Source organism: Apus apus, chromosome Z (genome assembly GCF_020740795.1).
Source record: "Apus apus isolate bApuApu2 chromosome Z, bApuApu2.pri.cur, whole genome shotgun sequence".
Lineage (NCBI taxonomy): Eukaryota > Metazoa > Chordata > Aves > Apodiformes > Apodidae > Apus > Apus apus.
Window position 1 is genome coordinate 63,159,768 of NC_067312.1, and position 144,179 is coordinate 63,303,946.

A 144,179-nucleotide genomic window follows, 5' to 3' on the forward strand; every position below is an offset into this window, starting at 1 on the left:
GTAGACTCCCTTAAAAAGCAATTTACTAAGCCATACAAAAATACAGCAACACAACACCAGGAATACATTTTGCTAAGGGGCATGATTAAAAAAATATAAATTGTTTATTAGATTAAAAATACAATAAATACTTTTCTTCTGAACCTGTAGTTCAATTGCAACATTGTTTTTTGCAAAAAATCCACCACTATATAAGGCAGAATGACAAACAAGAGATGTTATTTTTAAAAATAAATATTTAAAAGATGTAAGATACTGTAAGAGATATTTCCCATCTAAAGGAGGTGGTAAATGAATGTATTACTTACTTCAGAATGCTTTAAATATTGCTCAATAATTAATGAGCTGTTGTGATAACGTGACATTATAGAAAAGAACTAATTCAAAGGCAATTAGTAGTATTAGATTAAAGGTTTGCTTCAGGGACTTTTATTATTTAGAAGCTATATTTTATCATTAATTTAAACTCAATAGCTTACACTGAGGCTTAGGTGGCTGTGGCTGCCTGCTAGACACAGACTCTGGTGGAGTTGTGTGTTCTCAAGCCACTCAGTCCTTGTGGCTCAGAGAGAGCAATGCCGGAACAGCTCTGTACATTCAAGCTGTCCCATGGGTGTGCAAACATTTTTAACTCTACCACCTCCTTGCTATTGTAGCTAAGATATAAGAGAAGAATGCAGAGTCCTGGCTTTGTCTTGCACTTCAGTCCCATGGAGAGGCAAAGGTTAAGAATGAGGAAAATCAGGCAGACAGCCCTGTGTGGCCCAGAGAAAGACATGCTATTCTGTGGGGGCCAACTCCCCTTACATAAATGGGAGAAAGCACTATGAATGAGATCATTTTGACTTCCTTTGCTCACATGCTAATGTGGGCTTTCTTTCCTTTAGTTAAAGCAGGTCAGCCATGCAGCAAGGTTCAGCACCGCATTGTACCCCGTTTCCGAACCCCCGGTGCCTGCGCTGCCACTCGGCTCCAAAGGACGTGACTCCCATCGGCATTTCCCGCGCTGCAGCCAGAGCACCAGGGTCCCGTGCCCCCAGAGCCCACTGCCCTGCTCCAGCAGAGACCCCCACAGCAAAGCCCTCAGCAGTCCATGCAGCCTGAGGAGCCAGAGAAAGCAGGCTGGATTTTAGACCACCTTTCTGGGGCTTATTAAAATTGGATTTGTGTACGCCCAGCCCTCATCAATAGCACATTACATTTTAACGGGGGGCAGCTCCCTGGCATTTAGGAGTGCCGGTGATCACACTCTAGTCACTGTGATAAGCTATCAGACATACACTCTTTCTGCTGCTGTTTGCTCAGTGGCTTTTTTTAATCCTTGGATTACTTTACCCTCAAATTCTTTTATAGCTTGCTCACTGAATTATGTTCACTCCAAAGAAATGAATCCAGTTTCTTCTGTTCCCACAGTAATCATCAATTCAAGCTGAAGTGAAAGGGTCAAATTTAGAGGCAAGTAAATGGTGGTGTAAATTTCTCATTAGCAAATCAATGCAGATCTGTGAAATTCAGTGTCATTGAACCACAGTCCGCCCGGCTTTAGGTGGAAACAAATTCCATTAATTTCTTTGAGAACAGCATGTTTTTTACTCTGTTTGATCCATAGGGCCAAATTACCTCTATAGCCCTGACATCACTGTGAATTTTAATTAATTAGGGAGGCTACAATCTCTGACATGGTGAATGTAAATCTCTACAATTCACCATCTGAGAGGGGAATGGAACTGCAGTAGCAAAAAAAAAAAAGTCAGACCAACAAAATAAACTTGGCCACCATAACATTTTTATCATCCCCTTGAACCTTGCTGGTGGTGGCAGCTTCTACCTTCTAAAAATGTGTGCTACATTAACAGGTTCATGCACTCAATGGACTGAAGCAGATGGCTGGGAGGTGGGAGATAAAGTGCTTCAAAGGAAGCTGCTGTGCATACAAAGAAAATCCCATCCCTGCTGCCCCAAAGCCCGCCCTTCACTGGCACAGTCCCAGACCAAATTATGCCGCTGGGGAAAGGAAAGTGGCAAGACTTCTCTGGAGTACTGGCTAAATATGTGCTGAAATGCACATTTTAAAATATTTTAAAACAAATTAGAAATAGTGATAAATAAGGACAACCTAACACACCCCCCAAAACCTGTGAGATGTCCTTCAAGCCACTAAAGTCACCCCATAGCTCTCCAACAGTACATGCCGTCTGCCCTCCTTCCCAGTGGCTCATGGGGCCTTGTGTGCCAGGGAGGGCGATTTACCTCATTGCATCAATGAGAGTGGTGCGATATATTGCTTCTGGTGCAAGAAGGAAAACCTGCCACAGACATCAGCCAGTGATGGGGCACACTCTGAACTTGTGTTCAACAGTAGCTCACCACTTCCACAGTGTCTGCACATGCTGATGAGAACCCTTAATCCCCACTGGTTTCCAAAATAGCCTTTAATCAGGCAGCCATACATATGGAGAAGTTAACAAATTATTTTACTTATGCTTTTGAAAATATAACATGTACTTAACTGTTAGAAATCTGTAATGTAGTTTTACATATATATATGTGCTTATATATATACGCTTATATAGGTCGCTACATAGAACATTTTAAAAGTAGACTTTAGTGTAACATGTAATGCATTACAAATAAGAAAATCAGAAATTGAGAAGAATACAATTTACTGAGAAATTAAGTCTAACTGTAAGCTTTTTAATGAGTCTTTATTCACATAAAGTTTGCATCAGATCTGATTGTTTCCTCTTTTTCTAAAGACACCTTACCGATGCTCTATCATATTACAAACCCACTTGTAAGACACTTAAATTCTGATGAAATGGGTGCATTAGTCAGTGTAGGTCATATTGAGAAATAATGCTGCTAAGGACTGACATAGCTGCTCTTTTTATTATTATTTATTTTTCACATTGTCTGGATTAGCTTGATATTGTTTTGCATTTTTAGCACTGATATTTCTGAAAGCCAAGATGAAGCATTACACCAGTCTTATTATTAACTTTGAAATATATAGATGAACAAAGGCATATGTGAAGTCTAAACCATTTAGATAAAACACTATATCCAAGACTGGAAATATTTAACAGAACACATTTTAATTTGTTCATCTAGGCAGATCTGTTTCTTCTACACACATGTATGCAATTCAGAATAAAATACTTTTAAATGAGATTTGTGGGTACTTAGCTCTGTGTACTTGTCTGCACAAGATCCTTACGAAACTCCTATAGCAGATAAAATGAATTTGTGAACAAACAAAACAGGAGGATAGCACCTACAGGTGTGAAGGCTACTGAGCTGTGTGCCAAACACGTGAAAACTCACCCACTTTTCCTGCAATAGGTATCAATATATGTTGTCTGGATTTAGCTCTGAGAGCTGAGTTGCTGTCATGTACCTATCTGCAAGAAAAGCTGGAGCTTGGTCTGCAGACTGTAACATTGTTCCTCATCTGACACTCACTTTCTGGAAATTGTAGGAATTGCAATAAGTTGCAGGACACGGAGTCAGCCATGTGCTGTAACATACTTTTGGGAAGGCTCTAAATGATGCCAACAGTGTCACAGGACACACAGCCTGGATTAAAATTCTTGGCTCTCAGTGTTTTAGATTTCAGATCTGGATTGCAATCTAAGCAGACAGTGTTGGATTTCCTGTGATCAGTCTCTTGTGAACTGCTAGTTGTACTTCCTATCAAAACAACAGGAACTTTATGAAAGCAACTCTTCTGGAGAAACTTTTTGCTGGTCACCCAAATGATTCCAGCTGATTTGCCTTTATCTATGTTGTACCATACTCAAACAATGAGAAATGTAGTTCAGTGTGCTCTGTGGAGTGACTGAGAGATAAATCTGGGTCCCACCAGACTCAAAAGACTCATCTCACCTTCCCAGTTTGCTTGCTGGAGGGTTTCTACATGTGAAATAGAGAAATGGCAGAGAAAAACTGTGTGGTGTAGTATTTAACATGTTCTCAGGCAGAGGAACAAATACCCAGCACCACGTTGAAGGCTCTCTCTGCCTTCCTGGTGTGCGGCCCCATCCCTTCTGCTGGGAACCACAGGAATATTAAGATCAACATGCAGTAGCTAGAGGCTGTAAGATCTCAAGAATGCAAAGCAGGAGCTAAAACCTCAGCTGGTCGTTGCAGACCCACTGTGATGGATCATGGTCTTGAAAAAATTTCAGTCTAAGCCAAAGCACCCTGAATTGCTTTAATTTCTACTAGCTTTTGATGGCCCCCTCTGGGGTAATTATTCTACTAGGATTGAACTTTGTAGTGTACACACTGTCTGCCCTGGTAGGTACTGTACATATTACATCATCCAGCCAATACTTCATGAATTCTTACTCACTGACTTATAGTGAAATGTTTTAGATCTAACCACCTATTTTTGAGTAACCTAATTAAAAACTTGTTGAGGATTTCTTACAGTTCCATGTGGACAATGCTCGTATCCTGACCCTGTCCCATTCATTATAAGGTGAAACGTGCTGTTGCTGCTGTCAGACCAATGCATCTCTTCTTTTTGGCTAAAAAGAACCGAGTTTGTTCAGCCTTGAGAAGGCTGAAGGGAGATTTGACTGCTATTTACAGCTGCCTAATGGGAGGATGTATAGAAAGTGAAGCCAGACTCTTCTGCAGTGTTAGACAGGGGCAGGAGAAGAGACAAAAGACACACACTGGACCACCAGAAACTTCAACTAGGTATAATAAAGGCAATTTTGACCATGAAGGTGGTGGAATACTGGAACAGAGGACTAGAGAGGTGTAGAATTTCCATACTTGAAGGTATTTTAAATCTGAGGGGCACAGTGCTGAGCAGCCTCATCTAATCAAAACTTTGAGCTGGATCTTGGACTACAGACCTCCACATGTCTCTTCCAGTGGAAATTATTCTCTGATTCTAAGAGAAAAACAAGGAGATGGATTTAATAAAATATGGCTGAGGGTATATTCTCTTGTGTTCCTAAATTGTTTCCTAAAAAGTCTCCTGAGGACTGTCTTATCTGGTCTACTCCAAGTCTATATAAAAACTCAATACAATTCACAGAACTAGAATAAAATGTTAAAATGTCCATAACTCTAAGTGACTTTACTTCCCTTTCATGCTGGATGCAAACACAAAATGGTCTTTCAGGCTTGGCTTCTGTATACTATTTCTGGCACTGGAAGTCCTACCTTACAAACCTCTTGATAGTTGGGGGATCAACAAGCATATAAAAAAGGATTATTCAACCAGATTGCCTCTATGATATTGTCTACTTGGCTTTCCAAATGGCTTTTGACAAGGATCCTCTCCATGTCTTTTAAAGAAACTCAGCAACATAAAAACATACATAGGAGAAATAACTGGCTAAAATCCAGGAAGTTAAAGGTAGGAATAAATGAGCTGTTCTACAGTGGAAAGATAGATGTAAGTCTCTACAGCTATAAATGATATATTAGAAATAGAAAAAGTGCAGAGAATGACAAGGATTATTAACAGGTTCCACATAGGAAAAGCAAAAAATCAGAATAGAAAATCATCTTGGCTGAAAAGTGTATTAGCATAGATACCTTTCCTACTTGTGCTCTTCTCTAGGCATACACTTGTGGTCACTACTGATGACATAGCCAGCTGGAAAGTTGTTGAATTTATGTTCCTTGACCTTCATTTGCCCAAAGTACAGAGGGGCATGCAGCATGAGTAGATCTCCGTGCCATGCCTGAGTGCAGCTGGCTCACCCATGGCCATCAGGTTTCCTACTTCCTGATCAATTTCCAAGTGCTTTGAGCTCCTGGGGTGGCTGATGTACATGTCTTCCTAAGCAATGCAAGCATGTCCAGAGGTTGTCACATGAATCTCGGCCGTGAGGCTAAATCTCAGCAGACTTGAGATGGTGAGAGTGGGAAAGTGAAACCACTGGTAGCCTCTGCTACATGGCCTGAACCTTCCTATGCAAGCAGCTGGATTTCCAAAAGCATTCAGGCTCTTTGCAGGAATCTCAAAATGTGTTTCACAGGATTGTCACCAGATGCCTAGCTCCCCTTGATTGCAGTGCAATAGCACTTCTGAAAATACATGACACCTATCTACATCTTTAGGTGCTTAAATCTCTCTAGCATATTGACCCTATGCCCTCCAGAACTTAAAAATAACTTTGTCTAATTGGACTCCTACTTGACCCCATGTGGTCTGAGGCTTGCTCCATCTGCATAGGCTGACAGGATAAATGAAAATATATTAATCTGAAGTGAAATGCACTTATTGCAGATAGAGTGGGATCCCTTGAGGTACGTTTCTAATCCCAAAGTTATGGACAGGCATAGCAATTTTAATATTAATCCTATGTTTTAAATAATAGAGAAGCTGTGAGATTATAAATTTATGACCTAACAAAATAAGAATCATGCTGTTATATGCCAGAATAAAAGACTGCAGTCTATAACTTTTTGTGGTTCTCTATTACAATAGTACTAAAGTGGTAAATACCATTAAACAGGAAATTGTTATATATGGGTTTTTTTTCCTCAACACAGCAAAACAGAAAGAAAGAAAGAAGGAAAACCACAGGGATAGGTCTCTGTAAATCCATTTGTGCAGCACCAAGCTGAGCAGGCTGGAAGCTTTGGCGGCCAGTGTAAAATAATTTGAAGTCCAAACAAAAGATCTCAGAAAGGCAAAAGAGAGCAAGGGGTATGTCAGACAACAGTATTACATTTATGCAGTGTGTGCATGTGCCAAAGTTATATCAGATCATCAAATGATCTTGCACATATGTGTATTTATCTGTGTTCCACTATTTTTTTCTCTCAGAGAGCAGTTCTGTTATCAGCCACAGGCATTCCAATGTTTTGCATATCCAGAATTAATTCGCTTTTTTTTATTATTATTTTCCCATTGCAATATGAAGCACTGTAGGCACATTTTTTTGGCTCCTGATTAGGCAGGGAAATCTTCTTGTCCAATTCAAGGACTCATTTGCTCACATTTTCAAAGCACATGATTAGCTGTTCCAGGCTTTGCCAAGACAGTGGGGGCTGCATAGCTAAATCCTTGTGCAGGTCTTTGAAATTATTCTCTCTTGAAATCTAATTGCAGCAGCTGACCTTCCCAGTTTCAGATCCATACACAGTTTCCAAGCAACAGTACCATGTACCACCTACTATGCCAGTTATCCAGTGGCCATTATTTGTAAAACTGCACAAAAATGTATTTTTGTCCTCTATATTTAGTACACTACTTTAAACCTGAAAGCAGGGAAATGGGTAATGTTGTGATCCTGGTCTGATGCTGCTCATCTGACCTCAGTGGTAGCTCAAAGCTTTAGAATGTTGCTACCTACAGCTTCCTTTCTTACCTTTTTTTTTAGAAAAAGTCCCATGTGAGAAGTAGCCAGCCAGGCTGTGTCTCCAGCCTGTCCATCGAGGTCAGCACAGCTCAGAGCAGAAGGGGAAAAGCTCTGTGCCGTGCTGTAGAGCCTGTCCCCAGCACATTCATCCACATGGCAAGCACAATGTACATGGCAACAGCATCCAAAAGCCCCAGAGTTTTAACTGCCACAGCTCTTTCCCTTATCTCCTGAGGTTACAGGTCAGGAGGAGCAGGAGATTTGGAGGAAACTCTCCTGTTGCTCTCCCCACCTCAGCAGACAGTCTGCAGTGCACTTTAAGGGCTTTTTCTGGGTACAGTAATTATTAGCTGAATGTTCACTGGATTACTTCAAATGGAAACCGCATGTCTTCAGCAACACTACAAAAGGCATTCAACTAATAGCAGTGAAGATGAGCCTGTACCAAAAACTTGGTTTCAGAAACCAAGTTTTCGTGTTCAGCCTTTCTGGCTGCAACCCTGCTCAAGTCAGGACGTGCCCTCTTGCCAGATACTTATTTAGCTGAAACACATAAAACTCTTGTTATTGTAGCTAGGATTGGATATTTCCTTCTCCTCTGTTCCAAGAGAGAAGCATTTTTTTGCAAGAAACAGCTTATGTCTAAGAGCAAATTGGTTAGCAAAACAGCTGATGTCAATGGGCAACAGGAGCATACTCCTCATAGAGAACAGCTTGTTCATTTTGGTGTCTAAGTAACAAAGCAGGGGGCTGATTTTAGGTGGCCAAGTTTGAAAGTAGTGACCTATGTTCCTGAGCTGAGTCTGCTTGTGCCCTAATTCAATTCATTATCAACCTTTCCGTACAGCTAATTGGTGAATCCTAAAGCTGGATGTTTGTTGTAAACCAACAAACAAAAAAAATCACTGAGGGAAGTCCAGCAATTGTTACCTGAGCTCAGCACTGTCGTGCAGGTATGTTCTTTCCTTGATATTTCCTAACACCAAATGTACATGTGCATGGAAGAGAAAAATGATCTCCAGCAGCCTCACCAATTTCTTTTCAACATTAGATTATTCACTTTCCCAACCAATCAATAATTGTTATAATTAAAATTGATAGCTGCAAATAACATGACACAGTTCTGCTGCCAGAATACTGATTGTGTATTTGGCTTGGAAAGATAGGCAGTAGCATGGAACACTTATTTTCCAATTTGCTTTTAGCTGTGTGCAAATTGCTTTAGCTGTATCCAGCTGATTTAGACCTTGCCTGAAGGTACACTAGATTAATTGGGAGCCACACATTCATTGCTTACAGAATGGACTCTGTAATTGGTGAAATTTGTTAGTGCCAGTTATAAAATAACTATATAGTTCTGCTTTTTAGTTGTCCTTTCATTACTCTTTCAGCAAAGGGGAAAAACAATAAGAACCTTTCAGACTATCAAGATTGCTTTAAAGTCTTTATGTAAAGCTCCCTGTGTGACTACAGTCAATATTTTATGCAAGCAAACATTAATGTGAATGTGGTATTGATTTTTTTTCAAAACTAAAAAGCTCTTCAGCATACAAAAGAGGGATTTTTTGGGGGCTTGTTGTGACTTAACTTTAGATAATGAAACCATTATGTTGTTACTACCAAGAGCTTTCAAAAATAACTTTGTTCTATTTTGTATTTTAACTAGCTTGTTACTAAGCAGTAGAAAAATTCTTCACTCTTTTTTGGCCCCCAAAACCATTTTTAAAAGTCTATGACTGTAGCTTTTTCCTACTTTTTTTCTTTTTTTTTTTTCCTTTTTTTTTTTTTTCCCCAATGTATATGTAATAGGGACACATAAAGCCTACAGCTAAATACATAAACACAATGGACTACTTCCAAGTTATATATGCTTGTGATTATTGGTGGATTTAGGATTCAAGAGCCATAACCCTGGTTTATTTCCATTTCCCTTGTTCATAGGTTTATCTGTTAACTGAACAAATTATAAACCTGTTATTTTCTTTTCAAGAGCTATGATTCCAGAGATGTTCTGCATCTTACTTGTAGTGCAGAGCATGGGGCAAGAAACTGCACTACATCATCTGACAGTGATGCTGTCAGTGCTAGGTACCAATGGATAATAAATCTAAGATAATAAATCTAAAAATGCCAGCCAGGGGCAAAGCATAAACTGAAAAAGGGTGTGGGGGTGTGAAAGGGAGATGGGGAACTGGTCTGCATCCCTCACTGCCCTTAGCTACCCGGCTAAAACCTCCTGAAACCAGTGTCATGTGTTTGCTTTACAGATTTCACATGGAGATTTCTAATTGCCATGGTACAGATCATTGTATACTAGTCAAATGAGTTTTATTGTGAGTTAGAAGGGTAATTGTACTACTGATAAATGTTGTCTCCATGAAATCAGTGGCTTGTTTTGAAATTTGTTTTACTTTTGGATCTGTTGCCAAGAACCTGAATGATCTGTGAATTTCGTTCTTTTAAAGAAATAGAAAAAAAGAAAACTGTCAAAGTTGTATTCCTGGAAGCTTATTTTTCCCTTTCAAATTAACAAGGAAAAACATCCACAAAAAAAAAAAGAAGAAAAAAAAAAAGAAAAAAAAAGACACACACACACAAAAGAACTAAACAAAACAAAAAAACACCCAAAATCCCCAACGATAATGACAAAAACCAGTACCAAATATATGAAGTCTAGTATGAATTTTGAACTTAGGAACATATGGAATACTGCATCCTGAAGATTCAGCTGAGACTTCATCTAACCTGGATGCTGAAGCACTAATGTCTGAAAATAGAGCAAAGCAAAAAGTATCTAGTAAGGACAAAACTGTCATGTCCTGTGATTGAAATGTCCTTTTTACAGAGAAAAATACTCAAGATGGCTTCTTAGACATGTATCAGCTGATTAGTGAGGAGATATGGGATCTTTATACTGGTGGCTAGTAATGTAACACTGCCTTTTAATGGAGCTAAAAAGAATGTAAGAATCTATCTGCTTAATGACAACAATGAAAGAGAATAGGACTAAAGGTTTCAACTTACTACCAGGGGCAGAAGTGTAAATGGAGACAAACACTTCTGGTTTGCCTCGTACAGTTTCCTTAGTGATATTTTTCTTTCTTTATTTTTTTTTCCTTCTTTTAATTACTGAGATAGTTTGAGATGGGACTGGGCTTCCCATAGACAGTGAAGCCAGGGCAGAGTGGGGAAACCTGAGACTGAGCGGGAATCTTGTGAAGAAGCCGGGAAGGCTGAGATGGCAGGGGCCGTGTCCGAGAGCTGCGGCAAGATGTAAAAGTGGCTGTACCGGCATCTCCCTCATACCAGGCAGCACAGCCAGGCAGCGCAGGGGGCGGCGAGAGCCGGGCTAGAGTGGGTGGGCGAGAGGGAAGCAGCAAACAGTAGTTGCTTTCCTTTGGCTAGAGAGACGATCATGGCCATAGAATCACAGAATCACAGAATTATTGAGGCTGGAAAAGACCTTTTAAGATAATCAAGTCCAGCCTATGACCTAACACCACCATATCAACTAGACCATGGCACTAAGTGCCACACCAGTCCTTCTTTGAACACATCCAGGGATGGTGCCTCCACCACTTCCCTGGGAAGTCCATTCCAATGTCTGATCACCCTCTCCATGAGGAATTACTTTCTAATATCCAGTCTAAACCTTCCCAGGTGCAGCTTCAGGCCCTGCCCTCTTGTCTTGTTGCTAGTTGCCTGGAAGAAGAGCTCGACCCCCACCTGACTACAACCTCCCTTCAGGTAGCTGTAGAGAGTGATATGGTCCCCCCTGAATCTCCACTCCTCCAGGCTAAACAACCCCAGCTCCCTCAGCCTATCTCTATAAGACTTTCCCTCTAGTCCTTTCTCCAGCCTCATTGCTCTCCTCTGGACCTGCTCCAGCACCTCAATATCCTTCTTGAAGTGAGGGGCCCAGAACTGCACACAGTACGCGAAGTGAGGCCTCACCAGTGCTGAGTACAGGGGCAGAATCACATCCCTACTCCTGCTGGCCACACTATTCCTGATGCAAGCCAGGATGCTGTTGGCCTTCCAGGCCACCTGGGCACTCTGCTGGCTCATGTTCAACCAGTTGTCAACCAGTACTCTCAGGTCCCTCTCTGCGGGGCTGCTCTCCAGCCACTCTTCCCCCAGTCTGTAGCGCTGCCTGGGGTCATTGTGGCCAAAGTGCAGGACCCTGCACTTGGTCTTGTTGAATTTCATGCCATTGGCCTTGGCCCATCAACCCAGCCTGTCCAGGTCCTCCTGCAACTTCTTCCTACTCTCTGGCAGATCGACACTCCACCCCCCAGCTTCATGTCATCTGTGCACTTACTAGGGTGGATTCAATCCCCACATCCAGGTCATCAATAAAGATGTTGAATAGGACTGCGCCCAGTACTGATCCCTGGGGGACACCGCTGGTCACCAGATGCCAGCTGGATGCAGCTCCATTCGCCATCACTCTCTGGACCTGCTCATCCAATCAGTTTTTAACCCAGAAAAGGGTCCACCTGTCCAAGCCATGGATTGCCACCTGCTCCAGGAGGATGCTGTGGGAGACTGTGTCAAAGGCCTTGTTGAAGCTGAGGTAGCCACATCCACAGCCTTCCCCATCCACTAGGCGGGTCACCCAGTCACAGAAGAAGATGAGATTGGTCAGGCAGGACATTCCTTTCCTAAACCCATGTTGGCTGGACCTGATCCTCTGGTTGTCTTCTACATGCCCATTGATGGCACTCAGAATGATCTGTTCCATAATCTTGTCAGGTGCCAAGGTCAGGCTGACAGGCCTGTATTTTCCCAGATCCTCCTTCTGGCCCTTCCTGTGGATGGGCATCAAACTGGCCAACCTCTAGTCATCTGGGACCTCTCCAGTCAGCCAGGACTGGTAAAAGTCACAGTGAGAAAGAATGTGGGAACTCAAGCTGAGCTCCCATGCAAACACACTCTCTGCGGGTCCCTGGCTTCAGTGAATGCCTGAGCCCGGCACTTGTACCAGAGGGAGCCAGTGACACTGCTTGTATGTGGTGTTAGCAAATAAATTATCTGCTCAGGCAGGTGGTTGAACTGAGGGAGGAGGTAGCAAGGTTCAGAACCATCAGAAAACATAAATGTGAAGTAGTTTGGTGGAGCCAAACCCTGAGGCAAGGGCAGAAGGAAGAGGCTCTGCAAGAGGTGATAGATCCCTGTCCCCTCCTGTCACCAAGCAGAAGGAGGGGACCTGCAGGACAAGAGGGGAATGGAGAAACATCCCTCCTCAGAGAGGCAAGCAAACACCCACATGCCTCTCCTCGCAGTTGCCTTTGAAAAATAGGTATGGGACTTTGGAATTTCAGGGCCAGGCAAATGAAGATGGAAAGGAAGATTCATCCGGTGCATCATTCAGGGCTTGTCACTCATCCCCACACCTTAGGACTTCTTCAACTAAGAAGAAAAGGAGGGCAATTGTAGTGGGTGACTCTCTTCTAAGGGGAATGGAAGGGCCCATTTGTCAACTGGACCCATTCCACAGGGAAATCTGCTGCCTCCCTGGGGCTTGGGTTAGAGATTTTAAAAGGAAACTCTGAGGTCTGGTGCAGCCCTCTGATTACTACCCTTTGCTAGTCTTCCAGGTTGGTAATGATGAGGCTGCAGAGAGAAGTCCAAAGGCTATTAAAAAGGACTTCAAGGCACTGGTGTGACTTGGTTGAAGGCTCAGGTTTTGTTTACATCAATCTCTCAAGTGGTAGGGAAAAATACTGAAAGAGGATGGAAAACACACCTAATCAATGCGTGTCTCAGAGGCTGGTGCCACCATTGGAATTTTGGGTTCTTGGATCACAAGGAAGTTTATACAGCATGTCTGCTGGAGACAGATGGAATACATCTGTCTCAAAGGGGGAAAAGGATCCTCACACATGAGTTGGTGGAGCTCATTTAAAGGGCTTTAAACTAGGGTCAAAGGGGGAATGGGATAAAACCGGGCTCACTAGAGATGAGCATAAGGATGGTCTTCTATCTGCTGTCCTACCTGAGGTGGGAAATGGTGATAAATGTGACAAAAAACCCTACAGGTCTCACTAATATGTTGCTAACCAGGGAAGTGGCTGGGAATGGTCAGATACTTGCTTGACTTCCTCTCTGAAATGCTCATATACCAATGCACGGAGCATGAGGAATAAGCAGGAGGAGCTGGAGATCTGCATTAGGTTGAATGGCTATGATATAATCACAACCATCGAAACACGGTGGGACAGCTCCCATGCCTGGAATGTTGTTGTGGATGGCTATGTACTATTTAGGAAAGACAGAGCAACAAGGTGAGGCAATGGTGTTGCTCTTTATGTATGAGAGCAACTGGAGTGTACAGAGTTCTCTCCACTGAGGGAGTTAGGACAGGTTGAAAGCTTGTGGGTAAGAATTAAGGGACACAAAATTGGAGGCAAAACTGTTGTGGGTGTCTAGACCACCAACCCAAGAAAATGTTGATGAGGCCTTCTACAGTCAGCTGGAAGTAGTCTCTAGGTCACACTCCCTAGTACCTACGGGTGACTTCAGTCACCCTGGTATCTGCTGGAAAGCCCACACAGCAAAGCATGCTCAGTCCAAAAGGCTCCTGCTGTGCATCAATGATAACTTTCTAATGCAGATAGTGGAGGAACCAATGAGGAGAGGTGCCCTGCTGGACCTTTTATTAACAAATAAAGACAGTCTGGTTGGGGACATTAAGATTAGGAATAGCCTTGGAGACAGTGACCATGACATGGTGGAGTTTTGTATTTTACAAGGAAGAAGCAGAGCAATAAGTAGGATTACAATCTTGGATTTCCACAGGGCTAAGTTTGGACTCTTCAAAGATCTACTTGCAAATCCCATGGGCTAAGAATCTGGAAGGAAAGGAAGCCCAGGAAAGCTGGTCAATTTTTAAATACCACTTCCTCCAAGTCCAAGATAGGTGCATTCCTTTGAGTAGAAAATCAGGCAGAGGTGGTAAACGACCTGCAGGGATAAGAAGGATCTTCTGAAGAAAGTCTTGTGGAAGAAAGACATTTACAGTACTTGGAAGAAGGGACTTGTCACTTGAGAGAACTATAGGGACATTGTCAGGGTAAGTAGGAAGGCAACGAGAGGCCAAAGCCCTCTTAGAACTTCAACTGGCAAAGGAAGTAAAAGTGAACAAAAGAGCTTCTTCAAATACATCAGTACTAAAAGGAATAGGGAAAATATGGGTCCACTGCTGAATGAGGTGGGAGCCGTGGTAACAGAGGATGCAGAGAAGGCAGAATTTCTGAATACCTCCTTTGCTTCAGTCTTTACTAAGACCAGCCCTTAGGAACTTCAGACCCTGGATATAGGAGAGGAAGCCTGGAGGAGGGAAGACTCTCCATTAGTCAATGAAGATTGGGTTAGAGATCATTTATGCAAATTGAATATACACAAGTCCATGAGCCCTGATGGGATGCACCCAAGAGTGCTGAGAGAGCTGGCTGATGTTATCACCCTACCACTCCGTCATTTTGGAAAGATCATGGCAAACAGGAGAGGTGCCTGAGGACTGGAGGAAAACCAATGTCACTCCAGTCTTGAAAATGGGCAAGAAGGAAGAGCCAGGAAATTACAGACCAGTCAGCCTCACCTCCATCCCTGGAAAAATGATGGGAGTAGTCCATTTTGGAAGTCATCTTGAAGCACATAGAAAAGAAGGTTATTAGGAGTAGTCAGCATGGATTTACCAAGGGGAAGTCACGCTTGACTCATCTGATAGCCTTCTATGATGTTGTGACTAAATGGATAGATGCAGGGAGCCCAGTGGTTGTATTCTACCTTGACCTTAGCAAGACTCTTGAGACAGTCTCCCATAACACCCCTGCGAGCAAGCTCAGGATATGTGGGATAGAAGAATGGATAGTAAGATGGGTTAAGAACTGGCTGCACAATAGAGCCCAAAGAGTGGTGATCAATGATGCAGAGTCCAGCTGGAGACCTGGAACTAGTGGAGTCCCTCAGGGATCTGTGCTGGGTCCAGTCCTGTTCAGCATCTTTATCAATGACCTTGATGAAGGGACAGAGTGTCTTAGCAAGTTTGCTGATGACACAAAGCTGGGAGGATTGTCTGATTCATCTGAAGGCTGTGCAGCCATTCAGCAAGTTTTGGGCAGGCTGGAGAGCTGGGCAGAGAGGAACCTAATGAGGTTCAACAAGAGCAAATGCAGAGTCCTGTACCTAAGGAGGAACAACAAAATGTAACAGTTCAGGTTAGGAGGTGATCTGCTAGAGAGCAGCTCTGTGGAAAAGGACCTTGGAGTCCTGGTAGACAAGTTATCCATGGGACAACAATGTGCCCTTGTGGCCAAGAAGGCCAATGGTATCCGGGGGAGCATTAAGAGGAGTGTGTCCAGCAGGTTGAGGGAGGTTCCTCTCCCCCTCTACTCTGCTCTAGTGAGACCTCACTTGGAGTATTGTGTCCAGTTCTGAGCTTCCCAGTTCAAGAGGGGCAGAGATCTACTCGAGAGAGTCCAACAGAGGCTACAAAGATGATTGAGGGACTGGAACACCTGCCTTATGAGGAAAGGTTAAGCAACCTGGGGCTTTTCAGTCTAGAGAGGAGAAGACGGAGGGGGGATCTAATCTAATTAATGTCTACAAATACATGAGGGCTGGGCATCAAGAAGGCAGGGACAAGCTCTTTTCACTTGTGCCCTGTGATAGGATGAGGGGCAATGGATTCAAACTCAAGCACAGGAGGTTCCACCTCAACATGAGGAAAAATTTCTTTACTGTGAGGGTTACAGAGCACTGGAACAGGCTCCCCAGAGAGGTTGTGGAGTGTCCTTCTCTGGAGACTTCAAAGAACTGTCTGGTTGCCTTTCTGAGTGATCTGTCCTAGTTTTTGGTCCTGCTCTGGCAGGGGGGTTGGACTTGATGATCTTCAGAGGTCCCTTCCAACCCCTAACATTCTGTGATTCTGTGATTCTCTTTCTCTGTAAAACAGGGACTCCTCTATTTATTCACATCCCAGACAACAAAGACTGCTTCTTGGTGTACAGCACTTGGAAGGAAGTGTAATCATGTTCACTTGGGGTAGGGGAGCTGCATGTGAGTAATGGGACAGGTGTGCCTTCTGAAGACAAAGTTGTCAAGACCATACTTGACCTTTAAGGCTGCCTCATGCTTCATCCTGTCACATCTTTTGGAAGTTGCTCAGATGTCATAAGGTAACTCTCACTGCTCTTCGGATTGCAAACACATTGTTTCCTGATGCTGCAGACCTGTGCCACTGAAGAATGCAGAGCATACTGAGAGGGCAGCTCGTAAGCCATAGCAGGATGTGAGCCTGTAGCAAGCACCCAAGCACTTCTGGTTAGATCTGCTGAGAGCATTTGCTTCATGCCAGCTGCATAAAGACCTGCCTGTCCAGTGTCAGAGCTTTCTATACTAAGAGTGACTGCAGTCTCCAGTATCAGTGTCTGAGGACTCACCTGTGCTTGCTCAGTGACTTATGTGATGCCACTGTTCCTTGTGTTGCTTGGATGACCTTGCTGGACCCATGACTCTTCAAATCCTTGTATTCCAGCACAGAGCTCAGCATTGGAGTCTTTAGAGCCAGATTCAGAAGTTTTCAACCAGGTCACTTTTATGTCAAAGCCTCCTATCCTCCCTACCCATCAGGGCCAGCTTTAATAATTCCCTCTCCTTTCTGTACAAATCTTGAATGATTTGCCAGGCCCATACACTGGCATATGCATACTGCACTTCTTTAATAAAACACAACTTCAGTGTATCCACAATTTAGAAGAATTAGCCTTCCACAAACAGGACAGGTTTTAACAGTTTATTACTGTCAGGTGCAGAGATAAAACTCAAAAGCTGAGTAGTCATTAGTACTTTGAAGAGCTATTTTATTGCCAGTGGGCTACAGAAAAACCCCTAACCAAATTAATAGCAAATAAAACGTATGGCATTTATGTGTGATACTCTAACAAAGGAGAGTGAGTACATCAGCATCTGAGAAATATTTACATGTGCATGTACTCAAGGAAGAAGTGAAGAGCTATACCGAAGAGCTATTAGTGCTCTGCCTCAAGGGACCAAATCCTTATCTGAGTTGCAGAAGCAGAACCCACCTAAGCCTAATGAGAGGTGCTTTAGCATTAAAAAATCACAAACAGTGGAGTTTGTCTTGCTACAGTAGTCTCTTCTGCACCTTGGTTCTTTAGAGAAGTAACTTGAAAAATGAAGAGACACTTTTAGCAGATGAGAGGAAAAGTGGTCAGCTGGTTTCAACAAAGCCACAAGCCATTTACAGAGGCTGAGGATTTGGCAAATTCTCCATTAAATGAAGCCAGCTCCTTTCCAAGTAGGAAGATCATGAATCAACACAGCAGATACTTACAGCAAAGCTTGGTATTAAATTGTCATATTTCAATGTACAGCATGGAGAGACATACTGTGTCATTGACATTCTAATGACCTTTTCTGTCTGAAGTTCTTAAAAATCAGTGGTTTGATAAGGCTCATCACTGCAACACTTAAACTGACTTAGTGACAGAGATGGGGAAAGGTGCTACTGAAGTCCCCAGAGCACTTGTCTGTAATATTCTGGTGTGGCATAACAAGTTTTCTGCATGATAAATATTGTCAGGCTGCAAGTAATAACTACCTTTGCTACATCCTTAAGTTTGCTAATTTATCAGTCAAAAAAATAAGCTTCAGAGTTGCTTCTGAGGTTGAAAGCACTATCTAGTACATGCTGCACAAAAAATGCTAACAGCCAGTGTAAGGCTTTTAATGGTGTCTACCTTCCCACCAGTGCAACATGTGTAACTTCAGCTGTTGTCTACTCTCCTGAATGAAAAACTCTTGCATTTTTTGGAAAAACTAAGATTCCTCCCCTCCCTCCCCAGCCTTACAGAGAAGGCTGAAGCTTTAAGAACTTAGGAATTATTGACCTAAGGAAAAAAAAAACACACACACACAAAAAAACCCAAACCAAACCAAAACCAAAACCAAACCAAACCAAAATCACACCAAAACCACAAAAAAACCCCCACAACAACAAAAAGCTACATCAAGGAGAACTGTAGTTCCCAGTAATGCTATAGTGTTTAGTGAAGAAAGCTAGGTAAAAACAAATGAAGAAAGCAGAGCTCTATTTCTACAGCAGAACACAGCTGTTTCATTAAGTAATGACTGTATGTCTCCAGTTTCCTCTAAGACGAGGAGATACAGCTTTAGACTTGTGTGGACTTGGTATAATTCCTAGTTTTTGAGACCTTAGACTGTTTCAAAATACCTTTTAAAACTAATGCATTTTGTCAGTTATCTTAAACTCCTTATTAAAAATGGTCTGCTCTAGCTACTCATGGCATCTTGTGCTGTCATCTAGGAGAGGCTATTGCTATTATTCAGAGGGAATCATAAATATTAATTATGCTGTATAAATCTGAAGTTAGACATGTTCTCTGTCCCAAACACTTCAGGCTGAAGAGAGACAGGATACATTAACACAGCATAAGATACAGGAAAAAAAAAAAAACAAAACAAACCACATGTCAAAGGAGGGAGTGTGATAAAATGAAAGGGAGAGAACTAATCAAGGGCTGAGATCGTAGAAGTGTGCAGAAGGTTTTTAGCTGTGCAAATAGTGGAAGTTCTGATGATACCAAATGGATATAAGAGGGCTTATTAAGTGAGCAAGTGGAGTAGAGGGGGGAGGAGAAAGGAGGGAGACAGTGTGACAAGCAAACAGAGTGAGATTCTGAAGCAGAAAGATGAGGACAGTGTATTTATCAGCTGTGATAGACAGTTACAAGACTGTGACACCAGAAGGAAATACAAACTGAATTTCCTGCTTGACTCTTTCACTGGTTCCCAGAGCGGAAAGCTGCAGAAGGGCACTATAGTGTTCTCTGCTTTATGCCAGTTTTTTGTGTTACCAACAATCCTTGGTGTGTTTTAGGATGGATTCAGGGTTTCTCATGTCCTTTCAGGGCACTTTTCTTGCAAACATTTATCGGAGTGACAAATGGGACTAATGACCCAATGGTTAAGTCCAACCAATGCACCTTTCAGAAGCAAGGGGGGGATGGCACAGCTAAGAACTTGTTCTGTGAGTTGTAACGTGCTCCCTAATACCATCAATTATCTAAAATTAAAAAACAGATACATGTTACTCCTAACCCTCATTTTCACTAGCTCTAGTCTAGGTTTAGCCTTGGTAGCCAACAAGCTCAGTCAGTCAGACCCCTGTCCTATTTCAGTCTCTAGAGCTACATAATTGCTAAAAAAATTGCCAACTCCTTCTCTGTTCACATCTTTTCTTTTTTGCCCAGTGGAAGCTGGTCTCAGCTGAAAAAAAATCAATTATACATTTCAATACAAAAGTCATTCGAGCCTTCACTATAGAAGTAATAAGGCATTTTATTATCAAGAGCCCTGCATTCACAATATCCCCTTTCGAAAGAAAACACCCCTTCCTTCCCATTTTTTATGAGGCTAATTTGTAGTATGTCACCACTGTGAGACTTCTGAATGTGTTCAGAACAAGACAATAAGAGTAAGCCACAAATGAATGATGTGTAGTAAAAATCAATAAACCTTATAACTAGTCACTAAGGGAACTGATTTTATGCCTATAAAAATAAAACAATTATAGCAATATTAATGGCAGATTCATCATAGTAATATAAAAAGTCCAAGTGTGCTTGTCTGTTGGGAATCTTTAATTCATCCTCTGTATTAAGAATTCACAAGGTAGAAGAAATGGAACCGACTTCAAGAACAAGCTTTAACTTGCAGTAATTCACCCTGTCAAAAAAAAACCAAACAAACCACAAACCCAAGAAAAACAGTAAAACTTTAAAAACAGTTTCGTCAATCAATATAACTGGGATATGAAGGAAAAGACCAAAGTTAAAGCCTCAAAAACTTGACCAGTAAATTTCATTATTTTTTATGTCATGATTAGTGATTTCATATGACTGTGCACTGTGTTAACCACATTGTAACAAATAGGTGGTATTACCACATAAAATACTTATTTTGTGGCAATGCAGGTTAAGCCAGGTTAAGCACAGCAAGTGCTACTTTTTTTTTTTTTTCTTTTTAAATTGACAGGTCCTCTTGTTTTAGGCATGAACTCCTTGGGAGGGGGGCAACACAGATAAAATAGAAAAAATTTGCCTATCATTTATAGCACACAGAGCTGCTCTAAAACAGGTATTAGAGATTCAAGTTCCACTAATACCATCCAAGGTGTTACTATGGGCCTTTTCTGAGCCTATCAGGGTCAACAGAAAAGAGGTCCAGTGCCATCTGGCTTGAGCCCTGCATCACGTGCTGGGAGAGGACAAGGCCACAGGCCCAGCAAGGACACACAGGAGGTCTGCAGGTGCACACCAGTAACTGAGGCCCCGAGAAAACCTCTGGGGATGCAGACTAGTAGCTGTGTGGCAGCTGCAGCCTCTGTTATGACACATCTTTCAAAGTGGCCCATAGACACCACAAAAGTACAAATCCAACTTCTTCTTCATTCTGATTGCCAAATTGTTTAAGGCAGGTATAAAAATGAAAGCATTCAATACACATTTTACATAAAATAAACTACATTACAGCATAAAACAAGTAAACAGGCAATGGCATTAAAGTCTCTCTTCTAAACCGGGTAATTGTAAACATTAAAAAAAAGATTGCAGGACTATTCAAGTAATAGAACAATCACAGATGTCTTCTGGTATGCAGGCTATTAGGTTATCTGCCATTCAAGATTATAAAAAAAGACATTTCATTATTCACAGAAGCTCATTATCTCCATTTAAAATCTATACATTATATACAACACAGTTTTTGTGGTACTAGGATCCCCATGCCTTCCAAAGGTATATTTTTCACAATACACAATTACAATGAAACAGTGAATACAGTAACATTTTACACTGATGCATCTTAATAGGAGCCACCAAATAGACATCTACATTGTACCAAAGTGTCATCACAGTTAGCCTCTCTGAGAGCTTGTGGGAAATACCAGAAGGGTATGCAAGGTTCAGGCACACTGATACATAACATTATTTATTTACAATTGGAAAGAAAAGTAAGGGGGAAAAAAAAGGAAGAAGAGAAAAGAAACAAACATCCTTTTGCAGTTAACACTTTCTAAACATGACAAATACGTATCTCCTTTTACTGTGTGGTTCGCAACTTAGCAGCAGACCCTGTGTGCGAGCCTTGGTACGGATACAAAAAAAGTAAAGAATATATATATTTTTATATATATATGTATATATATATATATACGCATATATATATATATAAAAACAGAAGTCTAATTACAGCAACATTTGTTACTCTGTGATAAAATCTGCAATTTACAAAAATGAAATGACTGGTTTTTGCCTGCCATCAAGGCATTTCAAATTAACACCATGGAACTGATGTCTGTAATAAAGCGCTTCCTCATGTGATCCAGTCACATGACAATGTACATCCCCAAACTCATTCTCTGAAAAGAGAAAGAAGAATGTTTTAGTATGCAGTACCCCTTCCTCCTAATTTTTTTCTGCACCTCAGATACACCATGAAATCAAATCCCTCCCCGGCCAGGAAAAACATACTAATAAGTAACCTGTGCTGGGATTTATCTTCTGGATTGTGACAGCCTAGCATCCATTGCTCTTTCAGGGTTACAAACTTTCTCACTCAAAAAATTTCAGCTAAGAGCCCTACATGTTCACCTGCTTTCAGAGTCAGGTTTCAGAAAGACACTCATAACTATGCAATGTTACAGTACTATTTAATACACTAAACTCTGAGGCTTAATATGGCAGTCATGAAAGAAACCTTAATCTTAAGGGTGCTTTATGTTTTTCACTTGAGGTGGCATCATTATAATACAAAAGATAATATCTTCCTCTTGAAGAGTAAGGATGAACACTGAAGAGTAAATTCTACTGAAAATCTAGTAAATAACCAAGGGGTAAATGCATAGAATGGTTATGTAACTTAAATACAATATCACCCTTAACAGACTCCCAAGTAAGCATCTCTGAAACCAAAATCAGCAAACCAGGCAGACTTGCAGAATAGGTAAGTTTTCCTGGTAGTACATGGATCTAACTGAACATGAAGTTTTTATAAAAAATTTGGATCTTAAATCGTATTTCATAATTACTTGGTTTTATCCTAATATCAATCCTTAAAACATAATCTATGGAAAACATCAGAAGAAAGACTACTTGTTCCTTCTTAATGATCTATGGTACAGTTAAAGGACGCAACTAGGGACAAAATGTCACCTTGACGAAAATAAAACTACATTTAACCCAAAGTCTTAAGTTTTTTCTCAATCCTTAAAAACTGTGTCCTACAAGGAACTGCAGACCTTCAGGCTATAAAATCTATTCTTTGCTTTCTCCTCTTTATGGTAAAATATATAATTTGAGATTTACTGGCTATTTAATTTACCTTCTTTGTGCAGGAAACATACCAGATGCAGATGCCTGAGCAGCCACCTGCTGAGTGGCAACAAGGGCAGCAGAGGTCAAACCTGAGGGAAAGAAGAAACAAGGGAAGGTTGATGTTGTTTTAATGGATTTTTGTGCACAAATGTTAGGAAGCACCTCTAAGGCAAACAGACAAAAAAGCCTCAACACCAGAAAAATGCTGGTTTAAACGCTACATAAATGGCAAATATGTCAGGCAACAGTGTTAAAACAGCCTGCTCAGTATGATCAATATGCCTTCAAATAGTGAACGGAATTGTTCTTGATAGATATTTTAAAAGAAAATACAGCATTCCTTCTTACTGTTTTTCTTTCCAAGTACTGCACTGCATGATGCTAAGTGGCTTGTACAAGGCTCCTGAAGAGGAAGCTTAGTAGAAATAATAGGTACCAGGAAACAACAAGAATCAAAAGTCACAGTGAATTACAGAAATGACATGTCAGCTGCTCAGAATACAATCCTTTCATAATAACATCATTTTTACAGTTTTCCTACCGAACAAGCATAATGCATCCCAAAAGGCATATGGAATCACTGAATCAAACTGAGAAATGTCAAGACTTTTACACAGGAAAAATAACTGCCAAGGCACCAAATGAACATAATGAATTAATGCCACTTAGCCACCAACTGATAGCACATACTTTGAGGCATGGGAAGAAATCTCCTTTTAATTCAGCTAGAGTCCAGGGTTAGAGAAAAGCAGTCAAAGACTGGTATAAAACCTAGGGAGAATGAATCGTATCTTACTGTGCTGCTTTTTCCCTGACTGCAACTTTGTGCACTGCATTTGACAAAACACAAAGAGGCCCTTTTCAGACGGTCAAATTATAACAAGCTCAAATCCTTGTGACTGCAATGCCTTGTACATAAAATATGTTCAGTATAAAAAGCTTTTGTCTTTGCTACACTTCTTTCATTGCTTACACAACCCTAATTATACCCAAAAAAAAGGTTGTTTTGTTTGGATTTTTGACTGCCTTTCAGACAGTTAATGTTGGTTTGCAGTAAGAATCAAAACATTCATTTGAATGACAGCCTAACTGGTACATCTTTAATAATGTTCTAACACCCAGTTTTTTGGAAACAAAACTGGGTATTTCTCAGGTATGAAGCTATTCATTTGCTGTTAGTCTAGGCTATGAATTTGCAAGCCTTCTTCCTAAACGCAAAGTACTTGTGTTATAATAAGGGTATCTCTTTTTAAAATTATTCATGTAGACATGATTTCCAATGTGAAAGTGACAACTCCATGAGGCAAGTTAATCCCACTATGGGAAATCTTCTGCTCACCTTGAAATGGGTCATACTGTCCAGGTATAAGAGGGTAGCCCATCCCAACATGTGTGTGATGGTGCGTATGGAGATGCCGCTGGCTAAAAGGAGAATGACGATCTCTTTCCCTCTCTGCTTCCCGCTCACGCTCAGTTGCTGATTTTTCCACAGGCTAGCAACAGAAAATGAGTCAAAAGTAATGTGAGAATTTTAAAAGGGACAACAAAACCAAACTTGCCATTACCTGGCAACAACCATTTGAATTATGATGCTTATTTTTTCTGAGGAGGAATTCTCTCTACTGAATTATTTGCACTTGATTCTAATCTAAAGCTTGTGTATCTGGCTAGTGGGAGACTTAGCAAGGCACAGAGATTTTGAGGCAACACACTACAGCTTGAAACCATCATGATGACTTCTAGTTTTGGGCTCACTTAATCTTGGGTGACTTGCCATGCCTGAACAACCTAGATGAGCTGCTGAAAGATGATGTAAATTAATCCTTAGCCTTTTTTAATGCACTCTGGGGATCAAGCCTGCTTGAATATCAAGAAAGCCCTTTTAAAATTAAAATCTGACTCAGTGACTTGCTCACAATTAACAACCAAATAGCTCACTAGCACCAACTTACCTGGAAGTAAAGTAACAGTATTTGCTCCCATGTGGAAATGTTCAGAAATTAGGGCTAGTAATCTGCTATATGGAAGATATGGCTTCTTGGCAAATATAGGGAGGGCATATTACCAAATCCCACATCCAACTTCTCATTTCACTATCTGTTTCCAAAGAGGAGCTTTCTGTTTAAATGCAGTAAACTTGTGCACCAGGATGTATCTCTGAACTATGTTTCTATTTTAGTTCATTCATTTAAGATAGGAAGACTTTGAGCACAGAACTGTGTTATCTGTGTCATTTCCTGTTTATGCCTTGGAAGCATCCTGACTATAAATTGCTTTTATTTTAAGCAGTACTCTAAAGAAGAATCATGCATTTCGAGCTTGATGCCAGATTGTGTGAATCTTAAAATTATGTTCTCTACCCCTCCCCATATGTACCACTCTTCAGTAACAACAGATGAAGCCTTACAACAGGAGACTTGCTGCGATACTGGCTGGCATGCTGCTGGAGCAAATCCAGTGCTTTGGACTCAGTGGTTGATTTTGCATTGATGCTCGGGCTGGTATTGACTTTCTCCGCTTCTTCTCTCCCTGACATCTTCCCATAAACTGGATAATGAAATCCTGGAGAGAGATAGGCCCCTGCAGGTAAACAATAAATATCATATCAAGTTACTGTTTTTAAATTTTGGCTATATCAAGTTGGGAGGGGATGCCAGGACAGTGGATAACTCAAAAATCAATCACGTGACTACCAAATAGCATCTTTGCTCTTCAATTTCTTCACCTAATTTACTCTGATGAATGGAGGTTATAAAGAGGGTTGAATTGATAGCCATTTCAGACATTTATGGGTCCTCTTTAAGTGAAAGGAATAGTAACTATAATGGCTCTGGCAGTAACTGCTTAGAATATTTTTATAGGCAATAAACTATCTGTCAGTCTAACAGCAATAGCTGACTGTCAAGGGTTGAGAAAACTGTAGCTGGGAACTGTGACAGTTCATAAAAGGAACATCTTGTATTAAATTAGTTTCATCTACAGAACTTTCCCTAGTGGAAGCACAAGCAAAACAAATGTCACCCATGAAGTTTCTAATTTATCCTAGCTACTAACAGAAATACTAAAATGCAGACTTTACTGCACTTGGAGGGTGTAAATCTTAACTAGTGTGCAAGGCAAGTTTCAGAATACATACCAGGATAGCTGTGCATTAGGACAGGAGAGACTGCGCGATAGGCTGGATGGTTAGGATCGTACATCTGTGGATAAGGATAAGCATGCAAGTACTGGATATATGACTGATGCTGACTCATTGGTGAGGAAACTGCTACTCTAGCACCCCGAGAGTCCTTCCAATTTACAGGAGTCTTTCGATCATCGTTTTTTATCTTGTTCTCATCCACTGATTGAGAATCAGAACGCTTGACCTCTTTAGGCTCCTCTTTAATGCTTGCTAATGAGACAGGAAGGTTAGGCAGGGAACTTTCCTTGTTAGGTGTTTTTCTAGGGCTGTCTTCTTTTAACTTTTTCTCACGATCGAGTTCTTCTGATTTTTGCTGATCAAGGTATTTTGGCTGATACACATAATGATGCCATGTTCGTGAATCTGGATCCTAATATGCAGGAAAAAAAAAATGTTCTAAACTTAAGATGTTGAATTAAGGCTGTTATTCATATTTCCCATACTTCAGTTAATGTATTTTGAACAGCTGTTTTAATAACATATCCGTATAACATAGAGGAGAGGTTTGCTTGCTACAGAGTACCTTGAGCTCAAAGTCAAACTAACATTCCTATGAAGTAGCAAGAGACTTTTATCAAAATTTAATTCAATTGCTTCATCTTATATCCTTCTTCATGCCTTTAACCCGCTTAATCATGAAATACATATGCATTGTATTAAAGTTCTGAGACCACACTATTCATAAAACATTTTAATTAAAGCCCACAGAGATTTTCCCACAAGAGAGCAAAAAATATCTGTGAACCACAGAATTAAAGCTGGCTAATGATATGCCAGATCACCTAGATTAGCACCTAGATTATCTGGAACAATTAACCTGAAAAACTCATCTAGCTGGAAAGATGCTCATGCTGCCTTTGGTATTACAAACATTCAAGAATCAGTGGAAAATAGACATTAAAGCAGACTTTGTCAGTTGACAGTCTTATTTCAAGTTTGTAAAATTACCTATGAATAAGTACTTACAGGATGAGGACCACATTGTTTAAATAACATGTACAGGATATCATAATAACACTTTTGCATAATATATTACATAGACCAGTTTATAAACACATTCTAGAATTAGGTAAATGAGGTTTTCACAAGGCTACATCAAACCAGTGCTACGCAGTAACAGGAAGACTTCTGTCTTTCTAATAAAGGATCTGCAAGAGCTAACTGTAAACATTGTCTCCAGTTGATACACATTTATGGCACATGCAACAGAAACATAAGTACACAACTAGATGCTTGTAGACTCTGGTTCAAATACTCATGTCAGCAGAAATCTTGTCCTGTTTGGGGCTGTACCATGCCACTTTAGAGCTCCCTAAATCCCACACACCTGACCCCACTGCATCTTGAAAGACAGCATATAAGGGTGAAGTCTGGAATGTACTGTATACCAGAACATGAAAGCATCAAGCATCGAGGCTCCAGTTCAGAGCACAGAGACAACGGAATTGCCTTGACTGAAAGCAATGTGACAACTAAGAAGGTCAGCACGAAGCCACTGGATGAAATTCTGGTTCCACTGAAGTCAATGGCAAAACTATCACAGACTTCAATGGAAAGAGGATTTCATCCATTGTGCAAGTCTGTAGGGGCTTGAGGCTGGTTGAGGAGAGAAGAGGAACTTAACTGCTTCAAAAAGGTCACCTTGGGTTAAGATAAAGAGCTGAGCTTCAAGCCAACTCTTCAAAGACTCAGCTCACCCATCTTTAGTAAATGCCAACTGTCATTTAACAAAAAAGAAACACTTCAAACCATGTTTAAAATCTACTCTAAGTCCTCTCCCAATGAAAGCTGCTTATCTTGCTTAAAATTTTTCATTTCCGAACTAAGCAAATTGCTTAGAGTTTACATCTAAAAGAGACATCTAATTCTATTTTATTCATGCATGTAATTTTAAATAGTCTATTCAGATCTTAAACCTGGCTTCTGTCACTGCATTGCTACATTATTTTTTTCCTTTTCAAACAGCTCAACTGAAAGGTCTATCAGTCTATTGACAGACTACAGTACTATCCAGCATGAAAAAAGCATGGCAGAGCTTGTTTGGATGTGAAGGCAGAAGAACACAGCACAATCAGTGACAAAATTTCACATGACTCAATGATAAATCAAGACACTCTTGTTCCATTTCCTGTGGTCTCACCTGTTTAAATCTTGTGGTTGGATCTCCTCCTGCTTGCTTCATGGAGTCCATAACAGATTTCATCTCCACAGCCTCCTTTATGACCTGGTGGTTTTCCATTTGTTTGGCTTTGAAAGTGTCAGACTGAAGCTGCTGCTGGTGATTGGAAAGGATCTGTGATTTGCTTGCTTCCTCACCTTTGTTAGGGACTGATGACGTTACTTTAGTGTTATTTTTGCTGGACTCCGGAGTTGAAGGGGCCTTTGAAATAGTGGCAGATGGAATATTCTTCTGCTTGTTGTCATCCTTTCCAATATCCTTCAAGGGGGGGTCATTTTTCCTTTCACATTCCCTCCCAGTTTGTGCCATTTTCTGTTCTGCTAGTCTCTGGTCCTCATAGTATTTTTCATACTGCTGCCTGTAAGCTGGATTAGAGGCCATTAGGGACTTTTGGTCCATATAGAGCCCATAGGCATACTGTCCATAATAAAGTGACTGAGCAAGTGCAGGGTGTCTTTGCGTTATTACTGACTGATGTTGTGGCTGCAAATTAGAGGAAGTGCTTTCACTTTTCTTGGCATCTGATAGTTCTAGCTTCTCTTTCTTTTCAGCTTCTTCCTCAGCCTCTTTTTTGATCTTCAGCCCCTGTGGGGTACTGCTGTTCCCAGCTGCTGGGGCACTGACCTGTCCAGAGTGCATGTAGCTTGGGGAATAATAAGGATCGTAGCCATGGTAATAGGGAGAATGGGACTCTTTCGCTTGAGCCGATTGTGCTGTGGTTGAAGAATGTCCTTTTACAACACTGTCCTTATTAGAAATAATATCTGACGGAGAGCTGGCCTTTGACCTCATGCCTTCTGACCTGCTGTCAGAGCCACCATCATCAGCTGCATCAGAAATATCTGAGTAAGCAGGGCTGTTGGTTTTAGTAGCTGTGCTATCTGCACCGTTTTGTGTCAACACGTGCAGTGGCGCCATGGCAGATTGTCCATTCACCAAAGTGCTGCATTCCATCCTGGAGGCACTCCCTATGGAAGGGCTGGGTGCATTGTCTGTGAATGTGTAAACCTTATCAGCTTCAGCCTTAATACTTGCCATCCTGCTCTCTTGAGACTCAGATAGTCCATTAGCTAGCACTTCATTCTTGTTAAGATGGTCCTTTAAAAAATGTCCAGGTAAGTCTTTCCCAGACCCTTTTGAATCCTCCAGCTTTCCCAGCTTAGAATCCATCTTCGGGCTTCCCGTCTCTTTACTTTCTTTGTCCTTCAGCTTTCGCTTCTCCTTTTTCTTTTTGTCTTTGAGTGATGTGAGAGCTGGGTTTACAGTGCTTGGCTCTCCCATAATTGTGGGCTTTGGTTGAATAGGTTTTAGCGGAGGGCTCTTTGGTGTAGCCTGAACAATAGTAGTTGTTAGAGAGGGCAGTCCCGGTATTGTCCCTGTAGTGGTGGTTGTAAAGGCTGTAGTAGGTATAGCTATTAACTGGGGAGGAGTTGGTGCTGGCGCTGGGGCAATGGGCCTAGCTGTTTTCAGTTTGGAAAGGTTTTTATCCACTTTGCAATTGTTCGATTTCTTGCCTTTATCACCCAAACTCTTCTTGTCAATTAACCCTTCAGCCTCCAATTTTGGCATTTCGGTTTGCAAACTGCAGTCTGCAACAGAGCAATTATCCAGTGTGGCTGACATATTAGAAATTACTGGAAGGCTGTTCAATTCATTGTTCAGACCCTTTCTTTTGCCAGAATTCTTGCCAGTTTTGGAACTCATAACTGAACCAGGGCCATTACTTGTCAGTTCCCTTTTTCCCTTAGGGGTTCCTGGGGTAGTGATGGAGGAAGGAGATGACGGTGCTTTCAGTGGATCAAAGCCTGGCAAATTTGTGCTTGGCTCACTGCATTCAAGTGCTACATTACTCAGTGCTTCCTCACAGTCTGAAATTTTGTCTTCACTGTCAGGCTCAAACTCCAGTTTGTTTTCTGGGTCTAAATGTGCATGAGCCTGATGGTATCGTAGTCCATTAATGTGCTTGTACTTTTTGTTGCAGTTGGGGTGAGGACAATCAATCAGCACTGGAGAGGAGCAGCCTTGGTCCAAAAAAGTAGACTCAAGTTTTCCCTGTGGGGTGGTGGGAGTGCTTCTAGAGTTTGTACGAACACGTTTACCAGATTTATTGTCCTCTGAACTGGAGTTCAAATCTAGCTCCATTTGAGGCTTAGTCTTCCTCTTGTTTGTAGATGAGGGGCTGGCTTTAACTTCATCCATGGCACAGTTTGGGGGGGTCCTGCGCCCACTTGAGTTAAGGCTGCCCCTCCTCCCCTTCCCATTGGCACCACCTCGATTCTTACTCTGAAGTCCTCTGGACTCTGCAAAGCTTGCATCATTCCCAGGTACAGCTGCAGCTGCAGCTGACCTTGCCCGCTTTCCCCTGCCCCGTCCTCCACGCATTTCCAGGTCACTTGTTGGCGATTCACAAAACCTATATAAACAAGAGATCTCATCAGAAGGACCTGTGAACTGAATAAATACCAAAACAACACCACTTCCCATAACAGAACTTTCATACATGTTAAAAGAAAGACGTTTTTGTTCCAAATGAGAATGTCTCAAAGGGAGAGTCATTAAAAAAGGACAAAAAAGTTAAGTAGAAGACCATCTAATTAGATCAATAGTGAGAAAAAAGTTCCAAACTTACAGAAACACATCTTTAATTTGCCATCTCACTGAATCCCATGTATTTCCCCTTCCCCTTCAAAAACACAAATCAAAAAGAAATAAAAACTCCCACCCCATGTTATCAGTGGGGAACAGAGAGTTATTAATTTCACTGGTGCATGTTTTCAATTACAACCAGTTGCTTTTTATTAATCTCTGTACAGCCTCTTGACAGAGATTGGTGGTGAAAATACAGCAGGATAATAACAGACTGAATGATTGCCTACCTAGGAGGGGCCCAGTCATGCTTTGTGCAGTCCAGCAGCGTTCCCACGTAAGTCTTATTCCTCCACGTAACATTTACCACTAGGACACCTGCCAGTAAGAGAAAAACAAAGTATTATCACAGTCAGAACAATAATTGGAGTAGGCCTCTTGTTATGCTCTTTTTTTCATCTTTTCACTCCTTCCTCACAAAGTGAGAGCTTTATTCTCATTTGCTTTCCAACACTGTGGTCTAAACTCTTCCTCTTTCCTGGTTTCAGTGACTTCAAGCTAAATCCCACAAGAAATACAGCAAACAACAAAGAACAAGAGTGTGTGTGCATGTGTATGCGTGTAAGAGGCAGTGTGTGTGCCTGTGTGACTGTGTGTGTAGTCAAGATACAGCTGACTGAAGGAAATGGGTTTTGCTACGTCCTGCTGTAAAACAGCAACACTCATCTCTTAATTTTGCTATTACAGCACATAATTGCTTTTGCTTGGCAGCCAGCCAGCATAAACTAAGCACCAGTTACAGTGTCGAAATCAGTAGGTAACTAAGAAGAATTTGCTTTGGACAATATGATAACGATGCTTCTATTTATTTTCAAGCACGTTTATCCAAACACACAACCACACACATACACATGCACTGCAAATTTTGTTCAGCAGCTATAGACTGAATCGTGTATTATTTGCCTTGCCTTTTGTTCTGTGGAATGTGAGGGACTTAATTGCAACCACACATTAAAGAGGAATCACAATACAGAAACACAGAAACCCAGATCCTTTGAAAAATACACTACAGTTGGATTGCTTTTCCATTCATGGATTTTATTAAATGTAAAAATATCTGCCCACTTAAAGCAGACTTTGGTTTATTTAAATTATTCCTGTAAAACGTATGCACGGTAGGGATGTCTTAAGTAACACTAAATAAATGTGGGGGGTGTCATTCAAGTGTTTTCAGGTTGTCCTCAAACACTTCTTCACATAATTTATCATTGTGTCTATGGACTAGTCAGGATGATGACTCCTTTAACTCATTAAGTTACGCAGATGAACACAAGGTAGTATTATTGAACCAGCCATCTCTTCTTATCTGAACACACACTGAAATAAAAATACATTTTACCTAGCAGAAAGGCATGATGCAAAATGTTTCCAATTTATGAGAGGCGTGAGGATACTAAATCACAGCTGCCAGCCTTGTGACTCGTTTTTCCTCTACATTTCCCTTGTTCGAGCTGTAGCGTTTCTGTAACGGATATAATAATGGCATAGTGCCAGAACGTTTACAGCCATCTTTTTGCTTTGTCTTACCAGTGCAAATTCTAATTTTGCACTAAAAAAATCCCCCTCTGCTGCACCACGGTAAAGTAAACATGCAACCAGCTACTTATTTCCTGAGGGGCCTTTTAACAGCAGGGAAGTATTTGCAGTGTTGTTAGTGGAGGTACCAGAGAAGAAGGGATTTCCCCGAAAATTCTCTGTAACAGATTTGAAATTATTCCCCATATGGTTTTAAGTAGCCATTATGATAAGGTGACTAGAACGCCATACAATGGGGAGAACTAGTCTGAAGGATGAAAGATAAAACGGTTCTTCCAGTCAGGGTCAGAGCCAGGCCTTGAATACCTGCAAAGACTAGGGTGAAATTGCTATGCCGTATTTTTATGACCTACGCAAACTTGGCAGCCGAGAGAAAAGAAACACATTTTACTCTTGCCCCCTGCGAACGGGAAGGAGCGGCGGCGGAGCCCGGGGCAGGGACGCTGCAGGGGCCGCTCCCGCCGCCGCCGCCAAGGGCTGATGCGGCAGCGCCGCCGAGGCCGGGCGGGCAGCGCCTGCTGGAGCAGCGGGCGGGTGCTGGGCCGGGGCAGGGTCCTGCCGGGTAGCGAGGCCGGCGGCACCCGGGCCCTGCAGCGCGGAAGCCGCCTTCTGCCGCCTCCAGCGCCCGGACGGCACCCGCGGGCTCTTAGGCCGGCAAAGACAAGCGGACGGAGGAGTCCGGTAGCCGAGAAACGGCTCCTGCGGCCGAGGCTCCAAGGGCGGCCCGGCGGGCTCCGCTGGAACCGTCCCGCGTCCGCTGGGGAGGAGGCAATCATACAGCGCTTCCGCCGGTGGCGTCAAAGCGGAGTGGGCTCTTATGGCAGCCGATGCCGTGTCATTTTACTCCAGTGCTGAAATCGCGCCGTGTCTGTAAAGCGCTACACTTTCTTAGACGTATGGACATCAGACGTGAAGTGCAGAACACGTCAGTAGATCCACAGAGGAGACTTGTCAGTGGAAACTGTTTTTTTGTAACAAGCATCCAATGTTCCCACCTGACACTTGCATGCTAGAAAAGAGAGATTTAAAAGATGTTTCTCTGGTAAACTAGCAGCTTTCCCTCCACTTCTGTAGCTCCTTAGGTGTGACTGCATCATTCTCCATCACTACATTCTATTCTATCATGCAGCCTATCTCCCTGCAGCAGCACAACTGCTGCCTGCTGTCCATTTACCAGCCCTTCTCCAATCTCCTAAACGTACAAAGCAGTGAGGGCCTTCCCACTTGCCATGAAGCAGTGCAGGAGAATTAATTATGCCTTTCATTTTTCCCCAGCTAGTTCAATTTTATCCTTTTGTTAAAATGTAATTCTTAGATTTCAGTGTTCGGTTATTTTTGTGCTTGGGTGTTTTTTTTTGTTGGGGTTTTGTTTGTTTGTTGTTTTCGGGGGGGGAAGTTGGTTGGGGTTTTTTTGTTTGGTTTGTTTGATTGTTCATTTAAATCAAGGTGTATTCCTTAAATAAGTCTCCATCTTTCTCAATATTTGCAGTCTTGTCTGTCTCTCCATGTGCTTTATTTATTCATTTATATAACAGATCTAGGGATCATCTGTTGCCTTTTAATAGAAAAGAGGGCACTGAGTAGGTATGGTAACAAAAACCCCTGAAATCAATACATATTTCAGAAATTCTGAGAAGGTCTTCAAATGACCTTTCAGTGTAAGAAAGTCAATACTTCAAAGGCAAACACAAATAAGTTCCTCCCTTTAAGTCAGTTACATTTAGCATCTCATTAAGTTTGTTAGCGTTAGCAAAGGCCCTGGTATGTAAGCAGGAGGGAAGATTAATCTCCATGCTGTGTTAGAACAACTGTGGCAAGGAATAAATTTCCTTTCGCTAATGACCAAGCACATTACTCAGCCACAGGTAAGATTCCACAGAACTGGCAGTAAAGGTAGCTCATTTAATCTTCTAAGATTACCACAGAAATGGGTCAGGACAATGCAAGTAACGTGGCAGACAGGACTGACCCCTGAGGAAACATGCAACTGGAAGCTTATTAGACCACAGCACTGGAAAACTAGAATGGAGATGAGTAAATAGTCCACACTATATACTAGATGTACTACTGAAGAGAAAGGATTATTCTTTCTAAACCCAGTGTACTGTTACAGGTTTCTTTGATTCAAAATACTTGTCCTGGCACAGAGTTCCAGCTCAAAATAAGAGGCTCTGCTGGGACTTCCCTGTGCTGTCTCAGAGGCTGTACGCAGTCTATGGCAGCCTTCAGCTCACTTCTGAGTATTGCATCTGAGTACACTGGGCATGTGGTCACAGGTGCACTAACCCTTCTCTAGGTTGTTCCAACTACGCCTTGAGCACTCTGCTGGGGCATACCTCTCTGCACAATATCTCCATTTTACCAAGTAAGTAACGTATCACATACAGGAGGATCAAATCTCACCGAGGCCTTGTAAATAATAAGTCCCTGTAATGAGAATTCCCATTCCATTAGACTATGCATTAGACTATGCGTTATGTAACAATCATTTATTTAGCATTGCCTGAACAAGAGTGAAAATGTGAAGGCATGGGGGGGAAACCCACAGGATTCATACTGTCTTAATACAGAAATGTGTTTTCACCTTAAAAAACCAACCAACCAACAAAACCCAAGAGGCTAAACTATCTAAAGTTTATTACTGAAGAATGGGAGAAAAAATCATATGCTTGTAATGCACTGTATCTGAAGGTACTGGGACTTTTTTAAGATTCCAATTCAGGAAACCTCACCAAATACCTAATCCTGGGAGGTTTGATCAAATGATAATGAATATATTTAGACCAAGTAAGAGTGTCAGCTCAAGAATTTCACCTATTACCAGAGCACAGTTAATAAGATCTGGGTGTAATACAGAAAATCTTATCCCAAAATCAGGATTTAATTTGCTTCATCATTCAATTTGCAAACTACATAACTTTTCACAGTTACAGTGTATCTGAAATTAGCAATATCCACCACCTTTTTCAGTTTCAAATATCCTAAATTAAAGCAGCCAAGAATAAGAAAATAAAAATTTCAGAAGTTACTGCCCATGCTACTCTTCATCACTAGACACAGTAGTAAGTGATGAAAGTGGTGTGTGTAGGAATTATGAAATGCTGTCTAACACAAGAAAAGGGGGTAATGTTACCTGAAAGTTTTACAGGTCACCCGCACGAGTCAGTACCTTTTCTGCCAAAATCCATTATTAGCCAAGGCAGGATCACACACAAAAGCTTTAATGTATGGCAGAGTGGCACACAGGACATTTTCTAGTGCCCACCAGTGTCTTTAGAAGTCCCTCCTTAACATCAAAGGGAATATCATTAGCCTGTTAGGAGCGAGAAAAGCTTCTGTACTTTAGTATTCTCCTTCACAGTCCATGTACCATTAAGGAGCTTTCTTCTTTACTTGTCACATTCATAACCACAATGGTTATGGCAAAAAATTACCCAACAGCAGACAAGAAAAACTAACACATACCTAGAAGATCTCAAAACCATTTTACATACACAGTTCTGATAGATATAATGTAATAATCTCTACAAAACAACTGTGACAATTTGTACTTGGATTTTATTAGGGAATGAAAGCTCATGTCACAAAAGTGATCTGCAATAAAATAGTTTTCAGAAATCTACAACAGAAAAAGCACCTTCTATGAGTTCTGTAAATGTGATGTATCTGTGCTCTGCTCCTTCCGTTCTTTTCAGTGACTAAAATTGTGTACTTACTATTAACTAAATTTTTAGAATTTCCAAATTGGAAATTAACTATCTACATTTGTTGTTCACTATTTGAAAAAAAAAAAAAAAATTCTTGTAAAGTTAGCCTAACAAATGCAGATGTGCTGTTTTGATGCAAAACATATCCCAATCACAAGGCATGTTCAGTAACAAGCTAGAGTACCATTCATGTTGACTACCTTGACACTGCACTTCTAGCAGCCACATCAAGCTTGCAAGAATTGACTCAAATCTAACACAATATGCTCTTGCAGATGGTCCTTCCTCTAAAGAAAAAGAGTGAAGGATCTAGTCTAAACCACATACTAATGTTTTTGTTTTCTTGACGCTCTTTTCTGCAACAAGTATAAGCAAAGGATTTTTATCCTTTATATTCAAAACTTTTAAAATGAGATAATGTGGTTAGGAGTTAAAATTATCACATTAATATATTACATGCAGGTCCTAGCTTTTTAGAATACTGGCTTTAGAAAACAAACACATTCGAATTCCAGCTTAAGTAGACATTACTCAATCAGACTGGAAAATCTGACTTAATGTTTACAGCATAGGCTGCTTTTGTGTTCAGATCACAGCAACTGGTACAAATTTCTGTTTTAGTTCAAGTTAATTATTTTCCCAGAAAAATCAAAAGACAAGTTATCTGAATGGGTGAATAAGTACATTTTACTTGTTGTAAAATAAGCTGTTCCCTCTGTTCTTAGCAAACAATCTGGCCAAAGTATCTACAAAATTGTGGAGAAAGCAGACCTGCACAATGTATTTCTCAACACTTCCACAACTGATGTTTTGAAGAATATTAAAACGATCTTCCAAAACTAGGAAAAATTTGTTTCCTTTTCAATCACCAGAAGGCATCTGTGTTTAAAAAGTCACATAAATGACTTACGCTTAAACATTAGTGCAGTCCTACTTGCTCAAAATTCTTATTCAGTTAACAGTTCTGCCTACTGCCTTTACTATTCTGAGGAACATTTTAAAAAGACTTTTGCTGATGCCAGAGGAAGATCTACCAAAGTATACTATGCTTTGTATAATTTTTATAAGATTACTTCTTAAAAAGCCTAATGCTACAAATTCTTGTTGAAGCCTTGCCAGATACTAACAATACAGACATGCCTGGGGTAGCCAAACCACGGTGTCTGTGTCATCAGTGAATGCACTGCCACCATGAATGAGACATATTTTATTCTGCATTTGGCACTGCAAATTTTTTAATCCCACATATATCTATTTGACATCACTGTTCTAACAATAACTAAAGTACACAAAGTTCAAAAAGCTGCAAGATTAAAATCTATAACCTTAGGATGATCTCAAGCTTTTTCATTGCCATTGATTTAGTAAGAGCAGTATAACTCATTTGCTTCACAACATCCACCACTTCATCATCAATCCCACATGCACATATATGCCTGCAATTCATCCAGGCATAAAACACACAGAATGTTTATATTAGAGTTGCAATGCAAATAGCTTATTTCTCCCTGATTGCTTCCATCAAGAAAGTAATCTAAAATTAACAGTAAACATTGTATGTATAACGTCAAGCCTTCTATACTGAATACTGATCTGGTAGACGTACAATTTATTTACTACTTTAATCACACTCTCTGTCTAGTATGGCACCAGAACTTAACTACATTTACTGCAGGTGTACACGTAACAGACATCAATATGAGCAAGCCTGAGAATGTAACGACTGTCAGGTGGCTTGGAAATGCAAGTGGGTTTTTTTTTGTTATGCTGGTGAGGTTTTTGGGGGGTTCTTTTATGTGTGTTTGTTACTGTGGGGTTTTTTTGTGGTTTGTTTTGTTTTGTTTGTTTTGGTTTTTTTGTTTGGTGTTTGTTTGTTTGTTTTTTAGGAGCCCCGCTGCTGTGCTGAATGTTTGAAGTCACTTTCGCCACATCCTGTAATCAAACCCTCTGGAGAAGAGATCTGCAATTAATCATCCTGGACACTGTACTTTATCTGAACAAATACTGTACAGCAATGAAGCTGAGAAGAGTGAATAGCATTAAGGAAAAGATGCATAATGAAGTACTGCTGGTACAGCCATAAACATTGAGATGCATAGCTGTGATGTTAATTTAGTGCTTTATGAAAACACAGTAAGCTTCAAGGTTAAAGAGTGAAAGGATAAAACATGCTATTTTAGTTAATGTTGCCCTGCTAATGGCTAAAGCATGTTGATGTAAACTACAGCAGCTTCTTCAACAGCATAACAAACTTAGTTCTTATCTATGTGATTTCCAGTAAGTTCTCGGAAATGTCAACCTAAATTTCTTGGATAATTTATTCAAATGGCATGCACCTTCTTCCCACCTTCATTATGAAGTCATTAGTACAATATATTTAGAGTAGTAACCACCACCCTAGCTTGAAAAAGCTGTTATACTTTTAATGATGTACACACTAAATGTATTCCCTGGACTTGCATTACATACTTCCACTTGCATTCAGAAAAGAAGTGGCAATTATACAGTAAGGTGTACCCTTTGAAGTCATAGAGTTAGGCCATCAATGAGAAAGCCTTTTTATCCCACCTAATAATAATAACTGTAATATATTTTCTTAATCTAGAATTTTATCCCAGAGCATATAGAAGAATAAACCTTGAAATAATAGGAGAAGGCCTGTTTCCCCATAAGCCCATGTGCTTAATACACAAAAGAACATACAGCCACTTCCATCTCTGTCACGTCTCCTACAGCCTTTGCTCTGAAGCCTGATGAGCTCTATTGATTTGAGAAAATCATTGAGCTTCTTGGAAAACTAGACTCTAGCTTATTCACCACCACCTATTTCTTTCTCATGAAGACAGCTGGTCAATATTCAGTTGAATGGTCAGCTAAAAGAAGCTCTGGCTTCTTTTCTTTTTCTTTATTTGATTTTTACTGCCACCCTACTATCCTTTTCTAGCTTTAGTATAAAACAAAACAGCAGGTTAGGAAGACTTTTTGCTGAGGGTGAACTGCAATGCTAGTGCCTCTGGACAAAGTTATGCCTGAAATGCTGAAGGCACTTTGGATCTGGAAAACAGAGCAGCATATAATCAAAGAACTTATGTCCCTTATCAATTATACCGATTACGCCCCTATAAATTTTCAGTGTATGTTTCTTCTAAAGAGAGTTTGCCTAACAAATAATGATTAAGTACGATCTAAATGCAAATCGAGAGCTGAAAGAAAAGCAAATGGTCCTAATCAAGTACAAAGCTAAACTTTACACTCATTAAAAGAGCAGTAAAAGTCTCTATGAAAACTGGGCAATACCCCAGGAAGTACATCAGATTAGGTCCCAAATGGCTTGTACATTATCCACAACTGAACAGTTCTGCTAAAATACAAGCTATGCAGAATGATGATTTTGAAAACTATGAAGCCACAGTGAACAACATAATTTTCTGCTGTCAGATTTATATCAAAGCAAAAATATCAAATTGTATTTTGGCAAGATAAGGAAAACTTTTTCATAAATTGCTGTTACACCTCTTGAATGTCAGACCACATGTTTGTGGTGTTTAAAGGACAATGTGCAATTAATGTTATTATAAACTAAAGACAGGTTTCTTACATCTGGAGTACAAATAAAGATATGTTTCTGCACAAACTTAGCTTTTCTTTGGCCAGAGTAACTGAAACACTTAACTGTTCTACCAAAGCTTGAGAATAAAACTGCAGTCTATTTTAGCTGACACAAAAAATTCAAGTTGAAAATCATGTAATATCTGTTTCAGAAATAAAGTATTTTGCTTCTAGCAGATTTATTTCCTCCTTCACTTCAGTTATCATAACTGTGATCACATAGCCTGACAGTGAGAAATGTCACATGGTCTAAATTTTAAAAGAAGGAAATGCTATTCTGTAAACCCCTGAATTTCGCACTCTTTTCTCAAGCAGTGTTATTTCAGCTCCTGTGCTGCTGCCCTGTAGAACACATAGACACTCTTAATGCCTCATAATGCACTGCTTTTGCTTGTACTATAGGACCATATGTCATTTGAGATAAGCAACAGAACTTAGGGCTTTTTAATTCATCTGTCACACTCTCTTCCTGCAGTTGATGTTAATTACAGGATCTCTTCAGTTTCTCTCCCAAGCTCTTTCACCCTTAAAAGCAAGTAAATAGCAAAGCAAAACAAGACTGGAGTGCAGGGAAAAGTATTGTTGTGTAAATACGAGAAGTAAGACCAAAAAGGGAAAACCAAAACCATTTTTTCTCACCCTGACAAGCATTCAGGACTTCCTATAATAATTACCTGCCTCATTTCTACTCTGCATTTCTGACACCAGACTACAGAAATACTGTTTTCATCAGCAGACTTGAGAAACAGCTGCAGAAATAGGGAAGCTGGGATAAATTTCTGTGTCTGCATCTATTAAGAAAAACCACAACCAATGGAAAAAAAAAAAAAGCCCACAGCAACTAACAAACTCTGAAGGAGCTCATACATTTTTGTTTTTCTTCCTAAGGTGAGTATTAGGATATCTCAGTTGAATCATAAAATCATAGAACTATTCAGATTGGAAAAGACCCTTGGGATCACTGAGTCCAACCATCATCCCTACTCTACAAAGTTTTCCCCTAAACCAGATCCACCAACACCACATCCAAACCACCCTTAGACACATCCAGGGATGGTGACTCAACCACATTCTTGGGCAGCCTATTCCAGTGTCTAACCACTCTTTGTGAAATTTTTTTTCCTAATGTCCAGTCTAAACCTCCCCTGTTGCAGCTTGAAGCCATTCCCTCTTGTGCTGTCGCTAATTACCTGTGAAAAGAGACCATCACCAACCTCTCTACAATGACCTTTCAGGTAGTTGTAGAGCCTGATGATGTCTCCCCTCAGCCTCCTTTTCTCAAACTAAACATTCCCAGCTCCTTCAAGTGTTCTTCATAAGATTTATTCTCTAAGATCTTCACCAGTTTTGTTGCTCTTCTCTGTACTCGCTCCAGCACCTCAATATCTCTCTTGAATTGAGGCGCCCAAAACTGGACACAAGACTCCAGGTGTGGCCTCACCAGTGCTGAGCACAGGGGGACAATCACCTCTCTACTTCTGCTAGTCACACTATTTCTAATACAAGCCAGGGTGCCACTGGCTTTCTTGGCCACCTGGGCACACTGCTGGCTCATATTCAGCCGCTTGTCAGTTAGAACCCCCAGGTCCTCTTCTGCCAGACACTTTCCAGCCACACTTCCCCAAGCCTGGAGCGTTGCCTGGCGTTGTTGTGACCCAAGTGCAGGACCCAGCACTTGGCCTTGTTGAAGCCCGGACCATTAACATTCTTAGCCCAATGATCCAATCTACCCAAGTGTCTCTGTAGAGCCTCCCTATCCTCATACAGATCAACACTCTCACCCAGCTTGGTGTCATCTTGAAACTTAGTGATAATACACTCTATGGCCTTATCAAGATCATCGATAAAGATGTTAAACAGAAACGGTCCCAACACTGAGCCCTGAGGAACACCACTTGTGACTGGCCACCAGCTGGATTTGACTCCACTGACCACCACTCTTTGGGTCCAACTGTCCAGCCAGTGCTTGATCCAACAGATTGTGTGCTCATCCAGGCCATGAGCAGCCAGGTTTTTTATGAGAGTTCTATGGGGAACCATGTCAAATGCTTTTTGGACGTCCAGATAGTCAATATTCACAGCCTTTCCCTCCTCCAATAATAGGGTTATCATGTCATAGAAGGAGATCATGTTCGTCAGGCAGGACCTGCCTTTCATAAACCCATACTGACTGGGCCTGATCCCCTGCTTATCCTCTATACATTTTCTAATAACACTCAAGATGATCTGCTCCATGACCTTCCTTGGTACCAGGTCACACTGACAGCTCTATAGTTTCCTGGATCCTCCTTTCTGCCTTTCTTATAGATGGGTGTTGCATTTGCTACCCTCCAGTCCTTTGAGACCTCCCCAGTTAGCCAGGACTTCAGGTAAATCATGGAAAGTGGCTTGGCAATCACATCTGCCAACTCTTTCAGCACCCTTGGATGTAGCCCATCCGGTCCCACAGACTTGTGTGTGTCTAAGTGGTGTAGATGGTCTCTGACCACTTCCTCTTTAATTGTGATGACCTCATTCTGCATCCCCTCCCTGTCTCCTAGCTCATGTGGCTGTATATCCATGCAACAGCTAGTTCCACTGCTAAAGACTGAGGCAAAGTAGGTGTTGAGCACCTCAGCCTTTTCCTCATCCTTTGTTACTAAGATTTGCATCCAATAAAGGAGAGAGATTTTCCATAATCCTCCTTTTGCTGTTAATGAACTTATAGAAACATTTTTTATTATCCCTAACAGCTGTGGCTAGTTTGATCTCTGGCTGTGCTTTGGCTCTCCTAATTTTCACCCTGCACAGGTTCACTTCATCTGTATAGACTTCAGGAGTGACCTGTCCCCTCTTCCAAAGGTCACACACTCTCCTTTTGTTCTTAAGGTCCAGCCAAAGGTCCCTATTTAGCCAGGCTGGTCTCCTACCCAGCTGACTGGTTTTTCAGCACAAAGGGACAGGCTGCTCCTGTGCCTTTAAAACTTCTTTCTTGAAGTATGTCCAGCCTTCTTGGACTCCCTTTATCCTTCAAGGCAGCCTCCCAAGGGACTTTGTGAATCAGTCTTCTGAGCAGGTCAAAGTTTGCCCTCCGGAAGTCTAAGGTGGTAAGTCTGAAGTCTGTGTCCAAGCGCTGAACTCTGCTACTGTAGGAACAATTCACTTGGAAAGTAAAACTGAACAAATAACAGATGATAAAATGCACCTATAAACCTTCAGGTGTCTTTGGTGGTTAGTTCCCAGTGCTCTACATCATTATAAAGAGCTGCCAGGTGCAAACAGTGGTACAATTATTTATCAAGCAGCAAAGCAGCTAATGAAACATAAAGGACTGTGAGACAGAAGAGATAATTTGTGGAAATGAAACAGCATGGATAAAGAAACAATTCTGAGCCCAAATCATGCAAATGCTTCCAAATCTGCAGACTGCAGATACCAGAATTGCAGTTGAGCCAGGTGGACAATTCTGCTCAACCTCAAAGAACTGCTGCTGATCCATGTACCTCATTGGGATTGAGAAGCAGAGCCTCTTATAAATGATGATGCTTTATTTAAAGTCAAAGCATTTATTTGCTTTTGTGCCAGCTTTGGATCCTTTTCATGTCTAGCTACCAGGCCCAAGAGAGAACACATTCCTGTAGCTCTGCTGGCAGCCAGCCGTAGCCTCAGTAAATCACAAAGCCTCCTAACAAGCCATTCTTTACAAAGGCCTACTGCAGTTACTAGACATGGTAACTTCTCTATTATTCCACTCACTGGAATTTAAAATAGCAATTTAAAGGAGTGGCAGAAAACACTGATATCTACCGAACTGCACCTGAGATAGACACACCCAAGCCAAATGGGAGGTGGAAAAAAACCACATTTGGGATTCCTTACTACAGCTAATGGGTGACAAGTACCTCTTCTTTCATTCGGTTTGTGGGACTTACAGGGACACATATTTTATGTTGGTGGAGGTAAACTCTTATTACAATCTTAATACAGTAGTAGCCTACCATGAAACTCCAGAATAAAATACATAAAACTGAAAGTGGTGTATAGCCAAGCATGGGATGTACATTAAGAGTCTCATTAGTTGCAGAGAACACTGCAACTGTCAAGTAGTAGTTCTGTCTCTTCTACCTCTTTCTTACCGATGCACCTAAAAGGAATCAATTAAGTATAGTATGGTGAGGCCCCCCATTTTATTTTTTCTTCTGTCTAGGAGAAGCAGATCAAGAACCATACCCATCTTCGGCTCCTCTTCCTACAATTGCTTCAGTTTAGGTTTTGGAGTAACCTTATTGTAAAGTCTTTTGTTGCTATAGTTAACAGATTAAAAAGAAAAATATGCCCGAAACTCCACCTTCCAGGTTGGAAAATCACAAGACAAATATTATGCATTGCCAAGCCTTAATACCATATAATTTTTACAGTCGCTATATCACAAACTAGTTATTTTCATTAAAAAATAGTAGGCATTGCTGTCTTTCCTATTATAAAGTTACCTTGCTTTAGTGGCAAAAAGATGCCCGGAACAGTTACAAATATTTCAGTAACACACTTAAGTTACCAGCTCTGTTTTGTAAACAAGCCTAATGAACTATGTCTAACAGTGTTCTCCCCGAGCAGAAGAAAGGTAGAAGGGCTTTTGTTAGTATCTACTGAAGGAATGTAGTAATTTTGCTGGGACGGAACAAAAGTGAGCTACTTCTCAACAAACCAACTTCAGTAAGTGTTCAAGATCTGCATAGCAGCTCTTTTTCTTTCCTCTGTTTTAAATTACCTCCCCAATGGGTAAACTAGTAAAACATCTAGTTACCCAGCTGGCTTATTCCAGCTGTTCACCAATACCAATTCAATGCAAAGAAAAGCCACCAGAAAACTGATTTCCTACTAGCAATCAGTACGGTTTCTGCTAGGTTTCTCTTCTCTTGCCAGTGACTGCTTGGACGATTTTCCTGTAAGTGTCCTTTGTGCAGGCAGTCCCAGTTTCTTCACTTATTAATAACTGGCTAGATTTCCCTGACCTGCTGTTACCTACACCCCTACTACAATTTCTTTTGGCTTTCTCATGCACTAGAACTGATCAAACTTTGACCTTCACAGGTTAAGAAACAAAACTCTTTAGACACTGAGGACAGACCAGTGTTCCATAATACATAAATAAAATCTTAGGGTTCTAGGAATTCCAATGTAATCAGCAGAAAATCCTTACATTTCTTTTGACAATGAAATATCCCTCAAAGGATCATTGTAAGCATGCCCTCCCTGATTAAAATACACCCAACATGATGACAGAAACACATATTTCAGCATTAGGGAACTATTTTCCCATGTCATTAAAAGAGAAGGGAGAAAAAAAAAAAGAGGCTAGACTTTCAGACTACTTAATTCTTTCCTTCGTCAGACAAACAATATCAAGATTAAGTTTGCTTTACTCCAGCATCTCCACACAAATTTCTGTATAAATTATTGACTGCACTTTGGCCTCATCTGAAACGCTGGCCCCGAGGCTGATAAGCTGTGACCCCAGGTGGCACATGCAGCCCTCTCACAAGAGGCAGGAACATTATTGCTTTGCACTAAGAACTGAAGCCCGAGAGCCAATCAGTCAAGCTCCCTGACAGCTTTTACAGCCTTCTCACATTAGGCCTAAGTCAAACTCCATGGCTCCTATTGTTCACATTATTCTTTTCTTCCTCTGCTCTGATTAAGTTAGGGCAAGTAGAAGGCTTCAATGAGAAGAAAGGCTATTATGAGCATCTCAGAGTTTATTGACTCTGAGCTGTATAAAAATGGCCCAAAAGCCTTTTCCCTGAAAGTAACACACTGCTAATTGCTAATAATCGTCACTAACAAAGATCAGCACTTAGACACATGCTTGTATGAAAGAAAGGTGTAACATTAAAACAGCTAGACTCATCATCTTTACATACCGAGAAAGCTTTCTTAAGATCTTGTTGTGCACGGCAAGAAGGACAGCCTTTCATTCACACAGAGCCGTCATACAAATGTTGGTATGTACTGTAACATAACTTGTGTATTAAAAAAACAGTGAGCAAAACAAGTTTGATTAGAAATATCCCTTGTGGAATTGTGCTATGCTAACTGTGGGCAAACAGGTATGTCCTTCTTGCATCACCCTATAGCATTTCAAGATCAATATCACATTGTGCTCAAAATGGAAAAACACTTTCAGAACTAATCATGAAGTCATTATTTTTCCCTAGCGATCTCCTGAGGTCTGAAGAGCATTTAAGTGGGTCTCCTACATGTCAGACAGGGAAGAATAGGGACTTGTTTTTGAAAACATTCACCCTTAATTACTACTATTCTTTCTAAGAAGCTGTGTATCACTTCAGTTGCATGCCTAAATCTTACTACCGCCAACAGGTCATGTAGAGAGTCATAAGATGCTGTCACCAAATGAGTAGAAACCCTTTTTTGTGTAAGGATTTCAACATTGTGTAACATGACTAGATTTTATAGTTGGCAAAGTCTTCTATGTCTTCTTTATCAAAGTTAAAACTGAACAAAGCAAAACAAGAGAAAACAAAAGCAAAACAACAACAACAAAAAAAAGGAAAGCAGTTTTTTAAGGACTGATTCTGATGGGAACGGAACTTGTTACCAACAAGCAGAAACGAACCACAGCAACTCCAGAGATCAGTTTCTCTGGGTACTAAAGAAATAGAAGGAATAGAGTGGCTCATTTTTCTCTTTTCTTTTCTTTTCTTTTCTTTTCTTTTCTTTTCTTTTCTTTTCTCTTTTCTTTTCTTTGTTGCCACTTTAGATGATTCTGCCATTATAACTTCAGCTTTTAAGAAAGGATAATCTCATTTTAAATTACAGAATAGAAATTGATAGCCGTAAGTTAATATTTATTTACTCTTTTAAACCCAAATATCAGTACTGAGATAGTGCAAGGTACTTTCAATTAACCTGTTTCATGTCCCTTTTTTCTGGTGCACTGGCTTCACAATTGGCTTCAATGGGTAAGAGCTTCAGAGAGCTTTCCGGGAGGGGGCTGGCTGAAAGAAGAGAAGCTTCCTTCTGCTAACTCCCCTGATACAGCAGCTTGTCTTTTCAGCTGTCATTCAGTCCGGCGTGGCTTTTCATACAAAACCAGAGGAGATCAAGTGCAGGCTAAAAGCTTGTTTCAAATGAAGGATTCTCTTCCTTCCCTGGCTTTCAGCTAAAAACATATTTACACCCTGAAGAATGAGAAGAATGCATAATTTGTAGTTTGTTGAAGTTTTACAGTATTTAGGTGGACACCTGACTAAACAGAGCAGTAAGCACTAGCAGTGCTGCAGTAACATAATAAAAATTTAAAATATAGCAGATGTTCCAATTTCTTTACTCCTGTGGATCAAACAGGCACAATATTAGTAACTCAATTTTTATTCTTATGAATATTTCCTTATTTACTTTATTAAAAATAATAACAATGTGTGCAATATTAAATTTCTTGTCCCTATAGGGACATAAAACACGGCCGAAAAAAACTGGCACAGCAGTGTGAAAAGAAGCACAGCAGCATCTTGCACACTTGCAGTGTATAAGGATTCCTGTTTACAGCGCTGTCAACTAGCTATCACTCACAGGAACCTCATTCAGCTTAAGCATTTTTTTAAAAGGGAAATAAATGTAATGTTATTCTTGTCAACTAACAAAGCTGAGAAGTAATGCAGCTATATTTAACCTAAATTTTTTTTTTTTTTTTTTTCACGGGTGCTCTACAGAATGAATGATATCTGATTTAGAAAATCGACAGCGATTTTGCTGAGCCTTCCAAAATCAACATCCATTTTAGCTGAACAAAACAAGAGGCTGCGGAAGCATGATGTATATTCAGTAAGTACAGCCCATAACCCACCTACTCACAGCAGCTTCAGACAGCTAGCCTCACCCACAGATCCTTGCAATATACTGAACAGTCATATCCAACAAATCTTTTACCAATAGCCTGACAGTAGTTATTCTTTTAGACTCCAGGCCCAAAAGAGAAATTTGTCATTGCCTAAATAAATTTTACAGATGTAATAGATAAAGGCAATAAAGAAAACAGAGCTTTTATAAAACAGAATCGACAGAGCAGAAAGCTGTTCTTCCAGACTGTGCGCAGGCGCACTGGGCTTGTGTGTACCAAAGGGAAATAGACAATGAAGCTTAGGAAGCATGAAATGACAGCCTTCTTTGCTTTTCAGGGAACGTAAATTTTATTCACAGAACGTAAATCTCAAAGTCGCGGTTTTCAATCTGCATGCATGATCACACGAAATTGATTTCAAGGAGATCTGGAAGTATTTAACTCATTGCTCAGAGATGCAAATCCCATCTTGTACAATCATTATTGTAAAAATAGAGGAAAGAAATGGGTGACGTTTCAAGGGCTCTGCCTATACATTTTCATTTTTCAGATAGTCACAGATCATTAAGCTTCCATTTCAAACACAGAACTGTCTGTACTGAAGCACCCAAATAAAGCTGTGTATGTTCCATATGTTTTAGGGCAGCTTAAAACTCTTGGTGAAAAGTCTTAGCTTAAATGAACAACGTTCTTGAATATGTTTGCCACAATGTAGCACACCCATGCTTATGTTCCTCCCTAAACAAGCAGGAAAATGTCTTTCAAATGCTTCAGTAAACATGGCAGCAGTCCTAATGCGGATGCAGTGCTGAAAAGTTTTTGGAAATGCTTAAAAACTTTTCTTTACTTTGGCCTGTCTGCTGCATATCATGGGTTTTTTCTTACAATTTGATACCTCTTTCTTGAGACTTTGCCACTTATCGCAAAATAAATCAGGTAAAAAAGCTTTTGTTGTTAAATGAAGAAATCCCAAACCACAGATTCTTAAGCACTGTGTGTCAAGTTAATACATGATAGTATTAAAATTATCTCTGAAGTGCAGGCTTTTCTAACAGAAAACAGATCTATTCTTGAACACAGATGAGCTTCCCCTGTGTCAATAAACACAAACTGCCTCTGTTTAAAACACAGAGGAAACGGGTTAATTTCTATGTCAATAAAATTTATGAAGCAATAAAAAATTTGTAGTACAAGCTGTGCGGTTTGTTTCACTTCCTTGTCACTTGAATTAATGAGCAGAATTCTTCCCTTCATTCTGTTACACAGACTCACGCTGGAGAGGGCACAGCACACTGACCAAAACCGCCAAGAGCCTAATACTGATTTCCACTCCTCATCTGCAATTTCTTTAAAAAGTGTGGCAAGGAACATTTTCATTTTCCATCTTTGTGATGAGAGTGTCTGTGAACTTGATTGCCACTACACAGTGAATTGTGTTTAGCAATACAGTGTAACTGATGGGGGAAAAAAAGAAGGAAATGGCATGTCTGAACTAGGGTAACTGTCACCAGATCTGGTATAACCCTTAATCCTACATTTATGATAGTGAAACTGTCAGTCACTTTAAATTTCTGCAGCCTCCGCATAGGAGCAAAAAAAAGGGGGGGAGGGATATACTGAATGACTGAAAATACATGTTTCCAACAGCAGGAGCAGAAAGACTGATAAATACTTTCTGTGTTTTAGTCAGATTAAGTACAACTTTTCACTGCATGTTTTATTGTTATTTATGTTTTCTCTGGCCACAAGAAAAAAAGCTGCTTCTTACAGACCACAAAAGCAAGGCTTCTGGGAGTGTTTTGGTCTTTCTCTTCAAACCCTCTGATGCATTAATTTCCTGACCTCTCTCCTAATATAAAACTACAGCTCACTCCTTACGTGATCATCTTTGTTAGAACAACTTCCACTCAAACAGCTGCTAATCCACTACAGCTAGTGGTTTCTGTCAGGAAGGAAGGAAGTGAAATTATGCCATCACCACATGGAATAATCTGTGTATCTCATGTGGACCTCCATTTTCACAGAATTCCAGTTGTATGTATCAAAATAATATAAAATGTACCTCCTTCAGTCCTAACATGTGAATGCAGCTCCATTTAGCCAATGCATTTTTTGTTACACACTTGAAGATGGTGGGGGTCCACTGGGATGGACAGTCAACTCTCCAGTAGTCTGTGTGATAAATGTATGGAAAGACTGGTCCCTTCACACTTTTGTGTTCAAAGGTTCTACCAATGATCTTTGGGTACTTTAGTCAACTAGTTAATTAAGATTACAGAGGCTAGGTTTCTTTGTCGTGGACCCTACTCAGAAAAGACTACCAGAGATCAAGTGGAGACCATGCATTTATTTTAACTGTTAAGGAACAAAAGAACATGGAGATCTTTCTATTTCTTTTGGGAGCTCAACAAAAGTAGGACATTTTTCCATCGATAAGGGGATGTTTTCTCCTGGAAGACCTTTCCTGTTGTGGATTAAAGCTTCTGCAAATGTCATTTTGAGAAATAAATGTTAAATGAGAAAAGTGTAAAGACTAAGAGTGAATTTTTGTCTCTTTATGGCTGGCTGCTAGCTATCTTATAGATGCCATAAATAAAATATTCATGTCTGTATCTTTGAGACCTGGAAGAGATTGTTTCTTCTTCTCTCCAAGCAAAACTCAGCATACAACCAATATCCCTCAGAGTAACAGAGAAACAAAAATGCTAATACATATTTACTGCTGGAGAAATATTAAATTGAAAATAGTTTGAAAAACTGAAGGAGAGGAGCAGTGTATCTTTATTACTCTCCAAACTGAAACCAACAGCTGTCCTCACAGAAGGAAGATTAGTGTTATTTATGTGCCTCACTGAGACTCAACAGTATTCTTGGATCTCAATATGCTGTACTATGTTTATAACACTGCCTTCCCTCATTCCTTGTAAGACAGCTTTTAAAGATTACGTTACAGAAAAGCAAAGGTTATTGGAGAAGCATCCTTCAAATTTATGAGGTATTCACTATGTAGGTATTGGTATGAAAAATGAAAGCTTAAGCCAAACACAGGAGTAACTTTCCAGCAAAAAGTAGATGTACACTCCCCTTTTTACTTCAGCTGTACAGATTCAACAGTTGGTCTCTTCATTACTAGGCTGTCCATAAGAGAGTTGTTCTCTGTTCCATATTTGGTTCCCCTAACCCCTTGATTAATAGCTGTCTGCTATAATTTATATATAGCTCTGGTTTATGCACCACAATTTCCTTTTTATTAGCATTTAAAAATATTTCACTAATGCTGTACAACTAATTTTAAATCTAAGTAAAATAAAGAAGGTGACACAGTGTGTCCTAATTTTCTAGGAAATCCACATGTGAGAAGTAAAAAAACCAACAAAATCAATTATGAACTATCCTGATACTACAGACACTGAACTATAGAGCTGAGAGGACCTGAAGAAGTTGTCTAGTCCATCCCCCCTAAACCTGAAGCATTATCAACATCTATCCTGAAAAAAGTTTGCATAGATTTTTCCTCTAGCAGAAGACTCAACAAGCTGCTAGACAATTTACTCCACAGCCTCATTACCCTTGCTGCTAGTAATGCTTTTCTAATGTCTCTCTTGAATCTCTCTTGCCACAACTTAAGATAATTATTTCCTGTCCTTTTGGCTATGGTCACAACGATAAGACCAACTTTTGACAAGATCTCATCTGACTTAATGCCCTCTCCAAATAAATCAAAGAAAAATAAAACAAACAAACAAACAAAACAAAGGGGGGGGGGGGGGGAGGAGGTGGGAAAGAGAAAAATATCCTAAATCAATGTATTTATTTCAGTATTGTGATGTATTTTCTAACCTATGCCGACCTTCTTCACTCAAGATTTGAGTTTAAATAGTGCTGTGGGCAAAACAGAAACTTATTAAATCCTGTGAGTTGGAACATAATGCTATCTGCTAGTCTGTTTCCACCAACTCTTCCTGCATAAATGCGCTGTGGCTGACCCAAATTTTTTGTCATAAACACATTATATTACAGCAGCAGTTAATTATTACATATTTTTCAAAAAGTATTCAAGGAATGGGTGTGGAGTGTAGGTTTTTTTAAGGACCAAAGAGGAAAGGCTTGCACTGCTATTTTTTTATTCACTGCTTATAGTAGAAACCTGTGAGGTCTTCTAAAGCAACAATTCAGCAAAAAGCAAATGCTGAAGCCACCGAGTTGGCCCCATATGGCTTTTTTTTTTTTTTCGTTCTCAAAAAGGCAGCTTTCAATGAATCCATTTTAAAAGTTTCTCATCCCCGTTCCCAATTATTCTTATATAAAAACTTTCCCTCCCAACCCTTTCTCTTTGGAAATTTGGTAACCACAGTTTCTGTGTCCTGCTAAGTCTTGATACGTAGAGCTGTATTCGACCTGCTATTAAGCTGCTGATAGCAGTGTTTCTGTTGCAATTTATGCAAAATGTCAGTTGAAGGCAGAGCGTATTGTACACACTATATTTTCCCAGCTGGATACCTCCGTGAACAGAAAGCAAAAACATGAATACACATGCAGCATACGTTTGGGGGAGGGGAGGAAAGACACTGCAGGAAAAAAAGACTGGAGGTCACATATGATGTTGGGTGGTCTAAAGCCAGTAGAAAATAAACATGTGAGCAGGAACATAACCCTAACATTACTAGAAAACACCAGAGGTTCTTAATGCAGTCCTTGGTGCTATGTCAGCATGCAAAGACCCATCTGTAGACATCTCAGATGTCTCTCTCCCTTACACATATCAACTGAATTGTTGCATTTTGAAAACTGTCATATTCATCTCCTTGTTTCTCTGACTAAGGCCTGCAGGTTCTTCTTTAATGTTTAGCACAAAGACATTTTAATCCTGAATACGGCTTAGCCACTTTAGGGTTTATTACACCTATGGGTCTTCTGCGGTACTTTTCCTTCCCACCCCTCAACTCCTCAGCCCCCTTCCCCCTTCTTCTGAATTTTTTCTTCTGCATGAAAAACAGGTCACCACTCAGAGGGAATATCATGTCTCATCATGCTCTTCAATGCTCTTCAAGAACAGTTCACTTACTTCTATTACAGTGATACCATATAGCAATACATTTGTGAAAGTATTTTAGCCTTTACTGGATAACAAAGATAGCAGTTTTCGTATTTCTTCCTCACACTGACAGCTGAAGGCAATAGACTTTACAAGAGAAGAACTGAAGTCAAATTCAGCAAGAAGTGAATAGCAAGAAAAGCAAAATTTTGGTTCTGTATCCTAAAAACATCATGGGACCATAACTTTTTCTACACCAGAAAGATTACAGTAGAAACTATTCACCAAAGAGTACTACTCTTCAAGCACTGCCTCCTTGGAGATCAGAACTTTGTGGCCACATCCTTCTCTCTAGAGAGTACTGTATAGAACCAAAGGTTTGCAGGTAAGCAGTTTAACAAATCCCATAATTTATGTCTACTTGACGGTCCAAGCTATACAGAAACGTTCACCTGTCAGTGAGGAACTACTCCAGATATTTAAAAGTCACTGGTAAAGAAGAGGCAGGTTATTACAGCAGCAAATTCATTCATTACAGAACACATGCTGTTCTAATAACGTATGTGTCTTCCCAAAAGTTATCAACTCTTGTCACTAGTAACTAGCTTCCAAATTTGCAATTAATCTTTGTCATTCCTCAAATCACCTCCTCCATTAGAAGCAGGGAACTGAAAATAATGAAAATCCCAAACCTGCTAAAGTTAAAATGCCACAGTCAAACTGAGGATCGAGCCAATTACCATTTAAATAACAACATGAAACTCTTTGAAGGAAAGGCCTTTTGATCTCAAAGATTCAAATGCTCAACAAAGAGAATAAGTCCTTTAAATTTCCAGGGAAAAAGCTACAAAAAAAGAACTATGACCCAGACTGTCAGTCATGTGCTTAAATCCCTAGCATTTTTTATTTTTAGACACAGCTCTTTTGGCGTGTAATTAGTGGCAATGTCATAATCAATACCACAGTTCATAAACATTGAAGTAACTCTTTTCTTGCAGGTCATTCTGGTGTGGAAGTGCAGAGCATAGCAAAGTGAAGAGGAGACAGACCAAGGGTGAATAATTAGTTGTGTTTTTTATTTTTCGCCCTATGGAATAATAAATTCAAGATTTCCAAGTTTCATTCAATTCAAACTTAGTTGTTAATACAGATTTTGCATATGGGAATGCCTTGTTCATTTCAAATACAAAATAGTGTAAGGTCAAAGGGCATTAAAAATCTCATTTGGGTAGAATTACAAACCCTGTGCCTTTTGAGTGGCAAAGGTAAACAATAAAACTGTACTGAACTGCAGTTAAAATTTCTATCATTTTTTAGTCCTTTCTCTGGAGAGCTGTGAAGGAATGGTATTTTGAGCTTTTGACAGCCTATGGAGTTTGCTGATGTCACACTTCCTAATTGACACAACACAGGGTCTGCATGGCATATTGCTACAACATTTGTATTACAAGCGCATATTTCACAGGAAACCAACAATTAATTTTCCAAAGACTTACAGGCATACATTTCCAAAACCAGAAAAATAGCACTGTTTGATACCCACAAAAGTGAAAATTTACAGAATCATGGCAGTCAGCCAGGAAAACAACTCCAGGTCTGCTTTCCCATCTGCTTGGCCTGTTAACTGAAAGAAAATATAATCAAATTGCTCCTTCTGCAACTAATTCTCAAAAGAACTCCCTAGAAAACAACTTCCATTATGTAATTTTAATAATGCAGAAGGTCTTACAGCAATCAGAAAACCCTCTAGCACTGTGCAATGTAGACACAATAGCTTAGGAATGGATACAGAGACAAGAACAGTTCTCTTCTCCCCCAGAACTGAAAGGTGTTTTGCCAAGCCCCTATGGCTGATCACAAAACAGACCTCTTTTGATCCTTCTAACAAACTAACCCCTCCAGTAGATAAACTTGGCCAAATCTTGATGCAGTGGGTGATGCTACCCTCCCTGTACATCTGCCCCATTCCTTTGCTTGAGGCTACAGCCCTTGGAGCAGGGAGGGTAGAAACAAAAGCATCTACAATCCTTGGCCACCTGCAATCACAGCCTTACTGTAAATTAAACTAGTCCTGGCTTTTGCAGGTTTGTGAGCTTGCTGGCACTGAGGAGCACACAACAATCCCTGCTGTTGAGTCTGCTAAATGGGAGGTAATTTAAACAGATGAACTGGTTGAGCAGTTGAGGTCAGTAATGCCTTCAGCTATTTTTCTGCTGGAGCCCTGACAAGTGATTCCTGGTTTGTGGCTGTGTACCATGTCAAAATGATTACTTTGTCTTTTAATCTATAAATTAAAACCCCATAGTAACAACTTGCACAGCTTTTGTCTACCATTGCAAAGGTATACAGCAATTCATATACTAGAGGTTTCTACTTCACAGATGAAAAAAATAATTTGACTATGAGCACTTTCAACAGCTGCCCATAAATCAGTTGAACTCTTGAGAGTTCAATTCAAGAGTTATTGTGTCTATTGTGCATCTTAAGGTTCAAAGAAAGATTATTCATGCATTCATTCATAGCCAAGAATGTATCCCAGCAATGAAATTTACCCTTCGAAGCTGACCCAAGCTTAACCACTGGATCGACTACATAATTTAATTGCTCAGTGATATGCTATATCCCTTTCCTGAAGACTGTATTTTTAGTGAATTGAGCTAGGTTTATACCAATGATATGTTAATGGCACATATTCCAAAAGTGTAAGCAGCTGCTGCCCACAAACAGTGCCAAACTGAATAATAGGAATGCAAACAAATCTCCTGGTGCACAGTTAGGTTTTTTAAAGTATATTTAAATTGTAGGTTTACAAAATTACTTTTATAGAAGAAAGAGGCAGAAAATAGATGAAAGCAAAGCTGTAATTTACAGAGAGCCCTTAATAACTGAGTAACATTGCCAGTGTAGGAACATTAATTTTGTCACCTCCTTTTCATACCCAACAATTTATTTTCATTTCTGTGCTAAAGTGTTTCTGTGACTAGATGTAATCATGGGAAGAACTGTGAGTGTTCTCCTCACATACTGGAAAGTCAGAAGAGTACTGGAGTAACTTCTCCTCTCCTGTTTGTAGAAGCTATCCGGTGCAGCTACTTCAGTCAACATTCCAGCCTTTCCTAGCTAAACTAATCCAATGCAGCTAGACTGAAGATTAGGGGAAAGGGAAATTATGTTGTGTGTTACTGCCAAGGATGCAAAGACTCTAAATCTCCTTGAAGCTGGAAACAAATTAGCAGCTTTGCTTGCATCAAGCTGTCTGTCCAAATGGAGGTTTCTTTTCACAACAGCATTACTAACTGTGCTCCTTGAAGATAATGCTTTGAGGATTAAAACAAACAAACAAACAAAAAAACAACACCAAAAAAACCCAAAACAAACAAACAAACAAAAACAAACAAGAAACCCAACATTTTCTTTTAAGTTTTTTCCTGTCACTTGTTTGTCTAGACCAACACAACCATTTGTAACCCAACCACCATCCACTGTCTTGGAGCAAAACCAAGCACAGATATACTCCTGCCCATTAAGAGTCCCTCTCCCCCTATATTTTTACTAATTTCATGTGCCACTTGAGTGGGTAAATCAAGATAAGAAGAAATGGTGTTAGCCTTCTGGTTCATGTTTCATAAAAAGGCACCATCAGCTGGTAAATCTGAACCTCTGTGCCACCTTTACTCCTTATCTAAGCAGAGAAACTGCCTGTCCGCTGTTTTGGAAAAACTTCCACGCTGAGTATTATGAAGTGACTAAAATGCTACACAACTTCATTCCCACTGTCAATAGGGACATGTTTGCAGAGGAGGTATAGTCATCCAAAGTCCATTTCAAGTCTGCAGACATCTGCAGTTTCCCTGGTCAGCAAGAGGCCGTACACTTGGTATAACAGCGCAGTGGTCAAGGCCATCAAGAACCTTAACTACTGGAGAAAGCAAAATTCAAATAAATTAGTCTGCACAGCTTTTGGGAGACACATACACTCAAAAAACCTTAAAAACAAGTCCCCAGTAAGATGTGAATTTTCCAAAAGAGCTAGTCTGAAAGAAAATGCATGCAGTTCAATGAATGCTGGATCAGCAGACATCGAAAGCATTGTGGAGATCTCTCAGTAGTCCACCAGCACATGTGAGCGACAACCTCACTGCTGCTTTTTCTCTTCCCACCAGAAACATGTTCGAACACTTTTCCAGCTAAATCTAACAAACCCTAACTAGACACTTGAATGAGAAAGAAATTACTATGTTGCTCTCTTTCAAAACCAAGATCTTTCATTCCCATCTTCAGTAGCCCTCCACTCTGGAAAAACTGGGGCCTACTTGAGGTTTGAAAAAAATCAGTGAAGTTGAAAAAGCTCAGAAATCAGCTCCTGCCAAAGAACTCAACTACAGTGGCACTTAAAAGAGTCACACAGGTCAGATGTGCTTAAAAATACAGAATTCTTAGTTTTTATGAATACCAAGTAAAACTTTTTCTTTCCCTCATACAAGAACAGAATAATGGAAAACTTTTTCAAGTGTATACATACTGTGCTGAAATGTCATCCTCTCAGAATTCAGAAAAAGGATTTTATTTTTATTAAGTAACAAACATTACTAGTTTCCACTGGTCTTAGCTCAGGTTGTATCACCTCTAAATACTTGGGAACTGTTGCAACCCAGGAAAAAAAAAAAAAAAAAAGTTTTATTGTTGAGGCTTGTAACCAGCAATACTTCTCTTCTTAGTCTAAAGCTAAATGAGGTCTACCAATAGCAGCAGTTCTTCTGGATAAAACTAGCTTGAATGCAGGCAAAATCGTACTGGTTTAACTTTAGCCTCCGGTAGCATTTTGAACAAAATTTCTCAAGAAGGAAATACTAATTCATTGCAAAACTTTCTCAGAAACCAGAGAGCCTACAGTCATAACTTTCAGGACTTGAACAAAATAAAGAATAACCTAAAAAGTAAGCTTTTAAAAAACAAACAAAAAACAAACAAACAAACCCACAAAAAAAACCAAAACACAGCATACACTAGAAGTCGTAATCTGCTAAAAGATTACATCAGTTTATCTCTTCAGTAAGGAAGACAGTTCCTTTACTGAAACATGAGACTCTTCTTTCTGTTTCTAAAGTCTCCCAACTAGAGGGGGTCACATAGCCTCAGGCTTTTGATCCACAAAAGCCAGCTCAACATGAATGCAAGGTTAAGAAGTACAGGTTCAGTAAAACGCAATTACTTGTTTCAAGCTACTTAAATGTAGCAATTCTAAGTGACTGGGGAAGAAAAGCCACCTCTAGATTAATTGAAGATTGATCTGCAACTGCCCCTCCTTGAAACCCACTCCTCACAACACTTGTTCTCTGCATTAAGGACCGGCTACAGAATTGCTGTCTCCTGACAACTAATTTCTGTTCCATTTTATTAATGTAGATGTTTATACCCTTGGATAAGTGGCTGGAGAAAAAGCAACCGGCCTTATTTGCCTGTTGATGCTCATACAGAAACAACAAAATCACTTAAATACCCTAAAATAACACTCCAAGCAAAGCCCTAGTAAACTTCGCAACAAAGCTGAACAAATAACTGACATCTATTAAAATAAACAAACAACAAAAAAGTTGGGGAAAAGAAGGCAAAAGAAAAAAAAGAGAAGGCTCCTTAAACAAACAACCAACCAAAACCAACTTTAAAGCAAAGTGCTCTAATACTGGTTGGGTTTTTTTCCCCCCTAAATCTCATGGCATTTGGGGATGTAAAACTGATGAACCTCAAGTGTGGTTTCCATTGCAACACTAGCCTTAATAATTCTAGACCTAGTTTTTCAGTCTAAATAAAGAAAACTAGTTTTCTTGAACTTTTCTTTTTTTATATTCTTTGTCTTCAGCCTCAACCTCTACCTTTCCTGTCTCCCTCTTTTAGAACAAAAATATAAGCTGTAATCTTTTAGTAACCCTGAAAGCCAAAGAACTCTTTTATGTTCAAAATTTTTGAATTGAGGGTTTCCTTCTGCTTTTTGTAGCCTGAAAAGCAAATAAATAAATAAATAAATAAATATTTATTTATTAATCTGTATTAGTAAAAACATACACTCCAGCACCTGAGAGACCTCTCATTTACTACTGCAGAAGATAGAATCATAGAATGGTTAACATTGGAAGGGACTTTAACGATCAAAAGGTTCCAACCTCCCTGCTGTAAGCAAGGACACCTCACACTAGACCAGGCTGCACAAAGCCTCATCCAACCTGGCCTTGAACATCTCCAGGGTGGGGGCTCACACAACCTCCCTGGGCAACCTATGCCAGCACCTTACTACTCTCATGGTGAAGAATTTCTGGATGCCTAACCTAAATCTCCCCTCTTTCAGTTTAAAACTGCTACCCCTTCTCTTATCACTACCTTCTCTGATGAAAAGCCCACTCCCTAGCTTTCCTGAAAGCCCCCTTCAGGTACTAGGAGGCTGCCATAAGGTCTCCCTGGAGCCTTCTCTTCTCCAGGCTGAATACCCATGACTCCCTGTCTTCATAGTAGAGCTGCTCAAGCCCTTTGATCATCTTTGTGGCCCTTCTCTGGACCCTCTCCAACAGCTCCATGTCTTTCCTGTGCTGTGGGTTTCAGAGCTGCACACAGTATTCCAGGTGGGGTCTCACCAGAGCAGAGTAGGGGGGCAGAATCACCTCCTTGGCCCTGCTGGCCACACTTCTTTTGATGTAGCCCAGGACACAATAGGCCCTCTGGGCTCCAGTGCGCACTGGTGGCTCATGAAGCTTCTCATCTACTATCACCCCCGAGTCCTTCACCTTAGAGACTGCTCTCTAGCCATTCTCCCACCAGTCTGTATTTATGGCTGAGGTTGTGCCAACCCAGGTACAGGACCATGTACTTGGCCCTGTTGAACATCTTGAGGTTGGCACTGGCCCACCTCTCCAGCTTGTCAGGGTCCCTCTGGATGGCATCCCTTCCCTCTAGGTATCACAGCTTGGTATCGTCATCAAACTTATTGAGGATACACTCAATCTCACTGTCCACATCTCAAAGATGTTAAACAGCACTGGTCCCAACAATGACCCCTGAGGAATGCCACTTGTCACTTGCCTCTACTTGGACACTGAACCATTGACCACAGCTCTGTGGGTGTGGCCATCCAGCCAATTACTTATTCACTGAGTGGTCCATCTGACAAATCCATGTCTTCTAAGTTTGCAGACCAGGATGTCATGTGGGACCGTGTCAAACGCCTTGCACAAATCCAGCTAGATGATGTCACTTGCTCTGCTATTATCAACAATACTCATGAGTGTAACAAAATTAGAAGACCACAGCTTGTCCTAACTAGTTAAGCCTTGTACATAATTAAAGTGACTGTGAGAACGTCTTTAAGTAAGTGTTTTAATCTTTGAACCACACCAGGTAAAGATACCATTTCAGTTGTGCTTTCATTCCTTACTCTAGTGGTATTGCAGTAAAAAACCACTTACACGCATACACACTTTCTTCATTAGTAGTCGTCTCTGCCCCCTACTCTCCACAAATCCAAACACCACATGTTGCAAGTATTTTGCACTGGGACAGTCTAACTTCTAAGCAATCTGCTGTTACTGAGATTCTGCTTTTGAGCAGTAAATGCTCAAAACTTGCTTTTCTTAAAGCAGCTCCTTCAGTGTTCGTAACCTCACTGCTTGAGCAGGCTCAGTTTCACATTCAAATAGTTCTAAGCAAATGTTTCCAATCTCAATCATCCTGCTCCATTTTCCTATGTACCCTCCCTGCCCCCATATGCTTGTTTTTAAAAGGGGTAATTTTCTATGCATGTACAAGCGAGTCTTCCTCTGCAGCAGTCTGGCAATATCCAGCTTTTTCTGCAAACACTGTCTGGAATTTGTTAAGATTCTTCATTCTCTGCTTTTGGTTATGCCAAGTGAGTTACACCCAGTCTTCTCACTGAACTGTAAAATGTGGCATTTGTCAGGTCCCTTTAGATAAGCTGGCCATTACTACCCTGGCTAAATAAGACCCTTCAGATCTTTTTGGTCAGATATTGCAACTGTACTGTGCCTATGCTCTGCTTCACATTACATCTGTATCTGTAAGACTGAAGCAACAAGACAGGCACTAGGCAGTAAACAAATCATGCATCCCTCCATGGAATCAAGATGTACAGCCTCACTACAAAGTTGTAGGATTAGCACCAATTACACACTGTGGTCTGTATATGTTCAAGGAGGAATGCTAACATTTGAATACCAAATTTAATACTTAACAGCATCTTTCCACCAATTTTCTAAGTGCTCTTCTTCCAGTGGTGGCCTGCAGTCTGGAAAAGTCTTCTGAAGCAATGATGTTGGAAGGGATGAAAGAGATGATGAACTAGTTTGATTCCTCCACCCCATTAAGAAAGCCTGAAAATCAGCAGTGGTTCAATTTCCACTTTTTTTTTTTTTTTTTTTTCTCCTGTTACAGGTCTTCTCTAATCTGTGATGTTTTCCCTCACCTAGACAACTTTTTTAAGGCTTTTAACTTTAAAAAAACCAACTTTTTAAGCTTTAAACCTAAATTACTGTTTAAATTAATGACTGTTTCTGGAAAAAAAGAGTGCTGTGTATAAGAATCAGAATTAAACTCAAGGAGGTCAAACTATCTTCCATCTGACACACAGCTCTGCCAGCAGGGAATATCCATAACCTATTTTGAATTTTCCCTTCACTGAGGTGGTTTATACTGACATGATTTATCTATCGTTCGCTGTGAACAGAGCCTGCAAAGGTTTGGTTATCATAGTCCAGCTCAATTATGGCAACTCATTAAAGCTACACCAACTCACCCATGTACCCATGGTTCATAAGAGCCTGCCCCAATGGTTTAAAACCATTTTAAGGGGCTTCTGTGGACACACAGGGGTCTGGCTCTACAATCAATATTTGCTTAATTTATTTTAGATTAAAACAGTCTAAAATAGACTACAGTAGTTGCCTAACTGGGAAACTGAAGGCTTTGAGTGACTTTCTCTTATGAGGAGAAGCCAAGAGAACTGGGGTTTTTTAGCCTGGAGAAAAATTGCGAGGAGACCTTCCCACTCTTTACAGCTAATGTGGCATTGCGGTAAGGTGTGGGTTGGTCTCTTCTCCAAAGTAGCAAGTAACAGAAAAAGAAGAAACAGCCTCAGGTTGTGCCAGGGGAGGTTTAGACTGGATATGAGGAAAAATGTCTTCACCAAAACTGTTGTTAGGCACTGGAACCGGCTGCTTTGGTTGAGTCACCATCCCTGGAAGTATTTCAAAGACATGTAGATGTTGTGCTTAAAGACATGGCTTAGTGGTGGATTTGGCAGTGCTAGGTTAACAGTTGGACTTGATGATCTTAAATCTTCCAACATAAATTACTCTAAAATTCAGTCAAAGCAGTTCCCTTTTTGGTTCTCTCAGCACAAACATGTTGTAACAATTATATATATCAAAATTAAATTACTGCCATACTGGCTTTGACCAAGTGGTCCATCTAGCCCATTTCTTGCATCTAACACTGGCCAGCACTGTATGTTTCAAACAAATGTGCAAGAAACACTGCAGAAGCCTGTTACAGAACAGTGTCAGTTCCTAAAAACAAGCACATACACTTACAGATGAGGCAAACTGTTGAGAGGATCAAACAAACCTCAGTGTACCTACAGCTAAATCCTCTCACAGTCTGAATCCTGTAATGTTTAACTCTTAGAACATTTCTCAGATAGTCTGTGTTGTGTATGTCTCAAAGTACAATCTCCCAAGCACCTTTTGTAAAGTAGTTAGAGCTTCCATAAATTACAAACCTGTGGTCTCCCACTGTGAGATATAGCTCACTTCTCTTTTGCTGCAAGTTTCTCCCTAACATGTACTATGTGTCAGAGTCCAAGCACCTTAGATAATACCGTAATAAATCGCCTACCTGCAGCTTCCTTAAATCACTGGTTGTGATATCACAGACAGTAGAAAGAGGAAAAAATAACAAAACATCTCAAAATATAAATGTGTATAGGCTTTTTCTTAACAGATGGTAGTTTTGTTCCTGGCTGACATTCACACTGGTCAGCAGTTCACTCACATGACAGTAAAAAATAGATGGATTTTAGATGTTCTGCTTGCATAGCTAGCTAAAAAAATCCATCTTCTCCGCAAACTGCTTCTCTGTAACATGGACATAGCAAGGCCTGTTTTTTGAGCAATGTTTATCTTTATGCTTCTCTCCTATAAAAATACCCACTGTCCTTCAATTCTGAACTGAATATGGTGGTCAACAGTATCAAACACTGCTTCCTGTATCTAGCAAGTCAATGGTCTACATCACAGAGAATGGACAGAATACAAATGCACCCAGTCTGAAAGCTTACCTGTTGTTTTACAACAGTATCACTTGATTTAATAAATGGCATTATCTTTCTCTATAAATGTTGCTTGAGCTTAAGACAAGAGTATGATTTAATAATGTTTAACCAAATTCCTATGTATTATCGTAGCGTTCTTTGATACAACAGATTAAAAAGAAAAAGCTCTGATTTCTGCATTTATTTATTCACATATTTGACACAGCTTTCAACGTTACAAGTTTCATTGTTTCATCATGCCTTTGTATTTGTGGAAGTAGGAAAACGTGGTTGTTAAACCACAAAAATTGCTAAGGGAATCAGAGACAGTGAGACTATTTCTCATTCTTCTATTCCTACAGATACATACACATCCTTACTTATTATACACACAAGCACAAACACATGTATAACCAAAGACATTTAAAACAGACTGTTCTTTTTAAATAGTTTTCTCAAACTAACACCACATAGTAAGATAGGGATGAATTCACCTCAGTTCTGTGCAACAGATACATTTTCAAAATAACATCTATGCATATTAGTTGCAAAAGCAGCAGGCTGGGAAACCCATACACACCAAGTAGCAGCATGCCTCTTTGTCAGTTAAACATTCTCTTTTCTACTACAAATTTCTGCAGAAATGTTAACTTTCCACTGATTCTAAAAAAAATAAAAGCTGGTTGTTGGGCCAGAACCGATGCTAGATTAAATTACAGTTACCCTGGAAATGATCCTGCCAGATTGCAGAGATTAATAAGATTCCTTATATTTGACAATTAGTCTCAAGTTATACAGATCTACAAAATAACCCCAATAAGAAGACACTTTAAAAAATACAACTAATTTCCCCATTATTTGTTACTGAACAACAAGAAGGTGGAATGTCAGCGCAGCAACATGAGCACTCTAGCACTGCATGTAGAGAGCTTGTTCTGCACACAAAGGCAGCAAGTGATGGATGGCTGTCTCCTACACAGTTTTCAAGCAAAGAAGACATCATCAGAACTAGTGCTTCTGACATCTAAAGGCAGACTGTACAACTAGATGCAGAACTAAACCCAGGACATGACCCAGAATAACTGTGTGCGAGAAGCTAAACAAAAAAGCGGTTTCTAAACCATTTTAAAAGTTGGTTGGTGGCCCCTCTTTTTTCTAGGTAATTTTTATTTCCTCCAGGCAGTAAGAAACAATTACTCCTCTCTTCAGAAACTGTTTTCCCAGAAGATAATTACACAATTTAGCAAGTACCTTATTTTAGATAAACATTATTTGTCAGTATAGAAGTACAGACTTTTAGCAGCTGTTTGCCAGAGTACCAAAAGAACCAACCAAACAAAAAAGTACACTCAGTAACACTACCAAGCTGATTTTTATGAACAAATTCTGCATTACTGGATGGTAGTTTCTGGTGTCAGATTTCCACATCAGTTGCCAACTTCTAGGTTGACTTGACCATAACCATTTCTCATTCCACTACTAAAGGGCAGCCTCAGCTAGTTCCTTCAATATTTTTTCCACAGTCATTAACACCACTTTGGACACATTATTTAGTCAAATCTAAATGAGGTCATTATGCAGACGAAACATGCCTCCATCATACATATGTAGAAATCAACCACCAAACAACTTATTAGCGCAACTGAGAAAAGCTCACGTGACAATCAGCAGTCTCAGTCAATTATATGAGTAACCAGCTATGGTTAGTTAAAAAGTCCTGAAATAAAATATGACAGATTTCAGATGCCAGCTTCCCTCTACATGTCTTAAGACTGAAACACTCTGGGAAAAATGGTCTGAGTTATTAAATCTGCTGATCATGTCAACTGAATGGATGGGCATGGAATAAATGAAAAGAGCTGTAGTAATAACGCTCTCTTTGATATGACACAGTTTTGTCCAGTGCTGCTTTCCCCACCCCCCCCCTTTTGAAGTTATTATCTTAAAAATATGACTAATAAAACCAAACACCATCCTTTTTATGACCTTGAAAAACAAATACAACAGAATATGACGACTTGTTTAACATTCCTAAAAGAAAACTGGTTATTTCAGATACCGAAAACCTTCAAAACAAGAATTCTCAAGTATACGCCTTCTCCTCTGTAAAGCATCTATTAAATCTAATAATGAGTTCTACATAAACGCTCTGATTTCATCTTACTCTAGTATTCTTATAATAACTGTTATCACCACATCCTTTCTGTATTTGCATTCCCACTGCTAGTTGCTGCAGCATGAAGGCTGCTCAGTGGCACATTTGGTTCATCGTTCCCATATGTCATAGAGAATGCAGATATCCTACAAGCCTATTCTGACACCCTCAAAACTCATCTTACAGGTGGCTAAATCAGATACAAAATAATTAAAATATTTTAAAACACAAACCAAGTTCAAATTTTCATACCTTAGCTTCTTAGAATTATTTTATGTTATAAGGCTATTGTATAAATAGACAGCTAGATAGATTTCAGTTTGCATGTGTGTTTTTACTAGGTTTTGGAAAACAGAGAAGGAAGTGCATATGAAAGAAACATATGGGCACCACAAAAGAAATTTGTATTTCAGTTGGTCATTGTGAACATCAAGATGATTTTAGATGTCACCAATTACAAATAATTCAGTTAAAGTTCTCTGGATTTACCCCAGTTTAGGAAAGGTTATTTAAGTCAAAATAATAACTGCAGAAAATTAGTATCTAATAATCTTCCCTCTGTTAAAGATAAATAGAAGACCCATCTGCACCCTGTTTTCTAAAATTTGGCAGAAATGGCTTCTTGCAAGCTGCTTAATATAGCTGCTTTCATGAAGATGTCAGAAAACTTGGAAACAGCTAAATATGTATATATACATGTGTGTGTCCCAAATGTCAAAACTTAATGAAAATGCAAAAATAATCATTAGGAACTCATTTTTCGTAATACATGCTGATTCTGAACACTGAGAAAAACAGAGTAAAATTTATGTTACTTTTTTCAGTCAGCAGAATCTGAAACTAAAACACAAAGAGCACAGTGCAAACCATACAATATGAAATCATATAAATTGTCTTCAGTCTAGCTAGAGTATTTTAGAATCCCATTTTATATCTCATTGTAGTCACTCATAGCCATAGTGTTGCCAAACAACATTTGTAAAGCTGTGAAAACAGGCACATGCAAAACTGCTCTACTCAAACACTACAGCTTTGAACTCCTGAGTTGTTTCAGAAAATTGTTTTAGACAAATTGGGAAAGGTTTAAGGGAGTTAATTACTATTAGCTAACGAATTTTTAAACCACTGGAGTGCTGCGAAACTGGTAAATGGAATGTCATCCTGACCAGAATGCACTTTTTTCATACTTCATTTCTGGTGCCAAAACTTTAACAAGGCAGGCTTCTTAAATTCAGTGGGGGTCAGAAGTTTAGTTTATTCAGCAAGAATAACACTATTAACAGCTACTGCTCTTTCATGTCAACCCAGTTAACGCCCACACATTCCAACTCTGGTTAATACAGGCCAGTCAAGGAAGACTGGAGCTGCTAACGGGCAGTCATCTCAGCAGGGATATTTTAAAACAGAATTTATACTGTGCTTTAAAAACAATCTAAAAGAATCAATCTACCTTATGAATCTGCTGCAGACATATACAGAGAGAAAGATGGATGGATGAAAGCATATAAAAGCAAGTAAATCTGACTCTGTCTATTGATTTTTGAGAGGGCAGTATAGAGCACTTTGGTGAGGTCTTATATATCACTGCAAAGGAACAAATGCCATTTTGAGTATGAAGAATGTCGGGATTTATCATGAGGCAATGCACTGCTGTATTATTACATTACATCCTTTTGTAAATTATCCTGTTTTCACTGTTGAGGGAGGTAGATCACTAAAAATTAAATAAACTTCAAAACAAACATAAGAACAATCACAGGAAGATTCTCAAACACCTATAACTGTAAAGAGTCACCACCATTAAACAAAAAATTGCAGAAGTTTAGTGTATACATGCAGTACTTTTAGCATTAATAGGAGAAAGATGGTATTCTAATAATGAGCTTTTGAAAACCAAAATGGAAAAATCTGAAGATTATAGTGTAATCTTCTTTCTACTTTCTTGGATCTGAATCATGGCAAATCAACATTTACTATTCCCCAAAACTCTCCAGCACTTGACTTGGCCAACTGCCTTTAAAGGACATTAAAGAAATCACTCTGATTTAGATACCATTTCTTCACCAGGTGGAACACTTTGAGCAATAATGCCTTCCACTTAAAGCATGTTTTAATAACCAAAATGCAAAAAATAATCACTTCAAATTGAATTTCTGCAGGGTTTTGGGGGCTTCTATTGCTATGTAATGGTGGCATTTTTTGATCATAGTCTCTGAATTCCAAAGTATTCAGCTTTCTAAGTTTTCATATAGACAATTTTTATATCCACTCCCATCATATATACTCTGCTCACGAGGTACATTTATATAGTGTGCTTATGCTATCCTACTAGCTATTTCTTCACGTGCGTTTCTCAATATAGTAATAGGAAACAATTTTGTTGTTAACTTGGGTTACATAGTAGGTCATATGGAAAAAAAAGTTGCTTAAATAATAAAAAAACCTGCTATTTGTTTTTTTAAAAAAACCTCACTAGCTCAGCCATAAAGCTGTGACTGCCAGTGTACACAATGTTGTCCCAACAGACCAGCAAACCCTTATTTCGCACCCAGACAGATAAAGCAAAGCCTCCTCCTGTGAACATATCTCAAAGAAAAACCTAACAGAAAAAACAATTTACCTTCTTCAGTTTCATGCCACACAATTCCTTCCAAGTTCACGCTGGTCCCAGGCTCACAGGGTCCAAGGCATTCGGGTTCTGTTACTACTCCAACCTCGCAAGTATTTACACCCACTGAACGAGTCCGTACCAAAAGCTGCTCGACTGGTGCTGCAATATTGGATGAAGATGGGGAAAAGTAGGAAGGCAGAATCTGAGGTGTGATACTGCTGGAAATCGGAGGTGGAGGTGCAGGCACTGTAAACAGGGGATCAACCTGAAAACAACAGATAAACTTACTATAATGGTGCTGTGAGATTTTTTTTTTTAAAGATTAAAAAAGAAAGCAGAAAAACCAAAACAAACAAACAAAAAAAACAAACAGTTTGCTGAGACTGCATTTGTATATGCAGGGACTTGGTGTATCATGGGTAAATTCAGTCTTAGGAGTTTAACTTTTTTGACATGAGCCCAGATATTGCACTTGAAAAATAAAGTACAAAAATATCTGTCATGCCAAACAATGCAAATTGCTATGTTTCTACAAGACTATCTTCTTTTGTCATAGACTGCTAGTATGAAACAATGATCACTTTTGAAAACAAGGATTAAGGCCACTTTTTTCTTGGTGCTGACAGAGACTGATTTATGGCTGGAAATTAAATTTGCAAATTGGGAACTTAATTTTCTGTTTAAAGAAAAACATTTATAAAATTAGTACAAAGACACATAGATGCCATTTTTTTTCATATGCATCATAGAGAAATTAGCACTTGGAAAAGTTCTAATATCCACATGGCATCAAATGTAATGTCTTGTCATCCAATCATTTAAAATACATGAGAATCACCCACCTAACAGTATACAGATAACATTTACATATTTCCACTTGAAATAACAGATGCGAACTTTTACAACAATGTATCTAAACCATCTGACTTTTCAGGGTTTCCAAAATGCATATTTGGAAGACTACAACTCACCAGATAATCAGTCTGTACACAGACAATTCACACAGAGACAGTATCTATACACAAACTTAAGAAGTTATCTTTCCCATATGACTTCCAATATACCCAGCAGTAGATTTTCTGTACACAGATTTGGCCTGAGGGCTATGAGTATTTTCTGTGGCCATAAGGTCTTTTGTCATATAAATGATAGCAAAATGAGGAACACTCAAGATAGCTAAACCACATAAAATTTATGCTATTTGGCCCACTGTATCATATATATGACACAAAGAAATCATTCTTCAATACAATTTTTTTTTTTTTAAAAGAGCTGCTTTCTAACTGCTCTCAAATAGATCATCAAATGCCTTTATGCTGTTTTTAATTTTGGATCTCCTAAGAAGACTCACTGAAAAGCCATAATGACTCACTGTACATTGTCATCTAGGTTTCGTTCAAATGTATCTTAATGTAGATCAAAGTTAATTTTGCTTTCTTTTAAAGCCAAGTTGGCAAACGGGGATACAAAGAGAAGAAAAGACTAAAGAGTATTATCCTTGTATTATGTATCCTTTGTATCATGTATCAGTACACTTTATCGCATGGACACTTTTCATAATGAGAAAATAAAATGGCAATCTAAAATTAAAAGAACTTTTCAAAAATTAGAATTGACTTTTGTAACTTTTTTTTAGCTTTATGCATTACTCACACATACAAACTGAGAGCCAACATTCTCAATCATGCACACAAGCCTTAAGTGTCCTGAATATTTAACAAAAACTGTTTTGTATGATCTTTGTATGACCAGCACGAATTCTCATCTCAATTACATTAGAACTAGGGAGAATAGAGAAGTGACCTATAACCACATTCTTTTCCAAACTCTCATTTGAGAGAGGTTCCTTTTATTTAGGACTAAAATAATCTTCAGGTTAGAAATAGAACAAAGTGGGGGAGGCAGGGGGGAAGCACAATGTGAAAACTAAAGTATCTATTAGGAGTAAAAAACTGCTAATACCAGCAAAACTATACTGAACAAAGTCACAGACAAGAACGCTTTGCAGAGCAGACTTGAATGCACACAGACAAGTCAAGTATGAACAGATCCCCAACAGCAGGTGTTAGTTGCAGTATCTAATAGCCTAATAGTAAGCATAACATAGACCCATAACCATGTTATGCCTAGTAAAGGGGGACACTGATTCTATGCTATACAGATAGATCCTGGTTGTCTGGTGCCATGTGGGGGCAAACAGTTGGATGGCACAGAGCCCTGATCCCTGGCACTGGCTGTGTAATGGGGCTCTGTCAATGAAACAGGGTCAACATGTACCCCAGGGAATAATTTAGAAGGGTTCTTAATGTATGTCTCTTCAATAATGTCTCTTCAAGACAGAAGAGAAGGTTAAATGGAGCCCAGTGCTTAAGAAAACCTAAGCAACATCTCTTTGTAAAAACAAGAAATGCTAATGAATGTCCTGTTTGATAGCTGACATGGTGTTTTGTAAAGCTGTGAAAAACATTCTACTACACACATGCAACATCATTCTTCCACAAAACAGATTTATCACAAAGCCAGAGAAAACACAAAATGTTTGCTTTTATAATACTAAACTAGCCTATGTTTTAAATGAATGTAGACTAAATTTGCAGATGTGTTCCAAGCGTTATACAGTCAGGGGGAGCTGAAGAAAGCACAGATCTGGCAGTGTACCTATTAAGTTCTTAGTTACAGATATTTGTAGCTAGTTCTGGTTTATTTAGATCTGTGAATAAATGTTCATGTTTTCCAATAGGAAACACTCACACAGGGCAAGAGTAGCTATTGCTATACAAGGGGCTTTTGCTCTGTGAATTAAAACACTAAGCCTTTGGTCAAGAATTAAGTGGACGTCTACAGTTCCCGAGGTTCATGTTTGTTGCACAAATATGATGACCCTCATAAGAAAAAAAATACGCGGAGCTTAAACATTACTCCAGTTTTCCAAGTTTTAAAATTATCCCATCTTGTTTCATAGTCATAAGGGCAGCACAGCAAAGTGGTGATTCTGAGCAACCATTGTGGTGACACAATTGTTTTAATGAATTCTCCAAAGGGCACTGAAGCTACTAGAGGCAAAGAGAGAGGCAGGAAGGCCGCCATCTCCAGTGGAAAAAAAATACATATGACTAACATCTGGTGGTGGCAGTTTGTCAAACTGAGGAAAGTTAATGTCAAGAACAGATGCTCTGCAGTTTCTCAGTGTTATTTTTGCATTATTATTCCCAGGTGTTGGTGCATACTGAGCAGTAGCCTTGCTGTTTATCACAAGAGAGATTACAATATAAGAAACAAAATATAATCTGAGGAAGGTTATTTACATAGATGCTCACTTTATACACGTAAGCAAATGGCTCCAAGAAAGACAGAAACATTCAAGCAGTATTTTCTTCATTCACCTAATTCCAAGAGCTTTTGAGAGCTGATTAGTGACAAAGGCTAAAAAACTGGAGAGTTACGCATGGCAGCTTTCCACTGCCAAGTGACTGTATCAGAAAGCTATGGCTCTTAGTAATAGAAAGCTCACAGAAAATTAAGAGTACCTGCCAAGCAATGTAGTCAGTGCTCCATGGAGCACTCCTCTATCTGAACCTGACCAAAAAGATGTATTTTGGTGGCTGCATAAAATCAGTCAGTATGAGGAGAGGAATATGGAAGAGAGAGGAAACATCACCCTTACTAGAAATACCCAATACTTTCCAATAAGCAGGGTTGTCCTTCAGTTACTCAGCCACTTTAAATTAAGTTCTGCTCCTCAAAATTAATCTTCCTGACCCAGTGTAAGCTTCTAAAAACGTATCTGAAAAGTAACATTTGTGTCCATTCTACGTATTTTCTGGTAACCATAAGAGATTCCAGTGGGTAATTCTGAGCTCACAGAAAAAGGTACACAGATTTGAGGGGATTTCTCAGACCAGAGAGTATCCAAAAATCATGTTATTGCAATCAGTCATCACATTCCCATTCCTGCAGGAATGGGAGAATTTTAAGTCTTTATGGAACAAAATCTCTCATGTACTCCTGTGGAAAATTCACCTGAATGAAAGCAGAGCAAGATACCAGGAAAACCTGAGGCTCTATTTGACATGGTACTAATCTGACAGAAGCAGATTTACAGGAGTATTCAAAATAAAATAACTTTTTACAGATATTTAAACGGATAACTTTTTATCATATTACCAAGTGAAAATATGCAGTATCTATGTATTTCTTTCATGTCAACTTTGAAAGCTTTCAGAGGGTATGTATCTGAAGTATGAAATGTTTGTCATTAATCACAAAATACATACTAGAAAACAGCTGCCATGCAGTCAGGTCACTACCTGTGACCCATCAAAATGTGCTATCACAGGTATAACTATGAACGTATGTATCCTTCAACCTCATTAATAAAGGTATTTGAAAATATATCTCAATAATGACATAGTCTATCAACCTAAGATCAAATGGGGTCATACACTGAAGCAGTGTCATCACAAGGTGATTTTGAAATGTACACATCAGAAGTAATTTAATCCATCTACCAATACAAAATCTGGAGAAAAGCAGAGGAGCAGGTTTACAGGTCAGGATAAGCCCTTCCAAGAAAGCACTGCTTTTCGAAAGAGGAAAAATCTACTATAAGCATTCCCAGTAGGCACATCTGCACTGATAGAAAGAATGTGGAAAGATTATCTGAATCCTGTTATATGTCATACCTAAAAACCAAAGCTTAACCCTTTGCAAAACTAGAATTTCCTTTAAAAATACATCAACATAAAGACTGAAAGGCAAACTTTCCAACTTGAAAATGGTTTTGAATGTCTTCAGAAATATTTTTAAACAAAATTAAATCAGTGAAACTACTTTGGAAGAAAACAGATGTGGGAGAATGTTACATGGAAAAATGTTTGTCTGCTCAGGACAGTGTCTACATTTCTAGACATCTCTGATTTAAAACCTCTTTTTGCTACAAACCTTGCCCTACAAACAATGTATACATGTAAAACCTAAAGCTATTCCTTCATACTCTGCCATATAACAGAAATTATCCTTATGAAGAATCTCAATTTTATATGAAAAATCTTAATTTAATCTCAATTTAGTATTTCTTGCATCTAAATTCACGTAACAGGCCACTCAGAAGCATTTTGACACCATAGTTAAAAGAACTTATGTTTTATTTTCTTCAATAAACTAATACTAATTTTGAAATTAGAAGGATTTAATTATACCTTTGAAATACTGGCCATTACCTAAAGATATTTTATTTATTGAAACCCATGTTTATTAGCTAATAAAGGCAATTTTGGGCAAACAAATATTCTACATAAAATTGTTGGAAGAAAAGGTCAGTGCCAAGAAGGACATGCTTAAAAAACAGGAAAGAAATACTCCAAGATGTAGATGTAGAAAATAATTTTGATGGGACAGAGTACCTGTCCTGACAGTACCTCACATTCAAAATACAGCAAAGTCACAGGTATCAAGGAAGTTACTTATTTTGCTCAATTTCATTGAGAATCACAAGAACTTGAATATAAAAGGATGAAGGAGATCCAGAATGCCTAAATTTCATCCAAATTTTAGACTTAAAAATCTATGATAAAAAGTAATAATAAAAATATATTTATCTTTTACAAATGTTGTTGTATGGACGAGAAACCTGACATGACTATTGGAAAAGTCATGGCAGTCTGGTGGAGTTCCCACTGAATGGAAAAGGGGAAACAGCATTTTTGCCATAACGGTAAAGAAGACCCAGGGCACTACTGGCCAGTCAGTCTCACTTCTGTGCTTAGCAAGATCATGGAGCAGATCCTCCTGAGAGTTCTGCTAAGACACATGGAAAATGTGGAGATGGTTGGTGGCAACCAACATGGCTTCACCAAGGGCAAATCGTGCTTGACAAATTTGGTGGCCTTTTATGATGGGGTCAGAGCATCAGTGGACAAGAGCAACTGACATCATCTACATGGACATGTGGAAAGCTTTTGACACTGTCCCACGTGACAACCTGGTCTCAAAACTGGAAGGATATGGATTTGATGGATGGACCACTCGGTGGATAAGGAATTGGCTAGCTGGTCACACTCAAAGAGCAGTGATCAATGGCTTGATGATGAGATGGAGACAAATGATGAGTGGTGTTCCTCAGAGGTCAGTACCGGGACCAGCACTGTTTAGCACCTTTGTCAGTGACATGGGCAGTAGCATTGAGTGGACCCTCAGCAAGTCTGCTGACAACACCTAGCTGTGTGGTGTGGCTGACACGTTGGAGGGAAGGGATGCCATCCAGATGGACCTTGACAGGCTTGAGACCCAGGCCCATGACAACCTCATGAAGTTCAACAAGGTTAAGTGCAAGGTCCTGCACCTGGGTTGGGGCAATCCCAAGCACAAATACCGGTTGGCTGGAGAACGGATTGAGAACAGCATTAAGGAGAAGAACCTGGAGGTGTTGGTCAATTAAAAGCTCAACATGAGCCAGCACAGTATACTTGCAGCCCAGAAAGCCAAAGATAACCTGGGCTGCATCAAAACAAGTGTGGTCAGCAGGTCGAGGGAGGTGATTCTCCCCCTCTAGTCCACTCTCGTGAAACCCCACATTGGAGTACCGTGTCCAGTTCTAGAGCTCCCAACACAGGAAAGACACAGAGCTCTTGGGAGAAAGTCCAGAGGAGGGCCACAAAGACAATTAGAGGCCTGGAGCACCTCTCCAATGAAGACAGGCTGAGTGAGTTGGCGTTGTTCAGCCTGGAGAAGAGAAGGCTCCAGGGAGACCTTAGAACAGCCTTCCAGTACCTGAAGAGGGCTACAGAAAAGCCAGGGAGGGACTTTATACCAGGGTGTGTGGAGACAGGATGAAGGGTAATTGTTTTAAGCTGGAAGAAGGTAGATTTAGGTTAGTCATCAGGAAGAAATTCTTACCTGTGAGGTTGGTGAGACACTAGCCCAGGTTGCCGAGACACTAGCCCAGGTTGCCTAGGGAAACTGTGGATGCCTCTCCCTGGAAGTGTTCAAGGCCAGATTGGATGAGGCTTTGTGCAACCTGGTCTAGTGAAGGGTGTCCCTGCCCATGCAGGGAGGTTGGAACTAGGTTATCTTTAAGGTTCCTTCCAAGCCTAGCTATTCTATAATTCTACAGATATGCAATCATGTTTAACTCAAGAACACAAGTAGCATCTACTCAGAGAGTCGAAGTATTTCCTAATCTTAAAATGAACTTACCCATGTGAATCAACTGAGTAGTTGAAGGAAAAAAAAAAAAAAAAACCCAAGCAAAAGGACATTTACAGAAACACACACTTTTTTCCCCAGTAAATCAGCAAATCACTCACATCCAGAATAATTTCAATATTCTGAGTATTTGTTATTAAGAAAAAACACTTAAAACTCTTACTATGTTACTAATCTTTACTGCAAGGAACAGGGAAAATATTGCCCCTTGTAATCAAGATCTGCTAAGCCACTGCCATCAGCTGTTAAACCAGCACACATAGTTCTGCAAACTCAGTCTTTTGACAATTACATACAGACCTCCAGGTCCCCTTGGACACTATGCAGCTGTATCTACAGCACCTCTACCAACACAATAATGTTATTTATTTTTTTTTTAGGACAGCATTAATACATAATGAAGACGAGGATGAAAATACAAAGATTTCCATAGGCTATAAAGAATAAACAACAGGCAAAGAGAATTCCTAGTCCTCTCTTACATCTTCTGTTTTACCTCAGATGCTTGGGATTTCCCAAAGCCATTCAACCATTTTACTGTGGTAAAGATTAGCATTTGACAGCTGCCAGAGATATCCTTCTGCCAAAGGCTGTATCTGTGAAAAACTGTATGTCAATTGTAATTTTTGGCAGAGTGCTGGGAGGATGCCCAGATCACCACCTGCAAATTTCTAGTAAAGACATTTCTCCTCTTTCAGCCCAAGAAAATTGTATTCATTGAAATAATTCCATAGGTCTCCAGAACACCTTTCTTCATTGAAACTTAATCAGGTCTTCAGACTTTTCTTCAGTCAGCCTAGATGCTCTTCAGGTTTTAATAGAGAATAAAGAAGCACTGAAATTCACTCAAGATACCTGTCCTGTTTAGAGAGATACATTGTATTCCACAGTCAAGAAAGTGCATTTTTCTGAGCAGTCAATAAAGGGATTTCTATGAACTGTTTGGGTTTAGACAGGATTCACATGAGGTCATCTCCAGTAACAATGCCATCATGCAACTGAATATGGTAAAAATCAAGGCACAACCATGCACTTAACTGTTACATTCCAAGTTTTCATTCTCAATGTCCAAGCAAACTACGCCACAACCCTACAAGCCCGCAGAAGAATTACCTCATACCAAGTTAGTCAACGATGTGAGAGCAGTCTCGTGGAATAGCTGCCTTTTCGGCCTTTCTGGAGTGCAAGGACATAAAGAACCAATATAACCTTATAATTTTTTCCAGGAACCTGCAATGTATAATCCAGTGGTAAACAACACTCAGGAAAGAAATGGCTTCTTTGCACCTCTTTGACTTTTTACATGTCAATGGCCTACCTTCTACCCCTTTAGGTGGTTTTTTTGGTTGCTTTTTACTGATTTGCTACTACTGACTGCTCTACTTTGTGAGTGCAAGTTTGTATTCATTATGATTCAGGCTGTTGTTCAGTAATTTTTTGTTGAGAAAAATCAATTATTAATTTATCTTCAAAAAGCTTGTCAAAGAATCTCTATAATCCTCAGAAACAGAATAGAGATGCCCTGATGGTCTATGTATAGAAAAACTTTTAGTTGTCTTACTAAATTCTTACAGATGACATTTTCTAGCATGTTCTGAAAATTCATCATTTGACATTTATCAGTGTCTACAGACCCTAAAATTTTTAACTTATCTAGCCCTTAGGCTTCTTAGGCAAGACAGATAGATATTTGTTTAATATATTCCTTCATTATTGCCCTAGGTCTCCCACTTGGGCTTTTCAGTAGGATCTCACATAGGTTAGATTTTTCTCTGAATTTCTTAGGCCAACTTTGTGGTATTAGCTACAAACACCATCAAATGTATGATGCCATGTTCTAATTTTATTTCAAGAATAAGACATATTATTACTTTTAGAATGGGACATACACATTCATGATTATTTACCAAGGCACTAAAAGAAACACTTCTAAAACAACCCTTCAGCTTTCCTTTTCCATGTGATAGCTCAACTGAAAGAAGAACTGAAGCATTATTATTTAGCTACCCCCGCAATTACCTGATGTTGAACATCTACAGCTAATAATAAAAATAAAATATTTGCAAATGCACTTTGAGGTATTTACAGTATCTTAGGAAAAGTCAATTTATTCCAAGTAATTTTTTTCTTCTTAACTAGTGTACACCTTTACTAAACCCAGAGTAGTTCCACTGGAGCACAGCTATGAGCACAATTTGGACTGCAGTGTTTGTTTTACCAGGGAGAAAAGTAATTAGCATTTAAAATAACTTTTCAAGAGCTCTAAAAAAGTCTAAAAATAATACAGGTACCATGAAGATTTTTAAGAGGAAAATAATCCTTGTGAGGAGTAAACCACTAATCCCCAGTCCTTCCATTTTTTTCCCCCGCCCCATTTCTAAATTGAACATGGTACAGACACAAAGTGTCTGATAATCCCGTATAAGGAAACTGAAGGGAATGTGAAGGGAATACTGGGGGAAGGGAAGTTCTCCTGGAGGGAAGAACTGGACTCAGCAGGAAAGACCTTTCCAAATTTAGTTACCTATTTGCCTTAGTTCTGAGCCTGTTAAGTTTTGGCTGAGAGGAGAAACCCAGATTTAGTTTCCTCTTAACTCTCTTTCATGAGAGCATCTACACTATCAGCACAAAATCATCTGATTACAGGCTACAGAACAGACAGCCAAATCTTGTAATTTCAGTGGCTTGGAAATAGGTCACCTTGAGACTCTGTTCTCTTGTTCCTACCTCAAAGACATTCTTCCATACTAATTTTGCTTTAGTACCTTAGGATCCCCATTAGCATGCTCTCTAAGCACACAAACCCAAACAAAAGTTTACATTTGCGGAGTTCCAGTACAGGTTTGTAATTCCTGTCTTGATGAAAAAGAATGGAGACATGCAAAAGACCTGGTTCCACCCAGAAAACTGCAGATGCCATTGTTGAAACATCTCGTGTTTTGGAACATCAATCTAGCCTTTACCTTTCACCTTTCTTATAGTGTCTCACAGACTATTTTTATAGTGCTACAAGTGAAGCTCCCTTGCTGTTCAAGCAAGCAAAAGAAATCAGTAGTCCAAGTACTGCACTTCTCATGTGTTATATTCTGCAGATATTTGCACTTTCTTCTCTTGTCTGCCCTAGTAGTACATAACCTTTCTACTCTATCAACTGTGTGATGAGCTTAGAACACATAAAATGAATTTTTTGTAGAAATTCAAATATCTAGCTCAACAGAAATAAAATAAACCTTATCTAAGCTGTCATGAAGTAACTAAATTACTCCAGCAGTACTATCCAACTTGTAGACATGTACAGATCCTTTGAAGAAATGAAACTGCAGTTTATCAAGTGTGATTTATAAGCAACACTGATTCAGCTAGGAGATAACACTGCTGTCTAATCATTAGAGTCAGACAACAGCCATGTGAACACATCAGTTATGGGCCACTGCCAAAAGCCCTTGAGATCCCAGTGATTAACAACCAATCCTCTGTTTTACAAGCTTACATCAAAAATAATATTAATAAGAGGTGGGGCAATGTGAAAGCCTATCACAGTAATTCACAGACTAGAACAAGACATTTTTGTCTTTGCTTTGCCTTGAACTGGTCCATGAAAAAAGCTGGCAACAGCTACAAAGAACAAAGCTGCCAATTTCTCAGAAAATGTTTTTCATTAACATATCGTGGAGTTGTGAAAGGTTGCAAAAGCTTTATTGGGTGGATAAAGGAAACAACTTCTATGTGTTCCTTTCCTGAATGTATCAACTATACAATCTCAGTCATTATTCAGATATTTAGAAATTAGCATCCATGCACATTTTTTATGGCTTTTTTTCTCCATCAAAACTAGAGCTGTTTACTACTGCAAACAAACTAGCCAGCCTTCAAGGCATCAGTTTACTCTGTCTCACAGAGAAACTGAAGTAGAAATAGTACCAACTCATCTTCAGGTTCATTTCAGTCTTCAAATATATGGGGAAAAAAATTCCCACAATCGTGCCTTTCTTACAGACTTCTAGGCATGGTGGCTGACTAGAAGTTTAATCTTCTTACATAGAAATGAATGAAAACAATCCAAGAATATACCTCCAAAGGGAGCAATTATTCCTCTGTACAAATATCAACATGCTTATTGAAATGGTCCTCAAACAACCTGTTGCTGACATTTTAAATGCAGCAATATAAACTGGATAGTCTTTACGGCTGGTCCAGTCATCAGTTACCCTGTCTGGACTCTACTCAAGGATTTAAAACTAGAGATATGTCTTACAGCATGGCTGCAAACAACCTTCAATTCTACTAAAACTGCATTTTTCAGGATATGCAATCTGGAAGAGAGACTTTTGATTATGGGAGCTTTACAGAACTACCTTTATGTAAGCTCAGGTACTGCCAATATTTAGTCTCTGAGCAAAGAAGGAGGAACCTTTCAGACTCTCTTCCAGTCTGCTCCCCCAGAGAGAGTAATGTGAAAATTACACCTTCAGGCACAGCTCCAGAATACATACTCTGTCAGATTAACCAATTTATAAAAGTTTCCAGTTTGCTGTTGTCTCCCAGACACTCATTCTCTTCACTCATTTTTACCTGGAATATTACACATACATATGCTACTGGGGGGTGGCAGTGTTAGTCAAATCAACACAGCTAAGAGGGTCAAAATCACATACGGAAGGACACACAGGCAAGAAGCACTTTAAGCAGCAAATTCATACTGTAGAACTGTCCCTTTAGTAAAAAGCTAGACCAAAGAGATGTCAGTTGCAGATTATTTGCTCATGTAACCATGGCAATGTTAGCTTCCACAGCTTTACTGCTTCAGGGACACCAGCAATTTTAACTAAGGGTACAGCCTTGTATCAGTCCTTGTTTTCTACAACTGAACAGGTGGACAACTCCATGTCTGGCCAAAAAACATACCACAGTCTGTCTCACACTTCCAGTAGGATTCATCTTGACATGGCAATTTGTTACCCAGAGTCCATAGGAAAGTGTGACAGTGACAGCTCAGTTTGAAGCTGGTTTCTGCAGAGGTGGAACCACAGGCTTAGGGTACACTTTGCACTGAAGGAGACAGATGACTCTCACACAATCATTCTGCTAGCAGAGCCACAGAGATTGCAAGTGCTGGCAGAGACATGCAACATCGTAAACTCACACTGATGACTGACAGCTTAGTACTGCATGTGAGAGACCTTTGCTAACTTACTTACGCACTTTACTTTCCCATAGCAAAAGCAATACCTGGAACACACCAGGTCCTTACTATCACTTGCAGCTTAACAGCTGACACAACTTTAGAAATACTTTTCATCTAGCCATATTTTGGGAATATATAATCAAAAAGGCTGTGTTTCTCTGACATGTCTAAAAGGAACACCATGCTATGAGAGCCACCGTAAAACATCTCAAGTTTTAAATTTCAGTCTATTCTCTCTTTCTGTCATGCTGTGGGGCCTCGTGATTTTGTGATTCAATTGCTTAAGAGCTAACCTGGGAAGACATTTATCAGGCAGATGTCTTCCAAAGCAGTAACTTCATAAGCACATCATAAAACAAGAAAGGGATTCAACCATTCTGAAGCTGATAATGAGGAAAGAAAAAGCAATTGATTGAAAATAAGTTATATTTATTAGGAGGTCACATTTTCGTTCAAGCTGAAATTTGTCTACCAATTGTTCACCAGCACAATTTTCAAATTTGAATTGACAAATACAAACTAATACCAAATGTTGGACTTTATGTGCCAAAAGACATGAGTTAAGTTTGACAGGAGTGGCCTCCCAGTGTCTAGCAAATTAAAAAGAGAGACTGTTTATCTGGTTTTAGACTGTACTCGAAACAGGGTCAAAATTTTTCAAATTTCCAACTTAAAGACTCATTTTCAGAAAGCACGGAACAGTCTGCATAAAAAGCCTGGGATTTCCCAGATGTGTCACACCAGGCAATTAAATCTAATAAATTATAAAAGAAAAATTTTAAGATCATATGCAACTAACATAGTGCCTAGATCAATGGGATCTTACTAGAAAAGTGGAGAGACTTCAACTGCCTCTAATGACTCTCAGAATGGCTCTTACTGTGCCTCCAAAATCACTGTTAATAAATACAGAATAAAACAGCAAGTGAAAATAAACCCTTTCATGAAGCGTAGGGCAGGACTTAAATCAATTAACTAATTTTGGTGATGATTCTGTAGAAATGCTCCACAGCTTCCACATGGCACGGTTCTCAAGGAAGCGTCACAGTGATATAGATATGAGCGCTGTAAAACAGAATGCATAATAATATGGTAATTGGATTATAGCCTTAATATGGAGCTCCTGATGATGCACAGCAGCAGAATCTTTACTACAAGCAACACCAGTTACTTTTTAAATTTAATATTAGAAGGGTTTTCAGCACTAAGTGTGTCAGGCTCTAAACACTTGTTTGCTTTAAGACAGTGTTAATGACTTACCCAATCACACAATTTTATAGTTCTATAATGTAATGTGCTGTAAAAAATAAACCAGTGTTTATTACACCTCTGCTAACTTTCCTTCTTATTGGACAGACTCTTAAACGGTTTAAAGCAAATACTGTACTACAATGAAACATATATAGCACACTGGTTCTCAATGTGTAACACAGTATTTTAGTTCAAAACCTATGTGAAAAGTAGCTCAAAACACTACTCTCACATACTGAAATGAATGGCCTACATATTTTTTAATTTTGAGGGAGCTACTTCTTCTGAAAATGTAGGAGATCGTACCAATGCTAAATTACATTAAAGGGACAGTGGCGGACTAAAAATTAAACTACCTTGTTTACATGATTACTGGCATTTTAGGTAACTGAAAAAGGAAGAAGTAAAAATTTTCTTGTCATTGTTTTTATTTGCTTCTGGAATTTCAGTCCTTTTGGACACTAAAATCAATCTAGTCAGTTTTCCTTTTTGTATCTGAAATGTGAAATGCAACTAATTTTTTATTTTTGCAAAATTATACGTTTATGCAAAGTCTCTCCGATGTCAATGTTTATGTGACAAGTCCTGATACTGCACTGTTAAAACTGCACTGAGAACAAAGCTTCCTTTATCACTGGAGAAATCAATATGACTAATGGCCAAGCAGAAAAGAAAGGATCAAAGATACTTGAAGATACACTGATTTTGTGTTAAGGATAGAGAAAGAAGAAAAGGCACACACACACAAAAACACTTTTAAAAGCAGAGATGGAAATCTGAGATACAGAGTTGGTGGATCTCTGAATATAAGCAAAGAACTTCATACATTTTCTTACATTTCAACACAGCTGTTCCACAGAGGAAAAAAATGGCAAAAATAATCAGATAAACACAAGGTTGTTTGATCTCTGTAGGCATAATGTAGGAAGTTCTTACTCTTAAGACAGCAAAGAGATAGGTATTTAAGCTACACTAGATGGGATTATCTTGAGTTTCTACTGAAGACTCACCATTTGCTTACAGTATTGTTTATAATTAAAAGGGAATCACCATGTGTTTTATTAAAATTAGTGACAGCACTTGAATTCTGAGTGTTTGTTTACTGCTCCATAGAAAAAACACACTATCTGTTGTTCTGTTTCCAAACAAGTCAATATTATGTCACATTCATAAATCACGTTAAAGAGTCTTATGATAATGTAGGAATGGATACAGTCAGTGCTTATGGCATAATACAGATAATTTCCACACTGGAATGCGAACTATTTGCTTTGCGGTTCTAAAATCTCAGAAGGTTGAGATCAGAGATGCATTTATTTTGGTCTGAATTTTGGCTCTAAAAGCCTCTTTTTGGTAGAGCTATTCTGTATGGAAATATACTGGCAATTTTCAGTAACTCTATGTTCTTGCCATTTCACTTTCACTGACTATAAAATGGGGATAGCTCCCTTCCCCCTTCCTTCCCTCTGGGTATTGTGAAGCTTGTGGCAAGACTGTGTACTATATTTAATTAGAACTTAAAACCCAGAACCAATGCCAGATTTTCAAAGCAGCTCACAAATCAAAACAAGAGGCCAGATGTTCAAAAGAACAAAGCACACTGGGTACAATGGTTTCCCTCAGATTCTCATAATGGCAAAAATAGGTGCTAGACTGCTCAAAAATCTTACCACAGTTGTAGGTGTTAAGCACATTAAAAATCCAACCTTCAGAAATGAACTCATAATGCTTCCAAGTGCTTGGAGATCTTTGGAGGAAGAATGGAATAACTATGTATGGAAATATTTAGACCTAATTCCTCTTTTCATTGATGCAAAAGGAATCTGGAATTTGGTCTTCCATCTGTTTAGGGGCAAGGAAGAGTCTGTTTCTTGGCTTGCTTCTTCCTTTGTATCACACAAGGTTTCTGCTTTTTTGCATGTGTTTGTTCTAAGCAAAACAAAGAAAGACAACTAAAACTGGAGTAGGATAGGATGCCAGTGGATAAGTGACAAATTAAGCTATGTTTCCTTCTCCCTCACACAAGCCTTCAATTTAGTCCAACACATCACAAAAGCACAAGGGAGGAGGAGGTACTGGCTTTTTCTGCTACACTCACATTTGCATGAAAAGGAGCAGTCAAACGAAAATTAAGCACTTGAACAGCTTTAAAAAAGCACTGTTTCAGAATACTGTACTTCAATAAAACATTCATTGTTATTCCAGGCTTGGCAAATGACATTGCCATCACATACTAGTAGAAGAACCGTGAAGAATAAATGTTATTTGAAAAAGAGGCTTGTACTTATGCAGTGCTAATGGCCATCTAAAAGAGTACTTTTGCATGGTTACATCCTGTTTTGAGATACACAGCTGCAGCTTCACAAGAGCAGCCATACATCATAATATGCAGCCATTTTAGGCTACCCTTGTGCTTTGGAGAGCAATATGGTCAGTAAGAAACTGCTAAGCTGTAAAGGTGCAATCAAAAACAGATTTCTTCAGCGGTGTTAACTGAGGAGGAGGAGGAAATATTCAAATGTTAATACTGACAACACCTTTGATTGACTGCAACAGCAGCGACAGATGGGGAACAGATCTCCACATTTAGTTTCATTAGAGAAAATACACGTTGCGTTTTGATTTCTAATCCGTTATAACAGTGGCACGGAGTAGCACACAAGCAATTATTTTAAAAGGTCAGATAATTGTATTTTAAGACTACAACACGTTTGAATTAACGTGAGGAATTTGTTTATTGAGCAACACGTTGATCCTACGAACATCATTAAATAACTGATATAGAGTGACTTTTCAGAAAGGTAACAGCTTTGGAACAAACATTATTTCACCATAGTTTGAAACTGTTTGATAACCAAAGGCAAGGTTAATATTCACTAAATCAGTCGCAAAATTTGTGGGCAAATCAAAGATAGCTTCTACTTCCTAGACAAACAAGATTCACAGCCACACCATCACACTCCTATTATGCACACTTCTTCAAGCTCAGTTACATGGAAGCAGCTGTAGCTCTCTGCACAGTACATATTTGTGGCTTATTAATGCAACTCTTTGGGTCTTTAATTAGGTTAGACAAAGAAAAACAGTCTGGAAACTCTTCTGTCATTACTGTGTTTGTTTACCTCATATATTAAAAAATTCTACAACTACCCAAAGCACATTTATCAGGCTACATCATTTAAACTAGCCTTCCACTGCCCTGTAAAAGGCATCATTCATCATCATAATAACTCCCACAATATTTTTATGTACAGATTTAGAAGAAGCAGCTCCAGAAGAAAGAAATTGGGCTGGTACCAGTTCAAGCAGTCAAGAGTTCAACCAGAGGTTAACTGTAAGCAGGAAAGATGGAGTTTTGCTTTCTGTCCCCAGTACAGTAACAGCCAATACCCATCTCCTGTGCTTCTTAGGCTTCTCTTGCTGGAGGAAAGTAGCTTGAAATCCAAGTGACAGCAAGCATATGCATCCATATGAAAATGCTGGCATACTGAACAAAAACCTTTGGTAATTAGTTATTGCCATAGTTAGGCTCCTCTGCACTATGAAAAGACATCTAAGAGGAATGACTTCATACAAAACGTTAATTGATTTATATTGACTACTGAGAAGCTAAGTTTCAGGATTAAACAGCACTGGCAATATCTGGCTAGGGGCACAAATTGATGACAAAGCCAAGAGTCATGAGTCACTCTGTGTCACAGCGTTGAGTGGGCAACACAGTGACGCAGTAAATAGACAGTCCTTCCCTCACCAACGGCTTACACTCTTGCTTGCCCTTCCTTTCCGAAGGAAAAGGAATTTCCTCATCATAGGACAGCTCCTAGAAAGCTACCTAATGTGTATTAAATGCAGAACAGCAGCATGCTATTCAGTCACAACACCACCTCACTTCCTTAATAGTACAGATTTGCACATAAGAACATCATCTATCAAACCCTATCTCTTACCTGTTTCCCTAGGTTACCATTAACTATTTCACCAGGTATGCAGGGCAAATGACCAATGAAAGATCCCCAAAACACTGTTTAGCATTCAAGGGTGCCATGAAGACAAGGCTGTTCCTGTCTAGCACTGGCTCCAAAAGTATGTTTTCCAGAGCCTGGTGACAAGTGTGAAAACAGGGAGGTTGGGGAGAAAAGTCCCTCCCCATGACCAAAAGCCAGATGCTGCTCTACTGCTTCCCTGCCCAACATCTTCCCCTGAAGAACTGAAGGGTGAATGCCCATCTTACTTAAGTGAGCATCATTCATATGAAGTGAGCCACTTCTGGCTCCTACCATGTGCCTGAGAATCCTGCCCTTCTTGCTATCCGTGATATTCTTCCTAGCTACATCCAGAGCACCTGGCCACAAGACAGCCAGAAGAGAAGCTTCAGTGTTGCTGAAGAGAAGGTCCAGATGGAGACTTCCAAGGGAGGGCAGCAAAGGATACAAGGATTTCAGCAATTAGGTTTCTACAGGTACCATCGCTTCAGGTTAAGGAAAACTTTTTTTAAAAAAGAAAGCCCTGACAGAGCTGTTCTAGATACACAACTTACTCTGGAGACTTCCGTATATTTCTGCAGTTTCACAACACATTTTCCTATTAATTTAGAAATACTTTCCTCTCCTTGGTAACCAGTTGGTAAGCCCACAGGAACAACAGGGGAAACTGACAGAGTACACCAGGAAACCAGAGCTCTGACTATGTATACAATCTGTCAAATGAACAGCAAGGCCTTGAAGAAAATTTTCTCCCTGTATTCTACTTCCTCTACTAACATTGACTATGGCACAAGATGGGAAAAAATGAAAAATGCAGTACTATGTCAGACTAAAATGCAAGGAATTAGTATCACACAAATGCAAGCCAAAGTAAGAATAATCACTAATCTTATGAAAGTGAGGAGAAAGAATTATGCACAAAGGAAGCATGGCTTTCATGAAGAAAGCAGGAAGTATGATATAATAAAGTAAAAAGACTTTCAGTGCTCATTTATCTTGATTTTTGTGGTTGCTTTTTAATAAAATGCTCTGATTAACCAGGAGAACCAAGTGTCAGTATAAATGACCAAACAAACTTAATATGTTTAGGCTGGAGTTATATATCTTATCAGAGCTGCAACTGAGCTAAACTGAAACAACGGAATCAAAGCCAGCTAGTCAAGCACCAGCCTCACCTCACATATTCTGGAGATCACTGCCCTTTCCCTCCATATTGCCCATGTAACCCCATCTTCCATCCCAGACAAACAGGCCACTGGGTTAGAAAAAGCACACTACTATGACCACTTGGACCCTTCTTTTACCTGTTTTTGTGGTTTGTTTGTTTTGGGATTTATTGTGTTGATTTGGGGTTTTTTTTTTGGTGTTTTATAATTTTTTGTTTTCTTTTCTTTTTGACAGAAGCAGGCTAGGGAATGGCCTACTTTGTAGAAAATAAGGAGGGAAAATGAGAAACTGCTATCAACACTCACTGAGTATTGATAGTATTCTTGGGTAGAACAGAACCTCACATGGGATTACATCTCAAGTTCATTTTCAGAAACCTAACAAAACTGTTCCACCGATACCTGCAGGCTGAGGCACACTCCTTCAGTCAGCTGCCAGTTCTGTCCTGGCACTGCTCCATTCACACCCACTTCATGGATACAGCTTCACTACGCATCCAGATGCAAACACTAAAGCACAGCCAAGACGTGCAGATGCTCTTTTGTAAGAAAACTGTGCAAAACTGTGAGAGAATTGAGCAAAAATGTGATCTTTTGTGTCCAGAAATCAAGAAAACCAGATTTACCATAGCCTACTTCCACACTGGCAAACCCAAAAAGATACCAAAGAATTTCAGTAGCTGTCTCAAAGGAGCTGTCTTGGAGGTATTGGTTCATCTAAGTGCAGCCTGACTTAAACCAAACCAAAGAAATTGTGTTTCCCTGTTGAAAAGACTTGTAATGATACTTAGGTTTCATAGCCCAAACCAACAATACAGTCATTCAGCTCTAAAGTGGGCTACAAGTTTATTTTTAAATGAAGCTGTAATTTAAAAGGAGAGTCAATTAAACTCAAATTAAACTAATACTTCTTCTCTGCTCCTAGCCTGGTCTCTCAGCGAATGCTTTACAAATTTAGTAATGACTAAAACAAATTAGCCTAATTATCTGGAAAACCTGGTATACTGACTTTCAGTTTCCCAATCAGATTACCTCCTCTAAATCAAAACTGAAAATACTAAAGGTATGAGAATGAACAACAAAGTTGTCACACTCATCATTCGTGGAGCTGGTTTTTATTTGCTAAAGTAAACACAGTGACTCCTTTGTGCAACAGAAGCAGGATCAGATAAAAAATATCCATGGGCCATAAAAATGCACGCCAAATAAGACAAAAATAAAACATATTCTGATCTCTGTATTTAAACCTATCAAAGGTTTGTCTCCTGCAAGATCCTGAACATTTGTTAGTGAAGGTCAAACCATCCATCCCCCACTCAAATCTGAAAGTAATATTGTATTGGCAAGGCTTTTCTTGAAATAAAGTTGATAAACGTAAGAAAGATAAGCTCTTGTGCCACCATCAATACTATCCAGACCTACTTTTATGTTAATGAGTTATAATCATGTCAGCAATTTCCTTTTTCTCAGAATTTTACCAGCTCCTTGTCCTCTGATACTACATCACCACCACAAAAAAAACCAAAACAAAACAAAAAAAAATCACCAACTAAGCCTGTATCAAATTTCTCAAAATCCTGAGCTTAAGTAATTTCTTAATCTTAAATTGTTGATTTGCAATGCAAATTTCCTTTTGAATTTAATGAGACCCACATTCGGAGCAATATTGCTTTATTATTATTTTTTACTTTACCAAGGAGACAGAGAAGTTAATTAAGTCTGTCAACTGCTCACATATGGTACCGTTGTGCCAAAAGTGAGGCCCATCACCTGGTGTGCAAGAAACTAATCCACAGAGTCGACGTATTTACTTTAATATCCAGTTCTGTGTAGAACAGAGAGCAGGGTGGTATTCCACATAGAAAGTTCGGTTTCCTTTAAAAGTAAGTGCCACTTTTATACCCAAAGAAGAGTGTGGCCAGCAGGTCAAGGAAGGTTACCCTCCCCCCCTACTCTGCCCTGGTGAGGCCTCGCCTGGAGCACTGTGTGCAGTTCTGGGCTCCCCAGTTCAAGAAGGACAAGGAACTACTGGAGAGAGTCCAGCACAGGGCCGTTAAGATGATTAAGGGACTGGAGCATCTACCATAAGATGAAAGGCTGAGAGAGCTGGGTCTGTTTAGTTAAAAGAAAAGGAGGCTGAGGGGGGATCTCATCAATGCTTACAAATATCTAAAGGGTGGGTGTCAGGAGGATGGGACCAGACTCTTCTCAGTGGTAGCCAGTGACAAAACAAGGGGCAATGGTCATAAACTGATAAAACAGGTTTACTCTGAATGTAACAGAGCACCGGAACAAGCTGCCCAGGGAGGCTGGCGAGTCTGCAGCCCTGGAGACGTTAAAAACTTGCCTGGATATATTCCTGTGTAATCTGCTCTAGGGGATCCTGCTCAAGCAGGGGGATTGGTCTAGATGATATTTTGAGGCCCCTTTCAACCCCTTTCACCATCCTGTGATTATTCTATCATTTGCACATACAATTAGTCAGCTAATTCCTCGCTTCCATTAAAAGTGGCAATGCTCAAAAATGTCACTACTTGTGCTCAAACAGTAGAGGTCTTTTTGTTAGTAGGGGTCCCTATAGCATATGAGTGGGTATTTTAGTATGCTAATAGGTCAATAATACGGTGATTTCAATTACTCAGTGTTTTTCTACTCAATACACAAGGCTAAAACCAATGAGTTGCGGGGAGTGTCCTTTCCACCTTTTTCATCTGTCTAACAGGTGTCCTGCAGGCCTGTCTCAAGGCCAGGCTGTTGACTACTTGGGATGTGTTTTTCTCTGACTGGTAACTGGTTTTGTCTAATTCTTACTGTTTCACTATTATGTAAGCTCTAGTTTTATTCTGCCTGTCACTTCTGTTCTCTTTTATGTGATCTTTTCTCAAATGTGATTTTCTTTCCCCAAAATTTTACATATTTCAATTAATAACTGACAGCAGTACTGCTGATAAAGAAAACCCTTACCTTTCTATATTAAAACTTCATCACACTGCTCAAAACTGTAAGACTTATCCTGGAGTCAATTTTTCTACTGACAGCTAAGACTCACATACCTGCAAAAAAATATTTTTTTCTTGAAAATTTATGAAACTTCACCCATTATTTCAATGATATAATTTTTAACCTGTGGTAATGAAGACAATCTGTGTATCTGTTTACAACAGTAAGAACAATAAAACCATATACTTATAAGTAGATTAAAAAAAAAAAATTACCACAAATAAGCTTTGCCTTAAAATTTTCTTTTACAAATTTCCTATTACAGATTGCTTTTGTAGCTCTGCCAGTCACCTTATACAACTTCTAATTTAGATTGTGATCAAAATCAAACACCATAGCATAATATAAAGTTCTTCAAAGGTCACTCAGAACACTTTTCAATCACTTACAATACAATGTCAGTGCTCATTTTACCCAATAGGTAACAGAGACTGGTTTAATATTCCAATGGAAAAAAAGCATTTCACTGCCTAGGGAGAAAACAAAGGGACATAATGTACACAAATATGCATAAAATTAAGACTGCAGATAAGAGACCAAATTCTTACACAGCTTTCCAGACCTCATTTTCCTTGCAGAGATTTTAGTTGCTTATGGTTTTACTCACTTCAAAGCAAACACATTCTGCCTCTAAATGCAACAGGTGAAGTGGCCTCTTACTCGGGAATTCAGCTACATGCACTTCACCATGTACTACCTCTCATTCTCTGGATAAGCAAATATAGTGGAAAATAAAGAAAAAACCACCACTCTATTAAGGATATTGTTGTTAGGGTTACCATGTAGTAGACTACAGTTTGAAAGAGTAATATTTTTAATAGCACTGGCAACACAATTTTTGTTTATACATAAGCAGAGAGTAACATTTTCTATACAATCAGTAAATTTGGGTGAAGCATATGAAAAGAAACAACAATTACCATTGCTAAGCACTTAACAAAGCCACACCTGAAGCTCATGAATTTTTTTCTGTTCCCTTATGGAAAGTATACAATTTAATGTAGACTAAAAACTTTCCTATCCCTGTACTGGATTTCAAATATGAACAACTGACAAGTTGTATTCTTCCTGTATCTTTTGATTTTTCTTTACGTAAGCTTGACACCAGGAAAAAAACAAAAGGGGGGGGGGGGGGATAAAAAACTCAGTGTCCATTTTGTTATAATTTAAGGGGTATCGAATTAAAAGTGTACTTTGTAATTAATATAGATGACAAGACACAACTTGCCAAACTCAGCTATTCCTACTCCTTCTCCCACAGCGAAGTTACTACAGTCACTGAAGGTGGAAAATTGAATATTTATAGCCAGTTTTACCTAGGCCAAACATTCTTCAGAATGTCCACAACCTGATAAATCAAAGCCATTTTCACACAAATTTTTCATGCAGGATGTGCCTAAAAGCTACTGGCAGCATGGATTTTCTGTATAAATAAAATGTTTTCTTTTTTCATTACCATTTTCCCCCCTAATACACATTTTCCCTATTCAGATTTTGTAAATTCCATTTTATTATAGTGGTGGGGGGGAAATTACAGTTAAGTCACAGAAAGAATCAACTCAAAAGGTAGAAGTTTTGAAAGGCTATAAATTACTGAAAAAAGAGGAGGTTCAAATGAAGAAGCTTAAACAACCTTTACTGTAGAGGTTACTCCACTTCTGCTATATTGCTTTCTTGACTTTGATCTTTAAACCAATGACTCATGAAAATAATATCTTCAAATTTACAGGCCACCACTAAGTGGGTCTTTAAAAAAATGTTGTACAACAATAAACCAGGAGCGACAAGTACTTCTTAACCATTTGAACTGTCAATTAATTAATTATTATACTGAAACAAAGGCCTATTTTAAAAACTTGCCCTAAAAGAGAGGAATAAGAGAGGAAAAGAAGGGGGGGAAGGTCTTGTGAGCAAGACAAAATGCATTTCAGGGAGAGAGGTTCAAAAAATGTATTATGTTTGCTCACATTACAGAGGCATTTCTCCCCCACCCCATTCATACGGAAAACAAAACAGGGCAGCTCTTCTTGCCACCGACTGGTGCCCCTTAGCTGGAAGCAGCTTCAGTTTTCAGGTTCCTGTCAGAGTGTAACGTGCACCAACACTTCCCTTCTCCCACCCTTTTGTTCCTATTTAATGTGTGCACTTTGCTCAGCAGTCTTTGCTGTTAAACAATTCATTTTTTCCTTGCCTCCTCTGCTTTAGGAGGCGAAAATAGCAGGACTGGTCACAAAATATAAAGCTCATTTCCTGTACCTTAACGCCTCATTCTTTCACCTCCTTGTCCATAGGATTTGGCTACCAAATAGGTCTTAATCTGTAAACAAATGATCTGCTCTACAATTAAACCATTCAGTTTTGTTGGTTTTTTTTCTCCTCCTTTCCCGCCCTTTGGCTGCTTGGCTGCTGTCCAATGGTGAGGCTCATAGGTTTTTCTATTATTTAGTGCTGGTTAAAAGGCAATAAGCTCATTTAGAGTTTATAAAACTATAAGCTATCAACAAAAGCACTTAATGCTTCACTGTGGCTTTTCCATTAAAATTATTAATGTGTGGTTGTGTGTGTGTGTGTCCACATATGTATGGATGTGTGTGGGTGATTTTTATGCTGGCCTGGTTAAACACTCTGGATGTCTTTAGGTCAGTTATTGTAAACTACAAATACGCTCCATTTTTAATTGTCTGTGTATTTTTTTATCAACAGCTGACAATCACAGGAATTGCAATTCAGCATGGCTAAAGAGCTGAGCCTCAAATACTTTGATGTCATATAAGGAAAATAAAAAAAAATTCATGCTGCTGCAGCATTTCACAATGTTTGCAAATACTGTTTCTTTAAAAAACCTTGTGAATCATGTGAGTCTACTAGAGTAAGAAAAGCCTTTAGAGAAATAAATAACATGTTACGTTTCTTGTCTTTGCATTTGAAGAGTCACTCACGACTCAAGACAAAACAGCATCAAGGTCATTTTCCTTTATCTCTATTCTTACATTTTCTTCTTGCTGGAAAATGAGTTGTCAGGGACTATGAACTGAAACACAGCATACATGTATTCACCTTCCTTCAGATGTTTATACATACAACATGTGACAAGCAGGCTAGCACACCAATGCGGGATGGTAAAGACTTTTTTTTTTTTTTAATGTGTCCATAAATAATTGAATTACTGTAAATGAAAAGCTAAATTTACAGGTGTAAATCTCATTTAGATATGACAGGTACTTAGCAATATCAGCTTCAGCAATATACTTTCAATGAAATTCTGCAAGCCTATTTAAAGTCTATTAAGGCTGCTGACATTAATCTGTCAAGCTGCAGAGTGCTAAGCTCCACTAAAGATTTGCACCTATAAATTTAGCTACTGGTATATTTGAATTAAATACATTGTGTTTCTCCATATAGGCAACTACAGACTGAAGTGGACAGGCAATAAAGCAGAATTGTCACAAAGCCTCGGATGTCAGACTTGCCTGAACTACTTAAGTAGTCCCACTTGGTTTAGATTCCAGTCTTCTCCACAGTGTTTTAGTCTAGATTGCCACACTTTCCATTCAAAATTTGACTTCTTCCCAATTAATACAACAGTAAAGGCCATATTCCTACTGGAGTGCTCATAGGAATATCAGCACTACTAAGGAACCCTGAAAACTCAATTTATATAGAATATTTTAAAAATACACCTCAGGCATATACTCACATATATGCATGCACACAAAAGTACACATACAAAGGCACACACACAAATAGATTTTAATTAGCTCTACCCATTAAGACTCACCAAAGACAAAATTAGTCTCTGTCTCCCTCCCCCCAGTGAAATTACAACTTCTGGAGTTGCAGATAATATGTGGCAGACAGACTGGTGGCAGATAAGTATGTTTGCCCTGAAAAACTACTTAAAGGTTAAAAAAAATTAAAAATATATAAAAAAAGTTGCACTAGGCCCGCAGAAAGGAAATGCCAAATAAGCTGAATTTGCACAGCAATCACATCAAAATTTTGACATTAATTATAAGTATTGTTCATTTTTCGATTTTATCCATATGCAGTGTATTTTCTATAATTACCAACCAGATGAAAAGGATTTGTAAGAATTAAGCAGTAAGAGGCATTTTAAAACTATAATATTACAGTTTGAGGAAAAATGTAAATCTTGGAAGTAGTTTAAAAATAGTTGGCAGCTTTTCCTCCCACAGTAAATCTGAAGGCTCAAAAATAAATATTCAAGAGCATTAATTTGTTTCTAGATTTGTGCGTGCAAGTAAAACAGCTGCCATAATGTGGAAATTTGAGTCACATTTTGCAACTAATTGGAAGCAGATTAGAATTCTGCCTCAGGGGAACGTTGTCAAACTAGAAGCTGGAGCAAATGAAGAGAGAGGTGAAAGCATCGTGAAGAGCTGACAGATTTACAGTGCTCAAGGCAATAAACGGGTACTAGATGAAAATGAATGTGCTTCAATGTACTGCATGCAGTTTTCAGTCATATCTCAGCAATAACTGCATACAGCCATGAAACCATTATTTTCAGAGAGATGGTGAAGGAAAAGAGTAAGAATGAAAAAAACAACACTATTCAGGCAGCATGCAAAAAATATGAATCATACAGTGGCTCAAATTGTTACAAGAATAATCAAATTTGTCATACTGAGCCCCGTTTTGTAACCCGGACTCATCTCAAGTAGGGCTTACACAGACATAACACAACTTGAGTTCAGAAAGGGCTTTGTAAGCCCTTGCTCACTGTGAGGAAGAGTCGAAGCATTAAGCTCTTAGGAGAAAGAAAAAAAAAACAAACACCACATTCACAGATTTTTTAAGCTAAGAACAACAAAGAACCCTGCTGACATAAATCAGACACAAGAGAAAAAATATTTTATAGAGGATGACTACAAAAGGTTGGACAGGGATATAAAAATGAAAATAAAAGTGTAGAGGCTAATGAACCAATGCTGTAATGGAAACAGCTGCCAGCTTTCTCCTTCAGTGTTTGGCATCTGGTGCAGCATCACAGGAAAGATTGTTAAAGGATCTGGACATGAAATGTAAATATAGACTATCAGCCAAAACTCAGTTGCTGTATTTATAAAACAGTAGCAGTTCCTGTTTTCATGTATCTGTATGCATATATATACACTCAAATATATAATTTAGTCCTCCCCCATATATATGACTCTATATATTGATATACGTACACACATACAATCCTATCTTTAAAAAGCAACTTCTAATGCTATTACATGACACTACACCTTAGAACTGGCTGAAGTGGTAAGAACATAAACAGTCTTTCACTAACACTGGGTTTTTAACAACCACTTTCACTGTTCTCGAACTGCAGCAGTATTTTTCCTTCAATCTCTAGAGCTCCAGTGCAAATCAACATACACTGCCTAACATTTAGTCCAGGGCAAAAAATTAACCAGTAAAAGTTGATGTCAAGTATGTTCAATACATCCAGAAACATTGATGGAATTTTAGATCCTTATCGTCAGTGCAAGCTAACTAAACAACTCCCTGGACATGTACTAAATCAGATTTTTAACTCCTAGAAGTAAAACAAAGTTCAACTGAGTAATGAGGTCTATTTCTAATTGTATTTGCTATTACTTTTTTTTTTTTTTTCCTCAGAGATACAGATCGAGTTTCATTTCCCTTCTTCAGAAAGGAAAAAATGCCAAGAACATGAATGCAACTACTGCCATTATTCCACCACTGTAAGCCTGTAATAAAGCACAGATTTGATAGCACTATCCATGTAGTGTGGCGAACCACACACAAATAAACTGTTCTCCTCAAAGAATGAAAACCCAAAGACCAAACCCTTCCAATTCAAACATTATTGTTGCTTTTAACATAAGCCATCCACAGAAGTCAGCCAAAGAGGTGACAGGAAATCCAAAAATAATCTGGTCTGGCCCTACACACTACGAGAAAGAACTCTTCTTACTGGTGGAAGGAAGCAGTGGAAACTTATGTAAGATGCTGATGGTACCACTCCTGTGACAGATTTATTTCTACCATCATTCAACATAACACCACTGAAATTCATCAATAAAGGTGGCATTTGACTACTGTTAATTTATGTTGGAAGGGGTAGGGAGTGGACTTAAAAAAACCTTAAATTAATTAAATGGCTAATGCAAATGACTAAATGTGCAAAATCAAACTCTCTAGAGCACACAGTTACAGATGCCAGATGTGCCTCAAAATTTCCTGGGAAACTGAGCCTAGACTTGGCACTTTTCATTATTAGAATGAGGAAAGCGAGTTCTAGGAGTTTACAGAAGTGTGACCAATTGAAGCTTGGTCTTCTGTTGCTAATTGAAACATGAAAAAACCAGCCAGTTTCTGAGGGCAAACTACAAACATATACTTTTTATATTGCACTGCCACATGATAAAAAACAGAATCAAGCTGACTCACAGAAACTTGACTGGCAACCAAAGACTAAGCTATTATTTCAATCTGTTATGGGAAAGCAATAAAATTGCTACCAGGTCTCCTCATGTTACTCTTCAATAAAAAGAAGCCATCAGGGAAATAAGAGGAAAAGAAAACACATCAAAACCTCTGAAGTTCCTTTAAGTAAAAATACACTTATGTGGCATAATGCCATCTGCTTCCTGGTTAACATGACAAGACAAATCAACAACTTGAATACCAGTGTTTTGAAAACACCAAGTAACCACAACCAATACATTTTAGTTTGTTCTTTTGACTACAAAAACTGCATTAACACACCACTTATTGGTATATGCTTCAAACTTTCCCATGAGGATGTTTTTCTTACATTATTATTTGGTGCAGATTCTCAGGAGACAGAAACACCTCAGCCAAGCTGGGTTTGTGCCCAGGAATAAGATTTTTAAAAATGGGAGAGGAAGATGGGAGAAGGGAGCAAAACGTTCAGGTTGTTTGTTGGGTTTTTTTCTGAAGATCAGTAAGCTAAAATTTTTTAAGAAGATTCATCATAAAGGCCATACAAATCAACATAGCATGTTTTCACTTCAAAATTACTGAAACAATTAGCTTCACATTTCATTCTCAGTGACTTTGATCTGAATAGCCTCAGTGGACACTACAGGTTGATGCTAGAAAAGTCAATCACTTCATTTTGAGATTTAGAATATTTGCCAACTTACAGGAAAATCAGACATATTATAAACTTCTGTCACTAAAATACAACTTTTTTGCTTGCTGTGTTGGCTTAAGATTTCAGACAATTTTATCAACATCATATCTCCCTAAAGCTGGAAAACCCACATTTAGACATCAGTCCTATTTCATTGCATGGAACTTGCCCTACACGCTCACTTAAGCTGTTTAACCAACTAGCCTTACCATAAGCACACATATTATGTATGTGTACATGTACACTAGAACAGGGGCATCAGAGGAAACTACCTATTTGCACCCCCTTGAATTTTACCCCAGGTTCTCAAAAAAAAGGGAAGAAAAAATTACAAACATCTTGCTTGTCAGTCAAGTCACTCTGAATAGTTTCACAACCTTTCATTCAAATGTAAAGCCTTTATTCCAATTGCCAAGACCATTTAGTCAGAATTAAGAGAAAATGCAATAGAGAATGCTTGCTGAAACCCTGGTTACAATACAGCCAACAGGCATAGTCTGATCTTTGTATTTGCCCAAATGGCTACTCATAGCCTGCTGTAAATTATGCTTGTAATTCAAGAATGTAATAATAATAAAAACCTTGTGATTTAAAATCTCATTTAAAAAAAACCCTCAAGTCCTGCTATGAAAACTGGTAATTATCTTTATTCAAATTATCTCATTTCACACATTATTTTTAAGCAAATTAAAAAGTGATAGCTTGTATTTTGGCAAAACACAATGCAGTGCACCACAAAAGAGCTCCACTGGGCAGACACATTCTGGTGCAAAAAGGGAAGAGGAAAAAAAGTTAATCAAATTCAAAAGAAAATATATATATATATATATTTGAGCTTTTCTAAATTTTAAAAAGCTATTTACTTTTTCTAATTATATCATCATCAGAAATTTTCATGAACACCATTTTGCTGTCTTTCATCCAACTGTAAATGTTGTGTACAGATCAAAACTTTTAAAAATATTAATATATTTTATGTTGTTATTAAGAAATAAAAATAATCCCTTAGCATGTAAACACACTAACACAAACGCTATTTTTTAGCAAAACAACAGCTGGCCTTTCAGCTCAAGTCACTGCATCCATAGATACACATCCATGACCCTATCTGAGAACTTACAGGGGCATGTATTTCTGTTGAAAGAAATAAAGCACAATTAACAAGTCAGATAATCTCTCTAGCCTTTCAGGAAATGCAGTGACATATCACCATGTACGGCACAACATTATATAAGTACAATACAAAGCTGGTACAGTTCTGAGCATATTATGTAAACAATTACCTGGTTGTTGGATCATCTGCACAAATAACTTAGCTCAGAGCAAAGCAGGCTCTCAGACTTGGTTTCATATTCAGCACATCAAACTATACCACAGAACACATCTGGAACACACACCTGACATGGTATTCACAAAATAAAGTACTATATCTGGAAAATATAGCACATGTGGCAATGACATAAGGTTGCCTAATTAGCTGCAGAAGTACTCTAAACTTTTTTTCAAGGGTGGGTGATAGAAATTCAAAATGTCTATCAAAAGTAGAAGGAACTGTGGTGTTTCTAATAGCAGAAATGTTAGTATTTCTGAGACCATATTCCTGATAATGGTTGAAAAATGTACTCAGATACATGTACCAATAACACCATGTAAGATGTAGAGAAAAATAATATATTTCTTAACTCTTTTACTCTAAATAAGTAAAGAGAATGCTTCAAAAGTATAACAACCAAGACCATGGCTCCAGCGGTAAACAAGCATGTATAGCCTGTCAGGATACTGCTGACCCACTGGGCATTTTGAAGGGAATTCTAATTCTAAGCATAATTAGCCTACATCCCCTAACTCCATTCCTTTATACCTTTTCTTCAGGCATGTCTTCTCATCTACCGTTTAACAGACTGTTGACCTTTAATCCCATGTGTGACTCCTAGACATGTGTAATCTGAGAGGCTTCAGATGGGAAAAAAGTGTGGCGGGCTAGAATCTCATGGTCATTTAACATCACAGCTTTTGGGAGGTATCTCAAAACAGCTGTTCTCCTACCTGTTCAATGGATTTTAGGAAGTGGATGAATGCAGTCTTGTCAGCAGAACATAGAAAAGTGTTCTGAGATTCAGTTACTGACCACTGAGAGGACAGAAAATTTAGGAAGTACACAGGAGGTACTGGGATAGCCATCCATCAGGCTAGTAGGTACAGAACACGCTAGTGCGTTTCTGGCATGTGCAGGAAAGCGGCATCAGGGAGAGATATCTGAGTAGCTCTGTACAGTTTCAAATTTTCTATTTATAATGGATACCATTATGATCCATCCTGCCACCGACTCTCAACAGTGTTTTATCTACGGGAACATCGTTTTCACGGTTGTGGATTGTTTGTTTTTGTATACACCTGTTTCACAAGGCAAGCTCAGGGCAAGGCCAGCTTTCACTGAAGTAACAGCATTTAGCCTGCTTTTACAAATGCAAATCACATGGTTAACACAGAGCAAATAAAGGGGAATCTGCATTCAACATGCTAAAGATGTGTCCAATTAACACGAAGCAGGCCACAGAATCTTCAAATGCCAGTAACTACGGAGCCTACAGATGATACCGTTTAAAACTGTATCATTTCTTACGGGGGGAGTGAGGGAAGAAAACAAAAACAGCATAAACAAAACAAAAACAAGAACAAACCAACCACGAGATTTAGCGTGCAAGAAAAACTGTACATTTCATATTTATGATTTACGTTGTTGTCGATAAACTAGCTTTCCAATTATCAAGGCCCTGTAGGAGAAGCTGGAATGCATTATGTGTTAATGATCACAACCAGGGGTCCAAGCTTTTACTCTTTTGTCAGAGCTGCAGCAGATCCTCCCCGCAGCTTTGCCATTAACATGTCTGTTTCCTGTCAGACCACTCAGAGATAATGTCATTTATCTCAGGGCGGCACAAGACCAGTCATTAGCTTCAGTAAAAGACCTCAAACAAAGGCCGGATGGCGTTTTATCCAGGGCTCGCAGGCTACAGCCAACAATCGCACTGCTTAACAGTTCCGAACTTAAGTTATCTTTAGAAGAGTAATTTTACCCCTATCAGCAATTCTAGAACACTTCTCTGAAGAGCAGAAAATTCTCTGCATGGAAAATTTTAGCAAATGTTTTTATCATATGCAATTAGGTGACTGGTAAGAGCTTACTAAAGTTATATTTTAAGAGGCTACACACACACACCCCCCTTCCTTTTACCTCGTAGGGAAAAATTGACAGAATAATTCAGGTTCTACCTAAATAGTAAGACCTTTGAAGAACTGACCCTTATTGTGTTTGCCTGCAGGAGGGGATTCACTATTATAAATTCTTCAATGACTGAGCTTCTGGAAGTCGCTTTAAATGAAAGGGGAACTGGTTAACTGTATGTATGAACACGTGTTTTCACAGTCCCTCCTGTATTACTGCATTTCAGAATGCTTCTGTAAAGTGCCAGCTGAACTTCTTAAAATAATTATAATAATAACAACAAGAAAGAGAACAAAAAAATATAAGAAAATTTCAGCTATTCAATTCCTGGTTTTATGCTGGAAACTAGGAACAGATGGTACTTTCCATGTTATTTGAATCTGGTTATTGAACACCTATATGGTTACAGGAGATTTTGCTTAGCACTTTTAACATACATTTCATTTATTGGACTATAAAATGCTACTTTGGAAAATAACTCTTTATATAGCTATAATTAAAACAGTCTTGCAGGAAAGCCCTTCAGCATGGAGAACATGGTTAACCTCATGACATCTGGTCAATCAATCCTTTCCTTTTTACTAGGTATTTATGCAGTTATTAAAATTGTAAAATTACCAATGGCCAAAGTGAAGTATTTTTCCAGTAGTTCCGAATAAGGTTATCAGCTTCCCCGCTTTATTTTATAACTGTTCTAGACCAGCCTCCATTGTGCTACACTACTAACTCTAGCTTTGTACAGGCATTCAATAGCAGATCTGGTCATACATATTGGCAGAGGTCAGCAGGTTCACACGGAAGGCTTTCCCCAGCCAAAGGGCAGCACCTCTTCACGGAGCTCAAAAAGCACCGTCACACTACTAGACAGTGCTACAGAACTTTAAGAACCTTGAGCTGTGTTTTTTGTTAGACACCCCTAGTTATCAATGTTTTTAACAGCTAAATCCCTTATGTAGCTTTCAAAACAGTTTGCTGTCAAACAACAATAGACTTTGTTCTTTAATTACAGCAAGTGACCTCCTTGCCCTTTTATTTCACAGTGAATAAACTACACCCAAGGCCAGGAAGAAAAGGACATCAGAAGCATATCTCCATAGCATCATTAATCAAAGCATGTACTTAAATTATTTACATCAGGAGGTAAAACGCACACAGAGTTTCCTGATGAAGCGTTAAACACCCTCAATCCTGCTATTAAAAAAATGATAAAATAAACAATACCAGCTAATTTGCTAAAGACAGCTTTCAGATGTGAAATGAGAAAAAGGTAATACAAGAGAAAAATTCAATCCTGGAGTATCACTAGATTGATCCATTTAAAAACTACAACTAGATACCTCTGATTATAGCTTTGTATCTTCTGTATTATTGTTATGCAAACATACTGATTTTCACAAGGCAAACACAGTCTTCCCATAAGTCAGAGTAAACTGTAACTGAATTCTAAAATCTCCCAGCAACACACAAATTCTTGAAGATAGTCTGAGCACATTTCAATGTAATAGCTGTTAAAAATACAAAAAAGCTTAGCTAGAACAGATGAAAACTTCAAGCTGACTAACAGTCAGTGTGCTAAAAATGGTGTGGATGAGAAATTGAAAATGGAGATAGGTTTTAACACCAAAGATCTTAGGAGTGGTAGCCTACCTGTCAAAGCTACTTATTCAAACATGTCACTGGTGGCATAACCACAAAATGGGCTGCATGAATATAGCTCAAACATCTTAGAATTACAGCATAATTTTTATTTTATCCACATATTAGGGGAGTGGCAACTTTTACAACATACTTGCGGTTTCTGCATAAAAGAGCCAGCAGAACACAGTCATTGGTTTAATTAGGCTTCATAAGATCCAATTTATCATGTTTTACATGACTTTCTGCAGCAAGGAAACAGAATAGATAGACCAAAAATAGACACTGAAGCGTGCTATGAAAGCTAAACAGTGACTACAACTCCTGGGAACCTGCTCCAAGATTTTCAAAAAGAGTGAACAAATGCAATGTTATATTCCACACCACATACAAAACCCTGTAGATTCTGAATCAGCAGGCATTAACTGATTTGTATCTAAAAGGAAACATCCAAATTCATGAGACATGCCTTTCACAATATTCAGATAACTGGTAATTCATTTTAAGATGCAGGCTTGAAAAGTGTATATTTAGCTACAGACACAAGGTGCTCTTTGCAAGTACAGCATGTGCAAGTACAGTTCTACTGTACAAACAGAAGAAGAACACTTATGGAATATGAAAGCCTTAAAATAAAAACAAAAATACCACAAAAAAAATAAAAACAAACCAACAACACTTTATAACGATTGGTAAACATTTGGGGAAAAATCAAAACAAAAACCAAAACACTTAAGTTTCACTAATAGTGCCACAGTGCCTAGGCTTAAGGTTACAACCAGTGTCAGAAACGAGCTTTATTATTATTGCATGGCTAGACGGGAATATTCTTTGGGAAGAGAAACACTAAGGGATGTTATTTAAGACAGTGAGCAAGCACACCATTGTGCCAGACAATGGCCAACACTGCAGGACTCTAATGTGTGAAGCCTGTATTAGAGTCGGTGTGTGCCAACAGCAGCGGCTCTTACTGGAAACGCAACCTCCAAACCTCCTCCTGAAGCAAGAGCTACACGACAGGGTGTACCACTGGCTCTGAATCGCTCCGTACATGTTTGCTCTGAATTTGCATGCCATCCCATCTACAGCGCACGTGAAATTACTCGCATATATGTGGATTCTTCATACGATTTCTTGTGTGACTAGAGTGAAAAGAACACAAAAACGGGAGAAACCACACCACCCTCTAATCTCTGTTGCCATGACAGCAGCCTTTGAGATACTGAAATGTTCAGATTGCCAGCTAAACAAAATTGTTGAATGTGAACATTTGGCTGAGAGATTAAAAGGCTAAGGGGGTTGCAAAAGGGCAGTACCTCCCACATTCCACGCAGCCACTGAATCCAATCAAATGGCTCTGACTCTTTAACCACAGCCATTGTGAAGGCCGGATTAGGGCAATTTATCTAGATAGTTAAAACAGATTAGAGAACTGCAATTTGAAGACTATTGGCAACAGAAGTAAATGCGTACTGTACTAAGTTAATAAAGAGACCATGAGATTTTTAGGACACCTTTCTGCCGTGAACAGTACTTTCATAAATCAAAGCGCAAACACATACACATGAATTACAGCAACTTGTTTTTCTCATCTGCATCTAGAAAAGGTCACAAGGCTCATTCAAACTCATCCGTAGATATGCTATATTAAAAAAAAAAATGCATACAATATGAAATGTAATTTGTTCCTTGCCTTCAATAGAAGCCCTCGAAATCATCTTCCAGTTTAAACGAATACCTGATGTTACAAATACCCAAATCTAATCCTCCAGTCAACTTAAATATTAAAAAAAGTTCAACATGACCGAAATACAAAAAAAAAATATATGGTAACAGGTTGTAAAAATACATAGCTTTTCCTTTAGACCTTCAGCCCTCCCAGACATTTACAGACCATATAGTTAACACTGACCTGAGTTTTCCCATCGCTGAACATTCACCCAGGGAAGTTGTAAAAGCAGGTAATTTAAGAATTAAATTTAAAAACAGCTGACAATAAAGTTACAATCTAATACCCTGAAATTGTTCGATGGGGGGTTTGGCTTGCTTTATTTTTCAGACATACCACGTTATCTTTGTTTAGCAACCCGTAGAATTCATCAGATTTGTAATCTGGGCCAACGCTCCCCCCCCCCCGGTCCCCTCAGAATATGCCTTTTGCTCTACAAGCAGAACAATTCCCGCCTCACCAGAACCTCCACGAACCATTGGTTAACAAAAGCCAAGCTCTCCCTCCACCCTTTCCAAAGAATAGAGAAGTGGACATCTTTTCTTACAGAAAGCATCCTTCGTAATGTAATAGAAAGGAAGAAAAACACACACCCCCATCGGATTTCTTTCATACATTTCAACCACTCTACAAATGAGTAGTTAACATCAAAGAGCCAGCAGGGCTCAGACAGCAAAGCTCTCCCAGACAGGAGACAAACTGCTCCCTTCTGTTCCAAAAGCTGTTTTGCACACATACGCATCTCGGCACAAGGTGCATTCATTCCCCTCCTCCCTGCCTCCTCCTTCCAGGAGGACAACAAGCACCGCCTGTCTGACGGCTCCTTCCTCCCCGTCCTCCCCGCCAGTTCCTGAGGCCTCTGGGCTGCTGTACTACAGGAGCCCCCAGAACCATTCTGCCTCTTCACGAGTCACAGTGGTGGAGCTCAGGTCTCTGCTGATGACTCCCATTTCCCCACCTCCCGCATGCCCCCAAGCACAATCTCAACTCCATACAGCGGGTCGGAGAGGGGACCTTTAGACTTTGGGAGGATAAACGCTGCAGCAGGCTGCAAACACCCGCTGATGTTGTGGGAAAATGTCAGCACATAGAGGACCTGCTGCTCCTAGAGCCTGAGCTATGCACCCTTCTAGGCAAACACAGAGACCTCCAGCCTACAAACACGTGCAATCCCACTAGTACCAACACTGCTGCTCTCTGCTAAAACGGAGGCAGCTCAGTCAGGATCATTATCCCGAGTTTTCTCCTCAAAATCAAAGGGAACAGACAAAAGAGAAATGTTCGTCAGGTCTGAGGACAGGGAGGGGAAATCATACAGAAGAGCAGCACATCAAGACATGGTGTCTTCTGTCCAAGGAAGAGGTCTCAGGGTTGTTTCTTTTTTAAGAAAAACATTAAGAACAGATGCAAGTCACAAATACACAGCAGAGAGAAAACACAGGAGCCAAACACATAGCTGTGGGACATTTATTATAGACATAGGGAGACACAGAAGAGAGGAGGCGGAGAGGAGCTTTGTCCTACCTTTTCTGTTTTCAACTTCTTGATTCGCCTGTGGCTCTCCTCCTCCTCCTCTTCCTTCTTTACCAAAATAGAGTTCCCCATTAACCCTGAATCCTGGGTACTTTTGCTCACCTCTCCCATGGCAGAGGAGGTGCTGTGGAAGGGGCTGCTGCTTCCACCACTGCCTCCCTTGGCCCCAAAGCCATAGAGGTGCCCAGGGGGAGCTTGGCTGCTGCCACCCCCATTGCCATTGGGGTGGCCCTGCTGCAAGTCATGCTGCTTGTCCTTTCTGGATTTTCCTGCATCCTTATCCCGCTTGGAACCTCTGCTGCCCAGGGCTTTACCTGGTTTCTCCTCTTTGTTTTTCCCACAAGAGGCAATGGTGGTGTTGCTGGTGTTGTTACTATTGCCGTTTGGGTTACTGCTCACGCTTTGACCCAGTGCTGAATTCATGCCAGTTGCCTCTCCAGGGCGCCCTTGGACTTCCTGCCTCTTGCCAGCACTGCTGATCTCAGGAATCCCATACAAGGCAGCAGAAGGCAGAGATTTATTAGCATCCTTAGAAGTTTTACTCCTTTTCACTTTTGATTTGCTAGTCTCTTTGTGCAAGGAATTCCCCTGGGGAGCAGAGGGCTGAACAGAAGCAAATTTTAGGCCATCAGCTAAAGCTGAGGTAGCATTAGCCCCACTGGAAGCCAGACCCCCACAATCCTTGGAGCTGGTGTTGCTGTTGCTGGTGGTATGAGTAGAATTATTCATCTCAAATTTCTGTCTGTCCTTCTCCAAATCGGCGTCCAAATCAATTATTAAATTCCCAACACCAATTTCCCAATCATCGCCACTGTCGTAAGTGTCAACCGCGTTTGGATCCACACCTTTTCCTGCAGTGGAAGTGTTCAATGACATCCTGAAGATGAGATCTCTGGAGTAAAAATCCGATGAACTTTCCTTTGGAGATGTGGGGACATTCGTTTATCTCCGTTGGGCTCTCTTAAGTTCAATTCTTCCTGTCTTCCTCCCCTAGGTGTGTCTAGGCTCACAACCTGCAGTCCACGTCCACCTTGCCCTGTGAGGAGGGGAAAATTCAAATATTTCTTGTCTGGGTGTTACCAGAATATAATACAACTAATAAAAAGGGGGCAAGGTGGGGGGGAAACACTCACTGTTGCCACCTTTTTTTTCTTAAGTTTGTTAAACCCAAGGCAGTGGCTGTGATGCTTTACAGTGAGCATCTTTAATTTGGTTATATACCAACATCCACAATCTCTTAAAAAGTAATGTCCACAAAAAAAAAAAAAAAAAAAAGTGGAAAAAAATGAAAAAATAAGTACATTATTTAAATCCACAAAGCTCAGGAAATACAGTCTTAGAAGTGGTGCCTAGCTGTTGGAGCACATGTTGTAATCTAACCCCTTGGACCACCACCTAGGCACGAAAGGGAGAAAAGGGAGCACACAGATTCACTCTTCACTGCATTCCATGGGTTTTGTGGCTTTAAACCAGACTCTTGAAGTTTTGTGATGCTCCTATATTATCTTTTGCCCCCCTTCCCCTCTTGGGGAGGGAGTGCTAAGGGAAGTGGGAAACCTAATTTTCCTTGCCACAATACAGCTTCTGTTAAAAACCAACAACCTAAAAACACAAATGTTTAGTGGAAAATACTAAACTCCATAGGTAAAAAAAAAAGAAATAAAGAGGTATTTTTTTCTTTAAAAAAAATATTATCAACATAACAGTTCTAAAAGCAGTTCTAATGTACTCCAAGGTCATACAATTGTTAGGTCTGTTAAATATAGTATTACTGACTGTACAGGAAACTGATTAAGACATACACTTTAAGTGATCTGCACCAAGGTGGCCTCAGTGACCACAAATGAGTGTGTGTTTGACAAAGCTTAGTTAAAACGATTTTTAAAGGGATCTCTCCCTTTTACAGTTGACTGTCGAAATATTTATACATATATATGCATAATGCTTACCTTTAATCCTTTATAATTTTTTAATTAAACCAGCAAATCAAAATGCTGTTTCCAATCGTCTCAGCAATAACTCTGTGCCTCATTTTACTTAAAGAGCAAGTGATCAAGAAGTAGAAAGCAAGTATCATCTCAGCCAATATAAATCGGTCAATAACATATCTCCCCCTACTTTGGCACACGGATCAGAAGTCCTTTTTTTGTTTGTTTAGGTTTTTTCCTCCTTGCTCAAAGAAAAAAAAAATAATAAAAAAAAAATGCTGAGCCTCACAACTTTACCAGTTGGCAGGTAATATTTCACATTCAGAACTGAAGCATCAAGGACCAGATTTTTGTTTGCTTTTCCTGAATAAGCACCGAAAGGTAATAATCATCACAGTAATTAAAAAAAAAAATAAAATTAATGTTTCCCCAACTTCACACTCCGTCTTCAGCCCCGGACCTGGGAGCCTTCCTGATCAGTAAGTAATGATCCCATGAAACAAACCTACAGGCGCCCGGGTGTTAGAAGACAGAATGTGCTAACATCGGGATAAATTAGTGAAAGGGAGGAAGGAAAAAAAGAAGAAGAAAGGACTGAAAATCTGGGCTGGATTCCGCCTGTTAGTTGGGAAGTGGCATTTTTTTCGCCCGTCCTGACAGATCTGATTTCTTGAAGTAACTTGAGGGGAAACGGGGGGGGGGGGAGGATGGGGGTGGGGAGAAGAGGGGGGGGGGGGCGAGGAAGAGGAGGAGGAGCGGGAGGGGGGAATCACTGATCTGATAAACCGGTTATCAAAACATTTTGTGGGAGTGGAGGAAGGACAGCGTGCTCTCGAAATAAAATTTCCCAGGGATGTGATTTCGGGGAGGGGGAGGTGTCTGTCCCCGTCCCGTCCGCCCTCCCCCCTCCGCGCCACAAATCTGCCCTTTTTCTAAAAAAAAAGCAATAAAAAAAATAATAAAAAACACATAGGGACGGAACAGCGTCTCAAACTGTTGTCTTGGAAAAAAAAAAAAAAAAAAAAACAACAAAACAACTGGGAGCTTGGGCTAATCAGTCATGCGGTAAGTAATTCAGTCATTAGAGTCCGAGGAGATAACGCAGACGACCTTTTTTTCGGGACAGATCGCTCCCACCTCATTGTCTCGGCAAACCTCGCCGTCTACTGCTGTCCCCCATCCTCGCCCTCCTGCCTCCCCCTCCCCTAGTCAGACGGTCTCGGAGCTTTAGCTTAGTATTTTTAATTAGCCGGCGATGGGAAGCTAAAAGGCGTAATGAATTGCCGGTGGCGGGCGGGGGATGGGGGGGAAGGGGAGGGGGAGGAGGGGCGCTCGCGCCAGCAACCGCCAACCCCCGAGGCGCGGCGGTTCCGTTACAGTTCAGGCCGCCCGCGTCACGTGAGGCTGGCGGGCTCCATTGGCTGCCGTGAGAACAAAAATGGGCGACCAGGGCATCCAGCGAGTGCGGGCTGGGTCTTTAACACACACAGACACAAAAAAAAAAAACAACAACCCCACGCCACCACAGAGACAGAAGGAGAGAGCCCGTCCGGTCTGTCTCTCGCCCCGGCCGCTCCCCGCCACCCCCGCAGCAGAGGGCGTTTCTGGAGCCCGCGAGTGCCGCGGCGAAGCGAGGGCTCCCAGAAACACTTCACAACCTCCCGCCACCTCCCGGCGGTCCGGCGCGGGGAGCCGTTACCTGGGATTCTCCCCCTCCTCTCGCCTCAGGACGGCAAGCGGCAGACGCCTGGGAGACCAGAGACGGCGTGGGGGGAGGGCCGGATACAGCCAAGGCAGCGGCGAGCCGCCGGCCATCCCACCCCCCCAGCCCCGCGTTCCTGGCGTCTCCGTGTGACAGGAGAAATGCCTCCCGTGCCGCCGGGACCTGTCGGTACCCCATCACTCCTCCTAACGAGCGCTTCTCTCGGGGCGGAGGGGGGAGGGGAGAGTCTGTAATTGTGTCACTTTTATTTTTCCCCCTTGGTTAGTTAAGACCCCAAAAAGGCACTATGCTTTAACTCCCCCCAAGTGCACCGTCAAGTATGATTTGTGTGACTATAGCGCTTTCGCCCTCTTTACTTCCCTCGAATAACTCATCCTGCTTGTGGGAATTTTTTTTCTTTCTTTTTAAAGCCCAAAAAAAACCCCTAGTTACCTCAACTCCCAAAACTCTAAAACACTCCCCTTTGCAGAGAAAAAAAAAAATAAAAAAAATTAAAATCCCCTCTAAGTGCTATAGACACACCACGCAACCGTACTTACGGTCTGTATTGGATCGAGTTGACCTTTTCCTTCTAACTGCATTGAGTGTGTTTTTGTTGCAGCCGCTTTTTATTTTAGGAAAAAAAAATCTAATGTCTTCAACAGATTTATTGTGTTTGGAAGAAGAGAGCACCAGATACCATGAAACCTTCCCTTCTTTCTAGAAACAAAATTAAAACAAAAATAAAAACGGGTGAGAGAAGGAAAAAAAAAAAAATAACAGCACCTATCTGTGTCCCCCCGCACGCTGACACACAGACAGGCAGACCCGGGGGACACGGGCGCTGCCCCCGCGGCGGCCGAGGCGGGGGAGTGGGAGCCCACTCCGGCGCGGTACCTGAGAGGGACTTTTCTTTGTTCACAGTGCCCTTTCCCTCCTGGCCAATCAGAAGCCAGCTTTTATGAAACCGGGTCCACTGATTGGCCCGCCGCTCCTCCTGCCTGCCGGCGAGAGTGAGAGACAGAAACACGCACTCGTACACACACTGTACACACGGGCGTGGGGCGCACGCAGGCACACACCGCGCACACGCACACTCGCATTAGCCACACTGGCACACACGCACTCACATCCCCCCCCCCCCCCCCCCCGCTCTGCAGCCCCCAGTCCACGCTGAGTGCCACGCTATCCTGCTGCAGCCAGACACAAATCATGTTTCCCATTTCAATTATCCTATATAACATTTACGGCTTAGGGAAAGGGAAAAAAAAAATTAAAAAAAAAAAGGGAGGGGGGAGGGGAAAAACTAGAAAACCGAGGTGGAGAGTAGCTCTGCTAAGACTCTCACACGTTGGGAGGAAGACTCATTTCGTTTTAATTTAATTTCAGAGCAGTTTTCGAAGCGATGATGAATGATTTTTCTGTGCTGGTTTCAAAGAGGCAATTTAGAATCTCACTCATAATTTTTAAATGCCCCCTCGCCCTCATTCAGAATTATAACAGCTTGAAGCCAGAGAAAGAGGGCTGCTGATACACATGTGAGATTATTTTCGTGCTTAGTGGAGGAGAAAAGCAAACAGTGTCTGAAAGAAGGGGCTGAAGGGAGGTTCAGAGCAGGGCAGCACCCCCAACTCTTCTCGGGAGCACACCGAGGCACTGCTGTGCCTTCGGACCAGTCCTTCTTGCATTCACTCTTCCCATCCTCGCGTATTTTATTCCATGTTCATTTTTACAATATGGTTTAAGTTAGGCATGTCGGGGTTTAGCTTGTTTCTTTTTTCTTCTCCCCCCCCCCCCCCCCCTCTTAATCCCCCCTCTTTTTCTAGGGTGGGGGGAGGGGAGGGAGAAAATAACCCTTTTGTTTCCAAGCTGCTGATTTACTGCTGCACGCACTGAACTGTGAATGCCAGCGACCGTATAACTACCACGTGAACATCCTTTCACAGGAATTAGTAACACAAATCTTCCCTATCGGGCTTTGTGTAGCTCGAAAATATCCCCCTTAATCATTCCTTTTGTTTAGGTTGGGAGCCATTATGCTACACCACTGCGTTAAATTGCGTTTAACCCTTCGCAGACGGTAGTGGAGGGTGGGGGTGGGAAAGGCGGTCGCGCCCGGGGACTGGGGGATGGACCAAGGGGGGGATTGGACGAAGAGGGGGCGATGGACGAAGGGGGGGCGGGGGGTCTGCCTGCAGGCACCGCCGGGGCCGGGGGCCGGACCCTGTTCTTTTTCATGGCCTTAACTACAGTTTACTCCTTCTTCCCCTCCACACACACACCCCCACACCCCCACCCCCACCCTTTTTTCTTTCTGTTTTTTTGGGGGTTTTTTTGTTTTTTTTCCTTTTCCCTTGCTCTCATTGGGAATTATCTCCCTGTGAAAATCGATAGGGGATGTTTTTCTTGCCAAACGCACGCGTTGCCCAAGTCAAGGTTTCCGGCGAGAAGTCAAAGCGTGGCATTTACGATGTCCTGCACACCCGTGACAGGGTGACAAAATACCTCTTTGGACTTCATCCAGCTGAGCAAATTACGGGCGTTAGCGTTCCCGCGTTACACGCTTCCCATCAAAGCGGTGATTAGCAAAACCTCCTAAACCTGCTCGCTGCTGGGGCATCGGGGAAGGTGACGCAAGATAGGAGGGGAAAAGGAGTAAAAACCGGCCGTGCCTTAGCCGCTAGGCCACCGTGACCAGGGCTCTTGGGAGGCAAGCCCTCTCGATCCTGTAAGCCCCGGCTCCTCTGACCCCGGGCCCAGGGCAAGCGGGTCACCAGCACACCCTCTCTCCAGAGGCCTAGAAATGAAACTTGCTCCGTTTCTGCTGGTGTAAAAACAGTGCTTCTTCAGGGGCTGATAATGAAGAGTTTATTAGCAGAGATAAGTTCATTGCCGAGGAGGCCCTTAATCACATTAAATTTTTAAGTTACTACAAAGGAAGAAGAAACAACAACTACGTCAACAATCTCAAAACCAAATAAAATGGCACAGCGTGCGCTCTGACAGACCTCGGACAATAGCAAGCAGTGCCTGCGAGGGGCTGCTTCTCAGCCGGTGGGCAGCCGCGATGGCTGGGGACACTGCTAAATGCACCCGGGATGGTCGGGCAGCGGCAGTTCGTGGGAGAATGAACATGTACGGTGCTACAAGGTACCGAAAATCACAGGTTCCCCAGGGTGATTTTTGGGTGATTTAACTCGGTGGTTAGTAAAAAATTTTAAGATCAGAAACGCCATGCCTACTTTTTTCAGTCTGCTTAGTCAAGGATCACTGTTCCTGTTTCTTTACAGTGTGTATTTTTCAGATTTAGGTAATGGCCCTGATTTTTCAATATCGACCTCTGTTTAGACACGTTTCACTTTGGGCTGCTTCTCGTCTGCGAAATTACAGTCATTTTCACATTATTATACAGTGAGTCGGAGACAGTTTGTATTTAGCGTTGAGTGGGGGAAGGGTTATTATGGGAAGTGATCTGCTACGGTCAGCACATAATTTCAGCCCAAAGAAAATTGCTTCTGAATAGATGGTCTGTTAACTAGCCAAGGAACAGTCACTGGGAGAGATTGCAAAAATGCCTCTGCTTTATCTGCGTTACACCATCATTTTAATTTCTGAAAGCAACGGTCCATGGAAGAGCCGTTTCTCCAAACACAGCCGCCAATTGATGGGTAAAATGTCCTCACAAACCTCCTTAGATCACGAAATTCAGAGAACCTCCCCTCCCGCACCTCTCCGTCCTGGCTTTTGTGTATGACCATACAGGGAAGGAGCCAGCCCAATTTACTGCATGGTTACCGAAGCAGGGTTTTTATTTATCTATTTCTGTGTCAGGAATTACAGCAAAACCACTTGCAGGCCCGTGGGTCCATCTGCAGCAGCCGATTCCCATGAGTGGCTGCAAAAAGACCACTTAACTCACATTGTTTTGTCAGGTTGGAAATGTCCCCACTTCAAAAAGAAGCCAGTGCCCGCTGCGTGATTTAGTGGCTTTTTGCCTAAATTTCTGCCTGGTCGCCAAATGAGATTACAACTTTGTATTCTTGTACGTTTTACAAGACAGAAGGAAAATAAATTACTGAAGTTTGTCTCCAATAGGAAATCCGTTTTTAATTAATGCAGCTGCAGACCACTAATAATCCCAAAGAGATCCCCATCCACTCACCCCACCTCTTTTCTTTTTTTAATCTTGCCAAACATATGCGTCATATACGCTAAGAAAAAATACTGGCAAACGTCTATTTTTAGCAAAAGGAGTGTGAGGCTCTTATCTTCGACTCCTGGACAGTTAAAACCCACGCTTGTTCTGAGGAGGCGCTCCTCTTTCCTTCTCCTGGAGCAGCCTGGCGACAAGACCCATCAGCGATGCCAGGGGGGTGCCCCCGGTCTGGCATCAGCCCTGCCCCCCGCGCCCCAAGCTCGCTCCCCGCTCCCCCGCCGCCGGCGCCCGGGGCGCGGAGCGGGCAGCGACCAATCAGCGCGCCATAAATCGCTTTCCCGCCCTCTCATTGGCTGCGGCTGGGCAGGGTGTGGGGCTGGCGGCGGCGCCGCGCCCGGCCGTGCCCTCCGTTGTGGGGGCGGGGGGGGGCCCGTGCGGGTCGCCCCGTGTCCTGCGTTCCCCGAAAGCCAAGGGCACCGGTGGCCAGAGGCAGACTGCGGTGGGAAGACAAAGCCTACAGCAAATACTTATTCAGTTCGGCAAGGGCTTTTTTCAGTCCGCGCCGGTGCCCTTGTCCCCGCTAGTATGGACGATCTTTAAGATCTTTGGTGTTAAATTTATTAACATCTGAAAATGCCACGTAGTCCTACCGTCATTTGCAGCTGAGCCTTAATTACCTTCCCTCAGACGTTCTCTTCCAGCTGCACCCTTTGTTCCTGCGTTTCATGTTGCAGGAGCAGAGAGAGGTACGTGCATGTGTAGACAATCTCATTATTATACACAGCATGTCTGCAAAGATTAAACCGTCATTCTTTTTCTTCAATTTTGAACTAAAGAGAGACACAAATCTATTTCTCTTGAGGACTTATTTGCCAGATTAATTAGGTAAACAATGAGTGGCATTTCTCTCACATACAATGCTTTGCACATAAAGGGTTTCTCACAGCAGATTTGTAAGCAGTACATTGGAAACTATCACATCGATAGGAAAATTTTTGATTAGCACAACCTTACAACCCTCAGAATGTATCACAGCCTATCCCGCAGTCTTATGAACAAACTTTTAATTGATGTGCACAAACTACTGGGTCTGCAGATTAGTCGTGGATAATGTATTAATGCCTTGCAGCCCACCAGTTATCTATAGACCCGAGTATGGGAACTGGTGATACAAACATACAGAGGAGTCATTATACACGTGGCAGATACTGATGTTAGATACTTTTTTTTTTTTTTTTTTCTCTTTAAAGAGACAATGCTAACAATGTTTTCTTCTTCTTTAGAACACTCCATAGACTCTTTTACATCTATCTGCATATTCACAAGGGATATGTTTGATGCCTAATCTAAAGGTCACTGTCTCTGATGTTTCAGTATACAAATATAGGTTATATATGGAAACAAAGTACCACTGTGATGTTTATGGAAGAGCAACAAAAATGGCCTGACAACTGGCTACTAGAGGGAATGATTTATGAAAGACTCTGTGTATGAGTATGTGTATATGTGTATTTATTTGGGGATAGAGAGTGTAAAAGGTAGACAGGATAGAAACTGTCTTTCTGAGACCACAGGGGATAAAAAAAAAAAAAAAAAAGAAAAAAAAAAGGAAAACAACATTTGAAGTTTGTTGTTTGGTTGGGGTTTTTTTAATCCTAACAGTGAAATCTGCTAACCAGTGAAATAAACCATGTCCCAAAGGAAATGCTTAAGTCCCATTGCATAGGCTTGCAAATTAGGCTGGAAAAACATGGAAAAGAAATACTATGGGGAATTACTTCATTTTGTCTTTAGAACGGACTGAATGACCTACTAAGTCTTTTCAATTTTGTAACTGAATAGTTCTATGAAGTTCTGCTGTAGAATTTGAACTACAAGCCTTTAACCTTAGACATTAATATAGCTTTCAGTTCACTGTATAGATACTAAATTTCTCCTCAAGTAGTTTAAGCAACAGCTTATTTATTTATGTAGTGCATTGTGTAAACATTCAGACAATATTAAAGACATGTATTTCTTGCTTATTAGACTGCGTGCAATGAGAAACAGGTAAAAAGTGTTAAAATCTCTTCCAACATTTTGTGATAGCCTTAGTACTGTATTACACAGTGCACTATTTACAGCTACTCTCATACAAAATAGCTTAATGCTTCACAGTCAGTTATACTTTGTAGTAGAAATGATGGTTGCAGATTCAGTATTTTAGTCAGGCAGCATCCACATATTAGTAGTACTAAGGTGAAAAGTAAAAAAAAAAGGCCAGTGGCTGAATACCATACTTTAGATTTTCAGAGAGAACAAATGAGCATAGGGAAATTAATCTGAGGCTTAAGGAATAGGATTGGATCATTTTACTAAAGAGAAGGGTAGGAGTCATAGGTCAGGGAGAGGAAAGATGAGTCTTGAAATGGATTTTGGAGAGGAGAAGCCAGTTAGATATAAGAAGTCTGCAGCAGAAGTCAGGGTAACAGGAATAGGTTGTCCAATGTGGAAGGAGAGCAAGAAGCATGATGCTGGATAAGCAGAAGGAACAGACCAATGATAAAATCACATAGTATATACCAGGAGTAAGATAAAGATGACTAAGAGGCAGAGTGTGTACTGGATAGAGAAGTGAGGAATGAATCTGTGAAAGTTTTCAAAGGCAAGGTTAGGTATAACATCCTCAGGGGAGGAATGAGGAAATGTGCTGCTACATCCTTTGACATAATGGAGTCTGAACAGGAATGACCCTGAAAACTCACCGAAGAAGTTATCAGAATGTGTTTGGGAGATGGTGTTTGGAAGATTTAAAAACTGCAGAGGTGTGGAAGGGGAAAATTAATGCTCTGGGTCAAGATAAATGCCTGAGATCTTGATAATCAGTCCAAGACGCAGTTTAACAAATGAAATATGTGGGCCACTGGAGCTAGAGGTGAAGAGAGTATCCCTAAGGATTTCTCTATGTGTACCAGAGCAGATAGCTGTGGCCTCCTACTTTCCTGACTATCCTTATTGCTGTCTTCTTGTTTCCTTTCCTGTCCTGGGGAAGAAAGGAAGAAACAAAAGGAGAGCTTCATACTTTCAACTGCAGAAGAGACCTTCTGGAAAAGACACATGAGGAGACAGAGATCAAGACAGTAGGAAAGAAGGAGAAGATCATTTCAGATGAAGGAAGGGAGATAAAAAAGAAGATAGTGTTAATACAGCACCCATAAAACTTATCTGATGTTACATACCGCAGCCGTGACACAAGAAAATAACAAACATCATCATCACTGGTTGATCATTCTTACCAGGGAAGAAAGTTATGATTGTCTCTGAACTGAATCCATCACTTATGCCTCTCTTCTGAAGTCATGGAGTGCACTCAAGGCAGCACTATCTGTGTCAGACTCAAGGCAGAGTTGAACTGTGTAGCTTGTGAACCTCTGCAAATCTGGACTTTGAAACCTGTGGGTCTTCGCATCACAATGCTTCTGCTTCCTCACTTGTAATTTCATGTAACAGTGATTACATACCTTACAGTGTGCCCTGAGGACTGTGTTTGTTAAGCATATTGAGATCAAGTGTAATGTAATTAAGAACATCTGCATTCAATTCAGACATGTGTACTGCAAATAACTACTATTAAAGCAGACCTTCCAGTTCCTGAAACTGCTGTCTTCTTTGGGACTAGAAAAAAGAAAGATAGTCCAAATAATTACACACAGGTCTTGACTTTAGCTGTCTTACATAAAGACACACTTGTGCTTTCAAGCACTTTAAGTGGGGATGGCAGCAGACTTTCTGTCTTATTCCCTGAACATCCACAGGGATGTGAAAAAAAAGGTGAACTATTTCTGAAATACAATCTGTTAGCATATTGTTTGTCACCCAGGTCAAAGCTCTTGAGGAAAAAAAAAGTGCTCTTTTTCCAAATAATATTTGCTGTCTACTCTTCTTACTTGTTCTTTGTAAGAAACCCTGGGTTTTAATTTGTTTTGTTGGGATTTTTTTGGAAAATATTGTTGACAAGGATGTGTTGCAATTGCACAAAATAAGTGGACAATGGCATCTATATGTTTACTTTGCAAGGAGTAGGTGTGAGAACTGTGCCTATGTTGAGTGCTACCCTCATCACCTCCTTTGTTTCACAGACTTCAGGGTGAAGAAGAATGCCAGAGTGTGACCTTAAGCAGAAAATATGAAGCCCAAAGTATTATCTGCCCAACGTTTTAACACGGTCACATACTTCAGAATGATCAGAAACTTCCAAGGATACTTGCTGTATTCACACACAGGGTCACAACAACTCAGATTGCAGATAATTGTTCCTAAATTCAGTTCTCCAGAAGGTATTTATAGAAAGAGCTTTGAGGAAAACGTGATTGTGTTCCTTTTATTTCTCTCTATTTTAGCCTTATTAAAAGGAGAAACTATGCATCTGAAAAGAAAAACATGAAGAGGAGACCCCATCGCCATTACTTTGGAGAGCTGAGAGATGAAGAATGAAAAAGCCATTGGTCTCAGTTTTACTACCACAATGGCCTTTTATGAGAGGGATTAGATACGCCTAGAGCTGGTGCAGCATTCAGTGCTGCCCTGGACAACAATCTGGAAAGAAAGACGATAAAAATCAGTTTGTCGTAAGGTTAAATCACCACAAACTAGCTAGACTGGCTTTTCAGATTGTTTTTAATTTGAGGAAATGAGGAAGAACAGAAAGAAAGAGAGAAATATGGCTTAAAAGATGTTTGGGGGTGTTTTCCTTCTCTCTCTCTCTCTCTCTCTCTGTCTCTCTCTCTGTTTTTTTTGTTTTTTTTTTTCCCTTACTGCGAGACGTAGCATTCAGAAAACATGTTGAGTGAGTTGAAGCATTAAAAAGATCAGTCTTTGGTTGCTGAATGAAAGACTGTTGTGTGTGTGACTCACATACTAAACAGAAATCTGCCTTCAAAGCCTATTTTACTGCCTAATAATATATACACAAAATGTAGCTGTCTGTTTCAATCAAATCCTAGGAAAAAGAATAAAACTCCTCTTAAGATGCAATTTTCATGGTTTTTCATAACCTTAGAGCACACACTGCTAATGCAAAAGGGGGAAGTACAGCTGCAAGGTCCAGATAAGGCAGTGGTAATTGTTTTTCTTTTAATCATTACTTTATAAAGACATTATACCTCCTATACAGAATGAGGAAAATTAGTGGCCTTTTTTTTTTTTTAAGGTTTTCCCTTTTTTTTTTTTTTTTTTTTTTTTTTCCCCCAAGGAAGCTTGTTAGGCATTTCAGGAGCAGCCAGCAGCTATGGAAAGTACTTTTAAGCAGCCTGTGTTAATAACAACCTTTCAGGCAGGATCCAGGAATCCCAGACATCTACAAACCTTTGTATTGCACTGAGCACTCTATATGAACAAAATCAAATATAAAGTGAAAGAATGCACCATAAAATATATAATAATTGCAGGCAATCAGCTCTCTTGGAAGCTTTCAAGCTGGACAACATGTGTGAACCATTTATTTTATGAGAGAAAAAACCCACCAAACTTATTTTAGCTCTTCCTGCAGTAATGTGTGTGCATGTGTGTAATTATATGTATATACATACTTTTTCTTTTTGACTAATTTACTATTCAGAGGTATTTTTTAATAACTTCAACTGTAAAATTTGATAAACCATTACTAATTTCCTCCCCTTGCAGATACAAATCATTAAAATGAAATTATCTTTTAATGACTTATCCAATATATATCTAATTACTCCTTTAAAAGTTTCTTACTTTGAAGATATCACTGGGTATCTCCATGGGAGGCTGGAGCAGTAGAGATAGACATTTACTTTGCAATCACTGTGCCCGTGGAAGAGGTACTGCCCATCATGTGCCTGGGAATAGTATGTCATATTCTTCCTGACCTGAACACTCCTCAGAACATTCCAGCCAAAAAGAGATATATTAGCAAAACTATTTTCCCCTCTGTTTACACTAACAGTTGCACCCAGTGAGGCAGAGGTGAGTTAGAGGGGGCTTTTACTGGAAGAGGTGAAGTTTAGTAACTTCTGGGAAGAGGCACAGGAGTGTAGTGATAAAGAAGTCACAATAGACTTAGAAATAATTCAATTTCATCTTCAATGGTAATTTACAGCCTAATAGCCACATAATGAAGCTGCTCCTATTGTTGTCAAACCATTGTTTCTGGCTGAATACTCTTGCTTATTACCAGAGGTAGTAAGGTCAAAATTGGTCACTGAAAATTTAATTCAAAACCACATTTTCTGTCCCAGCCACTGGCTTTACTTGTACTCACAAAAAGGCTCATCTCTCCAAAATTGCCCAATGTCTGTTAATCACAGAATTAATTAGATAAGGAGCCCTACATGTTCTGCTCTGCAATGTGTGTGCATTCAGCCAGAAGATTTCTGGCAAACCTTTCTCTCACCTAATCAACATCTAGTAATTTGAACTCTTGACATAATGCCGCGATGGGGTGAATGAGTAAGATTTAGGAGTTGTGATTGGTGTGGCGAGCTTACAGGTTTGCTGTACTTCTGAACACTCTGGCAAATGGGTCTTCGACTCACATGGATTTTGTCTTCTCTCTCCCAGACTGGTTACAATGGAAGTTTGATGAACATATTGACTGTACTTTAGCCGGACAACAGGTATGCTAAGGAGATTAGCTGAAGCTACTCCCCTTACCTGCATGCAGGGAGGGAATTTGGAGAACAAACAAAGAACAAAAGACTTACGGATCAAGTGAAGTTACTGCAAAGTACCCAGGGGTGTGACTTTACAGCACACTAACTGCTGCACTCTTTCTCACGTGGGCCTCCTTTGTGCACGGTAAGGGTACAGCTCGGCCAGACACTTGAGCTGCTCTAACAGCTTGCTGCTGCCAAAACGGGCAGTCCCATTCTTCAGGCCTTGTTTTCCCACTTTTTCTCCAGCCCTTCAAGCTGTGTGGTCTCATCCTCTCCGTTGCACAGCTCTGGCACTCATTTGACCCCTAAGTGAGTTAGTGGAGTTTGTTAAGCCAACAAAAAACTGTTGGCTGTTTTGTGGGGTTAGTTTGCTGCTGGCTCAGTGAGCTGAATCAGCTCACTCTGCAGTCAGAGGGGCAGTTGTGTCACCTCTAAAGAGGTCACTGGCAGCATGTAGGTTAGGTGAGAGTGAGGGAGAGGGAAGAGGAAGCTGAGAGCTGAACAGAGCAGGACCACCCCTTTTAGTCGCAGTAAACCGAGAAACCATGAGTTACGCCATTTCAGCTAACTACACTTTAAAGACAGAGACCTACCTCTGCTCAGACCACGGTCCCAGCTGCCATCAACAGATTTGCCAACTTAATTGCCAAAAAACACATTTTAAACATAAACCAATCCAGTTCATTTTGCCAGGAGCAGACTAAGACATACTCTTGAAAGCACCTCATTCAGAGGAACAGGTAAAAACTTTTGGTACCCACGGATAGAAGCCACTTCCTCTGGTGCAGCTGCAGTAAAAAGATAGGATCTGTCTCTGTCCTTAAAGCATCTGCACTGTGAGGGATTTAATGCAGAAGAATGACTGTGTCATAAATCCACAACAGTATACTTTGCAGTAACTTCCCCACTAGGAGAAAAAAATAAAACAAAAGTAAAAAAGCAAAGAAGTCAAAGTATTGGAACACGGACTTGCAGAGACACATTGGAAATCCTAGGCAAACAAAGGGCAGAAGTAAACCTGCTTTTGTAGCAGAGCAGAGAGGACTGGCTGTTAGATCAAACATGTAATAGATGATAAGCTGAGCTGAAGGCAGTAATTTGCTTAGAAGAGTCTCACAGAATATTCTGGGCCAGGCCACTGACTACAGAAGAATGTTCCAAAATAATAAGAGATTAGGAGTAAGGGAATTATTACAAGAGTTTCTTATCTTGGTCTACGCATTTTTACGATGGAGTGAAAGTCATTGAGCGGTTTTAGAAACCCGAAAGTAAATCTCTGTGCAACTTCTTTCAGATAATGAAACCTGATACAAAGTAATCTGATTACTTGCCACACTGCCCACTGGCTTCTTTCCTGTCTTCTGGGCAGGATACTTATTTCTTGAAGCATTGAATGTCAGTCTCAGCCTCACCCATGGAGACTACTTTGTGCTTTATTTTCCTTGGCCTTCAGTGCATCAGTCTGGGATGCATTCACTGGGACACATTAAGCCACACATTCATGTTTTTTTTCACAGAGGATTTCAACAGTCTTATTCTTCACTGTGAATTTAACAAAACCAGAACTTTTTAATGACCTTCTCAACGCATTCGCTTTGTCTCTTTAACTCTAAAGTTGACCATGGAAAAATATCTCAAAGAGGCATCCCTACGATTAGGACTGGCCTAGGACTATCTATTAATTCTGAATCTGTGATGAGATACCAGTCATCCAATCAATCAAGTAAAAAAAAAAAAAAAAAAAAAAAAGGGAATCCAGAAACATATTGTCAGGTTGTTACAGCGGTAGAAATTTTAGCTGTACTAATACTAACAACCCAACATAATACTATGGCTTCACCTAAGACAGATGGTACAAGTACTGGTGCAATTTAGTCTCACATTAAGCCAGTGGTAAACTCTGATTTCCAGGGGTAATGTTGCACATGCAGTTTGATATCTTGCAGGCGTGCAAGGCCTGTCAGTTGACTTTAAACTTACATTAATTAAGTTTTTGAAAGCAAATATTTTCAAAGACAGAAAGACAAAACTACCTTTCTCTTTTAAATTGTGTTTTTAACCTCTTATTTTCCACAAGGAGTTGAAAAACTCAAGCCAGTGTAGTTTATTTTTCAAACAGGTGTTCAAAAATACCCCTTCAGAATATGTAGCAGAAGCATAAATATGGCAGAGGCATCTAGCAGACAAATGGCTACATGAAGAGGTAGTACAGATGAATGCAATTTCAAGTGTCATGAATAAAGTCTGTGGCAGAGCTAGAAGCACAGTCAAAATCACTGGACTCTTACCTACATATTCTGTAGGACAACACCAGTGTGCGGGTTTGGAAAGAACAATGTACAAGAAGTCCAAATTCCTGTCATTGAAGAAAACCGTGCAATAAATGTTTCAGAATGTACACAGAATATATATTCTGCATACTACTGAAACACTGTAGACCACATAACTCATTCTCAAGTCCTACAGAAAAGATGAGACCTATATCCAGATTATTAAAGCTACATTTATAGCATGTCCCAGGAAGCCATCAGAATTTTTTCCTCAAGGTTGTAGCCTCTGCAGCTGAGGAGAATTTAGAGAAACCTTCCAGACAACCACTGGAAAAAGACTAATTCTATAGAGGAACATCAAGAGTACATACCAATCAGATCTAAATAAAGATTGTTTCCAGACATCAGTTTGGCATAAAGTCGTGGAAAACACATGAAACAGATATCTAATAAATTTTGTCATTACTAGAAGCATCTCCTCTGTTCAGCTGTGACAAGTGCCTCTGATGATCTGTAAGAAGAACATTCTTTTCTAAGTGCAGAGAAGCATTAAATTTTCTCACTGATTTCTGCATGGTCTACTACAAAAAGCCCACTTTTGCTCTGTGAAAGTTCATAGAAAAGGAGGTTAAAAACTTAATAGCATTTGAATCCTTGAAGGAACTTCCTAATTCTCTTAAAGCTTGCAGAGTTCTGTGCTATGCATCCTTTCCAGGATGAGGGTCTGTCACAGTTTAACACTGGGCTGGCAATTGAATGAATAACAGATGCTCCCTATTAACCCCTCTCCCTTCCCCTATAGGAAAAGGAGAGAATAAGGGAGAGAGACTTGCAGGTTGGAAGCTAAACTACACAGCTTTAATGAAACAGTAGTGATAAAAATAAAAATAATTAATTATGTACAAATATATACAAAAGCAGTATCATGTTCACCCCCAACAACGCTCACATCACCACAAAGATGAGATGCCACTTAACCTCTTCCATAGAACACAGCCTTTCCTGTCAAAGACCCTGAGGTAGAGATATCACTCCTGCCCATAACAGAAGTCAGGTAGGGAGTACATGACTTTCCAAGGAGGAAAGGATTGCTGTCAATGTTCAGACCATCCAGCCCCAGCCAGGAGGCTTTTTTGTGATCTGACAAGATGACTGTGTAAGCACTTGTTTTATTTGCCTCTGTGGCTCTGTAGAGCTGCATAAGGCCACAACCTTATACAGCTACAATTAGGGCAAGCACAGATTTTGGATGCTTGCTGTATGAAAAAAACTTCTGGTATCATGGAAAAAGAGAGCATTTGATACTGTAGGCCATTTCTAGGCCATTGCAGAATGGAAAAATAATGTTAATCTGTCTGCTATGATTTTATAGTTCAAGAGTTTATCTTCTGTTCCTGCTGCTGAATTGTCTAGTTTCCAGATTTTTTTAAAAAACATAAATCTTCAGTTTTTGACGCTTCAATGTATTCTCAATACAGAGATAACTGACTGTAAACCTCACGTCGCTATAGGTTTTTCTCTTTGAGATTTTCAGTGGGAACTATTTGTGCCTAGATTATCCTTTTATTACAGTGTAACAAAATAAAAGCAAACATTTAATGGAAATGTGTGAGAATGGACAAAGGAAGTGTTGCAGTGAATTGTTCTACTGTGTAGAACATAAAGGTGTAATGTAACATTTATCTTTCACACTTACATTGACCTCCACATGAAATGTGAAGTATCATGGGTACTAACATATGTGCACATACAGAAAGAAGAATATGAAAGGATAACTGATTTTAAATACTCTTTGATTATAAATTTTGCTGTCTTATAATATTGCAGGATTCTATCATCTGTTTTTTAAAAATTCTAGAAGCTTAATTTGAGTTACATAAGAATATACACATGCATTTTAAAAAATATATGAATAAGTAAAAAAGGGGAAAAAAATCACTCCTGCAATCCAGAAAGGATTTTAGTGGTTTTATTTGAAACATCTAAAAAATGGGTTAAATGAAGTAGAGAGCAACAAAGCTTTAAATGTAGATTAGTTGACAACAACATAGTGGGAAAAAAATCTTATATCATTTGGAAAGCTTGCTGCAGCACCACTAACGTATTTTGTTACAGTGCTCTCTCAGTCCTTCACCAAATGTCTAATTTCAGATCCGCTTCACATGCTTTCCTTGCAGGGTTTAATGTATGGTATTAATCTTGACTCGACTTAATACTGCTAGGAATGTGGCAATGACCTCAGCTGAACACTGGCAAGGTGATTAATGTTACATGAACTGGGATATTTTTTACTCAGGATCCTGAATAAACACAGACATGCTGTATTCCGTTACAGACCTTTGCTCAATTGAAAATGTACTGTGGTTTCAAAGAGTAATGTTTCAGATGCAATAAACAACGTTAGAGGAAACATGGCTCTTGTTAAAGAAAATGCTGTTTCAGGCTAAAGTCCCAGTGATCATAAAAGATATATGATGCAATAAACAAGATGAACCACAGGCAAGACAGGTCCATTCGATGACTAACCACTGATTGAATTTTCCAACACTCCTAGACATTCTGTGAGATAAACTATTCACAAAAGGTCCCTACTAAATCTAAGGTTGTCATTTCTTTTTTGATTTTTATAGTGAGGTCCAAGAGCTGTATCAATGTCCCCTATTGGTTGTTTGTATTTCTTAATTTTTTATTATATGAGAAGACAGGCAAACAGTCCCTATGATTGTCAAATGTCTTAAATCAAGTAGAGAAAATGCAATAAAACACAGTTTCCATGGCAACACATTGTAACCTAGTACCTCTGGATTATGAACCAGCTCACATCTATGATCATTATTTGTTGACAAGCATAAATTGAGCCTAAAAGCATTAAATTCAAAGATAAAACTAGAATGTTGAGGGAAGTAATAATAACATTTAAATATTTCCAAGCTAGTGGCAGCAAATCAAGGCTAGTTATGTTGTTATTTACATAATGTTAATAAGCTAAATGAAAATGTTCTTATTTTCAAGCCTTTCAGGAAAGATGTAACAAATATATACATCTCCAAACCTGCAAATAGTAATTGACATGTATTCCATGCTGCTAAAGGAATACAATAGGACCAATTATACAGGATGATATACAAGCCATTGTAATAAAATAATTATATTTTCATTTGCAGTTGTTTGACAAAAACTTGGAGAAAAAAAAAAACAAATATTTGAACACCCATTTAATAAGTTCACCTCCCTCTTTTGCACACTATTTTCCCTACTGCCCATTAGACTTTTTTGTAGGTTGCTATGAAGCACTAAAGCAGAAAAATTGCTTTGTATCATCCTGTTTCTAGAGAGGATCCAGTTTGTCAGTCTGTGGCTTTTCTCTGTGACAGCAAAGGTATGTGAACTTTTTTAGAAATCTGCTGGTGGCTTATCAACAGGCAGGAATGGACATTCACCTTTCTTCCTGCTGAATCAAAATCCCTGCCATTCAAGGCTTTGATATAACTTTCTTTAATGTTTTGTGTCTTGAATATAGCCTTTATATTGTTGCTGGAGATTGGAGAAGAGACTTGATGAGATAGACCCTAAACATACATTTGTAGTCCTAGAAACTCAGGGCCATAGCTTAGGGGGCTGTGTAAAGAAAATAAAATTTTCCTCTTTTGGTTAAAAAAGGTAACATTTGACCAGCAGTAACCACTGGAAAGTGCCAATTCAATAAATATATGCAGCAGGTTTAGGAACAATGGAAACATGCATCACAACACAGCCTAGTTATGTGAATGAATACATCCTTAACATGCATGGTTGGTTGTTTTTTTGTTTACTTGTTTGGTTTTGTTTGGTTTGGTTTTGTTTTCCGGCTAGATGGCAACAACTTTGTAGACATTCCTATAACTTTTGCAAAAGCTCTTGCAGAATGCAGAAACAAGTGACTACAGAGGTTTAGGTAGCAGAACACACCTACTTCTTCTCAGTCATTATTATGTAAATATCCACTTGAAGGCCTTTGAAAAGGCAATCTTCTTGGGTTTCTTTATATAGGACAATTGCTGTGATGTATCTTAATGTCTATAAATAATGCAGTAAGGGCTCTAATTCTGACAGTTATGCTTTTTACATTTTGACATTTTCTATGGCTTAGGGGAAAATACAAAATTGCCTTTCTTACAAATACAGTGAAGCTGGAATAATGTATTTTAAAGATCACAGATATTTGCAGACATTGGGTACCTGAAGGGCCACACCAATCCCTTAAGGGACTGGGGAAAATTTGAAGTAAGAAAGCTAATCGCACATATTTTTGGAAATTTTTTTGCAGGCTTGAGATTCTTACAAGTTCAGTGATTCATTGAATTACGTATTGTCCTTGAAAAGAATCTTCAGCACAGAGGGAACAAATTGATATTTAAAACTCAGAGACAGGTGGTTCTTTTCACTTTACCAGTTGCCTGCCATACATATACTCCACAAGGGGATGAAGAATTAGCAATTAAACATTGTCATTCTAGTGTGGGCACAGTCAAACTACGGGTTTGTTTTGTTTTGTTTTGTTTCCCCATGTGGTGCAATGGCACCAATAGAAACCAGTGGAAAAGCAGAATCTCTGTGCAGCAGGTTACCATTGAAGGAAAACCTTTTTCTCCTGGTCTCTCTGTGATCTGAATAAACTGTCCACAGCTTGAATCTCTCTGTTTTAGACAGAATAGGCATCCTACTTGGATAGTTCCTCCTGTGTAAGTATCTACCTCAGGTGCTAAATATCCTTACCTTAGCATCTATGCATCAAACAATCCCTGAAATGTGCTCCATTTCCACAGCAGAAGCCCTCTTGCTCTGTATTCTGCTGCTACGTTGAATCTCAATACTTTAACATGTCTTGCATATTGCATCTTCTCTTTAGTTCGCTAATTACAAGGTGACTTTGGAGGCCAAAGCTAGAATTTTTAGATAAAATCTGAATTATGAGGGTGAATTCTGAAGTATATTCCTGTTTAATAAAGAAATCCCGTAACCCTATGTGTAGGGATACCACTACAATTCTCCAGACAATACTAAATGTTCAAGCACTGCAGTGATAGACAAAAGTACAAAAGCCTATTCAGATCAGATAGTTACATATTTTTCTCAATTAAATTACCAAGAAAAGAGAGTTTAGAAGAAAGATACTTATAAAGGCTGAACTTGGTAGCATCAAGCATAGGCCTTCTTCAGAAAGGACTCAGCTACTGTAATCTTCAGGGTGATTCTTGGGCTGTATTTCTTGAAGGAGATTCTTGTGATTTCAATGATAGGATCAAGTGTTCTTCAATACTCTTCAACAGTGTTAGCAGATACAAAGTTTCATTTCAGTCATAGTGGCTGAAACATCTCTCAAGGATCTGCTGCTTCTTTTGGGGAGACCATTTCAACAGACATCAGTCACTTGATTTGTTTTACAGGCTGATCTGCTTGCTTCACAATTTCTGCTGGTTTTCAGCAGTGAGGTTGGTGTGGGCCTGTTGCACTGCTGCTTCTTTTTATTTCTTGGATTCAACATGTGCCTTCCTCAAAGACAGTAGACTTATCTGGAAGTAAAAGCAGAAGAATGTACTTGTGGATTGGAAAAGCACAGTTGCCTGTTAAATTCCCAGTTAAACACATAATTGGTCTAAGTAATTTTCAAAGGCCAGTGCAAGGTCATGTACTTGATATTACTTAGGCAGACTAATTTATAGTTGGTATATCTATTCTGCTGAGTAGTTGATATGCAAACAAGATATGTATACATGCATTTTTAAGGGCCCAAACCAAAATCTACAGGAAAGCTTAAGGCTGCAGGAACTGTTTAAACTTTGCCACATAATACATATTTAGAGAATTAAAGGCTGAAAGACTAGCACATCCACTGAGTTATTGTGTTAACTTTTCTTTCAAACTGTATATATACTGCTATCAATATTCCTAGCTCAGTATAAACTTTCAATATATCATGACACATATGCTCACAGTTTCATGCTAAAAATCACAATGAAATTTGTTAAGCAGAATTAATAGACATATGAAGTATCCACTTTCTGTATCAGCTATTATGTTTAAAGGGCTCACTCATCTCAGGGAGAATTCACTCAGACAAAACCAAATTAGAAACTGAGTGAAGCCAAATGAAATTACATCATACACAAGTTCAAAACTGGGCCTTCTGCATCTTGGCCTTTAACACCTGTGTCTCTGATTCAAAAGTAGCTTAATCTACATTACAAAGTATTTCAGCTAACAGGGATAATCTATGTCAAGTTACAAAAGCTTAGAAGTAATAATACAGCATGAAACTCCAGGGTGTTTGTACTGCTGCTATGTCCAAGAGACATTAGAAGGGATGAATTTACTAGTGTAAAATTCATGGGGTTTTTTGTGGTGTTTTAAAATGCTGCAGCTTCATGTTTTGGCCTTTTGCTTGTCACTGTGCCCCTTACTGAATGTTGAAGAAGGACACAGAAGCAAATTGCTAAACAGCCGGGAGCAATGACCTTGGTTGCAACACAAACCCCACAAACATGGCAGAGCAGCCATGACCTCCACGGTGACGTCAAGGCCCCACCTCTTGAGCACCAACAAGTCTGACAGGGCAGCCCACACATTGTGGCCCACAACCTGCCTGCTGAGCCCTGGAAGCCCGATACCAGCTGACAAAGCTGTTTTGATGTCCTCTGTCCTTCACTGTGTAGGCCTGCCTTATGAACAACACATTACAACCCTACATGTTTATGACATTTGCATTTACTGAAATGCAACTATAACTACTGACTTGCACACATAAAGAGTATTTTGCACTGGGAGCAAAATTTTCTTGCTTTTTTTTTTTCCCGTTAGTGCTTCACAGAGAATATTTTTTACTTTGCTTTTATTAATTGGCTCTTGGATTGGATTTAGAAGGTAAGTGATGTGTTTGCCTAGCTGCAAGAATGCATGGTTTTGTTTTTTTAACTCCAGTTTCACAGAATGAAGTAGTAGCTGTCGTAGCCAATCCACAGCATTTAGTTTTCTAAGCTCAGTTTTGAGAGAAAAAAACACCTCTACTCCTACCTTGGGAAAAGAAATAACACGGAACCAAACTTGAGATAGTTGAAATTATGGTTTATTCAGATTAGGTGGGCAAAGGAAAGGCTGCTCTACTGGTATGCCCTTGTTCCAGCTCCTCTTATCATTAGTAATTCTATTCCCTTCTTATCTGATTATGCAGGGACACATTAACTCATTGGCAAATGAATATGCTATGGAAAAAACTCCCTCAAATGCAAATTAAACAGGAGTTGCTGATACTGAACACAAGAAAGCTTCTTGTACTCCTACCCGTCTGCTGACAAGGAGCTGCCAGCGACCCTGACAAAATCTACCCTTCCTACAAAAATAAAAACCCTAATCTAGCAAATACTGCAGAAATTATTCCTTTCTCATCTCCTTGGATGAAATCTGATATTCAGTAAACCCTTAACATTCAGACTTATTACTTATCTGACATTATATTTTTGAAATGCCACATTTCAACCTTTAAAATAAAGCAAAGAGCAAAAGTAGATTGCATGTAAGTGTCAAGCCCAATTTTTGAACCCATAGACACCCTTGAGCCCAATCCACAGGGGTGCATGATTTTTCCAGAGGTTTATCATCTCTCCCAAGTCAGTTCAATGACAACAGTAAAACTGCAGCACCTTGCAGAATTTGGCATATGGCAAAAGAACGAATATTTTAACGTATGCTTTTTTTCAGGGTTTCCATTCTACTCATCTTTCTAAGGTTCACTAAAACTCCACCTCCCTAAGAGACCCTCTAAGAGTAGAAAGTGCAATCAATTCGAGAACCACACCAATCAAAACAAACAAACAAAAAACAAATTAAGATTAAAGATTACTCCAAATAGACCATACACCAAAATGCACACACACACACACTGGAAAACTATATGTATCTTTTCAATTTTGCAAGGACTCAGTTTTCATTTTTGGACCAACACAAAGTCCTCATACAGTTGTTTTTTAGACTTGCACTGGGTACTTTCTAAACTTTTTGCTTTATCTATCAGTGATTTCATGGTGAACATCCACCATACTTCAGAAATTTACATTTATTCTTACTTTTTAATAGAATGGAAATGGCCAGGAGAATGTGTTATCTAGTGTGTGTTTCTATGCTTGTTGAATACCTGTGAGGCCTGATTTGCAGGCAAAGCAAGGATCTGTCTGTGCCTCAAGCCAATGCATACAAAGTGCATTCAACATTCAGGAATATTTGATTTTGAAAGTGCATGTGCTTGTGTATGTTGATAAGCCATTTATTTTAAGTGAACACTTGTATTCTGAAGAAGCGCACCTGTCGAGCCTGCCAAAAAAATGTGGATACTTTGTCAGATTCACAATCAAAACTCCTATTTTGCATCTACAGTACAAAGAGTTTAGGAATCAAGCGTAGAAGATGGCAAACACAACAAGATGCAAAAAATGCTGGATACAAACGGCAGCTTCTGTTCTTTGAACTGCATTCAGGAAGAAATATGCTAATTTGCTGAGGTTCTATGTGATAAGATTGAGTGAAAAAAATTGTTTTCTATTTTTGTATGTCACATCATGTTATGCATACCTTTTTATTTTGTTTTATTTTTGTCTGACACAGTTTTATTTTACTTTATCCTTCAGATTAAGGTAATGAAAACTAAGAACTGGCACAGTATGAACTTACAATTTATTTAATACTTTGACTTTCCAGAGCTCAAATACCTCTGATCCATTTGCTTCATGGTGTTAGTTGGCTTAACCTTTTCAGATTTCTCCAAATAAAATAACTTGAGCTGCAGCAAGCTGTTTGCCAGGGATTTGAAGTCTGGAAGGCAAGGAGAAAAGAGTCACTCAGCTCCTGCAGTGTGTTGGAGAAAATGTTTTTACTCTTGTTTATGTGTGAGTCTCCTGCTCATGCATCTTCATTCTTATTAGTATCCCAATTCTTCCTGTCCAATGTATTCCCTGTTCCAACACTAATCCTGATAACTGCTTCTTGAAATATACAGCCATGAGAAAAAATAATATTAAACCAAATATTCAGTGTGAATACCATTTCACTATAAAGTGAAGAGCAAATATTATATATTTTGTCTATAATCTGTGTTTGTTCCATGGAAAATCTGTTGAAGGCATGGTTAACTGCATGAAAGGATCTCTTGTATTAGGTCACTCAGGTTCTTTGCACATGTTATTTTAAAGAATTGCTATTTTCACTTTAACAACACTAACCAACGACTTGAACAACACTTTGGCTTTTCTTTTTGCAACAGAATGAAAGAGAAAGGGACCAGCTATACCATATAGCACTTTAGCTTGGAAAAAATAATAGAAGCCGTTCCTTACAGGATAGACTTCAGCAACTCCAAAAATGAGCTGGGGCTTATGGATAGTAGCCAGCTGAATAACAAAACTGAGTGACTCTGAAATAAGATTTTTTTTATTATTTTTTTTTTTTAGCTGGATGATTGACATAGGAGCACCATGTTCAAAGCAGGATGTTTGGTATTCTGGGGAAAATGTAAAAAACAATCAGAAGAGAAATTTAACAACCGGAAAATAAGCCTCCCCATGAAAGATTTGGGGTGTGCTGTCAGTTTTGTTTATTACAGAAAGGATAAATGGGAGCATTGATCATAGTTGGAAAATCCTACAAAGAATAGAAATTTGATCATATGGAGCTCCATCAGATACATAACAGCATGGAATGAATTGATTATGAACTTTGGCAAACTCAGACTATTTTAGTGCAATCTTGATGGGAGACATTCCTTTTAAGAAAAAGGGTCATCAATTATTTTTGCCATTTGCAAGTGTTTTTTATAGATTCTTCATTGCTGATCCAAACACCTTTTCCCAAGTAATGAGGGGAAGACATGCCCAATTCTGAACGTGACCTGCAACCAATTTCTTCAGCTTTCTTGCTCCAGTCTTCTTGGCCAGCAGTACAACATCATTGTGGGGCAGGATTCTCCTTCTGAGTCAGTGGGCTGTTATAATCACACTCCCAAGGCAGAAAATGCCTGTGAAGACATAGTACATGCCTTCCCTGCTAAATCTGCAAGATCCTGCTACAAGGAGAACAAGAGGCAATGCAGGACAGCCACTTGCCACTGGCCCTGCTGCCATGACCAGCTGCCACCAGCCCATCCACAACCTGGCAGGACGTGTGGGGATCTAGCAGGGTTTGGGAATGTGTGACAAGACTGCTGGACATATCATATGTGGTATGTTTTGTTATGTTATTCATTCTAACCCCAAATCTGTCCCATCTCTTCCACTGTGGCAAGCAGCATTAGCTTCCATGAGTGACCTAGCAATCACCCAGTCCTTGTTTCATCTTCAGGAAACAACATGAGTGTTCTTGTCCAAGTTTTATCAGTGTTGGGTTTGTTGTTTTTTGTTGTTGATTTGTTTGTTTTTGTTGTTTTTTTTTGTCTTGGTGTTGTTTTTGTGTTTGGTTTGTGTTTGTGGTTTTTTTAAAATTTATTTTGTGATAGGGATACATAACCATGAAAGAACAAAACCAGACCAATAAAGAGCAGTGATTAATTTTTATGAGTCTCTAGGGCAGCTTTCAAGTCATGTTGACACTGAGACACTGGTGACCCTTCTGGCATAGGCTCTGTTTCTAAATTAAATAAATGCTCATGTTATTTGAATCTCTTTTTGGATAGCTTTATTTAAAATGGACCAGCTTTGCACTACCAATGCCTTTCAACAACTTTGCCTGAATCTCCACATTATCCTCAGGTCAAATTAGAGACCTTGTTGAGCCAGCCATCATGCCTGGCTCAGAGCAAAGAACGTTACAGTTAGAGTAGTAGGAAATAGCTTCAAAGAATGTCTTCTTATGACTTTGAGTTCTGGGGTTTTGGTTCTCTGAAATACATATATAAAAACAAACACACATGAAAAGAGAGAGAATATTTGCCAGGAGGTATGTTTTTCAGCCTCTTACAGCTCCAAAAATATTCTAAGGAAGATTTTATGGTGAATGTTTTCTGATTTAGCACAGTTACAGCAACTGAATAGTTGACCCATTTTCCTTGGAGGAATTCTTTCAATGGATCCTTATACAGCAACAATCTCTCTATTCTTGCAAAAGCTGTAGGCTTGGAGTGGTATTTTTAAAAATATTTTTTATTTTTTTAATGTAGCGACTGCCACATTTCACTGCAAAATGATTATCACTGTACTCTTCTTTCTCCTTCGCTTCTCTGATACTTTTCATTTCAGGTGGATGATGTAAAGCTTTATTAATGAAGAAGCAATCTAGGATCAGCATCTGAGAGCTCTTTATACCCTGTGCTAACAATGTTTTGATATAGTACCTCCCCTCCCCCCTTCGCTGCCTGGCAGTGTCTGCCGCGCTGCTGCCGAAGCCCTGGCTGGCAGGCTGCCCAGCAAGCAGCTCTCCTGTAGATTTCAGCCACTCTCCAGGAGTCGCCTGCCTTCAGCATAATGGGCAACATTGAAAGCAGCAAGGCATTCGGTCGGCAAGGTCAGAGTGCCTTTCATTCCTGCAATAATCAAGCAGTGTAGCTCTTCCTCAGACCTGAGGAGAGAGAAGATAGAGGTCAAAAGAGCAATTACATTTCATGTTGACTCCAGAAAAGGCTTGGAACACAAAACTGAAAAGAAAAGAGTGTAGAGCCTCTCTCTCCCACATTCCTTTTCTGGTCATTATTATTAGAACAGTGCAGCAACCATGTCCGTTATAACCACTATAACACGAAGAACCATTTTCCCCTGGTAGATGAGATCTTTCTTCCCAGACATTTAGCGCTGTCATCATATTGCAAAAGAATGTAAATGAGAAACACCATGTAAAACAAGATACAGTGGGTAAAGGCTATTAATTATGTTTAAATTGTTAACCCTAGCCAACTGTGGAGCAAGTTGTTGTGCTAATTTAATCTGTAATCAGTCTTTGAATTATTGTAAATTTATTTATTTAGTATTAGACAATAATTTAGGGAATATAATTTAGATGGAAACATCAGTAATTTTTATCTGCCATATTTCATTACAAAGCTCTCTTTATTTGACCCTACAGCTGCTGGGCCTTGTTACTTTAATGACATTAATTGTAGTGACCATTGTGGTATTGTAGCTTTTAATTGCTATTACTGTATAGCTGAGATCATTGCAAAATGCATCGTTTGTTTCACAGACATTTTCTGTTACTTTCTTATATTCTTAAAGCATAGCCTGCCAAAGATTTAGCCAAAAAAATCTCCATGAAGCATAAATCTGAGACAGCCCTTTAAGAAGAGAAGCCTGCAAACTCTAATGTTAATACAGTGTGATAGTAGAAGAATGTAACTGATCCTTTTACTCATTGCCCTACCCTGTCTTTATGAAAGCTGAATTAGCCTGGTGTTGACAAAGGATTAACAAACTTGGTAGTGACATTCCTCACAGTAAACAAAACCTCCCTCATTCCATATTTCACACCAAAGCCAGCCACTTCAAGAGTATTCACGTCTTTGTTTCCAGCTATAGAATGCAAACATGGCTTTATTCCACAGTGTCCTATGAAACAAAATGTGAGTACAATGTCTCTATCCCACAGAACACCTGGTATTATTCACTCCTCTGTTGAAAGCACTGTATCATTAAGGGATTGAAAAACATATTTATTTTATCAACCATGGCAAGCAACAGGATTATTTTTTTTTGCAACATTCTGGGTGCATGGCAAGAGGAAAAGAGACACAAAATTTAATTCAAGTTCTTTTGAGAGAATTCAGTACAATCTGTAGCCAACACTTAAAAATCAGATGTAAACAGAGCATTTCTGTGGGCCAAGACCTAGAACTTAGGCCTCACCAAGGCAGAACAAACTGAGGGTTCAGGGGCAACTGAATCAATGCCAAGTAGGATTTGATTAGATGGTGGAAGCTGTTCACAGTGCAGTGAACTGTCTTAATGTAGTCCTACCAGCTCTGACATCTCTCTGGCCCTGTCAATGTTTTAGCCATTGGGAACAGTGGTTAAGATTCAGGTATGAGAGTAGGCACCATTTTCTCTTCCATTTTAGTGATATCATCTGGAGGAAAATGCTATTCAGCTGATTGACATAAACCTTTCTAACTGCCCTGTGATTTGGTTGTTTTTTGTTTTGTTTTGTTGTTTGTTTTTTTTCTTAGTGGCTACTGCTTGCTAGATGAATGAGGCTAAAGTGGGTGTTCTGTGGTGTGTATCATCAGGAAAGATGTGGCCTTAAAGGGAAGGTTTGGGATGGTATTGTACTGGAAAATTCTGCTAATTTTCCTTTTCCTTAAGTACAAATGAAATTTCCTGATCTATGTACGGGTCAGAGGAAAGAAACCATTGGTTAAATGTTCCATAGGGAACAATCCTGCAATAATAATCAACTAGATATTCTGTGTGTAGAATGAGGAATTAAAGAAATACTAATATCAACTTTCTCATTACTGTTCTAAAAATCAACACAATCCCTCAGAATATGACAAGATGCATCCATTTTCCCTTTTTGAAGATGTTTTCCTACCATGATAATATTTTTGAATGATTAGAGATATAAATGATGCAGCTTCAAAATTTATTCTTTCAAACATATTTACATTACCTGGGATTACCTTAAGAAAGCAGGTGCCACATCAATAAGTCATTTTTATTCTTCACTGTTGCCTTCATTAAAACAGGTGGATAAGACAAGGCCATCCTGTAGAACTAAGAGATTTCTTTAATAAAGAGAGACTTAACTGAATGACCTAATATTACATGCAGGGACAGATATTATATATACAGGCAAAAAATGCATCACTGGTAAATTATTAGGAAGTCTGTATTACCTCTGTGTTTCCATTCCTAGTTTATCTGTAAGTTCTGCACCAGAAGTATAAAGAATTTTTCAGTCATATCTAATTTATAAGATGAAAGAATTCATGGAGCCCTTGTGCCATGAAGCCTCATCACTTACTGAAAATCATAGGCTTCAGGTTTAGGCATTTGTAAGATGGCAGTGCTGCCAAAATTGCAGCCCTCCCCATGCACATCTAATGTTACCATTCCCTCCGTTCTGCTGACCATGCTAGAAGCTGTATTTGTGAAGCAAAGACCAAAAGCAGCTGAGGGAACTGATCCATCCAAAACACGTGGAGACAGCTTGTGCTGGGCTGTCCTTCAGCAGTATCAGTTTCCTGATCCCAGCTCAGGTCACAAGCACTTCTGCTGGCTCCAGCTCTTAAGCTGACACCAACTTGGAAAGCTGCAGCCAGCAGCTAATAGGTCAGGGATTTCTCCAACAGCAGGGGTGGTGTAGGTACACCTCAAAGTACAGCTGTAATATTCTGACATAGTCGTGCGATCTCTTCCCTCAACTCTTTTCTACATAATGGAAATTAACATTAATTCAAACAAAATTAAATTACTAATTAGCTACATATGTTTGACAATGGCTTTATAACTGCTCAGAGATGTATTTAAGCCAGGCTTTTTTTTTTTTTTTCCCTGAAATAATTATTGTGATCCAGGTTGCTTAACTGCTTACCTTAATAGCTATACTTTTCAGAAAGTTGTATCCTACTTAGTATGTCTCATGATAAAAATGGAAGCATTCAAAATGGTGGCCTCAGTGCATGAAGAGAAGGTGAGCAAAGCCTGCGTGTGGATGATCCACAGAGAAGTGAGCTGTCCTGGCTGACATTACTCAGCAGCTGTAGCAGAGCTCAGAGTAGAGCTCATTTACTGGGACAAATGTTTGGGTTGGCTGACTGATGCATGTGCTTCTCTGTACAAGAATCTGTATTAGTTTACTCCATAGTTTTGATATAGTCACTATAAGGAATAGCTTAGAGAAACCTCCCCAACAGCACATGATACAGTTCAATCTGTTAAAAAATAATAAAAACTTTTCTATAAAAGTCAAGGAAAAAACTCTCATCAACATTGCTCAGAACAGGAAAAAGACCAATAGTCTATAAAACGTATGTATGTGCTCTGTTTATGGAAATTATGCAATATGAAACATATGGTAATGCCACATGGAAAGAAATATTTCAGAAAAATATTTGCTAAAGGAATAAGCCTGTCAGGGGTAGAGTTAGTGATGGACCTCTTTAAACAATGTTAAACATTTAAATGTAGACTTTCCCTGATCTTGTAACTTCAGCTTTTATTGATGGGAAGCATTTATTTAATTTTGTTTTACTTTATTTTCTGGTAACTATCCAGAGTTCTTGGAATCCTCTAAAATTTAAGACACAATAAGAAGCTGTAACATTTCCCAGTAAAAAAAAAATAAAGAAATCTTTATTCATTAAATTGCCTGTTACACATTTTTGTGTTAACAGATTCTCACAGAACCCTAAAGGAGGCCTGACGATAGTACACCATAAAAAAATCAGCTAAGTCACTGGTAATCTTCAGCTCCTTCTCTTACAGACATGCAGACTCCCTAAATGCCTACAAAGATAAGAAAGACTTCACAGCATGCCCTAAAGAGCAATGAATGTACAGCATAGGAAAACTCAGAAATGAGTTGACTAAACTATTCCAAGGTCAATTCTTTTATCATCAGAAACTGCTCTTGAAGCTGAACTGAATTCCCTTGAGGTCAATCATTATCTGACTGTGACAACCTGTGGAACAGCTATGATGCAAAATCCCCCTGGAGAATGACTCCACAAACATGCCTAAAATCATCATGCTAGCAATCCCTAAAATCTCCAGTGATGTCTTTCCAACAACCTCTCAATCTCCATAAATTGCCAACAATATTTGCTTTCACACAACCGGTCACCAGCACTTGTTCTGACTGTTGTAATTCAAAGTGGTTCTTCTATCTCTGATCACATAGAAAAAACAGTGAATTCTAAGAGCACACCTCTGGAAGGCCTATAATAAACAGCATATGCTCACAATGATCTATATTTGCTATCTCTTGTGCATATATTCTTCATCCAAATGGCAATCAGCACCATAGAGACTAAAACAGAAAATGGTCCCGCTTCTGCTGTCAGAACATTTCTTTCAGTGTTTCAAGTCATGGCTTCATGTCATTCTCACTGAAACTAAAAGATAGGGTAACCTATCAGTACTACTACTTGTAATTACTTTGCATGTTTTTTTTTGATGGTGAAACAAGCTTAAGAAGTTCTTCCCTCCACTTGTCCTTGGCTGCATGTTTCTACCTGCACACCAAAGCTTTTTGGCCCAACAACAAGGCTGGTTCAGCAGTCTAGGTGGCCGTGCTGTTCCCTGGAGCATGAAATGATGTATTAAAAAAAAAAAAAGGAAAAAGAAAAATTGGAAAAACCTCGGCTTTGCTGCTTAGAGGACATCTCCAATACTAACACAGAAAGTTTGTCTTCAGCTTCTTTGATGTAAAAGAAGCAATGCTTACCTCCAGGAAGGACAACATGGAAAACTGCTGAGAAAATGTGTATGTGAACCTAGAAGAGACTGTGTATAAGGGAAAACTGCATATTATGCCCCAGCATACACTCTAAGTTTTGTATTAATTAAGGGCTGTCTCATGAAAAGTAAGATATAATTTAAATAAATTAATACACAAGTGTGGTGCATGGAAGAAAGTTGTGTTTCATTTTAGCTGGTTATGTCCAACTTAATAGACAGTTATGGTGTTTCAAAAATGGATTTCCATGTGTTGATGTGTTTTTTTTCCCCCCAAAGAATAGCATGAATCATTGTTACGAATTTTATGGGAGCAGTTGTAAGTGTTAGGGAGTCCACTACAATAAACGATAGCCCAATTCTTACACATAGAAGTGCAGTTGACTCAAGTACATGTCAGGACAGAAGATGTTAACTTCTCAGAAACAGTAGCAGTGAGTCAGCAGAGTCTTGGGGAAAATGAATCTAAAGTATTTCCAGTGACTCCTTAAATAGTTGCTGAAACTTCTGCAGCTTCTTCTTTGTCCTGGTTTCTGTCATTCAGTGCTCTTTATTCCCAAACAAAATCTCTCTGAAGTCTTTATAAAGCCTATGTCAACTCATTTTTTATGAGGGCCAGGGGTGCTTTTCTGTGTGGCTCCTTAAAAGTGTGACTTGGAGGTCAGGCAAGAGAATCCTGCTGGACATTGGATACTGACATTCCCAGAAAGAAAAAGGAAGATTTTTCTTAAGCACAACTGACATTCACCTTGTCCCTAAGCCAATGAATAAATAACACAATGATAACATTTATACAAATACTTATACGTTCTGCTTTATTATTTATTTGTAGTTCGTATTTTGCTATTATATTTTGGGTTAATTAGTTAATAGTTTTAATTATTTTACTTATTTTAATATAAATATATTAACTATAAATAATTAAATTACTTAATAAAATATTTGGATTAATTTGCTGCTGGAGACACCCTCTGGAGAAGGTCTCAGTGGTACTTTGAAGCTTCTCTTGAGATGAAAAATAATGGAGTAGAATTTTCTGTGCTATTTTTTTTTTCTTTCAATAAAATGCCCAGAATTGAGTTTTTTCCTGTGTTGCTGTTTACAAGAGTATTATTGAAATGTCTTGGGCAACAGGCAATTTTAACAGCAATTAATGACTGAGTGTATTGGTCATATTTGAATTTCCTGTGCTTTACTCCTGAGGAAATGTAGTATTGAAAGTATATCCAACAATGTGCAATGAAGCTTGGCCTGCTCATGTAGAAATTCAAGCTCATGGCATGACTTCGTCTGCTGCTGACTTTGGCAACATGTCCTAAGTCTATGATGGTTACTATTCAATCTAGGGACACGCTGTTGTGATTATCCATCCCTTTTCACATATAAGGGACAGAAAGACTTGTAAATAAACTTCAGAATAATTCTTTCAGGTGAGTTTTTAAAATCATTGAGTGTAAAGGTATTTGTTCAATTTCCTTCAACAATTTTCTTGTAACTTTTGATAAAATAGAATCATTATCCACAGAGTAGGTGGTATAATTTTGGTTATGATCCACGTTTGCTCTTTTACTTAGTAAATGGATGTAAGCTCATTTTATTAGACAAGTCAATCCTTGTTTAACAGTAGAATCACTAATGGCCTCATCATTTTTCATTAATCTTTTTATTGCTCTTCTGCTCCCTTTAGCTCCTTTCTTTCAGCTTTTCAGTCTTTTATAGCTTGGCTTTTCTGTATTCCCTTCATTTTTCTACTCTTCTCTTGTCACCATTTTTTTTCTGAGTAAATGTCTTCTGATGCTCCGTGTATGCTCATCAGTTTGCAATTAACTTTTCCTGTTTATGTTTCTCCTTTTTAAAGTTAGTATTTCTTGTACTGACCTAGTCCTGCAGTCTTCCAGCTCTGCCTTTGTGGACTAATATTAATAAGAACTGTCAAATTAATAAGACATCATGTCTGTCCTTGGGCCTTCCATGCCCATATGAACAATACCTGAAGCAGCAACCAGCACAAAGTTTAGACAATCTGCCCCCTCTCTGTGACCCTACAAATCCTCTGTTATTTTCTTTTAAATAAAACAGTATTAACCAAAAGACTTGTGAGTGCCTTGGACCCTGAATGCCCTATAATTTGGTGATTTTGGTGGAGAAAAGGAAGAGGTAGATGATAGTTTTATTTCCCTCTGACTGGAGACGCACCTGATGAGATGACTTTCTATGCAAGTTTAATAATTTCTAGATGTATTTAAAAGAGATAAATTATCCTCTAATAAAAGTTTTCTGATAGTCTTCTACTGGAGGTGATTTCAGCCTGGAGTTTGAGAACAAGGCTGCAGTGTCCATTGGCTTGCTAGGACGGTAACATCAGTGCTCCATGTGCTTGTTATGCTTCACCCTGTTGGCATGTGCCTAATTCTTACCAAGCCCTCCCTAAGCATCCCATTCAAAGACCTCTTTTGGGAACCCCAAATAATTTAACATTATCTGCTGTGGCTAGAGTGATTACATTTGTTTGGAAAATCTGATCCTAAGTAATGTTGGAACAGAGGTGTTGTGACAAAATTCGGAAAAACAGTGAATTAAAGCATGCACCTTTAGAAGGCTATTTTCTCTGTTCCTCACCAAACTAGTGAAGAAAAATAAGTTCTGCCTGAGAAAGCAGGTACTTAGATAGACTGACTCTCCCACTACAGTCTAGCATCCTGGTTAAGGCACTTCTGGTAGAAATATAACATGACATATAGGGAATACTGCCTTCAGACTCCACCAGTCTAGTGGATTAAATTCCATTGATTTTCCAGTGTGTTTTTGGTGTTAGAACATTTGACCTACTGATCTTAGAGTAGTAGTCATGGATATGAAAAAAATGAATTACATATATTAAGTATGTTACTTTTCTCAAACAACCATAGCATGATATTAAAATAACACAAAACTAGGAGACAATTTTTCTTGGGTATTAAAATAACTATGTTCTCTTCTACAACTGCAAGTGTTGCATATAAACATATGCAGAAAGGAGTGAACACTGCTGACACTGATGGAAGAAAAGGAGCCTTAATGTTACCATTTTTCAAGAATGGCTTGTTATTGGGTAAATCATTATATCGAGCATAGGGAACCTTTAAGTAATACAACCAATCATTCTATCCTAAATGCAATTTATGCATTTGCTATAAATTATTCCTGCTGAAAATCAAACAGGAATTCTAGTGTTATGTATGTAAATGGGGTTTCAGTCATATTGTTGGCTCGTTAGGTGAATGATTTATGATTTGCATTTGCAAATATTTAAGGAATGTTTTTACATAAAATTGTGTCTAGCTAGATATGTTTCTAGCAGATGGGGACTGGTTCTAGGGGTTCTAGAGGATAACAATGTGGTAATTTTCTATTTTTGGTGCTCTTTGGGTGAAATCTTCAAGAAAAATCTGTGGGAAAAGATTCAGATTTAGTGGGAGAATTATGTTTTGGTTTGCAGACTTTTTGAAAAATGATGAAAGGCCTAAAACAGGCTTCTGTAATAAATACTATTAAAAAACAGCAGACTTCAAGAATTCTATATAACTTCCTAAAGTTTCAGCTCATTATTAATTCAACTACTAGAATGCTAGACAAAAACCTGCACTGTCCAGGTGTCCTGTGTGAAAGTATCAATGGAGAAAACAAGAAGGGGTGATATTTCTTTCACAGATAACTGAAGAAACACAGTAAAGAAAAGAAATGAACAGATAAAGGGAGCAGCAAAGAAGGAAGCCAAAGCAACAAACAAACAAGCAAACAAGCACTCTTCATGAGACAGATTATAGTCCAGGCTTCAAGAACATTCTTGAGCACTTGTCCTATGAGCAGGACCTTATGACCTTATTTTTGAGTCATGCAAAAGGAAAAAAGTGCATGAGAAACAAAATTAATGTGTGATAAAGCAAGGAACAGTTCCTCTAGAGTCCTGGAGTTAACAACAGAGTAATAATAAAACCAAAGAGTAGTAGTCAAAACAGTTACACAGCTAAAGTTCTATAATGAACAAAAAAGGAGATCAGTGATATTTCAGGCTTGAATATGAAAGATCAAGTGTGCAATTACACAGAAAAACCTTTCATGTGGTAGCTTGCCTAACCTGTTCATGAGTTATCATAGGCGAGAGTGGATCAGTCTTGGTGACTGTAGTTGTCTCCTGACAGTCTTTTAACTGAACATATGTGCTTACATAGTCAACGTATTTCTGACTCTTTGAAACAATCAAAGTGCTCAGCCCCTATTTGATGGCAGAAGTTCTTATGCAGAAGGCGGCAGGAACATGAAATCTGGGCTGTCACCTGCTTCCTTGTGATTACAGACAACAGCATAGTACTGTGTCCCACACACCCATGTGTATGACCAGCCCCAACACAATTTGCTTCTGCAAGTCTTTAATGTAGAACCACAAAAAGAGAATGAGTTACAGGAAAAGAGTGAGGGACAGCAAAGACAACTCTAGTCTCCAGCATTTCAAGGGATTACTTACATGGGAATGCAGAGCAATAGTACAGTTATTGTTACTGATTAAGAGAATTAATCGCTTGGAAATCTGCAGAAGCTCAGGTGTTACAAGCAGTAGATGTGCAACATAAAAGGCCCCCAAAAACACATTCCACAATTTCTTTTGGCTATCTCTGCAAGTTTATCCACTAGTATTAAACAGTGTGCAATCATGATGCCCAGAAGTATTCTGATGAAGTTTTCAGAGTCATATCTACAAAGAAAACAAAACTTTCTTCTCTAGAAACTCCTTGTTAATGTGGTGTCTCTCTCCAAAGGGATTCATTTAAAAACAGAAAACACTCAGCTGTTTTACTTTGTAAAATGGCTGTACCAGTTCCTCAAAACATTTGGGTGTAATTTTAAAATAACAAGCAGAGCTGATTTGGATGAATACCAAATGTTTGTACACACCTGCATATATATGCAAAATCTGCTTTTGTAAGGCTAAATAGCTAGCCTGCAAGTTCCTGTTTGCACAGGCATATGTGAGTATTAACATGCCTCATCAGACTAAATCTGCTAGCCAAAATCTACAGCAAAGATGAGTTAAGAGAGTCTGTGTTAAAACAGCTTTGTCATCTTCTAGTACATCAGATATTTGACACTGGCCAGAAAGAGTAAGTAAAAAGGAGGCTAGTTTTGGAGGTTTGAGCATGAGCTCCACTGCAGTTCATGAGGGAGAGTTTTGCAGGTGAGTGATTACTACCCTGGAGAATACAGCTGTGGGCTTTGGAAGACAGCTGAGCAAGGACCCCTATGGCTGATTCTATGACTCTGTCTACTTTGACAGCATAACACTGTTGTGCCTGTGTGTGCACCATGCTACCCAGTCTAATCCACAGACCTAGAGAGTTTAGTGGGGTTTTCTTGTAATTAAGGACCTTAAGAAGTCAAGCAGTACAGCAGTCCTGCCAAGGGCCCTGGGCTGTTTTACAGATCAAGGAAAGCAAGGAGGATGCGGAGATCATTCACAACTCTCTTTCCATAAAGCAGAGCTCAGCTGATGCAAAAGCACAGCTAAAAAAAAAGATAAATACTAGAATCTGCTTAGCTTTGTCATATTTATGCCTTGTAAGCATAATTTTGAGGACATGCAGAAGAATTGTTTCAAACCCACAAAAAAACCCCTCCAGATCTAAGGTTTTAATGCTGGTTTTGTGAAAGAATCTCATGTGCTGTTTTGTTAGAAAATGAAGCTCAGTTCGTAGCCAGATGATTAAAACAGCCTCTTTCCTCTCCCCTAAAAAAAAATAAATAAAATCACACAAGCTCACTTACAAAAGCAACAGTCAAATCCTGGGGTTTGCTGTAGTATATAAAAACGCTTAGCACCATTAACCATTTCCTGGTATAATGAACTCATGCAGCAGCAGGGTGAGTGAATGAGTGTGAGGCCTAAAAGGATTTTTTAATTTCTTTTCTCTAAAGCCTGATGTAGATGTGTATGAGGTATAGTCTCAGGCACAGTTTGGCAATCACAAAACCAGAAGAAAACAGGAGAAGGGGGAGACTGATCAGACACAAAAGTGGGCAGAGGTACATCAAACACAGAAACCATCATTTGTCAGTTTTCTCTGAAAGTTTGTCTTCAGGTCATGTGACAGTAGTTGTTTATTATTATCATTATTGTTTTTCTGAATTCTGCAGTGGGGGCAAAATCTTAGTATTTCCCTGGTGTCCTGCTGTGAGCTGCTTAAAAGAGAATTCACTGAAGAAAAAGAAACCCTGGCTCAAACAAGGACACCTGGCTGCAAATTTTGAGGAATGTGCAGCAAAGGACCTTTTTTTTTCACTTCTGAGGATGTAATTGCTAATGGTCTGATTCTGTGTGATGCTGAGTGACTTCCACTCCCATTGAGACAGCAAAGCACTCAGTAACGTTCATGATGGGCCTTTTTTTTTTTTTTTTCTAAAATTTATGAAAAAA

General features: G+C 39.5%; 1 protein-coding gene across 4 annotated transcripts; it reads right to left on the bottom strand.

The window, feature by feature from the left end:
* Positions 1–19,703: 19,703 nt before the first annotated feature.
* Positions 19,704–108,945, bottom strand: ZNF608 (zinc finger protein 608). Of its 4 annotated transcripts, none has more exons than XM_051643279.1 (10): positions 108,804–108,945; positions 104,605–105,649; positions 67,577–67,832; positions 30,996–31,083; positions 28,081–30,532; positions 25,893–26,310; positions 25,164–25,336; positions 24,096–24,249; positions 22,764–22,845; positions 19,704–21,801 (listed from the first exon to the last, which is right to left on the bottom strand). In XM_051643279.1, the coding sequence occupies exons 2-10, from the start codon at positions 105,487–105,489 to the stop codon at positions 21,795–21,797; spliced, it is 4,515 nt and encodes a 1,504-aa protein (XP_051499239.1). In that variant the 5' UTR covers positions 105,490–105,649; positions 108,804–108,945; the 3' UTR covers positions 19,704–21,794. The 4 variants fall into 4 exon arrangements, with proteins under 4 accessions (XP_051499239.1, XP_051499240.1, XP_051499238.1 ...); XM_051643280.1 differs by lacking the exon at positions 108,804–108,945 and adding an exon at positions 108,241–108,302; XM_051643278.1 differs by lacking the exon at positions 108,804–108,945 and adding an exon at positions 106,563–107,154.
* Positions 108,946–144,179: the final 35,234 nt, after the last annotated feature.

Coding starts and splice junctions, on each gene's coding strand:
- ZNF608 (XM_051643279.1), bottom strand. CDS start 105,489: ATGTCATTGAACACTTCCACTGCAGGAAAAGGTGTGGATCCAAACGCG. Junction 26,311..28,080: donor CAACCACAAGATTTAAACAG/GTGAGACCACAG, acceptor CCTGCATATTAG/GATCCAGATTCACGAACATG. Junction 24,250..25,163: donor ATCGCAGCAAGTCTCCTGTT/GTAAGGCTTCAT, acceptor TTCTGTTGCTAG/CCTGTGGAAAAATCAGCAAC.